At 45.6% G+C, this 143,647-nt stretch overlaps 1 protein-coding gene across 2 annotated transcripts; it reads left to right on the top strand.

Moving 5' to 3' along the window:
* Positions 1-50,300: 50,300 nt before the first annotated feature.
* F13A1 (coagulation factor XIII A chain) lies at positions 50,301-114,642 on the top strand. 2 transcript variants are annotated; one of them, XM_075415329.1, is made up of 15 exons: positions 50,301-50,401; positions 52,302-52,450; positions 58,667-58,855; positions 71,818-72,069; positions 79,995-80,113; positions 85,335-85,442; positions 89,712-89,886; positions 93,457-93,595; positions 99,716-99,819; positions 100,629-100,717; positions 101,688-101,841; positions 102,420-102,707; positions 106,647-106,807; positions 109,791-109,927; positions 114,272-114,642. In XM_075415329.1, the coding sequence occupies exons 2-15, from the start codon at positions 52,303-52,305 to the stop codon at positions 114,414-114,416; spliced, it is 2,208 nt and encodes a 735-aa protein (XP_075271444.1). In that variant the 5' UTR covers positions 50,301-50,401; position 52,302; the 3' UTR covers positions 114,417-114,642. The 2 variants fall into 2 exon arrangements, with proteins under 2 accessions (XP_075271444.1, XP_009937277.2); XM_009938975.2 differs by lacking the exon at positions 50,301-50,401 and adding an exon at positions 51,322-51,389.
* Positions 114,643-143,647: the final 29,005 nt, after the last annotated feature.

Raw genomic sequence — 143,647 nt, forward strand, 5'->3', positions numbered from 1 at the left:
GAATCTGGTTTTTGTGTTGGGCTCTTCAAAAGTGTAACTTCCGTGACATCTTTTGCAGCTCCTTTTGTGCGTGAGAGAGTAAAGGACACTGACTTGATATCCCTAGAAATCTTAAAAAAAGAAAGGGAAGGAAAAAGTACCAGAAAACACACTAATGGAACTGCAGAGGTGATGTAACCAGGTGTTTTTTCAAGTGTGTCCTTTGTTTTCCCTTCTATCTCATCAAATTTCAGTGAGATGATCCTGTGAAGGATTAGAGCTGTGTTGTCTCCATGCTACGTCCCAGCATTCTGGCCTTTTCTCATGGGTTAGCATGTAGAGCTGTAATGAGCTCTGAGACCTGGTGGAAGCAGAGGATGCAACTATTTACAGGTGAAATGGCAGAAGGTAGTGCCTTTTGCTTGGTGAAGGGGTGTTACTCTTACTTTCAGTCATGATAAAATCCCTTCGTGGACACTTAGAGCACCTGGGAAATGGCATGTTTCTTTTGGGTTCACCAAGACCTGATTTGCTCTTTCTGGGTGTGAGGGGAGGAGCGCTGATGCCAGAGGAGAGACAGCCTGGACACAGTAGAAGCAACCTACGCAACTCTGTGTGATGGCATGTGGAGCTCAAGGGTTACTTCTCTGGGAACAGAGAGGGGCTGGCAAAGCTAGTGCTTGGGCTGGGGCTACCCTTGCTGTCAAGAAGGGTGGTGTCTGAGTTCAGTGGGAGCAAGGAACAGCCTGGAGAGGATAAGAGAATTATACAGAAGATTCATGGACTATTAGACATGTGGAGAACATCATGCGGTGACCTGCTCCGGGAGAGAGAAGAAACAACTTGTGCTGATGGGAGAACCAGAAGCACTGCCTCCCTGTGAGGAGAAAAGAGAGTAAGAACAGCATTGGGCAGACGGGCAATGGCACCTGTGTTTTCTGGAGATGTGAAGCAGTTTGCTGTGGGACTGGTTGGCTTGATTTTATCGAGGCAAGAAGATGGTATCTTCTGGTGGTATTGGGGTTGGGAAGCCTCCTGTTATAGCCCTCCTGTTAGTGTGTGATGGGCTTCGTGGTGTTTGCTTAGGTCTGGAATATCTGGCAAAGCAAATGTGAAACCTGTGTGTGGAAGATCTGGGGGTTTTTGGCAGCCCTGCCGTGCAGTGCATCTGATCGCTGCCCCAGTGGTGGCCCAGCTGCTCCTTTGTTCGGCTGTGCTGGGTGCCTGGAGCAGTCCTGCTTCCCCAGGCTTACACCAGGCTGGTGACCAACGCTGGCTGCCTGCTGACAAAAGCAGTGCATCTGGCCGGTGGTTGCCCTCAGAGTTGCTTCCAGGCCCATCATGCAGACAGGAGAAGCCACCAGGAAATGTGTGTGTTTGCCTGTTGTTGGGTAACATCTTGTTTATAAACACCTTGGGCTCCATCCAAATCACACTGAAGTCAGTAGGATTCTTCTGAGTCTGAGCAGCTGGACCCAGCCTTTTTATAGCCCCATACTATGAAAAATCAAAAAGCCAAAGTCAGGCTCACTTATGCATCTCACTTGCACTCTGATACTGCTTCCCATTATGAATTTCATTCAGTGTGTTTCTGCTTACAGCCACGATAATTTGGCCCAAGGCCCCTGCCTGAAGCCCTTTGCAATCCAATAGTGACTTCCCAATTTCCTACTGTGACTAATAGTTCAAGCACTCTGTGCCTTAATCCATCGTCTGTCCCACACTCTGTTGGGTTTACTCCATGTTGAGTTTGTCCTGAGTGTAAAAGGTAGTTGGTGATGAAGGGTCTGGACCATTCTCCGTAATGAGAGCGAGTTGGTTACCTCCTGCTCAATATGGTTAGGTGTTTATGTGGAGAAGTCTTGGAATTGAAATCCTGTCTTCCTGCAAGTGCATAGCACAGACCCTGGCATTGCAGGCTCCTTGGCTGCTCCAAGTGGGAAGAGGAGTTCACTCCTTGTTTTTGGCCTTGTAGAGGCAACTTGCAGAAAGAGACAGTGAGTTCTAACTGTAGTGTACTTATGTGTCTGCCACGGAAAGTACTCGCTCCTCAAACTGGCTTTTAAAGGTCTAACTCACTCTGATCTGATCTTCCTAGTTATCTGCAAGCACAGTTTGACATTTGGATAATTAAGCACATAATTTATGGCTGAAAAGGGAGTGCAGAGTTTTTTTCCTGGGATCTGACCCAAGACATGGATAGGTCACACTAATAGGAGTCCTTATATCTCTTTCTCGACGGCAGTAAACCCACCCTGAAGAAAGTTATGAAACCTGTATCGATAAGTCTTGGCTCAGAGAGATTGCAGGTATGGACAATCTCTACTGAAGTGACTTGGTACTGTTGTAGTTAGCGTGCTTCAGGGTAGTCCCAAAGCTGTCCCTGCTATCCGTTCTTCTACATGAAGATAATGCTTGTATTAAATATTTATATAGGCCGAAATATTTTTTTTGTGGTTGGCAATGTGGCTACACTACAGCAAGATAACCCACGCAGCTCCTGTGAAACCACTGGTCTATCTAACTGACACGGTATCCGCTGGGGTGAATAATTAGGATGGTCTGGATCTGAAATAGCTTGATAGGCCTTACGTTATCGGTCATGGCATGAGCACGCAGCTGGGATGGGGGGGATCATCTGAGCATGCAATGGGAGCGCAACAGCACAAGCAGACAAGCACCTCAGGTCTCGTGAGAAGTCGGGTTTCTGGAGAGAGCTTTCCACTTGCAGGAAGCCAGCTTTTGCTGTATTTAAGAAGCTTCCACGTTTTCTCTAAGTTCGATAAGTATACACATGCAAAGACAAAATCAGCCTCTGCTGTGGCTTTGTGGGAGCAGAGAAAGCGTCAGGAATGGTGAGCTGCCGCGTACACAACTTGCCAACAGCGGCCGTGGCTGGGTGAGCGCTTGCTCCTCTGTGCCAGCATCATGGTCAGTAATTGCTGTATGGCTCTTGGCTGTGGTATCAGACAGGACTTCTGTCTCTGAGCACCCTGGGTGGGTGCAAGGGGCTGGCAGCTGTTGTCCTGCTGGAGTTGGACGTAGCATGTTTAAAAAGAAGATATCTACATTATGCTTGTCCACAAAAAGCTTTCTTGCTTACAGATTTTTTTTTTGTTGAACTCTCTTCATATTAGTTTAGGTTACAGCTGTACTGCTCGCTCATTGTAAAGGTGGTGCATGTGTCACAGCTACCAGGATGGTGAGGGGACTGGAGCATCTTTCCTACAAGGAGAGGCTGAAGGAGCTGGGCTTGTTCAGCCTGGAGAAGAGAAGGCTGAGAGGGGACCTAATATATGCTTACAAATATCTGAACAGTGGGCGTCAGGAGGATGGGGCCAAGCTCTTTCCAGTGGTGCCCAGTGACAGGACAAGGGGCAACGGGCACAAACTGAAGCACAGGAAGTTCCGTCTGAACCCGAGGAAGAACTTCTTCCCTCTGAGGGTGACGGAGCCCTGGCCCAGGCTGCCCAGGGAGGTTGTGGAGTCTCCTTCTCTGGAGATATTCCAGCCCCGCCTGGACAAGGTCCTGTGCAGCCTGCTGTAGGTGACCCTGCTTGGGCAGGAGGTTGGACTGGGTGACCCACAGAGGTCCCTTCCAACCCCTACCATTCTGTGATTCTGTCTCTGTTGGTGGAGGAGGGCATGGGTGACTAGAGGTTGGTCCTAATCTGGACCTTTGGATCCAGACCCCATGAAACTTTGAAAAAAAAAAAAATCTGAGTCCCATATTGAGCTCTAGGGCTCTGGGTCATGGCTGGTGGGCAGCTCTAATGCACAAAACCATTCATGCTTTCAAAGTTTGTTCCTAACTGCGTGACAACAGCTAATGCCTAATTCAGGGGCCTCTCAGACCGGCTCTATAATGTGCTGTAATCTGCTTATGAAAGGCAACTCAGAACTAGTTCTTGCGTTAGAAAGGCTCTCTAAAGCTTGTGATACCACAGCTTGCTTGGGTTTGACCTTGTGCTTTTCAGAGCCAGGTTTGCCAAACCTCATGTCTGTTGCGTTAGAGGTGTAGATGTACTTGGATGCCCAGATAGTTCACTCTGCGTGCAGCTCAGAAGCACACTTCTGTCCCCACTTTAAATACAGGAGCTGTTTTTTCCTGAGACACTGTAAATTTCCTGCAAGAACATCTGGGAAGATTTCTTGATTTACTTTAGATGGTATAAATAGTCCCATAACGTCCAATGCTCTGTTTTGTGATGCAGCTTTAGGTTGCTGTTATTTCATATTTTTCCAGTGGTGCAACTGTAGTTCCCCTTTCTGCGTGTTAAAGTGAGGAACTGGTCTTGTAACCTTTGCCAACACAGTTTGTTTTCTCGCTAGGATCGTTTCAAGTGAAGGGAAAATGGGCTGGTTTAGGAGGATGGGGTGTTCTCTGCCACTCTAGAGGCAGAAAAAGTTCCTGCCTTTCATAAGTGATTTTTTTTGTAGCCAGTTAGAAGCCGCCTCCTCTTTCTTGACCTGTCAGCGCATAATGGTTAAAATGGAAAGAAAAAGCGATGAGAACAAACCTCCTTGGTGGTATCCATTAAAGCTACAGCCTGGCCTTCTTGCTGCTCTGTGCTTTGTTTCATGGGACCTGAGCCTTTACTGACCTGCTGAACAAAGACGATCAGGTCAAAGGAAGATCAGGCTATAGCTCTTCAAAGCGCCATTTGTTTCGCAGGGCCAGTGAATATCTAGGCCTCAGCTAAAGGCAATTTTGAAGGATGCTGGTCTGGAGAAAGGACAATAGTTTCTCTCTTTTTCTTTTTTTTTTTTTTTTTTTCATTTCTTGGATTTTTCATCACCCAAAAAAACATTCAACTAGCTGAATTGAATGGTATTGAATGTTTTTTAGCCTCTAGAACTGAAAACGCTCTCTGTAACTGATAGTTTGTTTTAAGACCACAGGAAACTCCTTGTCACCTTCTATTACTGAGCACTTTGCTAGCTGTTTGCCTTCTTAAGAAAAACAGATGATGAAGCAGAAGACCCCGCCATCCACAGTCTGCTATTTCATCCCTCCATCAAATTAACACTGAACCTAACCCTCTGCACAAAACACCATTTTTATGATCTGTACTCACTGTTTTTTCCCAGCCTCATTAAAATCTGCCGGAATAAGGATAAATGAGCTAAATCTACAGCGAGCTCATTCTGGCTTGGGAGCAGGGAGGCTGTTGCTCCTCCCAGGGGTGGCCGAGCCAATGCCGGACTGTGTTCAGTGCGAGAGGGGCAATAACTGTCCTGGCACCTCAGAAGGTGTCTACGGTGCAGAATGAGCTATTGGTCCTAGCTTGTATGGGGAAAAAGTGGTGGAGAAGACAGAGGGGCGGAGACATTGGCCCACATTTACAGCCTGAGCGTGCAGGCAGCGTGGCAGCGATCTCATCCCTGCCCAGTGGGCACATCTGGCTGCAACAGCGGTGTAAATAATTTAACAGTGAGATTTATGTACCTCTTTCTCACTGTGGTATCTTAGATTGTATTTAGTCACATTCACCAAGATAATTGCCCTGAACTTGTGTACTAATGGTATGATAACATGTGAGAGTGGAGGAGGTGACATCTTCAGGTCACTGATTAGAAGGGAAAACCTCTCTTCTCTCCTGTCGAAAAAAAAAGTGAAAGACTATTTTTCTCTCTTTTAATTTTTAAAATTTTTGGGCAACCTTTCAAAGGCACAATGGAATATCCCTCTGCAGGTTGAATTGGCGTCTGTTCGAATTCAAGGCTCTTTGGCTGCAAAAGCTCATTGTTTTGCTCATTCTCACGGTAATCAAACCAGTGTGTCAGACTTGATATGTGTACTCCATACAAGAGGAGGATATAGCAATTGCTTTGTGAGGGGGGGGGGGGAAATGGAGCCATTGCTTCCAGATAATCTCTTTCTTTTTAAAAACTGGAAAAATATCCTTTTTGTTTATTTGTTGCTCTGAATAATTGATGTTTTCCTGCTTTATACAGCCATTTTCTAACACACAAATAGCAATTTATTTTTATGCGGGATAAATCCTTCCTGTGTGCTTCCCACTCTGTGAAATGGGGTTGGGGGAAATCTGCCTTTTTCCGTGAAAATATTAACAACTGAATTAAAGCATGACTCAAGTGGGCACTGTTCTAAGCAGTAACATCGAAGTTGTCACAATTGTGTGTGGGCTTAATGTTCCTGGATGGTACTTGCAATTAGTCTGCAGATGGATGAGTCAGGGCAACCCTTAAAATCTCTCCAAACCTTAGGTGGGGCCCAAATGACTTATTCTGAGGTGCTAATAGAGTCATTTGAAGCCATAACGGAGAAGTGAGTGCAAAGCAGGGCCAGCTGGGAGCACAGGTGATGTAGGCTGTGGCCCTGGGCAGCAGCAGCCTGCCAAAGGCACAGCAAAGCGGTCACCTCTTCATCGCCTGCTCTGCGTCTGCCCGCGCCCGGGGAAATTGGGGTTGCTGCTGGGATGGGGATGTGCCAGACTGGGGGCAGCTGGTTTTGGTGGTCACCGGCCCTGCCTGGCGATTTACCTTCTGGCAGCAGGAGCTGTGTGAGATGAGATGTATGGGATGGTGATTTAAGGGGGTGCTTTTTGGCGGTGAGCGTAGACATAATCCTTACAAACCGTGGTGGCTTGTTTAAATCCTACAAGATTTGCAGCCTGCGTGAGCATGAGCAGAGTCTCCGCTCTGTCCCTGCGACCGGCCTGTGGTGCAGGCTGGCTGGAGGCCAGAACCCTCCTCATCCTCCTCTGTCCTCCGAGTTGGATTTTGTACGAGTGCCTGGTGTTCCCATGCATGGGAGGCGGCGATGCCGTTTGGAGCTCTGACAGCTCTGCAGTGCGTGCAGGGTGGTCATATTTTCCTGCACATGGAGTTAAGGATGTTGCCAGAACCTCTTACAGTAAGTTCTCATGTAAAAATAAAGTAACTTTTATTAAAGTACATAGATGTCACGTGAAGAAAACTGTATTAGAAATTCAGACCCCCAAAGACACGTGTCTGAGGGTCCAGAGTCAGTGTCGCTTGTGGCCGATAGGCTTCTTATTGCTTTGATCCTCTGTATCTACACTCATAAATCTCGATAATTAATTCAGGGCTACAAAGGTGGTCTGAGGGCTGGAGCACCTCTCCTGTGAGGACAGACTGAGAGAGTTGGGCTTGTTCAGCCTGGAGAAGAGCAGGCTGCGGGGAGACCTGATTGCAGCCTTTCAGTGCTTAAAGGGAGCTGATGGGAAAGATGAGGACCATCTGTTTAGCAGAGACAGCAGTGACAGGATGAGGGGTGATGGTTTAAACTAAAACAGGGTAGGTTTGGGCTGGATAGAAGGAAGAAATTCTTCACAATGAGGGTGGTGAAACACTGGAATGGGTTGCCCAGAGAGGTGGTGGAGGCTCCATCCCTGGAAACATTCAAGCCCAGGTTGGACAGGGCTCTGAGCACCCTGATCTCGTTAGCGGTGTCCCTGGGGGGTTGGACTAGATGAACTCTTAAATGTGCAGCTGTTTTATGATAGGCAATGTGTGTCTGGCTCAAGGTGGCTCCTCAAGAAAAGGGGATGCCTCCTCTGAAAAAGTCTGTATACCTCTGACGGACGTACACGGCGCCTGCAAACCCTTTGGGGTGCTGCAGAGTGAAACGTGACTGATCCTGGGAGTGAACTAGATGACTGCAACATCAAAGAGGCTTCAGTACCTGAAGGTGAACTTTAGGTCAAAATGCTGCTTAAAGCAAAAATCAAATGATTTCAAAATATATATTCCTGGCAATTAAGTTGCATTTTTTTGCCTTATTGCAGAGAAAGGTACTCTCAGTAGTTCTAAGGGACTGTTATCTAAGCACTGGTGCTGCCACTGCATTGCCTTATGGCAGCAGGAACAAACCACTGAATAATGAATATTTAATGAAAGGGTTGACGTATATCTGCAGTCAATCATTTGCTACAGAATTGTAAATAAAACAGTATTGTTAATTCACTGCTTAGGGCTGTTTAAGTATACTACGTACGAGTTATGTCCACAGGGGAGATTAGAGTAACCTGGGTTGCAATTTTGGTAGCATGTAAATATATATTTTTATCTGGTGGCAGTGGGGTCTGGATCAATCTTGAACACAGGTGTGTGTGTGTATGTCTGTGCACCGAAAGCTAAATGCTTCGATGTGCCTGATTTAAATTCAGCTGTTCAAATCCCTGATTTGTCTCCCCATCCTTTTCCTCTGCTGTGTGTGTGCTTGCATTAAGACTGTCTTGCAGTAGGTGATCACACTGTTATTTTCTCACTTTGGACTTCTCACCTCGGTCAAGATGGAAGGTGCTTTTTCATTTCCTTTTATTCTCTTTTACATTACTTCATACACATCCTCTGAACCCCACACTGAATGCTGACTTTCCTCAGGGACTGAAAATACTCTGAACATAGTTTCTAAGTTGTTCATAAACAGAGGTGCATTTCTGCCTGCAGCCAGCTCTTCATGAGGTGAAGGTGGTGTTAGCCCCATCTTGTATGTGAGCCTCGGAGGTGCAGGTGTTAAAGCTGTTACTGCCTCATGTGCCCACTCATTTTGGATTCTGTATCTGGGATACAGGGGACTTGAGTACTTAGCATTTTGTTCTTTTCCTGTATTTGCATTTAAAGCACAGGTGCCATTGATTTTCAGTGGGAGGTGGGAATTCCTATGCATTATCCATGTACCAAATGTCCCAAACTGGACATCTGGAAAATGAAACATGGGTACATTTAGGATGCTGGCTTAGGGAACGTCTTGGGGAACTCCATGATGTAGGAAAGCTGTGCCCAGAGAAGGGCAAAAATCTTGTTTTTCAGGGTGGCACAGAATTTCCAGTACGACAAACCCACTCTTTGAAGGTAATTTGGGAGATAGCTCAACATCTGTCAAACCTACCCTTGAAATTGCAGCTCGTCCTCGTGTTGGGTGTTTTGGCTGTGCCCCTTTCTCTGATGTTGACTATGTGGGCACGTTTTACTGTCAGCCCTTCTCTCCACTGCTCAGTTTGAAGGTGAGGACCTCTGGGCCTGAACAAGAGAAGCTCCTCTGCAAAACCTAAAGCATTCCCATATTTTCCCTGTCAACTCCTTTCACCCTTTTTACAGTGAGCCCCACAGGTTCTCATCTACAGGGCTTGGCACACAGATGTTTTTTTCTTCCTCTTCTACCACACTCTCCTAATGACCTTGCAGGAGGGGATTTAGGGCAAGAAGGAGGGGCTCTTGCTCTACAGTGAAGTCTCCAGCTCCTGTGTGGGTATGCAGGAGGGCAATCCCTGATACCTTTGATTTGTAAAGCCATCTTATCTCCAGGTTTATCGTCAAAAGGAAGCACCACACATCTCCCAACTTCTGCAAGTCCTGTCAGACCAGAGCCCACTTCAATATGCCCCCCTCTGTGTCCAAAGCAGAGTTCATCCTGCACACTGAAGGAGGCTGGAAACTGTGGGAAACTGTAACTAAATATTGGAACCTGGAGTACACGCTCCATGGGAATGAATTAGGGTTTGCACAGGCGTCTCCTGACTTTTGGTGGCTAGCATTTGCAACATTTTCTTTCTTCGAACTGAGGAGTATGGACTGTGTGCCTGGTCTTTCTGCAAGGGAGGGAGCTAGCCTCTGCAGTCTGCCTGAAAATGGGTCTTCAGTTCGGGGTTTTACACTCTGCAGTTATGTGATTTCTTAAAACTGACTTTATTCCTGAACTTGAGCACCTTCCTTGACAAGTAGCCTCACAAGCTCAAAGCAGTGTGTGACAAAAGAGCGCTAGAATGGAGATCAGTCTCTGGCAAGACTGGCTGTTCTAAGTGCTGTAGAAAAAGAGCAAGAAAATAAGCATATGTGAGACAAGAAGGCCATTTATCGTACTAGCAATTCTCACACGTGCTCACTCAAGCTTACTGTGACATACCCTGGGGACTCAGCCTAATGGCAGAAACATTAAACTTTGGCGTTAAGGGAATGGACTGTCTAACTTGGTTGGCAGGGCACCCAAGAGGTTTTATTATTTTTGCCTACGATATTTATGGTGAAGCATCTTCAGTTTTCTAGGAATACGTCTTATTTCATTTCCTTCCGAGACCTCTCTGTTGTAGGAAGTGTTGACTTAAACTATGCAGAAATAAGTAAATTTCTCAGAAATGTTTCTATTCTGTTTTTCCAAACATTGTAGGCATCTACAAATCTCACGTTGTTCTGAAAGGCAGGATGAAAACAGAGCTGAAGATTAGTTTGGGGTTTTGGCAAATGATACATATTCATGGCGTCAAAGACAGTGAAAATAACTTGATATCATACCAGCCAGGGCTCTTTGTGGGGAACAGAGACACCTGGTTTAAGCATGTTAGGTGAAGAGGAACCAGGTGAGATTCAAAAGCCAGAACTTCAGAGTAGTCTAGCAAGTGAGAAATTCTCTTACAATCAAATCCTGCTCCTGTTTCATTAGAGAGGAGAACCCTTGTCTTGGGTGGCTCCGATTAATACCTGCATCATTGGAGCTGGTGGAAAAAAGATTTCCCCCTGCCCTGCTGACTTGGTGTGAAGCACAGGTGTGAAAAATTCCCCTTCTCATTTTCAGATTCCTCCTGCTTGGAGTCAAACATGAAGTCTGATCCCAGATTGATTCTGTTTTCCGTTCTCCTGAATTTCAAAGTCTTTTTGAGGGGGATCCATCCTGACGTAATTGACTGTCACTTCTTCAAGCCGTTCCAGCCCAGTTCCTTGCCAGGCTTGCTGAGCCCCGAGGAGGTGGCAGTGAGGGACTCGGCCAGAGTGGCCTCAGGCAATGCCATCTTTGAGCTGTTACTGCTTCACCTCTCAGCCTGACATAGAAACAAAATGGAAATTAATCAGGAGCATGAACCGAAGTGAGGTGTTCTGGTACCAGTGGAAGAGGCAACCCGGAGGCCTTTGGCAGAGGGTTGGAGGTGTCAGCTTTTGTGTTTCCTTGGGGAATGAGTCCCTGTGGCCGTGCATCTTCCCTTTCTAAGCAGTCACAACAACATTTTTTCCCTGTTCGTGTGACTCCTTCCAAATACTAACTTCAGATGCATCCATGTGGGCTTTTGTAAATCTGAATGAACTCTCTCTCTGCTTTCCTAGATAGAAGCCAGCTCTGACCCAGCAGCCGTTGAGCCATGTTAGCATGGTCCAAACCCTCGCCTGATCTCTCTGGCAGGGTTTAAAAGCTCAAGCTCAGATTTTGCTAGCTGGGTTTCCATTGTAAGAGTGGATTCTTGTGCAGATGGATCCAAATAGAGGCAGACTGAGCTTGCAGTTACTTGCAAAGTAAGGCTGACTTTATCCTATGAATTTGCAGTATAAGAAACAACAAACCTAAATAGCATATGAGTTCCTGACTTCATTTTTCATTGCTTCTCCTGTTCTGAGAGAGCTGTTACCTTGTCAAAACACTACGTGTACGGGAGAAAAATATCAAAAAGAAAAGCAAGAAACATATGGGACATTCTCGTTGTATTTGATTTTTGTGGTGGAAGACGGGACTGTTCCCTGCCATGCCATGTACTAGAGATCACCTCGTGATATACAACTTCAGTGTGAACGTTCGCATTGCCAGTTTTGTTGTGTCAATGTTTGAGGGCTCTGCTGAGTCGGCACGGCCGGATGCAGGTTGTTCCTTATCAAGTGCTGACAGGAAATGTTGCACCAGAAGGGTGGATGCAGAGTCCCTGGCTGCTGGGAGCTTGCGAGGGGAGATAATTTCCCGAGCGGCATGAGGCAGCGTGGTTTGTTCATCACATAAAAAGCCCAGCTCTCATGGCATTTTCCTGTGCTTGCTAAGTCCACTGCAGAAGAGTAAAAACATATGATACTTAAAAATAGGATATATGCTGAACCATTGCAATGCCATCTGTTCTCAAAGAAACAACTGGTAGAAAAAAATAACCTTGGGTTGAAACCTTGCATGAAGTTGCCATTTAAAATAAGGGGGGTTGGCTTTGTTATTTTTATTTTTTGGGGGTATTGAGAAAGGGCTGTTTGATGGCAAGTGAAAGAAAACAGAAGTGTGGAACTAGAGTGTATGCATTACAGTCACGTAGAGCAGTCGTGTCGTGAAGACCTGCTGAGTAGCAAACTCTATCTAAAATCGCAGTGACACTGGGAGGGACCCATGTACTGCTTTAAGTCAGCTCACGCAGATGACTGCAGTAAGGTGTCTGCCCACCACCAGAAAGTGGTCTCTAGTGAAAATGTCTGTACTACTAGTCAAAAACAGGTAAAGCCCAAATTTTCCAGTTGGGCGCAGTTCTCCGGGGAATGGTATCGCTTCCTCACCCGCTCAGACCCACCCAGTCTGGCAGAGAGAGGTGGATCAGCAGCTCAGGGAATGCCGACCCCATCCCTGAGTGCTGCTGCCAAACTACACCCAGAGCCATCAGCTCTGGGAACAGGAGCAAAGTCTCACTGGGCTTTTGCTGTTCCCAGCAGTCAGCACTGCTTCTTCTGGCCCCATTAGGGTGTGATTACGTGGTTAAAAGAACTGAATTTTCACAGATGGGCAAGTTGCTGTCCCCCACAGAGCTGTGGTAACCAGCCATGCCACCACCCCCAAGCCCAGTGCAAAATCCTGAAACCCCAGTAGCAGTCTTGGTCACTTGTGCTAATTTTGGATACCCTGCTGGGGAATAAAGTGGGATATCTGTGGTGTATTCCTAAAATTCACTTTGGTACTGGCACAGTCTGAAGGTGAACGGCCAGTTACCAAGCTGCGGAGTGACTTGCCTCCTTTTACGTGAGCTTATGGCTTCAGAGCAGCTGTGGGCTGCTTACAGGTGCTGTATAGCATATGAAATTGGTAGGCCATAGGATACATACATAAAGCAGCCTGTGACTTGGGAGTCTTGCACCAGTTAGAGGTCTGGAAATGGGATGCCTGCATTTCACTGAGTTTACTCCTGTTCTGTGCTGACGTGATGAACAGCAGACTTGAACCAAAGACATGTGGCAAGAAACTGTGTGTGAGGTAAAGGGAATGAATGCTGCATCGTGTTTGCTCTGTCGGGATAGTCGTGTTCCAAGTGAGTGTCCTAATCCTGTCAACCTCCCTGTTTTTGCTAATCCCAAGCGGGGCAGTGTGGTGAGATAAGAAAAGGGTGGCTTAATGAATGGTTTCGATAGTGATATTTCTCACTCTTTTCTTTTTATACATCTCGTAGCTCAGGAATAGCTCTAGTGATGTAATGTTGCTATTTAGAATTTTTTCAAAGCGTGTTTTGAGTTTAGTGTCTGTGGGATTGGTAATTTTGCTTTGGAAATGAGTGTACCTAAGGTAAAAGGCTGTGCGCACGCGTTTCCAGTCTCTGTCAGTCTGTCTGAATTTGCTCTGCCACACTTCCAGTCCTCGTATCTCCATTCAGAACATCAGAAGATTTGAGCAGTGCTGGCTTGCGCTCAGCCTTGGTGACAAGCAGCTGAGGGGGGGACAAATCTAATAACCGCATTCTCTGCTGCCTGTGGGGAATACAGCAATAACCTGCTTGCCAGTGTTTGGTCCTAGTAGACCTAACTCCTGAGGGTAAGACCTCTTGGTGCTTGCCCCAGGGGATGAGTAATTCTTTTCTGAAGTGCTGTTGCAATGCATTTCTGCATTCTCAGGACATGACTTCACTGTGCTGCAGCGAAGCCTGGCTGTATTGCCCCACAGTAGGGTGACAAAACACCGAGACCTTGAGGGTAAAACTCCCTGGAAGCACGAAGAGTGATGTGGCTGGCATAGTTCACAGTGGGTGAGAGACCAAGCTTCTCATTTTGAGTGACAACAAGACAAAAACCTCAGTTTTACAGGAACTTTGTTTTGTCGAAAGTACTTTCATACTGGGACAGTGCAGCCCACAGAGAGAGGTTAGCCCTGTTTAGAACAAAATACACCGTTCTTGCAGCACAGCTCGTACTTCTAGCTTCTAGCCTTGCGTGTGGGCCAACTGTAGTTAACGTTGTAATAACCTAGCAATATTTTAAAAACGCCCTGCTTTTGTCTACCAGCTTTTTCCATCTATTGGCAATGGCAGATTTGATCTCCCATGGCAGAAGTTCGACATCTCTCTAAATTTGAGGTAAAATCTTCTGTACTCCGAAATGTTAGATCAGCCTCATTTTTTTTTTTCCAGCTGTCGAGCTTAGTGCATTTTTAAAGCATCGTCCTACTTTAAGGTACAGTTAAAGTTGTGAAAAGTGAGTATGTAACTGTGCATGTGTATTTACTGTGCGAGTATCTGTTCGGGAGAGACCGGACTGAAAACTGAATGCTGCCACCCCCTAAACTTGGTGGAAGTTCAGCCCTGCTCACACGTTTAGATCTAGCTGTGAAGTTTGTAGCTTTGTGGATCTTTATACTGGGTTAAATGAAAACTCTGTTTTTAGGCGATGCTAAATTTTGGCCCGAAATGTACGAGTTGGCTCGCACTACATTCCCACTGCGGGCTTCTATGTTTGTATCTTATCACGTTCTCTTCCGTGACTTCCACCTCGTGTTTGCTGTGATGCCTAATATTTAAACAAGTTCATTAGATACGTCCATGTTTTAAAAATATAAACTGTATTTTTCAGGCTATGGACCAACATGTTAAAAACCATCTGTGGTATCAATTGCTCAACTTCTGCTCTCGGAAGAGCCAGCTTTACTTAAGGCAAGCGCTCTGCACTTACAGAAAATTAAGATGGTCGTTAAGTACCTCGATTCACTTCTGAGTATTTCAGCTGAGGCTCTGTCATTACAGCTTTCATTGGACCTAACCATGTGGGCTCTTTTGAAAATGTGGCAGGGTTAAGTGCTTCTGTCATTCATCCCAGTTATTTGTGAGCCCAAATATGGAGTTAGGTAACTGATTTCAAACACATAACCTTGAAAACAGGTGAAGAAAATAGTGGATAAAAACTAAAGGAAATTCTGTAGCCTGAGGCTTAGGCAAAATGTCCCTTTGGCTGTTTAGGTTAATGTGATTACTTAATGTGAGGCTTCTTTTTCCTGAAGTGTTTACTCCAGATATGGTTCTTTAGCTCTCTGCTCTGCTTGGCTGACTGAGGCCCATCCTTGCTTTTCTGTATATAAATAAGTTCAATTGCTATATATTGAATTAGGAATTATCTTCTGCTGTCAGAATGGTCTCTAAAGAGGGTAAGAATTTTTCTGAGAAGAAGAAAATGTGTATTTCTAGGTTGAATTTTGTAAGCCACACTGACATGACCATGCTGGGTGTTACCTGAAATTGTAGCTCTGTAAAATGCAGCAAAGCCAATACAGAAGTGCAGGGGGATTAGTTGCCCAAGGAACCCACAAGCAAATTGGAATCTGAAAGTGTTACATTACTAAACAGAAGAAAAAACACATAGTACTAGGACTCAACTCATGCTTAGCTATGCTTTACCTAAGCAGCTATTTCTATTTCTACTTTAGTGTACGCTAGAAAAGCAGATTCTGGATAAACATCTTAATTTTTCAAATAAAACTTTCTTTTCCAATAAAGATCCATACCCTTTGGAATTCAGACTTTTTTGATACAGACATATTTTTTTTTTAAACGTACAAAATACTTTTTCTTATATCAGCTTTGTTCACTTTCAAATATGAGTAAGGGAGATTATGTGTTTTTGATGAAGAGATGTGAACAGGAGACTTGGCTGAGGTGTTGAATATGGTGTGGAAGCCCATTTCCCTAAAAGTATAAGAACAAGTATATTACACTCAGCTTCTAGCCAGGAAATAGCATCCTTGCGGAGAACCCCCTTTCTTTTCAACCTGTAATCTACAGTTTCAGATGGTGGTAATGATTCTAATATTTCTGGCTGAGAAATGGAGACATTAATATTCTCCCAGAGAACTCACAGCAGTGACTGTAAATCACATGGTGCTCTGGAAACACAGCAGGCGGTGTTTCCTTCCTTGGACAGTTTAATTCAGGGCCTTCATCCCATAGCGTATTACCCATATTTAACTTACATTTTGAGTAATATCATGGTGTGAAATAAGCATAGTGGAAGCTGTAGCACGTCTCCTCCTGGACAGAGGGCTGGCAGGAGCGCCTGTCCATGAAGGTGACCTGTCCCTCGTGGTCTGTGGCTTATCCTGTGTGAGAGCAACGAGACGTCAGGTCTGGGATGAAATTTTCCTGGTCTTCCTAGTGAAGATTTATGAGGATTAACTCCTCCTCAGCCTTGAGAAGATCTACTGTGTTGTCTTCACTCAGAGTGATGTCAAAGGTTTTAAGAAGTTTCTTTTGCTTTAGCTGGGGCCGTTGTTTTGGGTGTGAGATGTTATCGTTGGCAGTATGGGATTTTTTTTCTAAATAATCATAGTATCAGATTAAACACTTTGGGGCGTTAAAGAAGGACTCTGAGCATCCTGGGTTCAATCTAAGGGGAGAACAGTATGTTCAGCTGGGATGTCTGTTTCACTGGGAACCCTTCTAGGAGTTGTTTCACCTAAGTGGTGAATAGTGATGACTGTTACTTAATCAGGACAAATTAAGATTCATTTGCATAATGAGGATGCATTCAGCTGGAGCCAACTCCATTAAGTGGTGCTTAAATTCGTATTACAGTCTAAACTTTTGGAAGTTTCGAAATAAGTGTTAAATGAAGATGCAAGGCAACAAAAGTTATTTTTAATTATTGATTTGTTTAATTTTTTTGTCATATTTTACATGTCTTAACAACTGTTTAGACAAAATATTCTTTTTTACAGCTGTAAAAATGGAAGCATTGACTGTTCATCAAGGTGCCTCGATTCAGAGGATTTTAGTGTATCATTACTGGCAGGTAAAAATACAATTTTTTTTATGTGCTTTTTTGAAGTTGAGGGTTTTCCTTTGTGGGCAGTTTTTCTGCAGATTCTTGCAAAAGCTGCAACATAGTGATGTTGCCCGATGTCAGTCACCTGGTTACAACAAGCATTGGGCTAGAGCAGCAGGTGGAGGAGGCGATGTTCTCAGGTGCTGCCCCGTGCCCACCATGTGGTCCCACAAAACAGAATCCAGACTTTTGCTAGCATGGCACTCTTCTCTGAGGTGGGTGTGAAGGGACCTCAACGTATGTGGAAATAGAGGCACCAGAGTGCTGGGTTTGGGGGAAAAAAACGTCCAGCGAAAAAGAGGAGATGGTGGAGCACTCCGTATTTTCTTGAGAAGCTGCTACGGGGGGAGGATGACACATGACGAGACATGACACAACGTGATGACACAGGTTCTCCACTGTTACTTTTGTATTTCCAAGGCCTCAGCAGCATGCCATCCCCATGGGGACAGGGAGGAGGTCGGAATGGTGAAGTCGCTCAGCATTGTTACTGGTTTTAGTCCCACCTGAACATTGCCTGTGAAAAACTACATCTCTCTGATGAGAAATCAGCTGCTGCCTGAAGCCTTTGACTCTGAGATAGAGAAGCCTGTAAGTTGTGTGTGTACTTGCATAGGTAAGAGAAGTGCTGATAGGTAATCACAGTCTGTGTGATCAAATGAGTTTAAAGAAATATTACTGCAAAAAGTCTGACTTTGAACAGGCTTGTGATGTCTTTTAAGCGGGATGTTCAGGTGACAGATAGTTTTGGCCATAGATATTTTCTCGCTCATATTTTGGATCAGGTGCATTGGTTAATCATGAATGAGAACGAGAAAACATTGTTTAGAAGATCATATGTGTACTTAGAGGAAAAGAGCCAGAGTCTCTGCCACCTTAGATCAACAGCTCTACCCTGAAGCTCCAGAAGTACAGCTCTGTGCCACCCTGAAACATCAGTCTCCTTTGGCTGATCTTACCAAATTAGATAGCCTTTATTTTGCTCTCAGAAAGTTTTTGATTTGAAAAAGAAGTTGGTAGTTGTGGTAGATACGCTTGTTACATCCCTACTTGTATGTCAGTGAGGGCTTGAAAGCACTTACCCTTCTTAGCTGTTACATGATCTTGAGATGAGGGGAAAAAAGACTCTTATCGAGCATCTTTATGGCTCTTGGATCTGAGGTCAATAGTGCTCCTATTTTTATTTACTGTGACATAATGCTATAAAGCCATCCCAGCTTTGAGTGTAAAGATGAGTAGCCTGAGCCCCATGCTTTTTCATTTATCTCCCCGATGGGGCAGGGCTGGGTTTCCCCGTGGTCCGGGAGGACGCACAGGGGGTGATTTCCCCAGCCTTGCTGCAGCGTGGTGCCTCAGCTGGCAGAGCATCGTGCTGCCACGGGGCAGCAAGCCAGGTCCGAGGATGTGCCTGCAAGCTTTCCTTCCCGGCCTGCGCCTTCATTTATGCACGTGGAGGAACCTCGGCTGAGTTCTGCGCAGAGGGTGGAGGCAGGGGCTCCCCGGGAGGCCATGCAGGAGTCTGAGCAGGAGCCCAGGCATCAAAAACCCAAGCTTCTCAGAGCACCAGGATTTAGACCTGTGGTTAATAAATTAAGGCAGGAGGCTGAGCAGGAGACCAGGCATGGCTCTCGCTGTACATCAAAAACCCAAGCTTCTCAGAGCGCCAGGATTTAGACCTGTGGTCAATAAATTAAGGAGGGCCAATAAATAAACGACTTCCAGCTATGCTGTGATGGGTGGTGGCTGGTTTCCTGCATTCCTTACCTTGTTTTTGTACCTTGTATTCTCTCTGATGTGCTGCTGGTATCAAGGACCGCGAGCAGAGTGAGGGTCGGTCTCTCAGCTAGTTTTCTTTTAAATGCAGCATGGAGAGAGGTTTGTATCTGTCAAAATATCTTAACTGCTTCCTGGGCAGGCTCTCTGAAATCCAGGATTTTTCCTTGCTTAATGCATGTGGAATACGGCGTGTAGCTTAAAATGGAGACTCCTCTGTCCCCTCGACTGGAACCTCTTTAAAGTCTCAGCACACCCACACACTGAAGGTCGGGCTCACTTGATGCATACCCAGGAGCTCCCTGGGTGGTAAGACACACTGCTGCCTCTGTGCAGCTTTCTGCTCCGTTTGCTGTGCTGGGCTTTTCAGTAGCGAGGCTGTTGCAGTCTCTCACAAGCACTTCACCCTATTTCTGTAAGACCAAGGGTGAATTTTAAAAAAGGATGTACTGTCTGTCTTTCTAAACAAACATGGGGTTTTGGGTCTTAATGTGAATCTGTAGTCTTTGCTGGAGTATATGATAGAGATATGAAGAGAGAGAGAGAGATTTCCCTTCACAAAACACAGATTGTCTTCTAATTCCTCCCTATTATGGCAAGCCTCAAGTCATGTTCAAATTTCAGTTATCCAGCCTACTTACCAAAAATAACATAATGGTGAAATACAGTAGAGGTAAATTGTTCTATGGCTGTCATAATGGAGGGCACTATTGGTACTTCCCAGTTAGCGGTGTCAATACATTCAGGGCTGAATTATAGCCTCTCTTGAAATTACCTTCAGAAAGGGGATGAAGGATCAGGAAATGCCTTCGTTTGGAGGGATTTCTTGCCAGTCGTGTTTGCTGGAGGAGCACAGTCTTACCACCTGCTGTGTTGAATCAGTTCCATGGCTCGCTTCTCCGTGGTGTCATCTCTCTATTGGTGTCTCTTTTTGCACTATTAGCTGAGGTAAATAAGGAAGAGAGAAAAGGAAATTGTAGCTTCTAGGGAAATTTGAAAATGCATCAAGTTCTTTAAAGCGAGTAAATTATGGAGAAGAAATTGTTACAGTAGATGGAAATGAGCAGAATGGAAAAAGGTAGCTAATGATGGGTTTTATGTTATATGTTATGTTAAAAGGTGGGTTTTGTTATACCCAGGGTCCACTAGATTCTGACCTCATCAGTTTTTCTCCCTTGGTGCTTCACAAGTCAGAATGAAGTTCAGCCAATCACTTAAAGACTTGAGATGAGCCTACTAAAATGAAGCCTAGATGACAAAGGTCATGAAAAGAAGGCTTTCTGTTGTTTAGGATATCAGGATCTCCTTCTTTGTCCAAATCTGCTTCAGGTCACACTACTCTCAAATCCAGGTCTCATTCCTTTGAATCAGTGATGTAAATTTCCTCAGTCTGAAACTTTCTTGAAACCTGAGGCCTGTGCTAGGTATTTCAAGGTCCTTGCTTTAACCTTTCACAAGGAACTCACTGAATCGGCAGTCTTTGAGACATATCTGTATTTAAACTAACTGAATATTTAAATATGTTCTTGATGGATAAAATCAGCATTTGTCAGTTCAGTGCTACTTTTTAGTTTGCTTGCAATGGTTATACTTCTCATGGTGACAAAGGAGAAACCAGCATCCATCTCTTCCTCAGGTAGAGTGTGACTTCTTAGACTAAAGTACTTGTGAGGGAGAGCCATAGTAAAGTTCCTGTTCTGCTGTTCTCTTGTGTCTTAGATGACTGCTCTGAAAATCAGCAAATAACTCCTGCTCTAGAAGTCAAGAAATCTCACATGAGAAACCTTGGTGATGATTTTGTCAAAACTGGAATTTTTCCTGAAATACTTTTTGATGACCAAGTTGGTATATTCAAATAAAACAGATTGTTCTAGAGACCTTTTTGGTAATCTCTCATGACTAGATTGTGTAAAGAATCCTGGCCATAACTGAAAAGCAAGTTATAGATCCAGGGGATGAGAGGTGCGAGGATGGATCGCAGTGCTTTTGGAACAAGTTTGAGGCAAAGGTCCTGTACTTATTCCGAAGCAGACCTTTGCAATCCTAGTGTTTTCTCACCTCTGAAGAAAAATAACGATTGCTGTCCTTCTCAAACCCTCGTTCCATCATGGCAACATCTCTAAGTAACGCAAACCATGGAAGATCTGAGTGTATCTTCAAACAATGTTATGTAGCATTGCCTCATGGAGTAGCCATGATTCAATGGTGGCTGGTTTCTAATTCAAGTCTCAGATCTTTTAATGATCTTGGCATCGTTGAAGATGAAGGTTGTAAATAATTTTGAGATGAGCAGATTTAAAGTGGAGAAATTTTCTCTGAGGAGACAAATTTAGAAACATGGAATTGATAAACAGCAATAAATGTATCTAGCATGTCTGAGCATATCCCATTCAATTTCCTCCTCTTGTATGAAGTGTAATCAAGAACATTTCTTGTTTTTCCAGCATGCTGTAACCACATTAGAAAGCACTGCTAGGTCAATTCTTTGTCTGATAGTAACACAACATCATGAAGTCCCAATGCTGACCACTGAAGTGCTTCTTCAAACATCTCTTTTGAACAGTGCTGGCTGTAATGACAATAACAATCACACTAGAAGGTCCACATGAGGTAAATATGTCTATGTAATACGTCAAATTGGAGTTCTGTTTCTCACATCTCTTGTAAACTCACGTTAGAGCAGTAGTCACTGGGTAAATTTATTATACGATATGGTAGTAATGGCCTCCAGAATAGTCATACAAACAGAGCTTGTTAAGGTTAGCCTTGTAGGGCTAGGTCTTCTGGCTGACCAAATCATATTGTGTTTAAAGAAGTTGTCTTTAAAGAAATTGCATCTCTTCGCCTTTTGGTGAAGAAAATAACAGGCTTCAAAGATTAGGCAAAAAATGCAACCATCACAATGTGCAAGGCTGCATTGCTTAATATTACAGTGTTCTACAGCTGGAGAAGAATGACTGTGCTCGTTTACTGAAAGAAAGAAATCCCAGACCTCTACCATCTCTTCTGATCAATAGTAAATTTTATAAAATCTCAGATAGACAGAAAAGTTTTTTGGGTCTAAAAGCTGAAAGAAAATAAGCGGGTGGTGAAACAAGGTGGCTTAGGTTCTCTGAAATTCCGTAGAAACACTTGTGTCTTAACCATTAATTTGTAAGCACCATTTGTCAAGTGTCCTTGGGCAGCACCCTATTGCTGACTCATTAAATGTATCAGCGGTGCTGTTACACTGCTCCAGAGCAAAGGCACCTTTGCATACTTCACATGTGGGTTTCCAGCCGTGGCTGTGCAGGCTTCCCACAGCTCTCAGTAACACCATGCGACTCAAAAGGTGTTGGTCTTTTTTCGGGAGCTGCTGTGCTTCCAGGAGTAGACGCAACCCTTACCTGAAAGGTTGAGCTCAGCCAGGTTAGGTGTGGGACTAGGTGCTGCTGGTGCTAGCGTAGGCAAAATGTCCCCATGTCTTCTCACACCCATCCTCTTAACCTCTCACACCTGGTGCTACCTGGCTTCTGGCCAGCTGGCTTTCTGGGTGACTCTGCTTCCTTAACTTCCATTCTCATTTTTGGCGGATTCTAGGCATTCTCCTAAAATGCCTTTCTTAATATAGCATGTCACTGCTTTTCTTCATGTCAGTCCATGCTCCTAGCTCTAATGTGCCACGTGTCAGAGCCCTCTTACCTCTCTGTTTGTTGCAGTGGAGGCTGAGCAGTGTGTGTGCCGTAAGCTTTAATATTCTTGCTTTCACAGGGATGAACTTTTATTTGGCATAGCCTACCCGACATCAAGGAGCTGTTTCCAGTGGTGGCCTAAACAGGGAATCTTACAAAGAATTTGAAAAAGCATTTGATAGGGCGAAGTGAAAACATTCCTTGCTCTTTCGTGCAACATGTTGGAAGATAGCATTTTTTTATAAAAAAAAAGAGAAGAGGTTATTTTAAAAAAGTTTACCTTTCTGTATCTTCAGGTATTTGTATCAAGAATTCGCCCAAAAACTTAACCTCTCCCTGAAAAATAATTCATTTTGAACTTGAAACACTATTTAAAATCCCATTTTTTCTTACATTTTTCCTACTCTCTACTGTTTATACATATAGATACGTATGAAAATGAGAAATGGAAAAATAAGACTGAACTTTTTTCAATTTGAAAGCACGATGCCCATTTGAAAAGAATCTGTATTAAAACAGGAACTAGTGAAAAGGAGTGTTTCACTTTATTAATTCAAGTTCTGCTTGTGAGAACGTGAATGGAAATATTTTTCTAGTCGAGATTTTTGGAAAAGCTTGTTTTTGCTAGTTCTAATGAACTGGAGAGCACTAATTTGGCAATATTTCTGAAAAATTGAACAGTTGAAGGGATAAAACTGGGTTTATGTTATCTTTGGGTTTTTACTGTTATTTTGCTTAGAGATTAATATACAAAATTCAATAACCTTCAGAAGGGCTCACAATCATTATCAATTGCTCAACTGCTGTTATATTAACTATTTATTTTGGTAAAAATTATTTATTATCCAGTATTTTATCTAAATGGTGCCTCATCTTATCAGAAAACAAAGCAAAAGAGATCCAGAACTTAAAACTTGGGCTTCTTAGGAACTGAAATATCACTTCCACAGCAAATTCCATTATTTCTAAAGTGTTTGTCTGAACTTTAAAAGAAAAGCCAAATATTATGTATTTCTTGGAAAAACAAGAATTGCTTGGTTATCAGGTAAATATTATGAAAGTATTTAGATATGACAGTGTCAAATGCATCCATTTTTTTACAGTGTTTTTATTCGTTCAGTATGCATTTGCTTTTAAATTCTAGCAAGGTATGAGTAACATTAGATGTATGGTAACAAAATGTCCTAAATCAGGCTCTTTAAAATCAAAACTCTGTACCCACTTCCCCAGTGCATTTCTTTTCAAGATAGAAACAGCCTTGTCTGGGACTTCATCTCACAGGCATCAGGGGTGGAAAAAGAGTCTTCCACAGACTAATGACATCTGGGAAAGATCTGTGGCTCGCAGCAGAGTGGCAAGCAGATAGCCACAGCCCTGGAGATCAGGAGGGAATTTATGACAATACGCATGGACTCGTAATATGGTATTTAAAATTACATGTTCTTCCTGAAGTGAGAGAGGTATTTCAGTAGTGTGCTAAAGAAATACTTCCACTTTTCATGCGGCGGAGTATCTGTAAATCAGCACTTTCTTATTTCTGTGCGCCTTTTGAAATTTCTCTGTTCAGAACATCCTGCGGTTGGAAAATCACAGGTGTGTCTGCAATCCTCTGGAGGAGGCAGAGCGATTCAAAGGCCCTTAGACTGTGACGGGAAATGGAGAACCAGACTTCAGGTGTCAACTGGAGAGGACTTTGCTGCCAGCAAGAAGTCCTTTGAGGTAGGTGCAGCTCAAAAGATTGTTGAAATGAGCAGAGCCAGAGTTTGACTAGAAGCCAAGAAAAAGAGTAGCTCAGGTCAGTTAATCTACCACATTGCATGTGGGGGATCTATGATATGACACTGTCTCTGCCTGCTCTGAAATCGAGTAATTGAAGGGATACAGTCTTCAAACGCATCCTTGCCTGGATGGTAGCTGTTAGGGCTTGCTAGACACCATTGATGTAGGACCTGGGGAAACTACCCCAGAAAAAAACTGGAACTGGTGAAAGAAAGACTCACGTAGCAGCTTGTAGAGCTCACAGGAGGAGTCTTTGGGGAGGGACAGGAAAAGTATGGAGAGGGAGACCAAGCTCTTCAAAGGTATGAAACTACTTCTGTGCAAGCAGCTGTTGAATAGAGTTGGACTCTTCATCCTGTCAGTGGTGGAGTGCCATGGCAGAGACTGATAAAATCATGAGTCTGACCTGCTTGGTGACTTGAAGGTGACTTCTGATTTTGTTATTGTTCTTAGTGGACATTTAGACACCCCAAAAAACCTCCTGTGCTTTACACACAGCTTTCTTGACACATCTCGGACACAGCTGAGGATACTTATTTTGCAGACACTTATAAAATCATGTTAGGAGGGGATGCAGGAAGCAGAAATATTCAAAATAAATGGATAATGGAGCTTGGAATAACAGCATTCAAAGGGGTGAACTGAAATCATTCACCATCACCTCTCCATTCTGAAGAGAATTTCAATGCCAAAGTGGTGACGTTTCAGTACTTCGCTGATATGTTAAAACCAAGCAGAGCGAACTGTAACTATTGGAAGAGGAAATATTACATGAATTAAAAACAAAATATCTCTCCCCCCTTCTTGGAAATGATCCGCTGCTTCTTATCCCCGCGTTCATCACATGCACACTCACACCTACCCGCACTCTCCTTCCCCCAAATCCTAAAGGGCAAAGCCCTCGATGCATGACGAAGAAATTAAGAAGTCTTAGCCCAGCTGCACAAGAGGATATTAGCTGATGTCAAAATTCTTATTTGGCATCCCAGCAAGGGTATAGGGTTGATATATTTCTGGAAGATACCTCTGTGTTTTTCCTTTAGCCTCCTCTAACTTCTGAGAACTCTTGCACAATTGCTCATTTCACAAATCTCTAGCTATACCAGAAAAATTTGTTGCCCTAAGGTCAAGATTCAGTGGTGTTGTGTCATCATTGAAGCCTGTTCTCATTTCTGGTTCTGGCAGGCTGGCTACCTGGCTTAACAAAGGTGATCTGTGTGAACTCCAATCCAGATCCGAAATCATAAGCAGAAAATTCACAATGATGAAACTGAATCCTTTGAATGCAAGTCTGAACGTTTTAAATACACGCATGTAGCTTCTTCCACAGATTTTGGAAATACGATAGAAATTTTCACTGAAAATTTCAGCTGATTCATAGTGATTACTGCTCCGGCTAAGCAGGTTTGGAGAGGGTCTGCTGACTAGATTTGTTGATCCCTTGAGCAATAAGCCTTGCAGTAGAAACAAGCAGAAAGCAGAAGGATTCTAACGGAATTTCGACCTAGAAAATTTCATTTGATCGTAACCCAGAGACATATGCACAGCTATGGAGAGCCTGATCTTGCCAACAGCCTATTTCCTGATTCTTTCCATTGTATTTGATGGCACCCAGGACTTTGTGTGATCAGATAGTCATGGATTTCTTCATGTCAGTAAGAGAAAGCACCAGCCAAAATTTTCCTCTAGAAGCAGTCATGTAGCTCAAAGGCCACAATTAATCTCCTAACAACTGGTGATCCAAATGAAGTTACTCTTTCAAGTAACTGGTCCCGTGTTGGTGAAGCAAGCATTTTCCCTGAATGAGATGACTCAGCTCCTTCCAGACAAAAAAATCTGAGCTTTGAAGCTGATCTCTGCCTGCTCCCGACATGCTAGTGTTGTTATGCTGTCTCAAAGGACCCAGGGAGAAGGTAGAGAGAAATCCTAAATAATTCGGCAGTAATGAAACTGTTGTTTTATCATAAGGTTTTCCTTGGTACTCTAGAACAAGCTCCATCTGTCTGACAAGTAGTTGACTACTAGTTTCAGAGTTAGAGGCAGGTTCATATTTATTTTATTAAACTACTTTTAAATATAAAGCAATTTATATTTGCAGTGAGGAGATAGCTGGAGAAGGTGTGTTGCTTATGAGAAACATTTGTCCGAAGTCCCACCCCTGCGGCATGTTAATCACATCTGGATTGAATTCACGTGGACTTTTCTGGGAGTACTGGACCACATCACACTGAAATGGCAACAGCTGGAATGATATTTGATTTTCATCATGTATATTTGAATGGTCTTTCTTACTTTGGCACCAGTATTGATACTCCTTGTCAATCCTTCCAAAAGCAGTTTCTCCTATTGTGATTTCATGGCTTTTTTAATTGTAAATTCAGCTAGGCCAAATTCTTACTCAGCTTTCATTTGGGAAAAATCTGTCACAGAAATGTCTCTGTGAACTTGCATATGTGAGAACTCAGGAAAAATGTGAGCCAAAAGACTTGGTTTGCTTGAAGATCAATAGAAAACTGCATCTCTCAGTTGTCCCCTCCTTGTGCTATCACTGGTTTCCCCAAATTGCTAACGTTGAGCTTTTTTTTGCATGTTTGCTGTTTAAACTCTTCCATCCTTCCGTAAATTCCTCCATAGGCTGGGTATCGGGGTGAAACTTCTCTCGTTCAATACCATTTACTATTATACTGCTGCTGACGTTGCTGGCCTTGCATTTCAATAAATACCCTGCACTGGGCAACGTTTACATCCTCTTCGTGGGTGCTGTACTGGCAGATCTTTTCTGGGCATTGCCATCCTATTGAAAGGCTGTGTGACAAGCTGCTGAAGACTGTGTCTTCATGACATCATGTCCCTGAAGTCCTCTAATTTTTTCCTTGGTGGCTACAATTAGGGTACATGACATCTTGTTTTTTCATGTGTGCGGCAAGGACTTGTGGAATAGGTGGCATCTGTCGGGGACAGGAAGGTGTCTGGCGCTCTCTGGGTGCTCTGTTCAGGGTGCCCTGAGATCCTGAGGCATCCTGAGCACCATCACATGGGCATTTCTCAGGAGGGGTCTGAAAGAGAAGCCAAGACGTGGCTACTGTGGGTTAATCACCAGCCATGCATTCATACGTGGTCTGTATGGAAAGAGTATTGATGCTGGAGTACTTTTGTTCTGTGAGTGTATGTGCATGCAAACATGCTCAGTCACTCAGGGACTGCATGGTGCTGCAGCTGGTGTAGGATTATATGTATTATTTGGGCTGTGGCTTTGCCAGTCATACAGTTTATGAGTTAAGTAGAGTTTCCTAGAATGTAACTCAGTAGAAGTCATCAAGAACTATTATAGACAGATTTGGTAAATATGTTGGAACTGGTTTTGTCTGTTCATAAACACAAATGCTTATTTAGAAGTTCTAGTTTTCAGAGTTGAAAGGGGACCATAAAATCCCAGAAAAAAAAAATAATTATAAATAATACATATATAAATAATAATTTTAAAAAAATACACTAAATGGAAGCCTCGGGACTTTCTAGGGCTTCCATTAAGTCTTTTCTATTCACTGGAAAACCTGAAAATTCCCCATAACCTTTGTCATAGAGCTCTCCTTTCAGTGTTAGTAGGATGGGAGAAGAGGAAACTATGAAAAAGTCCCAATTCTTGGGCCGGAGGGTAAGCAATTTGTTTAGAGCAAGCAGGAGAGAAACTTTACTGAGTAGGTTGATTTATAAACTGCTGCTATTTGGAGGTACCGGTAGGACTGGGATGTGTTATCCTATAAATCACAGAGAGATGGATGACTAGGCGGAGGAAGTGGAAGCCGCAGGAGAGATTCTCTTATTAAAAATTTCTGCAGTGTATTGTGTTGTGATCCCAGCTAACCCAATGGACATCATCTTCATGTTGTAGCTAGCATCATGTAATATACGACTAAAAAGTTCTTACAAATCTGCAAAGGATTGTTACTGGCCCATTTCCTCTCTGATTTACAAATATTTGTCCAAGAAAAGGAAGTTAAACTCTTTAAGTGAAGCTCTTTTGTCTGTGGCAAAATATTTTCAGAAGACATGTTTGGGGCAAACGCTGCTCTAAATCTCCCTGGGTTATTTTCTTTCTTGTTTTGTGAGATGACTTTGTTATCTTTGTGAGGTTATTTATCGGTATAATGGTTGTGGTTGGTGTGAGGGAAGGGTCTTATGGTTAGTATTTTATTCTGGCAAAGTTCAGATCAATACGCTGTGCTCTCTTCTTTTTGAATTTAATTTCGTATAGCCTGCTTCTTTTCAAGAGTTGGCAATTTCCTCCACAACCTTTCTGTCTGTAGGTCTTTGAAACGGATGTGAATTTGTCTCTTGCAACTTTTGACTTAATATTAATGTTGCAACTTGGAACAAGAGCTCCAGGAGAGGGCAAGACGAGGTGTCCAGCCTTCATTTGCTGTGCAGCCTTTTTGGCCTCGAAGTCTCAGCACTCGTAAGCTATGTGGACTCGGGCTTGACCCTGGCTTGTCAGGAAAGCTGTAACCTTCCTGCACCTCCTCATTCCCTCAAAGAATACTCGGGAGGAGACACAAGTAGGGAAAGACAGTAAGCAATTTTTGAAGGGAACAAGCATGTGACCTAGTTTTCACTGCCTTTTGGTGAAAAGTGTGTGTCTGACTGCTATTTCTAAGCTCATTGTACTTTTTTCTACGAAATAATGGTCCAAATCCCTTTTCCTGATGCCTGCTTGTACATCTACCTGGTGGAAAACTTTCTGTTAGTAGTGGTTCAGCTGGCAAATTGAAATGTTTCACAGAAAGGTGTATTGGCTCAATTGACATTTTTATTTCAGAAATATTATATTCCATTCATTTATGTAAAAGTTGAAAAGATAACAATTTTATCCAAACAGTCCTTTTAGGTTTTCTGAAAAGCATTCAAGTGAAATATTTATAGATGGTTTTGTTTCATTAAATATTTGGAAGTTTTGACTCTGAAAAGTCATTTTAAAATTTTTTTTTTTTTTTTTTTTTTGTCTTGAATCTAGATGTTGATATCTTGGAATTTATTGCATGATGGAAAATTCTTCTTTCAATTAACTGTGTTTGTAATGAGGAAATTTCCCATCTCTTTTTCATAAGAATAAAGGTAATGCCTCCAGCTAAGTGCCTAAATTCTGCTCTGCAGCTTTCAGGCTGTAAGAAGCATTAATTTTATGTGATATTCTTCTTCACTCCTTGACCTACGATTACACGTAGTCAAACAGCCGTGTTGGTTTGCCCTGGAGTTGAATACATATTAATTCTAGATTAAATGAGTCGTTCTACATGGCGACACGGAAAAGTTTGTATTCCATAGGTGTTGACAATACTGATACACCAAAACGCAGAGCTGTGTAATTACGTGCATTTATCCTGCACCATTAAATAGGTAATTTCTACTCAGTCTGAAACCTGCTAGGTCTCTCAAGAATCCCTGAGTATTCAGAGCAAGAGCTAGAGATGGAAGTGCAATACTGCTGAAAAGCTGAGATTACCAGCACTGCAACGTGCTGTACAGCTTTTGTTCGCATTTGAAGATTCTGAAAATGAAAACCTGGTTTAGCTCATTTTTGGTGATGTTTCTTTGACTGTCTCCCTCTTGCTCCTTCGAAGATCTGTAGAGTCGGTAAGACAAACAGCATGTCACAGAAATCATCCCATAAAACAGAAGTGATGCTCTAAAAAACTTGCTTAGCTTAGTTCTTCTTGTTACATATCTGGAACATGCAAATAAGTTGAGGGGCAGCTTATAAAAGCCTTGCTGGCAATTGTTTGGGGTGCCCTTCCTGATGCGTTGCAGTCCTGGTGAGGAACAGGACCAGACATAGAATCATAGAATCATAGAAAGTTTTGGGTTGGAAGGGACCCCTGGAGGTCATCTAGTCCAACCCCAGACATCATGAACTGACCCCAGACATCATGAACTGATTGCCAGTAGCATTTTTCTGAGGTTCTTGGTCTTGGGGACCACTGCTGACCTAATGCAATGATGACCATGTGGCCCTCTGCATTGTGCTACAAGATGCAGTGGGGTTCCCTTTTGTTGGGAAGGGGCTACTGAAGAGAATCCCACTGTGAAAGAAACTGAGGACTGATGTTTTCTAAAACCCCAAGCAGTGTGGCAGTAGGCATTGGAAAGCTCTCAGAAATGTGGGTCTTGACAGTTTTTGTGTTTTTTCATCACAAAGAACAGCTTTGTAGTTTTCAGAGGATGACCTGCATGCAAGCAGATGTCATGAACTGTCAAATGTTTGCCTGTGGCCTTCCTAGCTAAGCCTCAAGCTGGGCTTCTGCCTGTGCCTCCGAAAGACTCTGCTGGAAGAAGAATGAAAGGAATCTGCTTCCTTTCCCAATTTTTATCTCCATTTACTGGTTTTGTCATTGTGAGGACCTTTCACGCAGAGTGCACTGCCTTGCTGCACCTCGGTGTAGCAGGAAGACCAGGACAGGCTCTCAGGCCCAGGCTGCCAGTCATCTTGTACCTTGCTCTCCTCAGAGCTCTGAGGAGCAGCCAATGAGTGTCGAAAGAGTGTCTGTGGCTTCATTCATTTGAGAACCTGTGTTGTGTAGACAATCTGCTGAGATTTTAAGTAAATGAAGTGAGTGCAGGTAAAAATTATCATATTTTAGCTTCTGAAGACCATAAAGGTAAGAGCAAGATGTTAGAATCCACAGTTTTAACATATTTATATTTTAAAAGAACACGGGTGTTTGTGTGCTAAAAGGAACCAGAAACTTGTATGTTGACTGATGTTCCAAATGTCCTTTGTGAGGATATAAGATAGTTAACTGGAATGGACCCTGATCCTTGGCTGTCACTGACTTCCCTGGAAGCAGGTTTGGGCTTGTGATCTGGAGCAATATGCAAGGCTGGCTTTTAAGCCAGGGGTAAACAGCAAATTTATCCATTTCTTAGTTCCTCCTCTTCCCCCCTCACCCCAACAGACTCATCATGGACAGACTTTCCCTCCCACCGGTGGCAACATTAGGAGCGTGCTGAAGGCTGCTCCTTCCTCAAGTCTGCTAGCGAACACAGGGATCTCTTGGTGGGAATCCGCTTCCTGTCTGTCCTTCCCAGCGGATCACACGCAGCAATCCAGTAGGAAATACCTCACCAAGGGGGATCCAAATGTTCTCATGCACGTGCCCAGACTCTGCCCTTTGCTCTACTGTTGCCTTCCACGGCACAACGGTGAGGTGCGTGAGGGTGTCCTTTCTTTTGTTTGCTTTATAAGTGACAGCATAATTTTACTAACAGCCACGTATGCTCACTCAGCCTGGGGCTGGTTCGTTATTTCAGTACTTATTTTCTCCGTGCCAGTATGGATAGTCTGACAACATATTTTGGTGGTATGTCATACAGACTCCTTTTCATGTTTGCTCAGCAAGCTAGGCTTTTATTGATTTGTTTGGGGTTTGTCACAACAACCCAGGAAAAATATTTTGAAATAGGAAAGTATTTTGGACAGTGTCTGCCTGAAAAGCTGTACGAATTGGCAAGGGGAATTAAGAGACCTGAAATAACTTTTAACTCTATTATCAGGATATATCTTAAACTGAAGGAATATCCTTTTAGATAGACTTGTGAAATCAGCAAAGGAGAGTGAATTCTATTGTGTTTGTAAGTAGGACTCACTCGCAATAAAAAAATGCCGTCTCTAACTTGTCTGTGCATTGCTTGGATTGTACTCAGAAGGAAGGATATAAAGGAAAAAATGAGACAATAGAAAAGTCTTCAAGATTCCCATTTACATGCCTGGTAAGAATAGAACTTCTGATGATAATGAGCAGAGAGAAGAATAGAGGCGAAAGGAAAGTAGATATGAGACTATTAAGGAGAAACAGACTTGAGAAAAGGCGAATTTGTTGTTTTATGAAAGAGACAATCTTTTAACTGAATGGCAATAACATAATAGTTTTTTGGTTGTTTTAAAGATTGGGGTGGGAAAATTGAGAATCAATCTAGATTTATCTCTTTTTATTATGCTACGTTTTTTTAAGAATATATAGAGATTTCTTATGATAGGCATTCTGTATTACTTGGAAAGTGATCAGGAAAGGATTCCCTGCATACGGAAAACACTTACTTTCCAAACTCAAGGTTCACTCGGCAAGGAGAGAGAATCTACTGGTGTTGTAATGACTTCCTGATACTCAAAAAAAATTAGAAGGGCATGGTGAACAAAGAAAGAAATGTTCATAAATCCAAGGTGTCCTTGAGGAGACAAGACTTCTAAAGCTTAGAAGATAAAGCAGCAAGCTCTGAGACTCACGGGGGCAGACATTAATGGCAAACAGGAAAAGAATTAAAAGGCTTCAATCGTTAGTAGTTTCAAAAGAATCATTTCCTTTGTTTTCCTTGCCTTAAATGGGGGCTGATGTCTATCCTGGAGAACTAGGGAGAACTAGGCTAACCTTGATGCAGAGCCTGAAAAGAAGTTTGAAAGAAACATTTGTGGTTGTTGACCCAAATGATAACCTAACACTGAGCGTGATGTTGCACAGGACTGATCTCAGCCCCACAGACCAGTGTTGAATATGCCCTTATGGTCTTTATAAACTCCTGGGGATGCCAGAAACCATCATACCCACCCTTCAACTTGAAAGCGATAATGGAACGGAGAGGACATCTGGCCTTCCAGAGGAGTGAACCTCTTGATCAGTCATTCAGTCTCTGTCTTTCAGACCTTTATTATTCACACTGTAAGGGTGGCACTGCCAAACTGTACCCATCTGAATGTTCAGCTTCTCATCTTAGACCTTACTGCCTGACCTCCTGCTCTTTATAAGATGATGTATTCCCCCCTCTCTGGCATATCTGAATATATTGGGATGAACAGCCCTCTGGAGCTGTCTCCATTTGCTGCAGAGAGAGCACAGACCACTGATTTAGGCTATGCCAAACTCCTAGCTGGCTGTGATGAGAGGAGAAGTATCCAAACCCTGCTCACTGGGGCTAGGTCTCAGTATGACAAAGAAAGAAAAAAAAGGAGTGAAGGCAGGTGAAAAGAATCCAGTGGAAGTCAAGATGACAGATCCTTACTACAGGCTCTATCAGGTAAAATGATGTATGGATGTCACTGTGTTAATGGCAGTTGCTGTGATACCATTGCCTGCTGAAGGCTGGCTGTCCCAGACGACAGGGATACAACTGGTGCAAGAGTTACTCGAGGCGCTAGCATAGGATGATATGAATGGCCACCACATCTCATTCCCTAGTGTCACTGGCTATGGTGAGCTCCAGGCTGGGTCTCTGAGAGAAAGGAGACTTGTGGGCAAAGAGGAGACAGAGGTCTGTCCTGACCAGGAGGGTAGACAGTATAAGAGATGGCAGAGTGAGGAAGTGTCCAGGGAAGTCAGGGAAGCAAAAGGGTCCAGCCTTCTTGAAGAAGCCCTCGTCCAGTAGGGAAGTTTAGGCATGTCCAGCTGAGGGGAGCTGTGCTTGTGTCTCGTATCTGGTCACCAAAGTGACTTCATGAAAGAGAGAGGCAAGATGTCAAAGATATTTTCAGAATGGATTGCTAGAATTAAACCTGTGTTCCAAGGAGCTGGAAAAATTAATCATCATTTAAAAATATCAGTGTGTAGGCTAATTAGCTAAGCCACAAAGCTAATTCAAAAGTAAGCGCTGGAGAAAAGCGAGACAATAAATATCTCTGTCTTGGTTGTTTCCCCCTCCTCTCAAAACTGAGCTCTGTCTTTTATGATACTGATTTGACTAAAGATGCGTAAACATCTTAATATCTTTTGTTAGTGGGGAAGGAGGGAGGAACGCAGTTAGAATTGAAAATATGTTACCTGCTGTCTTCATTTCGCATGGAGTGGAGGTGAGCAGGTGGTGTGGTAAGGCTGTAACTAGTTAAGGCTCTCCAGCTTCTTACCTGCATTGGCTTAGGAGCTCCTAAGCTCCCCTCTACAGGTTTGCAAGAACTGCTGCTGAAAATCTGTATTTATTGCTAACGGGAGTTTATCTGATTTAAATATCTGGCCAACTCTTTTTGTCTCTTTTGTGCTTACTGTGGCCTTCTTTTAGCATCTTTCCTCTCCAAAATTGCTGAGGGATGTATAGGGAAAATTGTCTGTGAACTGTAGTCTTCACTTCAGAATTGGGTCATGAGTTATTGTCTGAGAATTTGGTCCTGAAAACTAAACTGTCAGCAGGAATCATTGAAATTGCTGTTAAAAAATTCAGTTTGTTTTTACCTGGACAACTTCTTCTCAAGCTGCGTGGGGATTTGATGCCAAGTCCAGTACAGCCGAAGGAGGCTGCTGTTTGTACTGCAGCAAGGCTGGGGTTTGCACAGAAGCTGGGCTTGCTCCACGGAACAGGCTTAATTCTGTCACATGCCGCCTCCTCTCTATGGTATTTTGCACCAGAGCCAACGTAGTTAAGGCTTCGGGGTTTTGAGCTGAGTGCATCCTTACAGATATAAATCCCTTTTCTAAAACGGGAAAAAGAGAAGTATATTGTGACTGACAGCTCAATCTGAGCTTTGCATCTAAGCAAAACCCCAGTCCGCGTGCGAGGCAGGAAGTGAATTGCAGAGCTTCAGAAATAGCACGGAAACCCGCATTCTGCTCGCAAATGCGCGGTTCATAGCTCCCGCAGGGGCTGTAGCTCAGCCCCCTGCAACCAAGGCAGCAACCCGGGTGTGGAATAGCACGTAAAAAGCTGTGTTATGATATATGCTCGCAATAAGGCTACCTTACAGCCGGTAGGAAATCTTCTAATTGCTTGGAGTATGTGTTGGAAGGTTGCCTTAATGCGGAGAGTTTGCATGGAAATGGAGCTGAGCGCGGCAGAGCGGGACTTTGGAGGTTCAGTCCGGCCCCACGAAGCTGCAGTTGAGTCAGGCTTGGTGCGCACTAAGGGGGGGTGAGCCAAAATCCAGCACCTTCGGCTGAGCATGGGAAGCAGGACCTGGTATTTGTGGCTAACGAGAGGTGTTGGAGTAGCTCTAGGCAGCTGGCCTCCATCCAACAGGGTCTGCCTTACTTTGGTTTGATTTCTCGTGCGATGGGACCGGGTTTTAATTACGGTGGGTCTGTGGAGTGAGATCTGACTCTTCTAGAATGACCCAGAAAAGGGGTTCCGCTGACCCCGCATGCTTTTTCCCAGCTCTCAGAGTTGTCACTTCCTTTCTTTGCAGAATTCTGTCGTTTTTAAGGCATGGTGTGGGCAGGAATACACAAATACACAAGATGCATAAATAAATGCATGCTTGCAGATTACTCTGGTAGTGGTGGCATCACAGCATGGGACAGGGCGTGGAAAGGGGCAAGGAGAACCAGCTGTCAGATCCTGCCCTCCCCACGCCAGTGTATGATGATCACAGCCTGGATTGTGCCCTGCCTGGTGAGGGCATTAACGTGGAGCGGTGGCATGCTGGCCTGCAGCTGTGGGAGCCTGCTGGCATCATGTGGGTGAGCACAAGCACAGCGTCCCGGTTCAGCTGCTGGTGGGTGCTGTCCCCAAAATATCCCGCAGGATGCAGTCCAGCCACACACGTGTGTCATCCTGGACCACCGCGTTGCCTTGAGGGATCAGTGGGAAGGCAGAGTCCCAGCGCCCTCGCGGGCTGTGGGCGGAAGGAAGGGACTGGAGGACTGGTAGGAAGCCATGTCCTGATTCCATCAGCGTGGCACAGGTTGGTTTTTTCACCTCTGACGTAGTTTGCTGCATCAACAGGCTGCTGAATCTACCAGCATCTATCCAGAGAGTGTTCAGACCACGGAGTAGCGTACTGCTCTTTTGGAAGGCATGAGTTTCTAGCACTTACTGAAAACTTGCAGCTGAAATCTTAAAAATCTTGAAATTTCTAGAGAAGCAGTGAGAAATTAAAGACAGAGGCGTATTCATTCTCTGCTATTCTGTCATCATGTTTAATGCAATTCATAGTAAGCGTGTCTGTATATCTGTGTGTAAATAAACATATAGATGTCTGTTTGTTAAGCAGTCTGCTTATAATTCTAGGAGTTTTTCTTGTTAAAATAAAAAAATACATAGTTTCATATCATCTATATTTGCAATCTCATTGTAAAAGAAAGTTTTATGGTAGCTTCTGTTGCTGCATCTCAAGAACAAATACGTGAATCTGATAGACCAAACACATTTGGTTGCAATGACAGAAATTATAAAGCCTTTTGGAAATGTCGCTTTTTATTTGCCTGAATGGAAAATAAACAAGTTCCTTGTTTGTTCCCACATCAAACAATAATAATCTGGAAATGGTTTTAAATGCTGGAAAATACCCGTAGGAGATACAAAATGGAGAAACAGAATCACCAACTTTCCTGAATGATTAATCCTGCATTTTTAACTAGACAAACAAAATTTCATCTCAAACAATAATTGTCAGAAAATCACGACTAAATGAGAGGACGGCTTTCCATTGGCCTAGTTTGGTTTATTTCAGTCTATACTGCATGGTGTCCTTTTCCATGATTAATCCCACGGGAGAACTCAATGTGAAGAAGATTATGGGAAAGCAGCCTAATGAAAGTAGTTTTGCAGCTTTAAAACCACAGCCATTCCGAGGACGCTCGGGTTCGCTGTTCAGTCAAGGGAAAGGAGGCAAGCGAGGGACGCTTGAGGGCTGGACCTCCACCTTCCACCAGCACCTCCCTGCGTGCTGTGCGCTACGGCCATGGAGTGGCAGAGCCATAGGTGTGGGGGGATGGCGGTGCTACCACCCTTACTTTGGTAGAGCCATGCAGGGGTGTGTCCACAGCCCGGGCTACAACTAGGAGTAACTTGCCTTCAGCCATTTCCATCAGTAGAAGTTGGTGCTTCTTTTCTTCCTGTGCGTAACTGCTTTTTCTAACAGCTTCGTTGATCAAAATATAAATGAAGGTAGGCAGCTGACGTTTTCTGTCCTCTCCACAGAGGGGAATGCTGGCTCTGCAACCTCACAAATGAAGGGAAAAAATGAGTTCGCCTTGCTCCCCTTCCACCGAGAAGTCATTAACCTCACTAACAGGGAAGGAGGCAGCCTTCTTTTAAACCCCGTGCCTGGGAGATTACACATGCAGCTACCCTCAATGTCAGCATTGAAGTTTCTGAGTAAGTACGTACCCTCCTGAAAACATAACTCAGGTGAGCAGAGGTTCCAACTGTGGAGATTTATCCCAAGGGGATGGAGGAGAAACAGGGGTAGCAAAATAAAGGCCCAAACCAGCCCTGTTTATGGGAAAGGAATATCTACATGTTTTCATTTGTAAATGTGGATTTCAAGGAATAGTTATATGCATATATATGTATATAACTCACCAATGTTTTAATATTATACCTTAATAAAATGACACTTTCCAGAGCCAGTCATGACTCTCAGCCATATCATGGCTAAAAACATTAAGGGAACGATCACCACAGCAACAATCGCATTGCTCCCCTTCTGCAGAGGAAATGGAAAAACACTCAAACTTTGCCAACCTGAATAAATTATTCCTATTAATCAGAACTGTAAGGGAAGCTGTATGTAGCCAGCTCTGTGTGTTTGTGTGCCCGTCAGTGTGTGCACATGTGTTAACTGGATTGCAGCCTGTTAAATACATATGTCAAAGGGGCAGCTCTGAAAATACCCTCAAGAGAAAAAAAATTATGGTGGTTCTGCCTTAATAGACCAGCAGACACCATGCGCAGTGCTCACTGAAGCACTGGGGGGCTGCTGGGCTGGGCTGTCCTGCCATCCCAGAGATGGCATGGAGGACACTGGTCCTCTCTTGGTCTTGCTTCAGTGTGTAGCTGGGAAATGGCTCGTTTGCTGACCCCAGTTTGGGAGCGCAGATACACTCTTACTCCAGTCTGGCAGTTGTTTCTACGTGCTGGGTGCAGTTTGCTTTGCCCAAGAAAGTTGTCATGTTAGCCAGGGAGGGAAGAACCAGAGCAACACTGTCACTGCTTGGCTTTAAGCACCTTATGCAGGAGTCTGCACTCAAGAGTTCTCCTCTTACCAGGCCGCCTGTATGGTCACTGGAGAGATGTTGGCTTTTTTAAAGGCAGCCCAAGGAATGGATGCGACTTAGAATAGTGGTAATGATGTCAAGACCTTTGGAAAATTCAGGATGTGTCAAAGATTCGAAAATCATGTTAAGGAAGCCCAAAAGCACTTGGCTTTTGAGCACAAGAAGACAAGGTTAGGCTTGGAGTGCAAAGGCTGTGTGTTCCCATTCCTGCTTCTCTTGCCATTAGGACGAGCTCTTTGTTGGTTCCATACTAAACCTTGGATTGTCGGCTGGCCAGCAGGCTGCCATCATTTTCTGGCTTGGATTTCTAGCTAGATGTGTCCCTTAGTTTTTCTGGGATCACACATTTTCAATAAATGGCATGTGACTGGTCTGTGTCTTTAGCCTTTTATAATTTCTAGGCTCACAGTTGTCTTGCAAAGGAGGTGCATGCTCCTGCTGGACAAATTTAAGCCTACTGATAACAGACTTATTTTTCTTTATTTTCTTTTATGCAGACCAGTGCAGACTTGGGCTTGGCTAGATGAGCTAAGTAATGCCAGTGGTATCCTGGCCCCATTTGGAGTATTTACCAAAGGATGGGTCTGGTATATGTTGATGTAATGTTGATGCAGACTTAATTCCAGTAATCACCCACACCTGATGGTAGCGTGGCTGGAAAATGGTTCAGATGGCTGCTGCCAGAAGCATACGGGGCTTTCTCCTGACCTGCAGGACGTGCTGTTCAGGACCCCAGTGGCAGAGGGGGTACACGAGCGAGCTGAAGGTTGAAGTTTGATGGCAGCTGAAGAGCCTCTGTGGCTTTCACTGCCGTGACCTCCAGCTTGCTGTAAAGAGCAGTTTGTGGCAAAATTGGTTACTCTGCAATATTAGTATTTTCATTGTTTTCCAATGCAAATTTTAAAATTTGCTTGCCATTTCATTTCAAGAGCCCTATGGGCCAATCTACTCCTTGTTCTTTTCTCCGTCCAACGCTGTCTGCCATCTTGCTGGGCCCAATGTGGGTCCAAGGCTGGCAGCCTGCTGAACTGCACAGCCTCCCCCATGGTGTGTGCTTTTGGCCAGTATTTAGCGTTGGCAGGCAGTGACACTGAACCCTTGCAGCAGGGAACATCTAACAGCGGCAGCTGGAGTTAACGAATCCTGCATCCCCCTGGAACAGGGATGGGAATCCCAGAGCTCAGGGGGTTTCGTGGAGGTCTGCTGCAATCTTGACATGTGAGGAAATGTAAGTACCTCTGCATGGGCTAAGAAATACGTATGCACTAGAATTTTTGTGCATTATATTTCATTCAGTGATGCACATTAGTTTTTTTTCCCCCATCTCTTTTTAAGTTTCACTTGCTTTTCTGGGTAAGGAAAAATATGAGTGGTGCATGTGATTAGATGAATGTCTACTACGATTCTGTTATCGTGTGCTGGAACATTAAAAATAAAGTGTTCCCCAGGCTGCTGTCTAGGAGGGATTGCTATGCATCAGTGCAAGATGGCCCTTACAGTGAGTTACATGCTTGTTTTTCTCTCACATAGTTGTTGTTGTTATTTCTATCCTTGCTTGTTTGATTTAATTATAAACAAAGGCTATTCTGGTTGTAGGCAATTTTGATTTAGGTGTTCAGGAGATGATACAGGATTAGGTCTGTAGAAAATATCATGGAGGAAATCCTACAAGAACAGCACATTGCTTTACCCACCATCCAGTCAAAGCCAGGTCTGGTCAGGACGTCTCCTCTGTACCGCTCCGACCTACCTGTTAGGAGGACAGATCCTGAACAGGATGATAATCTACGCTGATTTTCTTTCCCCTTCAAACTCCTTCCCTCCAAACTGAGGTCTATATATTATAACCACCACCCTTGTCTAGAAAGCTGAATGGATTTCTGGCTGCAAAACTCATGTCTGGGTTTCTGGTAATGAGATGAAATCTAAGAAGCCACCAATTTCTTTCATCTAGATCTACTGGATGAAAGTCATAAATATCAGGAATATATCTAGACCGGCTGTGGGTCAGATGCTTCTACTGCTTATATAATTTTGTCACAGAATCAGCTGGCTTGCGTTGGGAATAAGAGACTCAGCAGCCTCTAAGCTGAACTTGGCCTCACAGAGTGCCTTCCTGAGGGGCTATTTTATTCTCTCTGTTGTACCTTCATGTCAAATATGATGGGAAATCAATGATGAATAGGAGATCACTAATCTCCATGGATACTTGTCCCTGCATGGTATAAAAATCCCAGTTGGCTGTTTATTTTCTCATATTTTACATATGACTAATTTACTTAGGAAGGGGAGGGGAAAGAATGAAGCTATTTGTGGTTGAAGCAAAAAATGAGAGAGAGGAAATTCGGCAGTGGTTCTCAACTGGAGCTGCTGGGAGACAGAAACCAGTCCCATACCTGCCCTCCCTGAGCCTGTGTCAGCTCTCGCGCTTTGCTCCATGCGTACAGCAGGGTCTCGGGGGAACACAGCTGCTGCAGCTGCATGTAGACCAAAAGGTGACCTTTTGAGTAGCTAAGAAATGATGCATTATTTAGTGCATTCCTGGCTAAAATGGGAATGAAATGATTTCGTGAGCAGAATGGTTTGTTTGTCCTTTCGCTTGGATGCTTCCTTTATGCACCACACAATAGTGTGGCGTGCACAACACTCCTCGTAGTTTCTTCTGGGTGAAGCTTTTGATAGGACAGGTGAAAAGCACTAGAAATACTGCACTAGCTAAATGTAACGACCTTCAGTTTAGAGGTACTAAGTTTTCAAAAACCAACTTCTATTTAAATAACACATAGGAGTAAAAGCGTCCTGGTGAAGTGTGTGTCTGTAGACTATCAGCTGATACTGGTAAGTGTCATAACCAGCTGTTATTTCAACATGAAGTATTTTACTTCTTTCAATTAGTGAAGAGTCTCTTGGAAGGTGCCATAGCAGGACATTCATTAGAGGAATGCTTAATGAATAGAATATTTGTCATTTGCATAGACAGAGGCTTCAACAGCTGCCTCCCAGTGATCTGTGATAGCCAGGTACTTAGGCACTCTGCATATCCAATGGGTGACTGAGGGGAGAGAGACAGATGGGAACAATATTTCACAATGTCTAACTTGAAATTTCATATGTGGTCTTCCAGGCAGAGATTCAAAGAACCTGAGGCTGGAGACTACCTCTCCTGCTGACTGTGAATGGAGACTGCAATATACTCTGCTGCAAGTCCATCTGCTCTTGAACTTTATAAATGCCTTTAAGAAGATCTATCTAATAGTGTTTTTCCTTTGAAGTTTCCAACACCGTTTATGAAGGCTTGAAAGCAGTATTGTTCACGTGTGTCAGATGAGAGAGATGAATTGTCAAGGTTACAACTGATATGACAATAGCCAGGTTTCTCCAAGAGATGAGCACGTGGAGGGACCTGGGGGAAAATCCAATGCTTACCAGGGATTTCACCGAGCTCAACAAGCCCTGAAATGACGGAAACAAATGAAGAGGTGCCCAGCAGACCATGCTGTCTCATTGGAGTATCCAGTGGTAAAAATTCTCCATAAAATGATAGGTATCTGGTTCTATGGGATTATTTTTATTAGTAAAAGTTTAGATGGGGTAAGGCAAGTGAACAGGGATTCCATAAACCACTACCAAGTGTTTCAGTTGCCTATTTGACATTGCCTCAGTTGTTACAACAAACAGCACAAGATGATGAAAATGACCACCTTTTTATTCAGAACATAAACTGCCTTTAAAAAGAAAAGAATGAGACCCACTTCTATGATATCTAGGATCCCAATTAATTAAAATGGACATGACTGGAGAAGCATAAATACCTGAGAAGCTTTCAAGACACTTCTCTGGCATGTTCTTACTGACTCTGAGCCTTTATTTCCAATCACAGTGTCTGCTCGTCCTGTTGCAGCACCCTTCAAACCATCCTCCCCCGAAGGATCCAGCAGACTTAGTCTGGGAGCAGAGCTGAGCACAATCTGGTAAGGATTCACTGCAGGGAGTTCTAAGTGCTGTGGGATTTAGTCAAACAGCAAAGTACATGCTTCTACTATGACTCATCTGGTGTAAAACTAGTGCTAAGTATTGTACATAATTAAGACAACATTATTACAGTGAGATAACACTTCTTTTTTTGGCATGGTTAAAGCCTTGAAAAGGTGTAATGTTTTCAGCCTTCAGAGCTGTGAAGAAGATGAAGAGTTCTGATGGAGTTCGTTGTAAAATATATCATGGCTACAGTGAGTTTAGAGCATAATTTGCGTTATTCCTGAAGTTCTACGTGTATGTTTCAGCCTCCTTCATGAAAGGTTGTGGTTTTTGTGAGAATAAACACAACCTTACAGTAGTATTCATTAGAAAAGACTTGCAACGATGGCCTCTTTAGACATGCCAAGGGTTAGCTGTTTTTTATGCTCACAAATCACATGTTTTATTTTGGGCCACATTTCTTAAAGACATGCAGTTGGTATTTGAAGTAACAGACAGAAAAAATTATATTTACCATCAAGTGCAATAGAAAATGTTAGCAACAGTGGCGTTGGAGAGATACAGATTCAACTTTTGAACACTGACTGTCAGAAGGTATGGGACAGAAGTATCAGTCAGCCACTGGCCCTATCAATGAAAGCTTAAACAAGCAGGTCATTACAAGTTGCCTACTTGCCCCAACTCTTTTCTTCAGAGCTCCACAAATCAACTTTGCTTTTTATGAATGCATGTTCCTGACTAAAATTTATTGTGGTGTAATGCAAGCAAATTCAGATTATTGGTTGCTAAAAAGCCATTTATTCAGGTTGCTTGCTTTTCATTATCCTCTACTAGTAACTGCTCTTTATGGTGTTATGATATTGTTTCTATTCAAAGATTAGTTGTCTGGCTTGCAAGCAAGAGGTGGGAAATCAGACTGCAAGATGGAGACATGGACCATTTTAAGGGATAGGACTTTGAATGAACCCATTTCCACCTGTGTACTCCAGTGGATGCCTTTGAAGCGTGTTTATGTTCACTCTTGAAAATACATTGGCTACTTCTTCAACCTAACGTTACCACCACTTTTCTCATCGTTTCCTAACATGCTGCTTGTACCCCATTTTCATGCACACCTTCAAAGAATTATCCAAGTAAGTCACAGGACTACAGAGTTTTAGGAGGAACCCCAGGCAAAGAAGGCACTTGAGTAAAGACAGCTGAGCCACAGCCAGTGAGCCCCTTCTTTTTGCATGAGTTCAACAAAGTGTAATTTTTTACAAGTTTGAAGATTAAGAATTCCATAGGTCTTTCTGAGAAAATGATCGTTTAATATAATAGATAAATCAATTCCCATTTTGTTTGCACTGCTGTTTTCTGGATGGGTTTCCAATCTATTAGTGAAGTAGTAAATGCTCCCCCAGCAACCAGCCATAGATGTTTTGAAAGGAGATCAAAAGCAGTGTAAGGTTGTGGAAGAAAATGACATGAAAGGAAAAGAGTGAAAGATCATACCATTCCTATGATAGCTGCAGAAGTTTGTGAAGATTACAGCTGAGACACACGTGGGCCAGAGAGAAATCAAGGAGTCAAGGAGAACATATCTGCCTGCAGAGCTTTGTCCTAGCATGCCTTCTTGCAGGCTCACAACCTAAAACTTTGTAGAAGTTGATCTGTTAGGGGCACACAACCGGAGGTGGAATTGCATGAGAGGATGAATAAGCCTCAAATGGAGAGGGCACCTGCTGACTATGGTTGTCACCTCAGACTTCGTATGGCTTTGACAGGATTTGGACAGCTTCTGGACACATGAAAGAAATACTGTCCATGCCTATTCTTCCTAATACAGGGTTTTAATATTAGCTGAGCAGCCAGGGACCTTGCTGTGGGTGCTTGCTGGAGCTCCTCTCCTGATGCAGTGTCTCGCAGCTGATCTGACTTTTATCTTTACTCCAACCATGAGCTCACTACAAGCACAAAGGGATAAGTATTTGTATTCCACTATGCACGTTGACGGCAATTTTGCGGATGTGGCACAGCACTAGAGAAAGAGACAGCTATGTGGAGCATTTAGAAGGCATTAATTTCTTCTTAAATTCTCCTTTTTTGTACCACACTGCAAAAGGTTACAGTGGGAATAGCAAAGGAAAGAACTTGCAGACTTCACAAAAATCAAAGCCTGCAGCTTGTGCTGGACGGGTATATTTGGAACACATCTGTGATTATGAAATGTCTTTTAAATTGCTTTTGAACTTCATCTGGATAATGATTCAGCCTTTCAATTTCCTTTCTCCCTCCAGAACATCCGCCATTAACAAACCAACCAGTTGTGATGTTTTACAAATCACATTTAAACCTACTTCTCAAAACATCGCACACTTCCTTAAATAAGCAGTTAGTCAGCTCATTTGCACAAAGATAAGTTCAGTCTTGGGACTGGAAGATGGATCAACAACCCACTTTGGCAACCATCTTTGAAACGAATCAAGAAGCAGTTGCACTAGAGACTTGTTAAACTGCAACATCATGTTGTAGAAATGCAACATCAACAGGCAGCTAAAGTGTTTCTGTACAGGCAGATATTGTACAGCCTTGATTTGGTTGAGCTGAGCCCGTTACAGGATTTCGGCATATGCCTAAAGATGGAATTACTTACACAACTGAAGTTAAGATGTGCTCAAGTGTTTTGTTGTGTATGGGCCCACACACTACATCTGTGTTTGTATTAAGAAGAAAAGCTGTTCTACAAGACATTTGGGCATTTTAGAATGTATTTTTGTTCTGAACAGGAACAGGAAGTTTTACCCTGAAATGAAATTTAGGAAATCTTTGATTCCAGAAATCTCGTAATTGAGCGTACTGGAAACATTGCGTGTCAGTAATGTTGAAACGCCTTGTGACATTGAGATTGAAACATTGCGTGTCCACATATGTTACCAGATTAATTAGAACCAACTGTCAACTAGGCATGCTGGGATTGCCTGTGTTGTGTATTACCCACCCCCTGGATGCAGGAAGCTCTCTGGTCCGATCCAGCTTCTTGGCTGAGGTGCAGTGCTCCATGAACACTGTTGTTCAACGTGGCACAAAAACAAAGATATTGATCTGTGTGTGATGCAGAGCTGGACCTATTAAACCCTGCTTGGCCCAAATGGCTTTATGAGGGACATCTTGAGTGCCATGTATCAGGTCTTTGACACGAGTGCTGCAGGGAAGCAGGGCACAGACCTTGTGCTCGTAGGTTGTTTGGGTCTTCCTTGGCTTATGGGTTCTGGCCTGAACGCATCCAAGACGACTCTGCCCTGTCCAGGAGCCATGGTAGTTTGGGCACAGGATGACTCTCGTTTGCATCAGGTGCTGTATGTGACAAGTGAGCCCCTGTGGATCTGAGGGCTGCAGGGCTGCAGTCTGGGTGCAGAACTGAGCTGCAGCTACTTAAACTCAAGCTGGATCTTTGCAGAAACTTCAGGGTTCCCTTTCCTGAGCTCCCCAAGCCTGTCCTGCCATGGACATCCCAGTACGGGAGGACTGCAGCCTGGCTTCAAACTTGAAAGTTAAAATGACAAAATCAAAGCTAAGCATGTTTTGGTAATTTCTTACAAACTGTTCTACCATAATCAATTGTCGTTTTCTTGCAAAACTTTTCAGCGTTGTGGAATTGGCATTTACGATGAGGAGACTGATGCATTGGAAAAAATTCAAGCAGCTCTGCAAGTATATAGCAAGAACGATAGATAAAGTCTCACCAGACTGAATATATTGTTTGTCCTGCCTGGATCTAGAGACAATGGCTGTTCAAAAGGTAGTCCATACCTGTCCATAGTCTCTGAAAGGCGAACACACAAATCATGTTTCTCCTGCTCTTCAAGCTGCAGTCCGTCTTCTCAGTCTCCTTGCCTGATAGACCAAGTAGGGCTGATTCCTAGGCCAAGAGCTTCTCTTTGGGTGTGTAGGGTTGAGAAAACAAAGTGGTACTGAAGCTGTTGCTTTCAAAAAGTCTCTTTCTTTGGCCCAAACGTGCAGCATGTGTGGTGAAATATGTTCATACAAATGTTTTATTTAAAATGGCTTTTCCTGCTGAAATTTCTGGATAGTTATGGCTTTGCTTTGATGTCCTGTCCTTCTTTGGGGGGATAAAAATCTAAGGTCCACAGCCTTTGTGTCTCTATCAGCTTCTGGGTCAGCTGGCCACAGCAGAGAAGTTGCCCAATCCTATTCTTAGAGATGTTCCTTCATCCTTTAAGGTCTCAACTCCAGCAAAACATAAACCAGTAAACTTAGCTGGAGCCTGTGGATGCTGTCTCTTGTGAATGAACCCGTCGCCCTAGCTTGGCTTCTCTCGCTCTTTCTGTAAGAAACTAGGGCAGCCTGTAGTACCAAACCAACTGAAAGCTTTGGATTCAGACATCAGTACAAACGGGAGTGGGAACCTGGACTGTATGCTCGTCACAGACTATATGATTGTTTTCTTATTTTGTTGCTGTTACTACATGTGCAGTTATATTTCTGTCTGAGGAAGCAAAACACCTTCACAGACGAGCACAAAAAGATGCGTGTGGTCTCCCAAGTCTGAACTCATGAGCTGGTATGTGCTTTACTGTAATCTGACGCTTATCTTAAGAAATATATTTTTTATAATTGGCAGTGGCAGCTACGTATTATGAGAGAAAAAGGTGTATTGAACTGTCGTATCACTGATAATGATTTTCAGCAGTGTCTTCCATAGAAGGAAAGGATAATTTAGCTCTTGAAAGCCAGTCCTCAAAACCAAAATAAAATCCTTTTCTTTTTCTATGCCTAGGCTAGGATTCATCTCACCTCACTGCAGACATTGGCAGTGTAGACACATATGGTGGGGCCCGTCACCTCAAGCTCCTTTTGCAGTCAATACGGGGAACAGGCACTCTTAGGCCGTGATTCATCTGACCTATTTACATGTCTGCTGTAGGAGGAGATGAATCACTGCCGAGACGAGATCTGTGCGGAGGATAAAGGGAGCCTAAGATGGCCAGCTCGGATGTAGGTGCTTACACAGATCTACAGTTCGAATTTAGACTTGCAGCTTGAAACAACAATTTTTCAGAGAAGAGTTAAATTTCTGAAGCCACATTTTCCTAGCAGAATGTGTGTATGAATATATATATATATGGGTTTTTTCTTCCTGCAACAGAAACATTTGCAACAATATCTTTTGAAAACTGGCCCTGTGTCTCCTTCTCCAAATGTTCCACCATCTGAAGAGCTGCCATTTTGTCTCTCTCTGCCTCTGCCCCTCTTCACACATGCAGACGCATGTACACATGCCATGTTTCAGAGCTGGGCCTTCTGAATTTTCAGCATTAGCTCAAAATATACTCCTCTGTGTGTGGTAGCCAGAGCTGTTACACACAGATATATTAGCTAGTTTTGTTAAAAAAAAAAAATATGCAAACAAAACCACCAAATGAACATTTCTGTATTTTGCTTCTGTTTAAAAGTAACATTTTTTTAATTCATATTTTCTGCTAGAATCTGCTCTACTCTGCCTGCAGGCTTGGTGAGGCAGCGCACTGTAGGAAGAGGAACACCAATTTCTGGAAGACAAGTACTGATGCAGAGGGAGGAGGAAGGCAGACTTGATCATCTGGGAAAGAGCTCAAGTTCCCTAGTGAAGCTCTGAGAAGATGAGAGAGAGGTAGTGTTGTATTATTGCATATGGAAGATCAGAGTGAAATGGAAGATCAGAGTCAAAAGAGTCTGGTTTGTGGGGGGTGAAGGTGATGTCCTCGCAGGCACACGCTGTACTATAATGTCCCAGTGTGTCTAAACACCCATCGAGACTGCAAGTGGCTCAAAGGTAATATTTTAAAACAGGAAAAAAAGGAAGTCACAGAATCACAGAATAGTAGGGGCTGGAAGGGACCTCTGTGGGTCATCTAGTCCAACCCCCCTGCTGAAGCAGGGTCACCCACAGCAGGCTGCACAGGACCTTGTCCAGGCGGGTCTGGAATATCTCCAGAGAAGGAGACTCCACAGCCTCCCTGGGCAGCCTGGGCCAGGGCTCCGTCACCCTCAGAGGGAAGAAGTTCTTCCTCATGTTCAGCTGGAACTTCCTCTGCTTCAGTTTGTGCCCATTGCCCCTTGTCCTGTCTCTGGGCACTGCTGAAAAGAGCTTGGCCCCATCCTCCTAACACCCACCCTGCAGATATTTATAAGCATTTATTAGGTCCCCTCTCAGCCTTCTCTTCTTCAGGCTGAACAAGCCCAGCTCCCTCAGCCTCTCCTCGTAGGGGAGATGTTCCAGTCCCCTCATCATCCTCGCAGCCCTCCGCTGGACTCTCTCCAGTAGCTCCTCATCTTTCTTGAACTGGGGAGCCCAGAACTGGACACAGTACTCCAGATGGGGCCTCACCAGGGCAGTGTAGAGGGGAAGGAGAACCTCCCTCATCCTGCTGGCCACACTCTTCTTGATGCACCCCAGGATCCCATTGGCCTTCTTGGCAGCCAAGGCACACTGCTGGCTCATGGTTAACCTGTCGTCCCCCAGGACACCCAGGTCCCTCTCCACAGAGCTGCTCTCCAGCAAGTCACTCTGTTGCAGAGTTTTACAGCTCTCAGCTGCTGACGAGAGGCGTTTGGCGTCGCTGCAGTAGTGGCAGGAAAAATGTCCCTCCCGTCCAGCTGCTGGCAGGCAGCACAGCCACCCGGTTCTGCGAGCACCTGGCTGATGGGTTTGCTGGTGACAGATCTTGGCCCTCTCCTCTGGCGGTAAAGCTTTACTGGCTGTTGTGTTTTGTGGGATTTTTTTTTTTTTTCCCCACAAACCCTCGTCTGGCATGGGAGGACTTGGAACAGAGCGACATGGGCTCTGGCGACGACAGCAAACTGCGTTTTGGAGAACCCTTCATGGTGCAAGCCTTACAGACTTTTAAGGGCTTTTCTGTGGGCATCGGGAGGAAAGGCACCCACAGTCCATCGCCGTGGGCAGAGTGCCCATGACTGCAGAGGTTTTTGGTAAAGGCCCCGAGCATCTGAAGGCTGCCTCTGAGAAACGGGCACGGGCTTGCGGTTCCCCACAGGGTGCAGTGCAGAAGCGGCTTCAGGAAGAGAGAGCGCTCTGTCACCAGTCATCCCAGGGCCTCATTCATTAAACATAAGGCCCTACAGGAAAACCAGGGCTTCGTGTTCGCTGTGCCCCCTCCTGCATCAGCTCTGACATCAGTAGTTTCGAACCGTGGAGGTTAAATTAAGGCCAGTGCAAGGCAAGGGAAAGCAAATGCTAAGAAGCCAAGGTAATGAGAAAATACCTGCCATCTGGAGCTGTCATAAGCACAAATTTACATCGCTCCCCGCAAAATAAATAAATTACAACCCGTGGAACTTTACTCTCCCTGGATGCAAAGCCCCGCTCCTGCCACTGCTGCCAAAAATTTTGGCCTCCCCACTTCCCAGGCAATGGTCGGCTGCTGCCGAAAGCCCCGGAGGGACGGGCGCGGGTGCGGGGAGACGTCTGCAGCCGGTGCTGGGCTCGGTTCGGCTGCGTTTCCTCGCTCTGACGGAAAGTTCTCCTCCCGGCTCTGGCAGCACCGCAGCCGCCCGGGGAAGCGCGTGACTTCCTCGGGGGACGACGGTTCTTGTTCGTGTCGCGGGCCTCCGGCGGGCATGGCACCGAGGCGGTGTTTTATCGGTTTTTGTAACGTCGTCGCAGCAGCTGCAGTTTTGGGAACTGAAGTGCTGGCTGGAAGTGGAGGGAGAGGCACAAAGCACACCACGCCGTGTAGAAATCGGGGTGTAAGCTGGGGAGGGGGTGAAAAAAAAGAAAACTGGGCAACCAGCCTGCTCCCCAGTAAGCTGGTTGTGTTCCGGTGTGCCGGGGGTGCTGCTTGCCCCCCAGGTGGTTACCACAGTGTAAAAGCAAGTCCATGGAAATTGCAGCTCAGGATGCCAGCAACGGGCCCGGATCGGTCCCCGCCGGGGGTTCGTGCTGCTGAGGGAGCAGGGCAGGGGACAGGCAGTGCCCCGGGTAGGTGACTTTCCATGCTACGCGCATGGCGGAGACGGAGGGAGCTCGAGCCCTGTGCCTGTCAGACAGCGAAGGGCAGTGCTTGTGCGGGCAGCGAGGCTCTGTCCCACAGAAATCAGCCCTAGCAGGGTCATCAGCCCCGCTAAAAAGCGGCCATTCTGCTCCCAGGTCCCTAGCTGGCATCTCTGTCCCACGCTGCGCGGGTGCCCTGGCTTATGTGGAGCTACCTCGCTGTGGCTGGGAGATCCCTGGGGACCTAGGGGTGGGGGGTCCTGTCTTCAGGTGAGTTACTTGCTGCTTCCCATTACGGGAATGTGGCCCGATTCTCTCCTCTTTTGGCTCCTGGCTTGATTTCAGTGGTGTTCGGCCAGTAGAAGTTTGAGTCTTCACTGATGCTACAGGCCTGGAAGTCATAGCTGGCTGAGAGTGGAGTACTCTTCACTGTGTCTCCTCACTCCCTTGTCTACCCTGCAACTGAGGTAAATAAGTGCCCATGGCAGGTCCCAGGTGTGTAGAAGGGCTCTCTGCTGCCCGCACGTGTGCTTAGTGGGTGACTTGTACCTGTGCTGCCAAAGAGCAGTGGCTGGCAGAGCAGTGGGTCTGGATTCTTCCCTGTGCACTGCTTTTTCTCCATGTAACTCTACTGGTCTGTGGAGTTATGTCTGACAGAGGAGGTGTTCCACGGTGCCCAGTTATCTCAGAGCTTGGTGGAACTGAACAAAGTTGACGTGGAGCTAGAACACTTCCACCAGGTACTGCTCCAGACCCTGGTTGTTAGATGATGCACATTTTCTCATGGGCGAGAGCTGAAGGTCATTTGTCCCAGTCATAGCTCTTTGGTGCAAAATACCTTCACTCTCCTGAACTGCACAGGGTCTCAAGAAAAATGTGCTATCTGCTGGGCCTCTGTGTCCATGAGCCCCAAAGTCCTCTGAAAGGACTGCCGTGAGGCACCAGGCAGGGGAACCGTCGCTGTGTCTGCCTGGAAGTGCTCTGAAAAACAGCAGGTGAAGCTGCAGTGCAGGCACCCTGCGGCAGAGACACCATTAAAGACCGGCAACGTGGTGTGCACGTCTTCGTGGGCTGTGTCCCTCAGAAAATCCCCTCCAGTCTCCTGCCTCGTATGCCCCTGTGCCGGGAGGAGTTCTGCTCCGTCTTGCTGAGCACCAAAACCCCAGTGCCCAAGGTGTTTCCTTAGCCCGAGCGCCCTGAAAAGCTGCTGGGGAGCGGGGCTGGGGTCAGAGGGAGGGAGGAAGCAAGGACGTGCCAGTAGTGGTGGTGGATCCTTGGAGATGGTGTGGGGAGGGCTTGGCAGCCCTTTCAGCACTGTCCTATTGCAACAGGAGGGAGGAGGATATACGGGGGTTACTTAAAAGCCCTCAACTTTTTCCAGGCTTCTATTGCACTTCAGAAATTCTGCAAGGGAGAAGAAAAAAAACCAAAAAAAACAGACGGTCTGAAAAGAAGGTACCCTTGCTAACTAAAAACTTCCTCTAAGAGCTTACTGCTGTTAAATAATTGCTGCATTTTGAATCGCTGTTTTCAGACGCTTTGGGAAGAAGTGGCGTTCTCAGCCATGAATATTTTCTTAGAAGGATGGCATGGCTCTTTTATTGCTACATGCTTACACTGAAATAGATGTGAAAGCAGTTTTGACTAGCTCAAAGAGAAGTCTCTGATCAGCCTACATCTGAGATTTCCCTTAAGGTTGTTAGGGGGAGAGAAATGAGTGGATAAGTGCTTTTTTCTTTCCTTCCCCTCCCCCTGCTTTTCTCCCTCTCTTTTTTTCTCAGAAGTGGATTGTCTGGGTGCAGGAGTTAGCCCTTCAGACACTGGGTGTTTGTGTGCATAGGGACAAAAATACAGTTCCCCAGTAATCATCCGCAGACTGTTGTAGGCTGTAGCATTTGGGATGATTGCAGTGTAACTTAGAATGACATTTTTATTAGGGGAGGTAGCGTGTGATGCACTTTCTGGAAATATAATTTGCTATTTTGGATTCAATAATGCTGTTTTGGAGGGTGGGAGAGGGAGTGATTTTCCAGTTCTTTTACCTGAAACTGCCTAATGTTTTTAATGCCTGCTTCTCCTAGGCAAACACTTCTGTGTTAGGCTTCCCTCTCCTTCTCCCACCCCCCCTTCTTCTCTTATTCATGTGTTTTGACAAACACAAAATGCCTTCCAGTCCTTAGAGAGCTGTACTCCATCATTGGACTGATGTTTTCTGCCTCTCAGTTTTTATTTATGTGAGTCTAAAAATGTGTAGCTTACTGGCATCCCACACTGTTTTTGGTTTCTCCCATCTTACATGTGCCACGTTGGCTCATGTTTGCTTTTTCCTTGCGCTCTTTCTTTCACGGAAAAACATTTCCAATACAGGATGTCTGAAACAAGGAGCACCAAAGAAGAGAAGAAACCTCCTCTGAATGGAAGAAGAGCTGTCCCATCAAACAACTCCAATGATGAAGAAAATGAGGTCCCTGAGATGGAGCCTTTTGGATTGATACCTAGAGGATTTAATCCAAAAGGTACAGTCTACAATTAAGATACGAGTCTGTTTTTACATCTTCCATACTCACCTCTGCCCAGGTCTGTGAACTAAAACCACTTTTTTTGCCTAGGATTGTAATTTGTGTCCTACATACTTCTAGAGCTCCTTACATGCTTTGATCACAGATAGCTTTTATTGCTGCTCATTGAAAAAACTTAGTTTTAGTAAATACCTATGTGCATGGAAGTGTTACCTCAGGTTATGGGTAGGGAAAAGCGAGGAGCAGAGAAGTTGAGTAACCAGTTTTCAGCTTGAACTGTGGAAGTGGTGATAAAAAGGCAAATCATAAATCACCAGTTTAATCATAGTCACAGAGTCACTCTAGAAATTGCTGGCTTCAGGCATTGCTGTGGTAGCACTGGGGTGAAGGGGGCAGGAGGACCCTCCCCTCTTAATTGCCTGTCTGGTCTGTACAGCGTTAAACTGACTGTGAAACTACTGCAAAAATCTGGCTGGCAGGGAAAACTTTGGCTAGATATTCAACTTTCATAAAAATGACCACAAAACTAAAAGGAAGCCCTGTAACTTTAATTATTCTCCTGTGAAAAGTGTTTCGATTGTTTGGCTGGGGGCTCAAAACTATAAGGTAGGGGATGGCAAATCAGGCCACATGCTCAGTGGACTCTGGAGTGAACCTGAAGAAAAAAAAAATAGATAAGATTTGGTTTAAAAGAAATCAAGATTGGCTCCCGAATGAGTCGCCAACAAAATTATGTTGATTTTTTGGCCTGTTTGAAATGAACATCAGAACTTGTTGAACGTGGCAACTCAGGGTAACCAGATGTAATAATACTTCATGCTCATATAAGACTTTTCAGCTAGGGTTGAAAGAGTTCTTAGGAAATGTGGACAAGCATTAATTACCACATTTTGCACACTGGGAAACAGGCAAAGAGATTTTCAGTGACAAGTTGAAATTTTTACTGCAAAGCATTATTTCTGTGATCTTAATCATGTGCCTTAATCACATGCCACCCCCATTTTAATACACACACGTTTCTTTAAAAATAATTTCTTTTAAAAAACGCCTGAGCAAACCAAGTGGCATGTTAAGACTGTAGAAACTTTGCTCGAATATTTTCAAACCCTGTAGCTCTGGGGCAAGTATGTGTGTTTAAATTGTCAAATGTAACACAATACAGGTCCTGACTAGCTATAGTTTCAAAACCAGCGTGCTCACAGAGCTGAAGATGTGTGAGGTTGTGGGATACCTTAGAAGGAAGGAAGCCTGCAGCTAAAGCCCACCAGTACCAGGAGAAAGATTCCTATTGCTTTTTGATATGCTTCACATCAGGCTCTGAATGAAGTGCGGTGCTGGTGGGTGGGACCCTCTTGCTTTTCAGCAATGCGATGGAAATTTAGGAATGTCAGGTCAAGTGAGTTGAGGCAGGAACCCAAAATGTGCCTGAAGTGATGCTGCCGGTGAGAAAAACAGCCCTTGTCCAAAGCAAGAGTTTGTGTGGCCGTAGGATAAACGTGGCTATGGGACTGGTATGGCTGAAAAGTGAATAGGTGCATAACAGCAAAACTTTTTGTACAGCTGGATCAGCTCTGCAATGCTTGTAGCACAACGCGCAAGGGGTGAGCTGAAGGGAAGGGACTGCAGCAGCGTTCCTGTTGGCTGGAAAGCTGGGCAGAGAGGAACCTGATGAGGTTCAACAAAGGCAAATGCAGGGTCCTGCACCTGGGGAGGAACAACCTCATGCACCAGTACAGGCTTGGGACGGACCTGCTGGAGAGCAGCTCTGCGGAGAGGGACCTGGGTGTCCTGGTGGACGACAGGTTAACCATGAGCCAGCAATGTGCCTTGGCTGCCAAGAAAGCCAATGGGATCCTGGGGTGCATCAAGAAGAGTGTGGCCAGCAGGACGAGGGAGGTTCTCCTTCCCCTCTACTCTGCCCTGGTGAGGCCCCATCTGGAGTACTGTGTCCAGTTCTGGGCTCCCCAGTTCAAGAAAGATGAAGAGCTACTGGAGAGAGTCCAGCGGAGGGCTACAGGGATGATGAGGGGACTGGAACATCTCCCCTACGAGGAGAGGCTGAGGGAGCTGGGCTTGTTCAGCCTGAAGAAGAGAAGGCTGAGAGGGGACCTTATAAATGCCTACAAACATCTGCAGGGTGGGTGTCAGGAGGATGGGGCCAAGCTCTTTTCAGTGGTGCCCAGTGACAGGACAAGGGGCAATGGGCACAAACTGAAGCAGAGGAAGCTCCAGCTGAACCCGAGGAAGAACTTCTTCCCTCTGAGGGTGCCGGAGCCCTGGCCTGGGCTGCCCAGGGAGGTTGTGGAGTCTCCTTCTCTGGAGATATTCAAGACCCGCCTGGACAAGGTCCTGTGCAGCCTGCTCTGGGTGACCCTGCTTGGGCAGGGGGTTGGACTGGGTGACCCACAGAGGTCCCTTCCAACCCCTACTATTCTGTGATTCTGTTCAGTGCACGTCAACTGGGATCTAAGCCTGTGATACCAGCCGATGTAGGTGTGGTCCCTGGACACACTGTTTTGGGGCAGGACACTTTAGTCACCTGTCAGAGCATGTTAAACATCTCTAGCCCAGAGCAACTCAGCCTGGGACTTGGTCTGAGGAGCTGAGCCTGCCCAGAGCGCTGGCAGTGTCGTGCTTGAGGGACGGAGTGAGCATCCACAGGCAGAGCAGGAGCTGCAGTGTGGCAGGGATCTGTGCCACCAGCACGTGCTGGCAAAGGGCTGCTCGTGCCACCTCCTCCCCCTGCTCCTGCGCACTGCTGGGCTGTCCAAATTTTTTGTAGCAGTTCCCATATTTCATTGCCAGGACAGACTAGAAAAAGCATGCAAACGCTGTTGTCCCTGCTGTTGTAGCTTAGGGGTTTCCTGGCCTTTGGGGTGGGGTTGGACACCCGCTGTAATCATCGAGATGTCACCCGTGTCAGCTCCTAGCCAACACAGAGCCAGCCAGCGAGTGGAGGTGAGGGCACAGGCTGTCCGTAGAGCTGCCGGGTGTTACCTCCAGGGTGGTCTGTACCCTTCTCTCGGCTCCACGAGCTGCAGCCACCAACCACCAACTGGCCGTGACAAGCGGTTACGCACCAAGCTCACATCATTCGGATGCCTAAATTTAACCGAATCCTGCCCTTGATACGTGCGGTGTAGGTGTCTGCCCCGTTTCCCTTGACAGCCACCGGAGAGAAACAGGCATTTTTAGGGTGTGATTCACTTGACCTATTTTAGCTGCTACTCTAGGATGAGGTGGAACCCTGTGCCTGACTGGCTGTCTGCTGACACAGAATCACAGAATAGTAGGGGTTGGAAGGGACCTCTGTGGGTCACCCAGTCCAACCCCCTGCCGAAGCACGGTCACCTACAGCAGGTTGTAGAGGACCTTGTGCAGGCATCTCCTCTCCGGTCCTCCAAGAAAACACGATGTTTCCAGGCTATTCTTGTTATTCAAAAAACAGCTCAAGCTTGTGCTCATTTATTTCCACGCAAGCTTAACACTGCAGAAGCTTTGAGAAAGCATCAGACTGCTGCCTCTCGTACAGCAAAGCTGCTTGCACTGAGCAGCAGACCAGGCTATGGGCAAACCGTCAAATGGACCTGTCTTCAAAGGAGGCCTCGATGGCCACCTGGCCCTCACAAACAGAGGAGCTCTGAGGTGTGCACGTAGCCTGGAGCCTTCCCTTGGATCGCACCCTGGGGATGGTTAGCACATCCCATTACCCTGCTCTTGTTTTGTCCTCTGTAATTACCATTACTGTAATTAACACAGACTGGGTCCCAGGTTATCTTCGTCTGGCAAGCTCAACTTACCTTTTGACACTGAAAGTGAAATGTGTTTTCTGCAGATGTGTATGGCTGCGTTTTCATAGGAGCCATGTAAACTCCTGAGATAAAAAGCAAATGCTGAGCTGATGGCTCAGCTCTGCGGTTCCTGGAAGTGGCTAACGTGCGAAGGAAGGGCAGCGTTGCTGCTGCCTTTTGGTTCAGAACACGAGATGAAAACACAGTAAACCCTCACCTCCCTTTCTATGCCTTTTTGGAAGGAGAGAGAAGCTCAGCCAAACTTACGGATAGCTTCACCCCTCGCAGAGCCCTGAGGTTCACAGCTTTCATGTGCAGTGCTTTCAGCCTGGGAAGGGCTGGGAGATGTAGCGGGAGGGACTCTTCCCTGCCGCTCTGCTTTACCCCCCTCTGGCACATCCCTGCCTCACGTAGCGGGACGGTGAGCTTTGTCAGCATTGTTGCGGGTGAGCGTTGGCGAGTTTTGCAGAGAGGTATGGAAAGACGTGCCCCGCTTCGCAGAGGGGCAATGAGAATGATTTCTGAGCAAAACACCTTAGATGTTTCACGCAGAACCCACCTCTGTACCTTCAGCCAGCACTGAGGCCAGAGGGAGCTACACGAGTTACTCCAGAAGCCTGGCGAGTTGAGTGGAGAATAACAAGAGCATTGCCAGGGGACTTCAAGCCTTCCTCCGGGTTGGACAGGGCATGCCAGCCTTCTTGAAGGTCAGAGATAGCAGAAGGCAGACAGTTCTGGGTTCAGTTGTCCAGGGCTTTTCCATGAAAGGCTCCTAATCTTGCTGTGCCCTTGCGCAGTTTCCTTCCCTTCTGTCCCCTGAAGGGCAGGGTTGGGCAGCTGATGGTGACAACGCATGAGCAGGACCTGCTCCTGCTGCCCTTATTTCCTCCTCTCCTTTTAGCCATCGCCCAGAGCCCAGGCCGGGTGGCTCAGCCGGGGCAGAAGGACCACGCTGACATCCAGGGCAGTCGCTGCCTGCCTTGAACGCATCCCTGCAGCAGGGCAGGGCTCACGCACGCGCTGCCGTAGCCTGGAGGCTGCACACCGGAGAGGGAGCTTCTCTGCTGCTTGCTCTGCGGAGTCACCCTGCCTTCGAGGAGAAGCGGCGTGCGACGTTGTTCTCTGAGCTTCTGGGGAATGGGGTGACTTGAGTGTCCGACTCATTGGCCGAGCACATCATTCCTGCTCACGGTGTACTCGGGAGCAGGGCAAATCAGCCACCGCCACGAGCACGCGCGGCTCCGCCGGCTGCTGCCAACGTGCACCTCGGTTTGCCAGGCGTGAGTTTGGCTCCGTCACCATCAGTATAAAACCCAGAAATTAGCTAGTTTCCAACTGTTGGCACCTGGAAACACAAGCTGAGAGCTGCAAATCAAGCTGTACTCTGCTGTCTCTCTCCTGGTGGTGAGCAGTAATTGTCCTCCTGGCAGAGGTTTCGTCGTTACCTGACCAGGCGTGTAGGCGAAAGAGTTGATGTCCAGTTGGTTTTCCCGTGGTTGCTCGTTACGTGAGAAGACTCCCATGGCGAAGACTCCTGCTATGGTACAGTCGTGTAGCTTGTGGTGACTGCAAGCGCCTTTGGCTGTCCCAGGGCCACCCCGGGATGGCCATGAGCTGAGCAGACTCACTTCTAGCACTGGTAGGCTCTAACCCTTTAGACAGCCCTGATGGGAAGAGCGAAGCTTTGCCCGGGCACGTTATAGATACCTACTGCTGTTTGCCTATAACTCTGTGCTGTAATTGTGCACTGTAATGTTATATTTAGTTTTCATAAGAAGACACTAATAGCAGTGGAGGTGTACTGAGAAGCTGAGTCTAGACACATACGGTACACCAAAACCTTATTTAATACAGACAATCTAAGCTCTCTGCTGAATGCAAGGTCGTTAACTGCCTCTCAGGCTCTTCAGCACTCGGTAGCCGTAGCGCTTTGCAAACAACAACGTATTCCAGTGCCACAAAACCCTTGTGAATTTGCATTTCGCAAACGGGGGGCTGCGAGAAGGGGGACATGAAACCGTAGCTGCCAAAGGCCCGCTGATTACCCTGGTAAACTTGCAACAGCAAGGCCCAGGCTTGCAGAAAGCCGATGCCAAAGTAAAGATGGAGCCCAACCCTCCTTGGGGACATTCGGCTTTGCACCCACAGCAGCCTGTTCCTTCTGCAATTGCTTTTGTCATTCGCTAGAAGCCTTGCAGCCTCTGTGAAAATGGCAGGTGGACAGAGAAGCGTCAGTCCACAGTCCCTGCTCAGCCAGGAGGACGTCAACCCCAAACAGATCCAGCATGCTCTGTTGGGCAGTGTTGCTTGATGAGGCAACGCTGGGGAAGGGGAGGACAGGGACTCTAGTGATGTTGATGTCAACAGTGATGTTCCAAAGTACTGACTCCTTCCCTTTCCGTTCATTTATGTGTCTCTGCAGACTACCTGCATGTTGTGGACATTCATATGTTCCAGGAGCCCCACGAGATCAACAAGCAGGAGCACCACACTGACAAGTACTACAGCCCCAAGCTGATAGTGCGTCGGGGACAGCCTTTCCAAATCCAAATTGACTTCAACCGACCCTACAAGCCAGAGATGGACCAGTTCTGGCTGGAGTATTTGATAGGTAGGTGCCTGGCAAAGGCTGTGTCGTGTCAGCAAAACGAGGTTGAAGAGTCTCTCATAAATTGGAACACGGCAGTAGTTAATGGCTGGAACTTTTCCTGTTATGATCGATAAACTGTAAAAACGGGCTTAACCATAGGCAAGGACATGCTTTTCTAAACAGAGTCTGAATCCTTACTTGAGAAAGTCAGCAGAATTTCTTGCGAGAGAGGAAGGAGCAGCATCTGGGGCTTTCTGGTTAGCAAGGAGGTGTGCTTCACTGAGCTTTTGAAGTTCTCGTTAATGCTGTAGGGCAATGCTGATAGGTGGGTGAAACGGGAAACATCTTTTATTAGGGTTTAGGAGATGCAGGGAGGAGGAGGCTGTTGTTTGAGGTGGGACAGGTGACTGTATGAACTGGGATAACAAAATGTTTATACATGGGGGGAAATTATGCAGGGTGGAGGAGCAGGGGGCCTTGCGACTTCGCAGCCTGTAACAAGCGAGAAGGTTCAGAGCTTGCAGCTTTGGACCAGACACTTAGGGCCATAACAGAATCTTTCTTGATTTACTGCAAAAAGAGCAAGAAAGCATTTTTCTTCTCACTGAGAGATCTTCATTAGAGGCTCAGGCCCTGGTGTGCCTGTTGTCTTACTGAAGGTACAGGACTAGAGAAGGGCATGACCTCGATAGAGAAGGGGAAAAGCGAGCAACAGAGTGGGGCTTCCTGCTGTGCTCCACAGCTGGCCCCACCAAGCACTGCTTCCTCCATCACAGCGCTGGGAAAGCCCCAGCTTCATCTAGAGTGGCCTGGGAGTTTCTGTGTGAAGACGTCAACGTTCCCCTTATAAACTCTGTAAAGTAGGTTTGCATTGATGTTTTAATTTACTTTTCTGAGAGATGCAGTTCCAAAATTTGTAACATTGATTTTTTTTTTTCCGCTATTGAATTATGATGATGTGGCCATTTATTAGATTTGTTGCCTTTAAAAGCTAGATGAGTATTTATCTCTTAAACATATGTGCAGTGAAAAGGTTACTGTCTGCACATTTTTTTTCATGGGTCTCTTTCTAATTTAGGTTAGGGTTGGGAGGCATGTTTTGACAGTCCAGTGAATGATTGGCTGAACAGCCACAAGTGCCTTTAAAAATTTAATATGCATAAATATCATTAGTTCTTTGGGGATTTAATTAAATTCAAGACTGTTCCCTTAATCTTTATATGTTTAAAACAAACAGCTGTAGCAAGAAGAAATGGAAAACGGAACATTTGTTTTTTATTGCATTGTGTGCAGTTTGCATTTGTTTTAATCGTATTCTATATTGGAAGAAGAAATTTAACGCTTCTTTTGACATTGCGCAGTCCACTTAAGAGAACATATTCACTTATTTTCCTGTTGCTCTTTCCTAACGTGTCTGCCTGTGGTTTGTACCTGGAAGCTCTAAGCATAGATAAAAATCCCTTCATCCTCAGCCACAGTAGGACTGGAGTTAAACACAGCCCAAGCCGGGGGAGACCTTGCAACAAACTCACCTCTGAATGACGACTTTGGGGTCAGCCCTGAATCCGTGGTTGATTTCTCTTCCCCTCCCCGTTCTTCACTGTTACTGTCCTTTCTGTGACGTGGGAACAGTGTTGCTGGTGACCCATGTGTGGTGACTGGCAACAGGCTGTATATACGAGATAGTATACAACACTATTGCCCTCCCCTGCTTTTTAAGTGTCTGTTTCTGTGAGCACCACTGCCCTCTTGCTACAAGGAGTTCAGCTCATAGAGATTCAAGTGAGAGATGTTCAAGCTCCTCTTCTAGGAACTGGTTAATACTCAGTGCTCCACAGATGTTTCTCTTTATGCACATGTGGCGAAAACACAGTACATTTGTTCTCAGAGGCTAGCAACAGAGAGGAAAACAACAACAGTCCACAAAGGAGGAGGAAATAATTGGAGATGATCTAGACTCTTTCTACTTCTCCTTTTAGTGGCAAGTCCAATGTTTAATGCTCTAAAGGGCAGAAAGTGGAGATGTCTTGTACTTCGAAAAGGGCGCCGAGTGCTCTAGGTTTCAGTACTGTGCTCTCAAACCTTGTGTCATGCAGAGATGGGGCCATTTAAATCCATTTTTTTTTTCTGTTCATCTGCCTGAAGAGCGGGCAGTCACCTCTCATAATGCCAGCTGCCTGAAATCCAGAGCCCAGTCCAGAATCCGTTGCCTCGGCTGCCTCTGTGAGCAGAGGAGGGAGGCAGGCACCTCCAGGTGGCTGTTCAGCCCTGCTGCCTTAGAATGGGGTGAACTCTCTTCTGCATTTTTTTCCTCCTGGGGAAGCTGAGGAAGTGTGGGCTGGATGAGTGGTTGGTGAAGTGGATAGAGAACTGGCTGAATGGCAGAACTCAGAGGGTTGTCATCAGCAGCGCTGAGTCTAGTTGGAGGCTGGTGACAAGTGGTGTCCCTCAGGGGTCAGTACTGGGCCCAGTCTTGTTTAACTTCTTCATCAACGACCTGGATGAAGAGTTAGAATGTACCCTCAGCAAGTTTGCTGATGACACCAAACTGGGAGGTGTGGTAGATACACCAGAAGGCTGTGCTGCCATTCAGCGAGACCTGGATAGGCTGGAAAGCTGGGCAGAGAGGAACCTGATGAGGTTCAACAAGGGCAAGTGCAGGGTCCTGCACCTGGGGAGGAACAACCTCATGCACCAGTACAGGCTTGGGGTGGACCTGCTGGAGAGCAGCTCTGCGGAGAGGGACCTGGGTGTCCTGGTGGACGACAGGTTAACCATGAGCCAGCAGTGTGCCCTGGCTGCCAAGAAAGCCAATGGGATCCTGGGGTGCATCAAGAAGAGTGTGGCCAGCAGGACAAGGGAGGTTCTCCTTCCCCTCTACACTGCCCTGGTGAGGCCTCATCTGGAGTACTGTGTCCAGTTCTGGGCTCCCCAGTTCAAGAAGGATGAAGAGCTACTGGAGAGAGTCCAGCGGAGGGCTACAAGGATGGTGAGGGGACTGGAACATCTCCACTACGAGGAGAGGTTGAGGGAACTGGGCTTGTTCAGCCTGAAGAAGAGAAGGCTGCGAGGGGACCTAATAAATGCCTACAAATATCTGAAGGGTGGGTGTCAGGGGGATGGGGCCAAGCTCTTTTCAGTGGTGCCCAGTGACAGGACAAGGGGCAATGGGCACAAACTGAAGCAGAGGAAGTTCCGTCTGAACATGAGGAAGAACTTCTTCCCTCTGAGGGTGACGGAGCACTGGAACAGGCTGCCCAGGGAGGTTGTGGAGTCTCCTTCTCTGGAGATATTCAAGACCCGCCTGGACAAGATCCTGTGCAGCCTGCTGTAGGTGACCCTGCTTCGGCAGGGGGGTTGGACTAGATGACCCACAGAGGTCCCTTCCAATCCCTACTATTCTGTGATTCTGTGATTCTTCCTCTGTTGACTCTCCTCCATAGACCAGGCTCTGACTTTAAGATCACCAAAGACAGGGGGAGGTGAATCCTATGCTTCAGTACTGTTGGGCAGAAGCTAGACCTAGGGACCAGCTCGGACAACGCCGCACAGCAGAGGCAGCATGAGCTCAGTTAAACTTTTTGCACTGAAACAACAGGTATACGTTCTAGGAAAGTGCTGAGTTTGAGAGATTAAAGTGATGGGCACCAAGAAACACCAGCAGGTTGTCGTAAAATGGCATTTCCAAGGAGCTCTCTGCGTGCCTGAGATGTGGCTTTCAAATGGTGCAGCAGAACTGTAGAATAACCTAGGTTGGAGGGACCTCTGGAGGTCTCGCATCCAAGCCCTTGCTCAAAGCAGGTCCACCTTGCTCAGGTTCCTCAGAACCTTGTCCTGGGGACAGGTTTTCAGTGTCTCCAAGGGAGAGGAGGTTACCCCAAGCAATGTGGATGTTTCAAGGTTCTATTCTCGTGGAGGTGCGAAGATACTTTTGGTAGGGATGGCTGGCCTTGGTTCCAAGGGAATTCAGCTGGAGCTGGGAAAACTTAACGTCTCTTTCTGCAGGGCTGTGCCTATAGTGAGGGCGGTTTATACAACAGCACCTTATAAAGCTATTCAGAAATTATTAGTTTCCAGCACTGGAAATTTCCCAGCATTGACATTAATCCATCAGAGAATTTTTATCCATTAAAGACTAATTTTGCTCCTGAAAAATGCGACAATGATAATGACTTGAACCTCTCTGGGTGCAGAACTACTCTATTTCCTTTATTCCCTAAAATTTAGTTTTACTTCTCTTTTTTGGTCCTATTTTTGCTTCTTTTGCATCATTAGAAACATGATTAATGAAGCAAGTAAAGCAACTGGAGACTGCTTAATCCTTCTAATTGATAATGAATCAGGGGTACCTGGGACAAATACTTCTTGCGTAATCTGAAACTAGGTCTGAAGCACTCACAGAACAATCTTTAGTAATATTTTTTTTTTAATCCATAGTCCCTCTAAAGACCACTCACACAGAGTCTGGAATTAATGGGCTAAATTGTATAAAGACATATATAAGTAAATATGGAAATAATTCACCCTAATCTCTTGAAAGTCACATTTACTGATGTTCTTCTGAGATGGTTCCTTAAGACTAAAGTCATTTTTGCTTTAACAGACTGTTTTCCATAGAGTCATCATCAGTGAAACTGGCTGAAGTGCTAAGGTGAATTATTATAATTCAGTTTTGCACATAATGCTTCATTAAATTAGGACCATGCTTGTCTGCCAAAGTATGGAAAACAATGAATGTGCCAAAAAATCCACATGGAAAAATATCCACTTATAAAGAGGGACGTTATTCCAGTTCTTGTGCTGGACTGCAGCCCTGCCTCAGTATGTGTGGTTTGGGAGCTGCTCCATCACCACATGTTTCCTTCCTCACAGCCCACTTCCCTGCTTTAATGAGAGAAAAGGTGAGCATCTCCCCTTGGGAAATAGTAATTTTATTGGTCTGGGGTTCAGATGAAAGAGCCACAAGAGAACTGCAGATGCTGTGTTTACAACCATTTCCCTACAGCAGGAACCATTTCAGTATGCTTGGAGCCCCAGAGGAGCCTTCTTCACTTCTTCACTTTTCTTCACTTCTTCCCTTCTTCACTTTTCTTCCCTTCTTCACTTTTCTTCCCTTCTTCACTTTTCTTCCCTTCTTCACTTTTCTTCCCTTCTTCACTTTTCTTCTCTTCTTCACTTTTCTTCTCTTCTTCACTTTTCTTCTCTTCTTCACATCTTCGCTCGTCTTGATCTCTCCTGACTGTTGCCTTTGTGGTGATGAGGACGCTTTGTGCTGCTCTTGGCTTTCCGCAGTGTGGGCATCAGCTTGCCCAAGCCTAGCTCCTGCACCGGGGGCAGCCACTTTGGCATGAGTGCTCCAAAGTTTCCGCAGTCACTGCTGCGCTGGCAGTGATTTCTCTGAGAAGCAGACGTATGATTAGGTGGGCTTGTACGGCCTTCAGTCTTGCTTTTAGTAGTAGTTCCCTGTACACGACTGTAAATCCGAGAGTGGCTGATGAGTTTATATGATACATCCTTACTCTAATGATATATTTCTCCACATCGTCATAAATTGTTGTCTATTTGTGTTTTCCTTAAATGGCTTCATAAATCCATATGTATTGGTCTAGCCCTAAATATTATTATGAACATTTATTCTTTGGCATAATTCTGGAACGATCATAAATCCCAGTCCTCCAGGCTACTATCACCTTTCCGCACATGTGTGCACGGACAGCCACCCTCCCGTATGCGCTCCTCAGGCTTCTATAAATCATTGGATTTTGGCCTGAGGTGAGAGCAGAGACTTTCTGCTCCTTTTTTCTGCAGTCTTCCCAGGCCTGCTTCAGAGGAATAGTTCTAAACACACGAAAGCAGCTAAGAACAAAAACGTGTTAGAGCTGATCCCGTAGGGCTTCTTTAGGTGACACCAAACTCCCAGCTGTAGTCAGAGGGATATATGAGTACAACTAAATAACCAGGGGGCTGATGCAGGACCACCCCCAAGAATCAGTGGAGCTCTTCATACTGTCCTACAGTGTCCACAGCCTTTCCCTAATTTCACCCCAGTGTTGGGACATGGGTTATTCCAGGACGATGGAGGGTTTTGTTCCTTTTGTCGGGCAGTAAATCTCTCTCAGTGGGAAGTATTGCTACTCCTGCTGTCACCTGTCCTCCTCAGGAGCTCTGGGGCAAGGCAGGCAGTGGCTAATGGTGTGGCCGAGACACGAGGTGTCCCCCAGCACCTTGGATGGGGTGTTGAGCTGGGTTCTGCCTCTGGGAAAAAGTTGCTCATGGGAAAAAGTTGGATCTTGATTTTTTTGGGAGCCTTCTTGGCATTATACAAGAGCAACTGACTCCGGTGCTGGGGGCAAACTGTTGGTGTTGGTACGTAACCCAGCATTGAGAATTTATTAAATTACTATATCCCTGTTTAACAAAGAACTACAAAAATTGAACAAAGATACAGAAACACCTGATGCTCTGTACAAGGAGTTCCATTTTGAGGAAGAAAGAATAACGTATTGGCAGTGGAACACACTTCCTAGAAATAGACTTCAGACAGAGAAGAGACCTATTTGCCAGCTCTTGGCAAAGAACAACAAAATTCACTCTCTGAATGAAGGCGTTCTTGGGGTATTTTTTTCTCTCCCCTCTGGAATTCCCAGCCAGCTCCCAGAGGAGCAGAGAGGAGGTGGTCCCTCGAGGTGCTCTACAAATACAGTATTTGATGCAAAGGAATCTTTATTATGTTCTCCTTTTGCACTGCTGCTGCAGCATTGAGTGGCACATAAAATCTAGCTGTATTTTTTAATGGTTTTAATAGCTAAGGTGCATGACTCGAGTGTGTATTTTACAACTTTAAAGTGCTAGAAATGTTCTCTCCTGGGACAGAGTGGTCAAATGCTAAGGATTCCTAGCTTCAGCCATAAGCAAAAATTATTTCAAAATATTTGGGCTTCCTACATTTATGTTTGTATGCAGCACTTCTGAGGGCAATGAAATTTGGGGGTAGGAGGAACCCAGATGTGATACTAAAGGAAGTGGCTTAAAGACACCACTGTTTTTTATAAAAATTTGTTTCTCCTTGCTTGTTTTGTTTGATTGGGATTTTATTAGAGCATCTCTCATGTTTCTTTTTCCTTTGTTTTACTCTTCCCCTTCCCTCTTCCTTCCCTCTTCCTTCCCTCTTCCTTCCCTCTTCCTTCCCTCTTCCTTCCCTCTTCCTTCCCTCTTCCTTCCCTCTTCCTTCCCTCTTCCTTCCCTCTTCCTTCCCTCTTCCTTCCCTCTTCCTTCCCTCTTCCTTCCCTCTTCCTTCCCTCTCCTCTTCCCTCTCCTCTTCCCTCTTCCTTCCCTCTCCTCTTCCCTTCTCTCCTCTTCCCTCTTCCTTCCCTTCTCTCCTCTTCCCTCTTCCTTCCCCTCTCCTCCTTTCTCTTCTTATTTCCCTTTACTCTTTGCCCTATTCTGACATTTGTTGTGGTTGTTCCTGTCGTTACTCAGGCATGGTCCCAGTATGCTGACACCCATCATCCCCAGGCTACTGGCTGCAATAAGGCTTACGTCTGCTGCACAGTTACTGCACTTGTGGCTTCCAGCTCCAACTTGTTTATCAGCCTGTCACAATTACCATGCTTCCAGCGCTGGTGCTGAAATAGGTTCTTTACCCCTTGTATGAAAGACTGTATCTAGGTGAAACAGATGACCCTGACAGGAAAACGGTTAACCCTACTGTGTATAATGTATGTCCCAAATGGAGATACAGGATGGTAGGGGTTGGAAGGGACCTCTGTGGGTCATCTAGTCCAACCCTCCTGCCGAAGCAGGGTCACCTACAGTAGGTTGTAGAGGACCTTGTCCAGGCGTGTCTTGAATATCTCCAGAGAAGGAGCCTCCACAGCCTCCCTGGGCAGCCTGTTCCAGTGCTCCATCACCCTCAGAGGGAAGAAGTTCTTCCTCGGGTTCAGCTGGAGCTTCCTGTGCCTCAGTTTGTGCCCATTGCCCCTTGTCCTGTCACTGGGCACCACTGGAAAGAGTCTGGCCCCAAGAGACAGGTTCCTCGACTCTTAAAAAACAGTCTTCTGAGGAGGGTTGCTAAAAAGACTACTGAGAAATAGATTTGTTCACCTCCCTCTCTTCTGAGGTGTCTTACTTCCATCAGGGAGGAGAAACCCTCTGAAGCTCACCGTGTCTCTAATCTCTGTGCTGCCAAATTTTCTCTCCTCCCTGCTGAAAGTAAAACATCTGCTCAGCTGCGCAGGGCCTGTCTGCGAGCACCGGTCGGTCCCTTCGCTGGCCGTGCCGACAGCACGGCACGAACCCAGCAGAGGCACACGTAGGAGCTGTGTAATGCACGCACTCCTACGGAGACGTGTATATCCACCGGGGATCAAGGCAAAAACTAAATTAGATGGAGACGGGGGCTTCCAGGGACAGGGCAGGGGAGGAGGAAGAGTGTCATCTGAGTAAGCCCTGGTCCCTGTTAGTCACTTGTGAGGAACAGCAGCAGAATTGGATAACCGGAGGAGGAGCGCTCGTGTTTTGCCAGCTGAACTTGCAGTACCTATCTCTCGCTCTCCTTCTGTTGCTGTAAATCCCTCTCTGGTGTGGCAGTTTTACCCAGAATTAAACACAGCTTGCCTCCGTGCCTGGTGGGCCCAGAGCTGACATGCTAAGGAGCTAAGGCGTGTGTTAAAAATAACTCACTTTGCATGCGTGTGTGGCCACAGTGCTGTGCTTTGGGTGGCTCATTCTTTTACTGCTCTGTAAGCAGACTTTGGCAAGCTTTAACAGCTGCACTCTGCTTCTTGCCCTTGTAAACCGTGTGTATGTGCGAGAGGGCATCCCACACGTGCCCACATCCACACATGCTTCCGTCATGATGCATTTCACCATGTAGACCTTCACTCATGTTTACTTAATTTCAGAGCCTCGTGGTGTAGAACTGAGAGACAAATGAGCTCCTTTAACAGTGACAGCAGCTGGTTTGCTCCTCTTTTCCTGGGTGCCTTGAAACCCCAGGAGGCGTAGAGCAGAAAAGAGCTGCAACTGAAGTGACCATGAGACTTAGGAGCCCAGCTTGGGTAGCTACAGAAACCGAGGTGGGATAAGAAAGAAATGTCAAAGGTTTGCAGGCCTGTGCACCGTGCAGCAGGGGAAATAGATATGTCTGTGCCATTAAGCCTTCTGTACAAGGGAGGTTTCTGTAAAAATAGTGTCTTCTGGAAGTATCACGGCTCATTGAAATGCAGAGAGTTGGAGGCCCATGGAACAGGGTTACTATCAATTCTCTCCTGTCCTCTCCTGCCTTTGAGGCAAGAGAGTCAACAGCCCCTGTTCAGTGCCTGATATCTTCTAAGCTGCAAAAGGCGCCTATAAAAAATTCATCCCGTGCCTGGTGGTAAAACTGCAGCAACCTCCGGGCTCTCTGAGCTCTCGGGCTGGCTTTTCCCATTTCCATGTGCTATTAGAGAGAGCGGACGGGGACATCCCAACAGCATGATGTCACACAATGGCTTTGTCTTTCACAGAGCAATTGGCTGTGAAATGTCCCCGTGTTAGGGCCAGGGCCTCCTACACCCAAAGCACACGTGAGTTCTGGGGAGCGAGGCAACCACAAAGAACTGGCTGCAGAGCATGCTTCAGGCTGCCAACTCCTGGAGCAAATCAGAGCGAGAGGGATCCTGAGCCAGCTGATGCTGCTGGCAGAAGCACCCTCCTGTTGGCATAGGAGTTTATCTTCTCCACATGGCTCCTGGTCCTGACATGCACCCAAACACCCTCCTGCCTCTCCATGGGTTGGGTTAGCACCAGAGGCTCTGCAGGGAGTGCTCTGCCAGGCATTTGCAGGCTTTTGGTAATGAACCTTTGGATAACGTTGAACCTTCTTCCTTAGAGACTCTATACCAGAGAATGAAATCACCATTGCCTGTTATCCCTCCTGAGAAAGGGCTGACATTGCAGATATCAACTATGAGCCACAGGTGGCCCTGCATTTCCACTGCAGCCAGAAATGTGTGCTCAGGATGTAGACAAAAGTCAAATGGCGAAGCCATCCTGAGAGGACTTCCCTACGATGTTGATAAATGGAGCACTGGGCATAAGTCAGGGTTCTTTTGCAAGCATCCTCAGCACGTAATGCCAAAGTTACTCAGCTTCGTAGTGCTCTGGTATCAAGGCAGCAGATGTGTGTGTGTGTGTGTGAGACTAGTGTGGCTGGTGCTGTCAGGTGTCCAGATGCGTGACTGCAATTCAGCTCCACAAGCTTCTGTCAGAAGTAGCAATTCCCTTGCTTTTCCATTTGCGTTTCAGGTTTTGTTTCAGAAGGTTAGGGAACCTGTTCTCTCTTCAAAGAAAATGTTGGAAATTGCTCATCGTGCTCTTGAGGGCTCTGCCCATCTTCCCAGGCTTCCTCGTGGGTTCAGGATTTATGCAACTGTTAGCGAGCACCGAACCCTGCTCATTAGTCATAAGCAAAAAATGTTCTCTTGTATTTACTGTTTATAACATCTGCAAATTACCCTGAATTCTAGGATATTCCTTCCCTGGCATGCCTGCTGTGTCTGCAGGGATACAGACAATACCCCAGAGTGCCTTCTCCTGGGTGAGCAAGCCAGTGCAGCGACCTCTCTTTCTTCCTGTGTGGAAGCAGCTGTGTAGGGCATGCATGGGCTCTGGGCTGAAGGACCTTTCGTAGTCCTCAGCAGAGCTACAGGTGCTCCCTTGTCAAGCGACAGGTAGATTAGGGTGTCTGGTGGCTTTGCGTGTAAGGGGGACCTTTGTTTGGAAGGGCAAGCACAGTTTTGTGTGTTGAGGTTTCAGAAAAGTAGGAATACTTAGCGAGCTGGTACTTTGCCAAGACAGCTATGAGGTGCCGGTGAGGGTGTTTGCCGTAAGGACGTCTTGCAAAGGTCCCATGACCTCCTTGAGATCCTGTCTGGTTCCTACAGGCAGATTTACTTGGGTGTGATTCTGCAGCCTCCCCACGTGTACATGGTGCACACAGACATGGTGATGCAAAGCCCCCACCCCAGCACAGCTCCTTCTGTCCGCAGTAGGCTCCTACACGGACACGCAACGTCCAGTGAAGATGACAACGCCAGCTCCTAACCACATTAGAATGGTTATCTGTCCTTCCTCCCACCTTTGTGAAGGAGGTAAGGGAGATATTTTAAAAAGTAGTACTGGTTAATGGTTTTCAAGGCTGTCAGTTCAATTGCTTGGTTTGCTCTGCTGCTTTGTTTGTGTGGACTGCTTTTTGAAAAAACCGGCTACCTCAAAACTAGAAGCAAAACATCCACTGCAGAGGCAAGCTGGGTCTTACCCAGTTGCACAGCAAAGGAGGAGAACATGTTTGGCTCTCAGATCGCAATTGTTAGCAGGCGCAAGACTCTCATCTTTGGTACCTCTATAGGGCCTTCTCTCCAGGCCAGCTTTCCTTTGATGGCTTCTATTTGAAGTGTCCAGTGCTTTATCTTCTAGTGTTTTCTATTGATTTTGCTCTCCTCTTCTAGCCCTTTTTTCTTCTGTAGGTCTTTCTTTTCTGTTGCATCCCTCACTGATCTGAAGGGGTGTCATGAGTTACGGCACCCCTGGCCGAAAGGGCAAAGTGGGCTGTTTATGTGGACTGAACGTCTGCAAAAAGGAAATTCATGTGTACTGAATAATCTCTCGGGTGAAGCACAGTAACCTCAGATTTCTTAGAAACACGAATGTCATGGCAGCTCATAATCTTCAGATTCAAAGCTGGAGTTGTGCTTTCCCAGAATGTAGTAGTATTCAGATCTGGAATTATCTCTACATCAGCTGTGTAAAAATAAGCAAGCAGGAAAATCAACGCCTTTGTGAGTTTAATTTTGAAGTTCTTAAATAGTAGGAATGAAAAATATAGAAGTCTGTCACTCTGTCTACCATCGTTCCTTTTCTCTACCCTATTTTTGAATGAGAGAGCCTGACTTCCAGCCTAAAATATGAAACGAAGAATAGATTTGAGAATGAGATAAGGAACTTAGCCTTCTCAGAAGTGTCTTTCCTGTCTACGCTGCTGGTTGGCTTCCAGATATAGTTTGGCTCTACCTCAGGCTCAAAGGGTGGATCTTCACACAACTTTGAATCCTGGCAGTGTACGTGTTTACATGTAGCCTATCAGTCTAGATGCTTTTTATAGTTGGCAGAGTAAAGTAGGCTTCTCTGTGGTGTGATTTGTCTTACTGTGAGATGGACTATCATGTGTGGTGCTTTGGAGGTGTGTCATTTGGGACCCATTGCCAGCAGAGGAAGTTTGGCTATCCAGCCCAGATGTGCTCATCTGTACTCAGAGTGTCCAGATTTGGTTCCTACTCGGTCCATGAGGAGCAGACACTCAGGACGAACTGAACTTGGCTATCCGCTGGTGGACTGACTTGTATTTCCTCCATCTCTGTCGACTTGTGTGAAAAAGCACTTGGTCTCTGCTTGTCAGCACAGTAGTGCAGTGACAAGAATGAGGTTCTGCTCTGCTAAAGAGCCCCAGAGATGATACCTGTGCCCCGGTGGGCACTTGCATGCTCGCGACCAGGGCGGTGAGCGCATCCGAAGTGGGGAAGGGGCTCTTACCTAAACTTGCCAACGGTGTAGCTGACACCAATGCATGGAGCAAGCTGGAGCGGAGCTTGCTGCGCTAGGATAAACAGTGGTGAGCCAGGAAAGCCTGGGACAGCCCCCGCTCATGCTGCCAGGACTACGCTCCTGGCAGTGCCCAAGCGAGTGGGACTGAAGCTTGCTGGAGCGAGGTGGGTGGGGGTGTCTGCACAGGCTGCCTGCTGGGAGGTGTTGCGTGTGTTCTTGTGGCTGTACTGCCAAGTGACCAGGCACTGTGTGAAGCAACGAGGGAGGCAGGTGGTTTCCACCCACTAAAACTTGCCACCGCCGTTCAAAATAGACAAAGGGATGGAGGACTGCCAGGAAGCAAAGAGACTGCCAAAACAAGGTGAACCTCTTCATGGAGTTGCCTCCTCCTCTCTCTCCAGGTCGCTATCCACAGCAAAATAAAGGCACCTACATCCCGATCCTCGTAGGTGATGTGCTGAAACCTGGCGAGTGGGGAGCCAAGATTACCCAGAAGGAGAACAACTCCATTCGCCTGTCCATCATGTCCTCTGCCACCTGCATCGTTGGGAAGTTTCGCCTGTACGTTGCCGTCTGGACTCCCTTTGGCATCCTCCGGACGCCCAGGAACCCGGCAGCCGACACCTACATCCTGTTCAATCCCTGGTGCCAGCGTAAGTACCCGGTCAGAGTCCACGGTTCACGCTTACTGCTGTTGGGCTCGCCAGGTTTTGGGAGAGGGTGGTCCGGGGAGGGGAGCCTGGTACCAAGGAGGCTGGAGACAAGCTAGTTTGGGTCTGGAAATTATGTAGTAACTCTGCTAAGAGACAAGTCTTGCGGGCTGGGGAATAGCCCTGTGTGAGCAGGGCTCTGCGCTGCAGACCTGTGCCTGCCCTGTAGCTGTTTTATGAGCCCAAGCCTGTTTCCCAACTTGGGCAGCGCGATGATGCTCTGTTTCTCATGGCAAGAACACCCCCAGGCTGTGCTCTGACTTTAACAGACATCGTCAGGAGCCTCCCTCCTGCCAATACAGGCACATTTTTTTCCGGGATTTGGTGTGGGGTGGGATGTGGCAGCGTCCCATACTCTAATAAGCACACAATAGCTGTGCTTATTGCCACAGTTAAGATTGAACATCTGCAGGCAAAAGCCTGTAGGAACTCAATGGGAGCTGCTGCTCCTGCACGGGCTGGGTGGAGTTAACCTGCTGTGGCCTCAGTGGGGGTGCCTTCCCACCGCTGCACAGTCGCCCCTATAACATCCCCTTTAGTGGTGACTATTTACCAGCAACACTGTCCTCTGTGAGGAGCAGAACATTCTGCAGATGAGCCTTTTTGTAATCCAGTGGGCTGAAGAACAGTTTTTGTTGTTTTACATCTCCTTAGATCCCAGGTAAAACCAGCCCTTATGCTGACAGAATTGTATTTTACCCTATGAGCTCTATGCGTGGCTTTAAGGAGAGGGCGAGGCGGAGCTGAGAGGTTTGGCTCAGCCTTCTGACAGGCTGTGACACTGTGTCTCAACTTCTGACACTAGTAAGGCTCCAAGTCATATATTGCTATATATTTAGGTCATCAGCTAACTCCAATATTCTCCTGTCACCCTCCTTAATCTTTCAATTTTTTTACAACTCTTTGCACCAAATAATCCCTTACGAAACAAGGGCCGTCATACCGAGTGACGAGTAAGTTTAGCATTATTAATAGAGTCCATTATTCAGCTGCACTACTGTCAGAACATCGAATAATTTGTGCTGAATTCATTACTTGCCCCTGATCCAAGGGAATATAAGCAATCATTAGCTTATGCATTATTTAGGAAGATATATGTTAATGCTGAGCAAAGCGGAGTTAGTTAAGCGGGAACAGGAGGGAAAGGCAGGGCCCAAGGCCCCACTGTTGGCACCATTAGATGCTTCTGATAGTCTAGGAGAGGACAGGGAGTGTGTAACGGAAAGAGAGGACTCATTGCCAAACGTGTGACCCACTGGTGAGCAGACAAGACTGCCCCAGGTTTGTGAAGGCATCGTCAGCCTGTCACAGCTCCAGCTAGGGAAGCGTGGTTCTCCACCCCGGGAAGCGTGGTTCTCCACCCCGGGAAGCGTGGTTCTCCACCCAGGAAAGCATGGTTCTCCACCCAGGAAAGCGTGGTTCTCCACCCAGGGAAGCGTGGTTCTCCACCCGGGGAAGCGTGGTTCTCCACCCGGGGAAGCGTGGTTCTCCACCCAGGGAAGCGTGGTTCTCCACCCCGGGAAGCGTGGTTCTCCACCCCGGGAAGCGTGGTTCTCCACCCAGGAAAGCATGGTTCTCCACCCAGGAAAGCGTGGTTCTCCACCCGGGGAAGCGTGGTTCTCCACCCGGGGAAGCGTGGTTCTCCACCCGGGGAAGCGTGGTTCTCCACCCCGGGAAGCGTGGTTCTCCACCCGGGGAAGCGTGGTTCTCCACCCCGGGAAGCGTGGTTCTCCACCCCGGGAAGCGTGGTTCTCCACCCAGGAAAGCATGGTTCTCCACCCAGGAAAGCGTGGTTCTCCACCCAGGGAAGCGTGGTTCTCCACCCGGGGAAGCGTGGTTCTCCACCCTGGGAAGCGTGGTTCTCCACCCCGGGAAGCGTGGTTCTCCACCCGGGGAAGCGTGGTTCTCCACCTGGGGAAGCGTGGTTCTCCACCCCGGGAAGCGTGGTTCTCCACCCGGGGAAGCGTGGTTCTCCACCCCGGGAAGCGTGGATCTCCACCCGGGGAAGCGTGGTTCTCCACCCAGGGGAGCGTGGTTCTCCACCAAGGGGAGCGTGGTTCTCCACCCGGGGAAGCGTGGTTCTCCACCCGGGGAAGCGTGGTTCTCCACCCCGGGAAGCGTGGTTCTCCACCCCGGGAAGCGTGGATCTCCACCCGGGGAAGCGTGGTTCTCCACCCGGGGAAGCGTGGTTCTCCACCCAGGGAAGCTAGAGCGCGCCTTGGCTTTAGTCCTGGGTATCGTAACAGCCAGTTTGTTAGCCAGCACGGTGACTCTGCAGTGGCTCAGGACCTCTTGGGAAAGGGATAAACCCCAAAGAAAAAGCCTCTTAAAATAGCCTCAGGTTGCCTCACGACCAGCATACAACCAGCTAGGGCTGCATGCAGTCCTAATGTGGATAAAAACTGGGATGTGGGGGCCTTGCCAGCCCCGCTGTGCTGTGAGTGGCACCGCACAGGCTGACTCAAGGTGCTAGTCCTGGGGTGGGAAGGGGAAAATCAATCCCTTCTTCACACCTACTTCCCCACCAGCCCTGTGTGCTGACTGATCCACCTCTGTTCGTGGCACATGGGCCCTCTGCTCTCCTGTGCCCTCCCTCCCTCCACACACAGAATCACAGAATCACAGAATAGTAGGGGTTGGAAGGGACCTCTGTGGGTCATCTAGTCCAACCCCCCTGCCAAAGCAGGGTCACCTACAGCAGGCTGCACAGGACCTTGTCCAGGCGGGTCTGGAATATCTCCAGAGAAGGAGACTCCACAACCTCCCTGGGCAGCCTGGGCCAGGGCTCCGGCACCCTCAGAGGGAAGAAGTTCTTCCTCATGTTCAGACGGAACTTCCTGTGCCTCGGTTTGTGCCCATTGCCCCTTGTCCTGTCACTGGGCACCACTGAAAAGAGCTTGGCCCCATCCTCCTGACACCCACCCTTCAGATATTTGTAGGCATTTATAAGGTCCCCTCTCAGCCTTCTCTTCTTCAGGCTGAACAAGCCCAGTTCCCTCAACCTCTCCTCGTAGGGGAGATGCTCCAGTCCCCTCACCATCCTCGTAGCCCTCCGCTGGACTCTCTCCAGTAGCTCTTCATCTTTCTTGAATTGGGGAGCCCAGAACTGGACACAGTACTCCAGATGAGGCCTCACCAGGGCAGTGTAGAGGGGAAGGAGAACCTCCCTCGTCCTACTGGCCACACTCTTCTTGATGCTGAGTGGGGCCAAAAGCCAGCAAGATTAAACCCACAGCACGGGAGCGAACCTGCAGGGAGCAAGACATGCAGCAGCTGCCTCCAGCAGCGAGGCCAACGGAAAAGCTCTGCTTCAGGAATGCAGAAGGGAGTCTCCGGGTAGCAGGGGTGTGCTGCGTGCCCCCAGGCCCCGGGGAGCAGCTCGGGGTCACCCCTGGAGCACCACGTTTTCATCTCCCGCTTCTGTGTTCTGGTGTGTCTCAATGACTTCGTGTCCTGTCCCTCGGTGGCTACTGTAGATTTTGGTTTCTGCATGTTTCATTTGGCTTTGGCTTTGGATTTATTCTCATTCCTTGCCCCTACTTTTACTCCTAGGTAGTTTGGGCTAATTGGCTCCTTTATGTGCTTTTTCCCCTTTCCTTGCGTTAGGAACCCAAGGACTGTTTCTCCGCTTTATCCCCTGGCTGGAAAAGATTGTTCAGCAGAATGACAAAAGGGTATAAAAACTCAGGCAGTTAAAGTGCAAAAAAAACAATAGTTTGAAAAAATCCTAGATTTGTTTGCTGGGTTAATAGCTAAGCAGAAAAGTCTGAGTGAAAGGCCTCATTAAAAAGAGAGAGGGCTGGTGCCAGGTGTGAAAGGGGGTTGTTATAGCAGGGAGCAGAGCTTGGGCTCTGTCAGCGTCTAGCGCAGCTTTCCAACTCATCATTTTGGAGAAACATCAACGTGTCGGTATGGGCTTTTCTTTAAGACAGAGGCATTTGTGCTCTTTCTTATTACTCCTTTTCTCGTTGTAGTTCAGTTTTGACATATCTTCCCAGCCAGCAATGAGGGATTTTTTCTGCTATTTCAGAACAAGTGTGAATACCAGTCAAGCTACAGAGTGCTTTGCTTCTAAAAATCATCAGACACTTTAATATGTTTTAATCTCCTTAGCTGCATTTAAGGCTGATCATTAATAATACTTTAAAGATGCACATGCAGGACCTGATCCTGCAAAATGATATATACCAGCCCCAAACATCTGGGAATACAGCAAGCTAGTGGATTGACATTTCAGATACTTGGGTAAAACCTGCATGACTTAATGAGCAAGGTGAAGCCTGTGGAGAGGGGCAGCTTCCTTTTCTCAGCCAGCTGACGTAGCTGGGGAAGACAGATGTGCTTATGGGCATGCAGAGCCCTCTTCAGTTCTGAAACAGAAGACACAAATGGCAAGTAGTTAAGGACAACTTCTTGGAGTTTAGTCTAACTCTTGGCAGTATCAGACTACATGAAAGCAGAGAAGGGCTCCTTTGATCTGGATACTGTGAGCTCTTTCCGAGAAGGTGCTGAGTCCCAGCAGCTTTCTGCTGGGGAACATCCAGCGCTTGTCAGGAAAAGACCTTGCGTTGACTTGCGTGGCTCTCTCACGGGTGGAGAAGCATAGAGTACCTGAGCGAGCTGCAGACCCTGTGAGCTGAGGTGTGCGTTTCCTTCACCCAAGCCTCCTGCAAAGTGCATTATATTTATGCAATGAAATATATTGCAACTTTATTGAGTCAGTTGCACACTTCTTCTGCTTAAATTTCCTAGTACAGTTTGAGGACTAGTAACGTGGTTGACTTTGGACTCCTCTCACGCGTTTGTCACCCAAATTTGGCCCAATAACATTTTCTTGCGTTTATAGCTAAATCTTATATTTGGTCTCTTATATCATAGATTCCACGCGGGTAGAATTCACACAGAGCATCATCCTCCTGCTGCGTCAGCGTAGGCAAGCACAGGCAGTTGCAAGGCAGCAGACTGATCTTGGTCCGGGGGGAGTGGGCTTTGTAGATAACCACGTTCAGCTCCGTGCCTGCCGCAGCGCCGTCCCCTTCCCAGCCAGCACCCCAGGAGTTTTGTAGCTCCAGCAAGGCCCAGCCTCGCAGCCCGGGATTCCCACGGGAGCTCGCTGAAGGGAGGCTGGGTAGGGTCCTCTCACGCTCGTTCCCCTTCCCGAGTTGAAAGGGCCGCTCTGCGCTCCTCGTCTCGTTCACAAGGAGCCTGTGTTCAGCAGGGTTCCCCGCCTGCGGTACTGTCTTCCCGTGAAGGGTGTTTTCACCTTATCCTTCCTCAAACAGAGAAGCATAGAGGCTAATTTGCTTCTTTGTAGCTTTGCTAGTGTCTCAGTAATTTCCCAGGATAAAAGAAGTGACTGAAAAAAAAAAAATTCCTAAACTGCTAGAGAAAAAGAACAAACAAATCCAGCACATTTCCGTGGAATTCTTCTGTTTGTCAGATGTGAGCCTCCACTTGCACAAAATAATTAGGAGTTGTACTATGTAGAGCACGCTTGGCATCAAAGTAGTCACAAATGCCTCGTATTTTCTTCTAAACAGTCTCAAGGGTAGCGAAAGCTGTCAAAAATCAAAGCAGCTGGCTTCTCTGTGAAACACAGAAGCCCTTTTTACTTCATCAAAAAACACAAATATTTTAAAATAATTGACAGAGAAGTTAATCAATTTTCATCTGATTTAGCAAAGATCACGCAGTCTCAAAATAACATAAGCATCTCAATTGATACCAACCAGATCAATATTGATATTTTTAATCCCTGAACGAAAACAACAGCTGTCAAGAAGGCATATGCACAGACTCCACTCAACGTGCCACCGTACAGAAGAAGGTGTGAGCTCTCCTTTAAATGCATTCTCTGTACTATTTGTATGGATGTGCTTTAATAAAATCCAAAGCTCAGTGAGAGAATGCATATAATTTTTCAATGAGCAAATCAGGCAGATCCAGCCTAAAGAAACAGAGCCTAGATGATCTATAACATCTGCAACATTTTTAGTGGGACATTATGCAGAACTTGTTCAGAGCTGGGAGCTGGACCTCAAAAAAGTCATGTAATTTACAGTTTCATGAGTATGAGAGTGCCTACTGGCATGCATGACTGCAGTTTTTTGATTCATTTTCACGTTTTAATGCTCTCTTTTACTTGGTAGCCTCTGAATAGAAGAAGCCCATGATCTTCTGCTTTGTGCCTGGGGGCAGGTTGACTAGGTCATGGGTAGTGACAAGCCTATCAAGAAGCTTCCTGATGGCCAGCCCTTAGGAGCCAGGTGAATGCCACCACCCCACCAAAGGCAGGAGTGGGTCTCGGAGCTGCCCACCTTGGGGAAAACCCGATCAAACCTGCCGCTTCTCTGTCTGCCGGGATTCGGACGCGGTCTGCAGAGCCTGGTCAGCAATCCTGTCGGAAGTCTAACGGCAAGCACCGATCTCCTCAAATTCAATAAAGGCTGCTTACACCTAACACCTGCTTCCCCACCATTCCTTGCACACCAATGTGGACGTCAGTATGTTACATATCTATGCAGAATCCCTCCTGTATGTGTGTAGGTGACATAGAGATATAAACGCATCTTCAGAGAAAACAAAACTTCCAGCAGGCTCCGGTGTGTAGACTGGCAAAACCCTTCATCTGGCTGAAGCCACTGTGAGTTTTGCCATTGATTTTTTTTCAGAGGGCTCAGATTTTAGTTTATTTTCAGCCAAATTGCAGGTTTATGGGCAAATGAAGAAGCTTTTGAGGATGAGGTTTACAAGTAAGTACCAATCTGATTTGCTTTTCAACAAAAAACAAGAAATTAATAGGCTTTTAAAAGTGAAATGATCCTCCAGTAATTTGTAGTGGGATGCTTAAGAAACCCACTATGGCAGTAGTGGGTGGTAGTTTTGTACTGGCCTGTATCAAACTATCAGATGTTACTGCTTCCCTTTAAATTGTTATTTGGTACCACACTACTGATTTCCTCAAATTAACTAATTCCCATAATATTAATTCTTAGGCTGTGTCCCTTAGTCTCAAAACAGAAGCATTGGCTCAGGAAAGAAAGTCTCAACTATTGTAGTGTCACAGAATCACCACCTGCCCCGTACTTAGGCTGTGAACATCTGAATAGTTTCATGTCATTCAGGGTTATTTATGAAGGTTAATAATGGGTTATTTATGTACGTGAATCGTGTTTGCAGGGTGAGGGTCCGTGCATATGCGTTAGACTCTTGATATAAGATCAGTCTAGGGTATACCCTTTGTATATGTTTTGATAAAGGTCTCTTCCAACGCTGCCAGTTTTCACTCGGACACTTGAATTTCTCCTCGTATTAGCCGGTCAGTCAAACTACGTGGGGGAGGGATGCTCCAGTCAATAACTTACACGGAGAAAAAGCAATCAAACCCTTCTGTTAATACACTATAAAAACTGTATTCTACTTTTTTTAATGCACTACAGATTTTTCTTTGGATCTCTTGACTTGAGCCGTTTTCCATTAACTTTGATAGGTTTGAAATTGTTCTTTGATCTGTTTGTACGGACGCAGAATTGTGTCACGGCGCTCCAACTTTTAAATTAGTGGTACACAGTAGTCACAAAATTATTGATAAGATGTGACATTTTAATCATAGTTTACAGATCCTGAGAAAACAGGCAGGACTCGTCAGCATTTTTGCATCTTGCATGTTTTTGAGTTCTGTATCATATTCCTAACTGGGGTCACCACCTCCTTATTTTTATAGTCCGTTGAAGCAAGTAATGCTTTGTTTGATGGAAGAGAGGTACTGTTCATCAAAGATGACTGTATTATATGCTAAGATTTTTTTATCTGTCCTGTATGGAAACCAAACGACTGTGTTAACATTTATTTTCGGTAAACTGATGCAGAGGATGCCGTGTATCTGGACGACGAGAAGGAAAGGGAAGAATACGTCCTGAATGACGTTGGGATTGTTTTCCATGGGAACATCAATGACATAAAATTAAGAAGCTGGAGTTACGGTCAGGTGAGCTATTTAGACCTTCTCTGCCTGCTCCCAGGAGGACAAAGAGAGAGTTTAATTGACACCAGGCTGTGGCTGAGACTGTGGGCTCTGGAGTGCGTTATTGGTCTCTCCTTCAGAAAGACAAGGGGTGTAATCTTAAAATTGTGTGAAGTGGGTGCATGCCTAATCCAGAAACGCGATGTTATAATAGCTATACTTAACGATCTTGTTTTAGGGGCATATTTCAGATACCAAGAGGCTGCCTGTTCAAAGTTGTAATCATTAACTGAGGTTTCCACACTGCAGCACTATTTCTGCTGTTACGTTGTTGCTGCTTCAGAATCAAACTCAGAATCAAACTGATTTGGTGAAAGAGTAAAAAGTTGGGTTTTTTTTTTTCATTTTCCAGCAATAGGTCTTCATTTTATTTTTAGCAGCTTGGTGGAAATAATTCTGATCTTCTTGGGGGTCAGCTTGTCACAGGGTTCCTGTGACAAACTGTGATATAATCCTGAAGTTTTAAATTGCCTCACCAAAGAGGGGAACCTCTCCCTGTGCTCGACAACATCCGTCTCCAGTGGCCTCTTGCAGCCTGGGGAAACACCCCCCGCCAGGCTGGTCTGAGGTCCTGGTGTGCCTTCAACAACATGAGAATTATCGCTCGCCCGCTTTACCTCAGTCCCTTTGGAAGCACTAACCAGGCTGAAAATCCCTGCGGGAGGTGGCGTGAGAACGGGGAAATGGCGTTGACAAGCAGAATCAAAAACTAACCCCAGCTGGCACTCAGAGGGGCTCCAGGGGACAATTATTGGACGTGGGGAACTCTGCTCATCTCACCTCCTGGATTTTCACAACAGCGCAATTAAGAAAGCGGTGAAGTATTTCCTTAATGACGGATCTTAAATTTCCTTAATTTCTAAATTTCCTTAATTTCCTATGCTGACGGATCCATTCCGTTTTCACGGCACCTCCCCAGCACATCCTTGCAGAGGGGGCCTTCTTGCTCTGCTTGCTTTCCCTCAGCTGAAGACAATCTCAGAGCTTGAGCTGGATGGATTTCCCGTGTGCTTGCCCTGGAGAGCTCTTTGAACTCCCATCTCTCTTGTTTCCTGATTTAAGGGTACGATTTCATCTATTTTCCTGCAGCAGCACTGCCTTAGGGAGTTGCTGCCTCTGCACCATTCCTTTGGTTGTGTCAGTGCCGGTGTTTGCGGGGTCTGACTGTCATCCTGATGGAGACAAAAATAACCCTTAAACGACGTGGAGGGGGAGGAATTCCACAAGCTGATGGTGCCTCCGACACAAGCGACGTGGAACCAGGTCCAGAGGCCAAAGCTGGGTCTGCGTTGAAGTTGACCGAAAATGCCCCTCCTGGCCCTTCCTTCCCCCTGCAAGGGCCCACGCAGCCGTGCAGTGGGTCCACCTGGAGACCTCCTCTAGCTGAATAAGCATCTTCTCCATTATTTTTTTTTTTTTCCGTCTGGGTTAATTTTGGAGCTTGCTTTGTTCCAAGATTTGGATTCGCTCCATGACAGATGTAAGGGGGAGGGAGAGAGAGGAATGAGGGGCTGGAGGTGGAAGGTGCTGCTTAAACCAGCTGCTGGATTTATGTCCTAAGATGCTGAATTCATGGCCCATGGTGGCTTGGCCTGAGGTGCTTATATTCTGCAAATCTGGCACCTTCCTGACACAAACCCCAGCCTCCCTTGAGAAACTGCGTGGTTTATTTGGTTTTGCTAGGAGATAGCTCTATCTGGGAGGTTGGGGCTGTTCCAGAGTCCTTTGCACTTTCCTTCCTGTCTTGTCTGAAACTGAAGGACCTGGTTTCCACGCAGTGCTGGGGTGCACCTTTTGCTATCACTTGCCCGTGCGAAAACTGAATGTGGCAGATGCATCTAAGGGGGCCCAAGCCAAGAGTTTTAAAGGAATCGATCATTTTGTGTGGCTGTAACAGACATCTCAAACTGCAGAGCAAATACTCTTCTGGTTCCTCCACTCTCAGCAAGATGGAGGTCGTGATGTTCTTGGTCTTACCCTGACAATTTCCAACCACAAAAAACATACGTCTCCCTCGTTTTCAGCAATCCTGGGTATTAAGAACAAGAGCATTGCTGTGAGTGAGCAAAAGTACTAGCAGCAAGGCCGATATTATAGATATATCATACAAGTATGCATTCTGTATTTATGATATATAGCCCTGTACAACGGTGTAAGTAAAAAGCATGAGGCCGCATACAGTCACCGAGGTGAAGGGTATATGGTCATACAGAGAAATACAGGTAGACTTGTGCATGGTAATATTCTTAGGCTGAAAAATTGCTTTGACAATTGGCAGCTGGAAGCTTTAACTCAGGTTGTAAATTAAAAAGGAACATACAGTTCAAAACTGGGTTACTAGTGGGAGATGATTCTCACAGCTGCTGTCTTTAATGAGCGGCATCAACGTGAGGAGGAAAGGCAAGAAAAATGGATTGAGGAAGAAAAAACAACGGACCACTTGAAACAGGGCTGTAATGACTGAGGATGGAGGTGTTTCTTGTAACATGACTGTGATTCTTTTCTTGTAAGAAAGCACAAATAGCCAGTCACTCAGAAAAGCCCACAGGGGACTCTGTGGAAATACGGCTTTGGAAGAAATCTAGGCACACAGGAATTTTCTAGCTGAGAAGTATCAGAAGTCAGATGCTATATTGATCATTTAACATTGTTTTTTGTGAAAAAAATAAAATAGAACAGGTGGGGATAGAATTCTTGTTGCCATCATGAGTTGCCTCATGTCCACACGCTGAGCTGTGTTAGCTCTGCAGCCCGCTGTGCAAATGTAATTTTAGGGCCCGTGCGTTTGGTCAGATCAGACCGTAGGCAACGTGAGATCCGACCTGCCTGCAGCTGACTGTGAGAAACGCAGCCCCGATTCAACCAGTGCGAAAGGTGAAACGGCCCCTCTTACTCTGATTTAAATGGAAGGTTAGAAAGAGGTTAGCGTGACAGAGGACGGCCGCTGAAGGCCAGCCCAAACGCGTTGCTCTGACACAAGGCACGTCTGTGTGCTCTAGAGAGCATCTTCATGCCAAGAGTGAGAGCAGGAAACGGATTTAGTTTGGTTTAACATTTCTAAATGCCTGGATAGTGAAGAAGGGCAAAACTGGCTTTAGAGTTAAGGCTACTCTGCATCCTACACTACTGCCACAGTGTCCTGCAGCTAGACTTTACAGCTTGTCCTGTCTCTTCTACCGTTAATCCAGTTACTTCAGAAGCGTTTATGTCATTTTGTAAATGCTAAGGTGGAAGGCAACAACGCTGATAACAATTTCTTTCCTCTTTATTCTTTCTGTATGCGCTGGCAAGACTGACAGCATCTCATAAACTGTAGATGAGAAAGATTTAATTTGCAGGGTAAACTTCTCATTGATTTAACTCAGATCTTAGGCTCTGCTGATGACTCGAAGTGCAGAAAGCGGATGGAAGTGACAAATCATTGGGCCAGACCAGAAGAAAAGTGAACATGAAGCAGGAAGGATGGCTATGAGGGCCTAGAGTTTACATTAGCTGTTGTGAGGGTGCTCCTTGGGAAGGAAGGTCGCTCACCCGAGAGGATTCACATCACACACCAGCGGAGTGGACTGGAGGGAGAGACTGCCGTGCAATTATCCACCTTCCCAGGGATGATACAACATTAGGAGCAGGTCCCTGGGAAACACTGATCCCTCTGTCCGTATTTGCCCAGACACCATGAATTCGGCTTTGCTCAGACTATAAAGTGTTACTCATGAGTAAACGCCTGTTCCAGAGAAAGCAAGTCATTGCAAGTGTGGGTGATAACAAGAGAGGTGTGCTGCCTTGGAGGATGTTTGCCGAAAAGGATCCGTACAGCAGTGGTGCCCTCAGCAATGAGAGCCAGGCAGGCTCGAGGCAGAGGCAAAGAAAAGGACTTTCCTTGGCCAGGAAATGGCTGAGGGTGGTGAAAGAAGGTGTTGACTCGGGTTTCTTGGCTTATGCCAGAGCTCGGCTGCTGCCTGGGTGGTCACTCCCCTTCTTCCCACCTTCTCTGCAGTGCCAGCAGCAGTCTGGACTCTTTGGAGCTTCGTTTTCAGCTCTCTGGCCTCATTCTTCCTTCTCCTCTGCCTCTCCCTGGGCTGCCAAAGCAGCAGCTTGGTCTGGGCTCTTGCTCGCTTTCTTCAGGAGGCAAAAGTCAGACCTCCCTTCTCTGCCAAGGAGCCCTAAGCCAGGCTGGAGACGGTGGTAAAATCAATCCAGCTCTAGTAGCAGCATGGGAGCAAAAATCCTGCAAGCGTGAATCATATCTTTAAGGATGCAAATGTAGAACACAAAACCTAACACGACAAGGGGATCAGCTCCATGGAGTTTCTGTCACAGCCTTGCATGTCAGTATGAGATTCTGTATTGAGGAGATACTTGTTTTGTTACTGTGTGTTTCCCTGTCTCCTACCATTTTCTAGGGGACAGAGGTACTTTCCTTCGCTGTGCAGTTTCTCCTAAGGAAAATGAAATACATTGCAGGGCAAGTTCTGTGACAAATGGTTTCTGGTCTATTTAGGCACCTCTGCCCTCAATTCATTCTTGTGCTTGTTCATGCTGGATCGAAGAAACTGTACCTTTTCACTCTGTTTTTGAAGAAGACTACTTTAGGTCACTTGGTATTTTTGATGGCTAAGTTTTATAGACCAGGATTAATCTACATCATCAGCTTTTGGCTTGTCAATTTTAAACAGATTTAAAAATTAATTTTAAAACGTAAGCATCTTCAAATTAACTTTGGCAAACCACTTATTGTTCAAATTCCCAGCATTGCATTGGCTATGTCAGAGAAGTCCTGAAATTAACAGGTCTGGAATCTGTGAAGGACATGAAGTCCTTCATGAGCAGACTAGATTCTTGTAGCTATTATTACAATATCTTCCTATTATATACTTGTTAGCACTTAAAATTTTATGCCCTGTCAGAAGGGCTGTGTTGTCATTTCAACCTTCTAGAAACTGGACCGAGATTGAATTGAAAATGACTCTCTCTTCCTCACAGCCTCTCACATTTATTTGCCATACATGGGTGATTATTCTAGAAGAAAACTTGTATTTTTAAACAGAGAATTTTGAGTTGACCAGCTAATTTTGAAGCGGAACAGCTATTGTAACAACAATGAAGAAGAACTTTGTCTTTGTTTTCTAGAATAAAAAGTGACTTAATTTTCCCTCTGTTTCGCTTTTTATTTTCTTTTACCTAGTTTGAAGAAAACATTCTGGATGCTTGCCTGTTCCTGATGGACAAGGCAGAACTGGAGCTCTCTGGGCGCGGAAACCCAATCAAAATCTGTCGTGTTGCCTCGGCAGTGGTAAGTAGTGGATGCCTAATCTGTGTCAGAAGCGACTCATAAATGAAAACCAGGCTAATTAACCGGCCCTCGTGCCCTGATGTGCTCACTCCAACAGGTGCCAGATCAATTGTCCATTCTGACCTCTGGCATCTGGCATTTTATTTTGCTCCACTACATGTGAAATATTTCTGTCAGCTCATCGCCTTCTCCTGAGCATGGTACCTCGCTGGTAGGAAAGCCCCTTTGAGAAGTTGCACTCCAGGCACGGTAGCATTTCTTGTGACACTGTGCTTACTCTCCAGCAGCTGAGGTAATTAAGAAAGCTATTTCTTGCTGTGGACAGTAAGGCAGCGTGATGGGTGGAATTTGGGATGGGGAACTGAGAGACTTTATGTGGACTCCAGCACTAACCTCAATGGGGTCTTGAGACACTGCAGTGCTGGGTGTTGCTGTGTCTGATTTTTACACCCCGAATGGCCTAGCTGGGCTGAGAACACTTGTGTGCACTACCTTGGCCCCAGAAGAACACACTGTGATAGCTGTCCTCTTAAACACTGCATCCACAAAACTTACCACACTCAGAAGGGAAGTATAAATAATATAAAATATTGATTAGAAAATAACCAGAAGCAAAGAATAAGGAGAATACTTTCCACACCTCATTCTTTCCAGCTGCTAGGCACCAGGAGTCCTGCTGTGGGTGCAAGAGCAGCCCCATCCCTCTTATTCAAGATGGAAGACTCATCCAGGATGTGGAAAGCAGAGTCGGAGTCCTCTCCTCTGCCTTAAAGGGGCCTGAACTGATGCCTTCTGCTTCCAATAATAATACTCTAGTCATTGAGCTAGTGGCATTAGATGTTCTCGCAAATCAGCTGCTAAAATAGACTGTCCACAAAACATGGCTGCTGGAGACAATCTTTTAAATCACTTGTTACAGCATTTGCCCAGGCTTCAAGAGAATGAGCTATTTGTCTCAGATTACATTCACAGAATCATAGAACTATTAAGGTTGGAAAAGGCCTCTAAGATCATCAAGTCCAAGCATCAACCCAACACCACCATACCTACTAAACTATGTCCCAAAGTGCCATATCTACACCTTTTCTGAACACCTCCAGGGATGGGGTCTCCACCACTTTCCTGGGCAGCCTGTTCCAATGCGTGACCACTCTTTCAGCCAAGAATTTTTTCATAATATCTAATCTAAACCTCCCCTCACGCAACTTGAGGCCATTGTCTCTCATCCTATCACTAGTTAATTGGGAGAAGAGACCAACACCTGCCTCACTACAACCTCCTTTCAGGCAGTTGTAGAGAGAAATAAGGTCTCCCCTCAACCTCCTCTTCTCCAAACTAAGCAGCCCCAGTTCCCTCAGCTGCTCCTCATAAGACTTCTTCTCTAGACCCTTCATCAGCCTCATTGCCCTTCTCTGGACACGCTCCAGCACCTCAATGTCCTTCTTGTAGTGAGGGGCCCAAAACTGAACACAGTACTCCAGGTGCAGCCTCACCAGTGCTAAGTACAGGGGCACAATCACCTCCCTACTTCTGCTGGCCACACTGTTCCTGATACAAGCCAGGATGCCGTTGGCCTTCTTGGCCACCTGGGCACACTGCTGGCTCATGTTCAGCCGGCTGTCAGCCAACACCCCAAGGTCCTTTTCCACTGGGCAGCTTTCCAGCCACTCCTCCCCAAGCCTGTAGCGTTGCATGGGGTTGTTGTGACCCAAGTGCAGGACCCGGCACTTGGCCTTGTTGAACCTCATATAATTGGCCTTGGCCCATCAATCCAGCCTGTCAAGAACCCTCTGCAGAGCCTTCCTACCCTCGAGCTGATCAACGCTCCCGCCCAGCTTGGTGTCATCTGCAACCCTACTGAGGAAGCACTCAATCCCTTCATCCAGATCATTGATAAGGATGTTAAACAAGACTGCCCCACAACTGAGCCCTGGGCAGCACCACTCGTGACTGGCTGCCAGCTGGTTTATCTGCATTCACAACTCTCTGGGCTCAGCCATTTAGCAATTTCTTTATCCAGCGAAGGGTACACCTGTCCAAGCCACGAGCTGCCAGCTTCTCCCACAGAATGCTGTGGGAGACAGTATCAAAGGCCTTACTAAAGTCCAGGTGGACAACATCCACAGCCTTTCCCTCATCCACTAGACGGGTCACCTGGTCATAGAAGGAGATCAGGTTGGTCAAGCAGGACCTGCCTTTCATGAACCCATGCTGGCTGGGCCTGATCCCCTGGTTGTACTTCACATGTCCAGTGAGCACACTTAAGATGAACTGCTCCATAACCTTCCCCCGCACCGAGGTCAGGCTGTCAGGCCTGTAGTTCCCAGGATCCTCCTTCCGGTCCTTCTTATAGATGGGTGTTACTTTGGCAATCCTGCAGTTGTCTGGGACCTCCCCACATAGCCAGGAGTGCTGATAGATGGTGAAGAGTGGCTTAGCCAGCTCCTCTGCCAGTTCCCTCGGAATTCTTGGGTGGATCCCATCCGGCCCCATAGACTTGTAAGTGTCCAGGTGGCATAGCAGGTTGTTAACTGCTTCCTCCTGGATTGAAAGAGGTTTATTCTGCTCTCCATCCCTATCTTCCAGCACTGGGGGCTGAGCACCCTGGGAATAACCAGTCTGACTGTTAAAGACTGAGGCAAAGAAGTAATTAAGTTCCTCAGGCTTTTTGTCATCCTTGGTGGCAATATTGAAACGGGATCTCCAGCCTCTCAGTGCCACATGCTGAATCTTGCATAGCATCACATTAAATAGAATAACTTCAGCAATAAGTATTGAGAACACCTTGACTTCTCTTTCTCTTTTAACCTTTTCATTAGTTCTCTCACCTCAGACATTAGAAATACGGCTTCAGACTTTCAGATAGAAGTAAGAATTGAATGTGGTTCCCTCATTACTGGGCTAGTAGATATAAAGGACACCTCATGTAGGGACCATGGAAGCCCTAAGGGCAGAGTAGCACAAAATTTATGAACCCGAAGAGGGCTTGGATATTACTTGGGTTTTGAGCCATTCAATCATTTTAGGGAAATGAAGAAGTTCACCTTTGGAAATCCAGGAGTCAATGGACTTCAGGTCTAATCTGAAGGATTAAGCCATAGCTGAGTGGTAGTTTTGGCCGTCTGAAATCTGGACCTCAGTAAGAAGTGGCCAAGAGCTGTTGAAGTCCCATCCGTGTTCCTTACCCTCATTCTTGGTCAAGTTGAAATGTACTAGAGCAGAACTTGTGTGAGGAGGTGTCCCCATGCTGGGATCCCTCTGAGGCTTCCTGACATCGCAGAACAGGTAGAGTTGCTCCCTTCTTCCTCTTCGCAGCCAGAGGAGAGCCTGAAGATCAACACGCTGCCCTGTCCTTTAAGTGCCTCTTTCCTTGGCATGTTTCCCACAACAGGGAGATGGGCACAACCCCTTAACCGTTTGGTTATGACTCTGAATACTTATCTTTATTCAGACCTAGGGTTCACAGGAAGTCGATTTTCTAATTATAAAACAGTAGTTAATCCAGCCAAAAGCTTTTAAATGAGAATTGTGATTTATTTGGCTGGCGTATAGCTGTTCCACATTACCATAATTAAAAGGTACAGAGCAAATGAGCTTTTTGCACAGCCTCAACTGATTTGGTTCAAATTGCAGCTAGGAGATGTATTGCTCGTTAGTGCCTATCAGTATAGCCATTAGTCAGCAAAACTCCTCGTTTTGTATAACCTTACCAGGGGGAAACTTACACAGCAAATTCCTTCTTCTTTTCATGTGTGCTAGACTGAAGAGTTTAGTTTCTACTCTAAAAATAACAGTGGACTTATTCTTTTCTCAATCTGCTGTAAATCAGGAGTGAATTTATTAAAATCTCTGGGCTGATATGGACAGAAAAAACAGACAATGTTGGGAAAGAATCCAGCTTAGTATTTCTGAAGCTTGTTTATCATTGTATAACTGATCATGTTTATCAAAAATGCATAGCAGTAAGCATGTTCAGTGTTAATAAAACTTACTAAACTGGCGACATGGATGCTCACTGTGGTGATTTAATGTTGCCATTATTTTTAACTGTCTGACCTTCACTCAAAGTTGTTCAGTGATGGAGAACCCATGGCCCCTAGCAAGAATGTTCTATTCATCTCCTACCTTTATAATTAAACATTTCTATCTTACTTCTAGCCTAAACTAGGCTATATTTAGTCTCTTCCATCCTATCTTTGTCTGCTGGGTTAAAGAGCTCTTTATTATTCAGTCTCTGACATCCCTAATGCTCATTTCCTTTGTCTTTAGATCAACTCCAGGGATGATAATGGTGTGATTGCTGGATCCTGGGACAACACGTACACTTATGGGGTCGCACCTTCAGCCTGGACGGGAAGCGTGGACATTCTCTTGGAGTATTACAGTTCTAAGCAACCAGTGCGATACGGCCAGTGCTGGGTCTTTGCCGGTGTCTTCAACACATGTAGGTATCAGTGAGAAAAGCTCCACCCTTCTATATGATTCTTGCATAACAGAGAGAGCTTTTAGGGTAAACTAGCTAAAATACTTCCTGGCTCTGCCGTATTCAGGAGTAAATAGTAGAGATACTTAAAAACATATGGCTAAAATAGATTATCTTTAAATAAACTTTTGGCATCTCCTTCAATTCAGCTGCTTTTCCTCACAAATCTGTTAACTATTTATTTGTTCAGTAAAATGTATTCAGTGATTCACAGTGGGTGAGTTTGGGAGACAGAAAGCTAGTCTTTTGGCACACTCCACCTTTCTGCTAGGAAATCTGAGATGAACACGAGGCTTGTTATCTAGACCTGAAACATGAAACTATTCCCAGATATGAGATCTGTGATGGTGTCTCTGCTCCAGAGAAGCTAAATCTCACTACTGAGGATTGTTCCTAGCAAGATTGATGTGCACCGTCACAGCACTTGCCTACTGAGCACTGTTAACATTTTCTATGGAGTTTGTGAGCAAAAACAATGAGGAAAATGCTGGCCTGGATTATGAATTGTCTAGCACTACAAGGTTAAGTTTAAACACGCTTGCTCAAACTGGAGTTCCAATGTTGCAGCTTGTAAAACCCAGCCGGGAAAGCAGCATTGGACTGGTTAACAGCAGCATCCCAGATGAACGCTACTAATACACTGGAACACACTGCAGCGTATTAGGAGTCAAGAAAGACCCTGGGAGTGTAAAAAATCTGCAGTACACAGATAATGGGGACCAGACATTGGAACCAATGCTTATGCAAGTGGTGAGGTAGAGCTAGTCATGCAGTTACTATGCTTATGGCACTGGCTAGTAGAAGAAGCTGAAGAGAAACTATAAGTGTCTTTCTTAAGCCCAGATGATCTTCCTTAGAGGCACTTACAACATATGCATTGAAGTGTCAAACTGGGGGCACCCGATCCTCTTATGACCAGGGCGACACAATGGGTATTTCTTCAGGCTTGGAGCCTACTTTGCATCAGGTATTTTTCAGCCACAGCTGAAGGTCTAAGCTTTGGCCTTTGTATTTAAGATGTGAAAAGGAAATCACAGAAAAACTCCTTGTGAAACCTTTCCATTTTTAATCTGTTTCAATACAGTCACATGTTGTTGTCTCAAGAAATAGTATTATACTTCTTGTTACATTATACTTTTATCCAAAATGAAGGATATTAATAACCCATCTTCTGCAGCAAACATGGAGATTGTATAATTAATGACAAGTTACAAGACTGGTTCTTTACCCTCAGGCAGCCCTGGATATCTCTGTGTTTTCACTTTACTTTTGGCTGTTTTGTACGAGTATGTTTCATTTTGTATATAATTTTCCTCCAATCTCACTAATTGAATTTCATAACTCGTTTTGGTTACCTGAGGTGGTTCAAAAGCTATTCAAAACAGTAAGGACCTCGGAAATAAATCTGTATTGTGGCCACCTAGCCTTCTGCTGGCACATGCTTCTCACAGCTACAACAGGAGAAGAGGTTTCAGGTTTCTCCTTCTCTTTCATATATCTGGAGAAGTTCCTGTTGTGATTTGGGGAGGTGCTGGCAGGTGCTCTGTCCATCGACACATGAAATAGTTCCTTTTATTCCTGGTGCAACGGGGTAATCAGCAATCACTGACACCTGCAGAACCTGAGAGACACCTACTTCCTTCACTGCCCGAGGTCTCGTGGTCTGTTCTTAATGCTCCTCAGCCTCTGCACAACGCAATGGGTTTGAAAAGGCTCTTGCAAACGTTTCCTGTGGATGCAGTTCCTCACAGTGGCTTCCACCCGTTGCCTCATCTGGATTTGTCTAGATGACAGACCCACTCACCGGTTCTCCCACCTTCCCCCTGCGCTGGCCCCGAATCACTGCTGCGCAGTATTTTGCCTGCAGGCCACTGTGAAACTGGGGCGAGTCAGAGACCTGGTGCTTTGTACTGCTGCAAGGGTTGCTGAAGTATAAAGGTCCTCGAGCATTATAAAAAGGAATAGTTGTCCAGGGCCTGATCTGATACATAGTCACTGGCACGTCCAGCTGCTGACCACTGCACAGAGAGGACAGCAACGGTCCAGACAGTCATGTACAAACAAAAGGGTTGTTTTGAGCTGGTTCTGTGTCTTTCTCAGCTGCCAATATTTTATCATTGTGACCAGTCCAGCTTTCCAAGGTTACTATTTGTACACTCTGGATAGTCATCCGTTAAAAATGCTAAAACATTCTGAAAAATGGTCATTAATCTTGAAATTGTCAGACAAATTATTTTCAATGAGGCCTGATGGCTCATGCGCTGGAAGCCTGGGAGGGCACTTGAATTAAGTTTAATCAATAGGTACATATGGTATTGGATGCATCCAGGTAATCTGTCATCCAGGAACTGGAAATGAATGTGCAGCGCTACACTTTATTGGGAGTCACAGCAGTGACACTAATGAATACACGAAACCCAGCAGCAGCAGCAGGGGCCATTCAACGTTGCAGCATCAGAACTATTTTTAAATAGGATTTTCACTAAAAATGTTTTCCCTTTCCAGAAAAAAGTCTCTGTTTTCTGCAGAACCGTGTTGGCTTCTAAATCGGAAAACAGGAACTTTTTTTGGCTCAGACACAAGATATTTCCTCTGTTGAAGCTGAGATGATGTGTCACCCTGCAGTCGCGCTCCCGCCTCGGGGCCGTGGTCTGTGCCTATTTGTCACCCAGGGTGCACCAGAACCGCAGAAGCCTAACGATGCCCTACTGCGTGTCAGGCTTAGCCATGGCATTCCTTCGTATCCCGAATTTACCACTTGCCAGATGGGAAGAAGAGCCATCAGTGCTACATTGTGATGGTCTGAGATTTAGGGGTCGGGGCATTTTTGTTGTTGTTTTTTTGGATCCTCCTTTTAAGATCCTTTAAGGGAAGGGACTATTGACTCCAAAATACTATTACTTAGCAATCAATACAAATTATGTAGTGCATTTTGTTCAGACTCTCTAACTCTGACATTTCACTTGTAAATAATGCAGCTTTTCCCCCTTGTTAGCAATAATTTTCTGCTTTATTCTTTGTGTGGTCCAGATCCCTTCAGATGGCAGATGTTAAACAGGACAACTCCAAATCAGGCAAAAGGATACACTTTCTACTAATTTTCTTTCTAGCACAGTCTCATGATTCTCCTGGGTTACTGATACTAGGAGACCTGATATATTCCGCATTTCTTGCAAGCTCAAATATATTGTTCTTCATACCACGTTTGGTCATTCAGTGGACCAGATTTCATTCAGCACCCAGATTTGCCCTGAAAAGCTACAGCGCAAGACTTTTCTAGAACTATTGGTAATCAGCTGTTTAGGTTATAACCATTGTACCATTACATATCTTGAATGCTCATCATTTTGGGACCAAATAAAATATTTAATGTATTCTGTATAAAGGCAAATAGGAGGACTTATTTGTGTTGATTTGACTGAGTTTTTCCATTTTATTCCAGTTGTTAATAGTTTCTCTCTACTCATCCTGTCATCCATGAGCACAGTCTTCATATTTGGCCTTCTCTTCACACTTCTCTCTTTGCCACAGTTCTGAGGTGCTTGGGGATACCTGCAAGACTCGTTACCAACTATTCTTCTGCCCATGACAACAACGCCAATTTACAGCTGGACTTCTTTCTGGATGACGAAGGGAAAGTGGACACCAAACTTACTAAAGACTCTGTCTGGTGAGTTCTCCTGGCAAACGCCTTTAATGTGTCAACTACATAAGTAGTAAAAAACATGACAGCAATGCCTGTGGTTTATTTATTTCTCTGTGCATTAAACAACACTGCTAGCTTATGTAAAATAGAATGAATGGATTCTTAGCAGGCTGACTAATATGAAGTGCTTGTCATGTAAAGAGATATACCCAACGGGATCCCACTGCTAATGTTTCCATTCAGTATAGTGCACATGTAAGCACACTGGAGGAGAGAGGGAAGGAGTTAGTGCTCCTTAGGGCCAGGCCATTTCTAAAAATGTAAAGGGGTAGGATGGACACTTCCATAAGTCTGGAGCCAGCCTCAACGGGATACCTCAACATCTACGGAAAAACACCCTTCTTGTCCTGCTTCTGCCCAGTTCCCATATTTGTAGGCTGGTTTTACATTGTGTACATGCAGTTACTGTTGCAAATAGGTACTTTCGAAAATAGATTCAGTTGGGCTGAAAAGCAAACAAGCCAAAGTATCATACAAATTACTGAAGTGCTGTTACCAGATTTATAAAAAGAAAAGTCCCTACGAATAAGAAATGGAATCTATGTATTCTTTTGGAGAAGACAGCGCTCTAACCTCCTTCTCGAAGCCTTACTGTCTCCTGTCTGACAGAGGAAGTGTAGTGTTTATTGATTATATGCTCTGTTCAGTAGAAATTATGTGTGGGTTACTGGGCCTCAAGCCTCTCCTCCTGAGTGAAGCAGTGAATGTGACCTCTGTGTATATTCTTATATTCAGGAGATACTTGTCCTATTCAGTGTTAATATACCTGATTTGTATCAATGATATCTTCTACTCATCAGCATATTTCCTCATCAGCATGTTCATTAACAACTTGTATTAAAACTGTAATAAACCCATTCTGTGGTGAAGGAAATGACTGAACCTGTTGCTGTAACTTCTTTTATGTGATTTCCATAATCTGCTACCAAGAAGGCATCTAAGGAAAACAATTATGTGCATTTACATCTGAAGCTTGTATGACAGCTTCACAGAATAGTCGAGACTGGAGAGGACTGCTGGAAGTCATCCAAACCCCTTGCTCAAAGCAGGGTCAGCTAGAGCAGGTTGCTCAGAGCTGCGTCTGGTCGGGTTTTGAGCATCTTCAACGATAGACACGCCACAACCTCTCTGGTAAACTTGTGCCAGTGCTCAACCACTCTCACGGTAAAAAAGTGTCTCCTGATGTTCAGACAGAATTTCCTGTGTTTCAGCTTGTGCCCGTTGTTTCTTGTCCTGTCACTGGAGGCCATTGAGAAGAGTCTGGTTCTGTCTTCTTCCTCCTGTCTACCTACCCAGGCATTTATACACATGAATAAGATCCTATTGAGCCTTCCCATCTCCAGGCTGAACAGTCCCAGCTCTCTCAACCTCTCCTCATGTACAGCCTCTAGCATATCAGCCATTCCTGACAGTTTTCTGTACCAGCAAAATTGCTGAAGGTGTAGTAGGTCTCATCATCCAGGTAATTAATGAAGACATTAAACAGTATTGGATGCATTATCAATCTCTGGGGTACACAGCTAGGAACTAGGCTCCAGCTGGAGTCCACACCGGTGATCACAACCCTCTGATCCCAGTAATTCAGCTAGTTTTCAATATACCTTACTGTCCACTTGTCTAGTATATACTTCAGTGGTTTGTCTATGAGGATGTTCTGGGAGATGGTGCTAAAGTTGAAAGAGAAACCAGCCCCCATGCGCTGGTCTCCTGTTGCCCACTTAGCCATTCATTTCATCACAGAAGGCTATCGGTTTTGTCAGGCACTGCTGGACCCTTGTAAATCTATGCTGACTACTGCCAGTTACCCTATCCTTAATATTTTTGAAATGTTTTGAGAAGAATTTTCTGTATAACCTTCTCAGGGATCCAGGTGAAGCTGACAAGTCTGTAGTTCCTTGGGTACTCCTTCTTCTCTTTCTTGAAGAAAGGAGTGACACTTGCTTTCTTCTAGTCCTCAGAGACCTCCCCCAATCACCATGAGATTTCAAAGATAGATATGAGTGGTCTTACAATGACGTCAGCCAGCTCCCTCAGCACTTTTGGGTCCATCCCATCAGATCCATTGGACTTCTGCGTGTTGTTTGTTTAAATATTGTCTAACTTGTTTCTCCTCTACAGATGGTAAATTTTCGTTACTCTGAACTTCCACACTGGTCTCAGGGGCCATGATTCCCGAGAGCAAATATTAGCAGTAAAAACCAAGGCAAAGAAGGCATCGAATACTTTGGCCTTTTCTTAGCCCTTTGCCACCAGGTCCCCCTGGTTATTTTCTGCACATAGGGATGGACCACTCTTAAGCTTGGAGGATGTGGCCCTTGAAAAACAATTAGCTCTTCTGGACCCATCTTCTATCCAGAAATGCCTCCCATGGGGATTCTTCCAAGCATGACCTTAAACAGGTCAAAGCCTACTCTCCTGAAGTCCAGGTTCTGGTCCTACTATTTGCCTTGTTTCCTCCTGTTAGGATTCTTGGGCGTTCCCAGTCTACTAAGCTGCATCTGGTCTATGTGACAGCAGGACCTCAGTAGGTCTCATGGGGCTGGTCCTTCTACGGCTCACAGAGCAGTAAAGGAACAGTCATTCTTCCAAAACCTCCTTTGCCTATAAATCATGTGAAACAAGACCCAGTGACTGGCTGCCTCGCTGATCAGTCCATATACACCCAGTAACGGATCATTTCCGTGCTTCAGACTTTTTACTATCTCATCTCTTCTCCTCCCCTTCTCCTAACCTGATCTATGGAACAACTTTCGCCCACTTTTGATATTTCCTTTTACTGCCCTACCTCTTCTTTTCCCAGCTGTTTCCCAAGATTTCTTACTTCAGTCCTGGTTTTTCCCATTCTTTTGGGACGAGGCCGGATCATCCGAACTCATCCTTGCTCCACTGAAACCCATATGCAACTTCACACTGGCATTTCATCCTCCCATCTCACATTTGCTTTTCTTTGGCTTGATTACTTTTTGAACTGCCTTGTTCATGCTTTTGTTGTCCTGGTGCATTTATTAGTACATGGTGCACATAACCCTTTGGGCATGACTTAATATATTACACACCTCTTTTCATCTCTCCTCTGTGTCCTTTCCCTTCATTACTTTGTAACACTCCATGGTAGCCCACATGCCGACTTTAAATGGCTTGTGTCTTAACCTTGATTTTATTTTTAATCTCTCTTTCATTTATTTTCTTTTCTTTTTTTTTAAGAGGACAAGCTCAAGGTATTTATAATGATTTTTTAAAATGTATTTCTCACTTTTATTTATAATCTCCTGAAAACTGGAAGCAAAGCTCTTTTTCTTTATTAATATATCATTTCTATTGCTTTGTACTGCTGGAGCTGATCTGTCTTCAGGTTTTAAATACTCTCAGACTTCAGGGATACTTGGAGCCAGGATTTTTAGTCCAATCAATCTCTGAGTGTGGGGCTCCCTCTGAATGTTGTCTGACATTTATTTATTTTTATTAAAGACCATCTTCTCCCTCAGGATAGGAAACAACAACAGAACACATATACAAAATTACACAGACTTTGCAGAAAGTTATTTTTATAAAGCTGGCCGGATTTGGGCCCATCAGTACTGTCTCTGTCCGCTTACTTTGTTCTCCTTGTCTTTCTTAATGATGATATAAAGACTCTTAAAGAATATTTCTCTTGGATGGGAATCAAGACTCACTCCTACTGTGAGGTCCACACAGACTGATGTCAGTACCTCGGTAGAAACTTGCTCCAAGTCACCCGGCCCCATGGGGGTTCATCCATGTCCAGGCCCATGGAGAAAGCCCTTCTGAGATGTCTGCTCTCCCATTCACTTCCAGATCACTTTTCTCTAATTTCTCAACAATGCTATCAGTTCCTCTCTTAACCCCAGTGCTTGAGCTTATTAGCTAATGAAAGGGCAGCAGCTGTTTCCAGCATGTGCCTGTCTCAAAAGCGATACGAAGTACCCTTCTTAAATTGTCTTCCAGGCATAAAACCCACCCGGTCATCTTTTATTAATTTCCCCATTGCTTTGTTTAGTCTATTCGTAATTATGTCTGTAAATATTTAATGGTCACTACATTGATCTGTATAGCCATTCTTGCTTTCTTTAATGTCTCAGGCTTGCTGTAGAATACAAGAACTACAGAATCAGTTTAACAAATTCTGGCTGGGAAGCTCGCTCCTTAGCTGTGCTCACTTCTACCAGAGAGAAGTTTCTGCTACATTTTGGAGAGGGAAATATTCCCCTCACCCTCCTTTCCTTAACACTCATGTGCTTTGCAAGCAATGTCTTTCTGTCCATTCACATTCAGCATCCTTAAGTGCATTTGTTATTTGTATGGCAGCAGACCTAAAAACATTGCCATCCTGTTGCACCCAACACTACACCAACAGAAACTAATAAGAAAGGTCCTGTCCCCTAGGATGAATAAAGAAAAAATATAGGAAAAAATGTATTACTTAATTACAGAATTGAAGCAGAGCTGCCGTTTTCCATACTGTTATCCCCCGCTTGGTTTTATCATCCTTACCTCCTGCCTGCTTCTCAGGTTCTTATTTCGCAGAACACAAAGCCAGTGACACATCTGACTTTGCTTCAAAGTGAACCAGTGAAGGTTTCAGGGCAGGGACTGTCTCTCTCACAAGCTGGCAGAACAGTTTTCAAAAACCCACCTACCACAAAGTGCGTCCCCATTCTCTGGTAGCCCTCAGCAAAGCTCTGTGAGCATGATTCAGCATTGACTCCTCTCAGCAGCATCAAAAATTCCCTGCGTGTGCGTCATTTTCCTTGAATAATTCCTTTTTCTGTAGTACTGCTTCATTAACTCTCCTAACTGACAAGTTTTACCCTGATGCAAGCTTTCATTTCCACTTTGAAATGTCTTGTTAGACAAGCCTCAGATCCTTCCGACTCTGCTCCATGGCTGGTTTTCACCTATTATTAATGAAATGGCCAGAGTTTAACAATCCCCATTTTGGTTGCTAATATCGTCGCGTGTACTAGGGGCTGTATCAGCAGCTACACAGATGTAATTTTATTCATATCTGCTGTAGGATATGTACAATTTGCAAGCAAATTTGCCCCTTTCTGTACTCCTTCTTTCTTTTACTTTTTGCTACTGCAAAATTGAAATTCAGACACTTTGCTGGCTTTACCACAAGACCCCTTCCTAGATTGTCTTTTTGTCTTGCTTGTGCTCTCCCTTGAGTGCCGGTAGCATTGTAGGAAGTTGCAAAATCTTTCTTTTCTGCTGGTCTTTGAAACATTCTGGGCAGACTGTGATGGTGTTGTAGTGGTTTTTTTCTTTCCTGAGCATCTAGCCAAGCGAGGGCATTTCGACTCGAAGTGTGCAGAAGAATTCACCTTTCAGCACACTGTCCTGGGCCTGAAAGGCAAGACTTAGCCCACAGTTGTAGGTGGGTTTTATGGAAAGCTGTATGTTCTAGGAAATCTGAGCTCTGTCACTGGCATGACGCACTGGGAAGACCTTATAAGGAATCCACAGTGAGTATAGTGTTATAAAGCCTATGCAGGGTCTTTTTTCTCAGCCAACATGGAAAACAGCTAAGTATGGTTATTCTGAGGCCTGCAAACAAAACTACACACTGTGGATTATGGAGTTGATCCTGAAGTCTCTTCAGAAGAGGTGCCAAAGCTTCAGTCTTTATAGTTGTAAAGCAGACCATGCTTCAATGGCTTGAAGAAGATTCAAAGCTTGCTTTAGCAGGCAGACTGAAGTGGAGGTGTCTGGCTGGAAAGGGACTGTAGTTCGTGTAGCTCTTCATACACTCCAACAATCTCCAAGCACTGGAAAGTTTTGTGAGACTTTTTCATTCAGAACACATCAGAAGAATCAAAAAGCTTCTTCAACTTGCAGTCAAGAAACTACAAAGAAGGATTGCAGCCTTACAGGTTTTATCAGATAGGTACCACTCTTTGAGACCTAAAAATCTATTCTCCAAAAAGATCCAACATTTTCACCCCTAGATTTGCAAATGTTGTTACTGAAGCAATGGCAGGACATAAATACACAGGTTTGTTTTGGTCTGGCTGTATGCTTCTTTCCAATAATTTATTATTCTGGTCTCATCTCTTGTCTAAGGAACTATCATTGCTGGAATGAAGCTTGGATGACCAGACCTGATCTTCCTGTTGGTTTTGGAGGATGGCAGGTTGTTGATGGGACACCCCAAGAAACCAGTGATGGTAATATTGCTTGCAGTCATCCTTAGCTCTCTTTCCAACACTTGGGTTCTTTGTGGCAGATACTGAGCTGACGATAGCTAAGTCAGTGGCACCGTGTGGGTGGTGACAACTTCTTGTACCAGATAACCACGCTCACTCATGCTCAAGGCCTTCTCCTGATTTGGTTTGATCTCTAAAATAAGTCTGTCCTTAATAGAACACTGGTCATGATACATGTGCACAACATCCTGCATGAGAAGGGCCCTGTTTGGTACAGAAGAGATGTAATCCTGTTGCCAAAAGATAGCTTCTAAAATTTTAGAGAACTTATACAGGAGCCTGATCAAATTAATTCTCCTTCGTTTTATGTCTGCAGCCCTTACTAAACTTCCTGAGCAGGCGGCAGGCAGAAGGGAAAAAGTGAAAAGCCACTGCTATCTCTTCCCAGTCCTTAATTTTCCAGTTCTTAAAAGACATTCTTAGCAAATTTGCAGTGAGGTCTTTCTCAGTCTGTGGTATAACAGAACCTTCCCAAGATTATCTGCTATAACCAAAACCAGCTGTAACTGCATTTCAAGCACTTGAGACTTACAGTGAACTTTACAGTGCCATTAAGGTACCAAACCACTAGGTTGTTTCAGACTGGAGTCTATGTTGTCTAGAGGGCTGGTGGTAACAGAAATTAAGCTTTTCACTTCTTGGTCAGGAGTTCCTGTAAACTATTAAAAGAATTCACCGAACCCCAAGATCTTTTTCTTTGAGAAAATATAACATTTTGACATGTTTTTAAACTAATTTATTCTCTCATTTTATCTCTCTTCTCCCCATAGGTATGTACAGGTGTGGTCCGGCCTCAGTTCAAGCCATTAAACATGGTCACGTTTGCTTCCAATTTGATGCTCCTTTTGTCTATGCTGAGGTACATACCTGACAATTTTTAGTGCATTGACTGATGTCAGTGGGCCACAGGTGTGACAGAAGATAGGGCTCCACTGCAATTTATGGACTGGGAAGTTACTTCACGCATACTCCATGTCAAAGGAAAATCTCATAATTATATTTTGAGATGCAGACCGGTAGGTGTGATGCGGCTCTAATGAATGAGAGATTTCTCTAATCTCTGCTCACCAGTGTAATAAGCAGAAAAAGCTACTCCAGCTCCAATGAAACTTCAGGCTGTGGTCATTTATCCTTCCCAGATTCCAGCTATGCTGGCAAATGAGTCATTAGCTCTAGGTGCTCATCTTCATCCCTTGTTAGCCATTACCTCCTTCTCAGGCTCGCCAGCAAAGCTGCTTGTGTTAAGGCTCCCTTGCTTATTTCAGTCAAAAAGGATGCAGTCGTTTTAAAGAGGTCTTTGCTCACCATGTTCATTTTGGCCGCAGTGGGTCAAAGAGAGCTCACGTGGGTAGTTTGACTGGCAGATCTGAGAGGGAAATATCTCCATGAGGAGCAAGAGGGCCTGGTGTGGAATTTCAACCTCTTGCAACACCAGAGCCGACATGCCAGAATTGCAGTAGCTGTAGAGCAAGTCTCTCTCTAATTGAATTGTATATAGCTTAGGACAGAAAAGGATAAAGATGTTTGATCTATGAAGCATTCCTCTATCTATGGTCTAAACGTTTTTGGTGTAAGGAACTGTAATCATACTCCCCAAGTCCGAACAGTATATCTGTATCCTGCCCAAGTTTACACTGCCTGTTGTTCTGGAGCTGCGAATTGTAAAATCAATCCAGTCACTATTGTAGCATATGACTAATTTTAAACATGGGAATTCAGTGCAAGTGGGACTTCAAGTCAACGCATCATTGTTTTGAGGACAGATGGGCTGGCTTCCCTTCCTCTCTCTGCTTCCATTTATCCCAGTCTTTTTTCATTTAATTTTGTAGGTGAATAGTGATATTGTTTACTCAAGAATGGAGAAAAATGGAACCCAAGTGATAGAAAAAATAGACCCAACCCACATTGGGCAGTTGATTGTGACCAAGGAAGTTGGGGGTGATGGAATGATGGACATTACTGAGGAGTACAAATTCCAAGAAGGTAACCTGAAATGGGGTGGGACCGTACCAAAGTAGATTTACCTCCCTCAGATCTTGGATGGTGGATTTACAGAACTCTGGCACTGAGAGAAATGCATTAAAAGGTGCCAAGGTGTCCTCTGGAACAATTTATTTGTAACTCCACCCCAGAAGCAGTGCAGATGCCTTGATAAGAGCACAGACTTTGCTGCTCAGAAATGCTTTGGACGGAGTAAGTTATAGTGAAAATAAAAGGTAGTCGTAGAGTATCTCAAAGCGTTCAAAACAATTCAAGGCTTTCTGTAAAGCTGTTTACACATTTATTATTCAGGCCAGGTGTTTGCACAGAGTGAATCAGTGTAGGTCCATTGATATCAATCAAGCTAGGTTAATTTATGTGATGTGGCTTGAATCTTTAAGACCAGCTCCTTCGGAATTTGTGAAGCTCTCCTAATATTAACTTTGCCAGAGGAGGTTCACTGTCCTCTTCCATTCATCTCAGCGACCACAAACTATGGGAGATGCATCCTTGTGATTGGTGAGTGGGCTAATTGCAGTGCCCCTGTTTCTCTTCTAAATTTGATTTTGATTCATTTCTAGGCTCAGCTGAGGAGAGACTGGCTCTGGAGACTGCTGTGATGTATGGCGTTAAAAAGCACACCACCCAGGATACCACGTATGAGCCACAGACGGATGTTGACATGGACTTCCAAGTGCAAAAGGCAGTTCTTGGCAGTGACTTCAAAGTCACTGTAACTTTCAGGAACAAAAGTCACAACCACTACACTGCTACTACATACCTTTCAGGCAACATAGTGTTCTATACAGGAGTCACAAAAAATGAATTCAAGAAACACTCTTTCAGTGCAAAACTGGAACCCTCTTCATGTAAGACTTGCATAGTTGTTTTCAAACCTGCTAGCTTTTTTAATATGTGTCATTAGCTGTCAGCAGTGTCTCTACACATGGATAGAGCCAATTCTAGTACCTAGGGTTAGCATACTCTGTTGGGTATCAGGAGGCTCCACTCCCAGCTCTGGTCCTGCTACCAGTGTTGTTTAGGGCTGAGGATGTTTTCTTCAGGCTGTTGCTCCCTGCATAATACTCTCTTACACAAAGGTGCATGTCTGTGAACTGATAATTTTTTCTTATTTAGTACAAAAGAAAGCAAAGAAGTGCAGGTATTAAGCTGCAAGGTATCGTTTTTCACACCCTTAGTCTCCTAGCAGTATCTTAGCAAGTGAAGGAGACGTTCTGGTTCTCCGGGGTGTCATTTACAGGGATGGAAAGGTGAATATCTTGTCTTACCTGGAAGAAGCTGGCAAGATGTGAGTGGGTCCAAGTGCACATCTGGCTTTGCAGAACTGGGTGGTTCAGGATTCTATGATCTACAGTGATGTAAAAAGTTGATCTGTAACTAGAATGTGACACTATAGAGCAGGGGCATTTGCCAGCTGGGCGGGCACTCGAAAGGTGAGTTATCTTTACAGATGCAGCATTTGCTGTTCCTGGTGCCCTCTGGACTGTGGTGGGGAGATCCTGGCTCCTTCTTCTCGTGAGAAAAGCAGTTTCTGGGACCCTAGCTCACGTGGCTGAGGGCAGGATTTTGCACTCCTCAAAGTAGGGAAGAGGGATGTTCATTTGTTTTTGGACATAACCAATCTACTTCATGGCAGCCCTGTTCAGAAAACAGTCAGCAACTGTTGAGGATCTGCTGTACTCGAAAGCGCTATGGAGCAGGCTGGTTGTAGATCCCCAGCTTCTCCAGCAGGAAGTGACTGCCATGGACTTGTTCTCGTGACAGGCCTGTGCTCCTGGTTCAGTGCCTCCAGCTCAGCAAAAGTGATGAAACATGTTCTTATAAAAGCTAAGTCAGAGGACTCTCCACTGAAGTTCCCTATTGAAAAAGTCAGGAGCAATGATTTTGCCTTCTTGATGCTGCTACTGGGCAAAAGCAATCTCTGCTGAGCACACCAGGACTGGCAGGACTTTGAGAGGCCAAAGGGTGGGCCTCCTGATCTGGGTCTGGTGCTGGATCACAGCAACCCTGGCTGACCTCTGAGCTTGCTTCTCTATCTTGTCTGTCTCATCCCAGCTCAGAAGGCAGTGTGAGTCCCCTCTCCTCAAAGAGGATGGGTTTTGTCTCAGTGAGAAGCCTCCGTGGAATCACGGTTCCCACTGTGCTGTGAAAAAAAAACCCTCTGCTTTCTTCCTCACTTTAAGCATCATCTAAAATTGCACAGTTTTATTTGGAGCTGCCCTGACAGCTGCTAGCTGGTCCTTCCTAACTCCCCGACTCATTTGCAAGGGGTCTGGAGACAGGCTGTCTCTGGATTGCATTGGGGCTGTTCCAATGCAGCCTAGAAAAACACAGTGTGGGGTTTTACATTGGCTTTGCATCAATTACTAAATATTTAATATGAAATACCTCAAAACTTCTTGGAGACTTGGCTAGGTACAGTAAAAAAAATCAGTTTCAACTGCTCAGTCTAAATTCTGTGCCACTTCTTGACAGGGGAAAATTCAGTCTTACATCTGCTCTTGCATCGAAGGTCCGTGTAAGGTCTGTTACCTAAAACACAGCTTCTGCATTGCTTCGAGGCTCATCTGTCTCCTCTGTGCAAGAAATGAAATTAATAGATGATGTTTAAGCATCCCTGAGCTTCATAATTCATTTTTTCTAAGTGAAGTAGACAGTTTGTAAAAAGCTGCTTGAAACTGTGCTGGAAACTCTGAAATGACTGATGGTGAGTGAGCACAGACGAGAGAGAGGCACCTGAGATAACAGAACATGAATTTTTTTGCATGCATACAAAAAGTATGTCGCCATCACTGCCTCTGCCCAAGGTGACATGGTTTAAGGTATTACCACCTTTCAAGGTGGGTGTTAGTTTATAGCTGAGCTACAGTCATCGACTTGTGGAGCACTTTGTCCCACAACAGGACAAGAAAAGCCCTCACCAGCCATGCCATCTCAGACGGTGATACGCAGAACTTGACCATCGTTCCTTTCAGCTTTGCCTTGGGAAGGAGCAGGCGTGCGTGCAGGGACGGTGTCCGAGCAGCCGGGCAGCGTGCGGGGAGGCAGCGCGATCGTTTGCGACTGTGTGAGAACGCTCTGTCAGGGGTGTGATGGTAGGACAGCTTCCGAGGCACTCAGGCAGGAACGGTAGGCTTCGTTCATAGCAAGAAGTGTGCATGTATATCTGGAGGTAACAAAAAATTACAATATAATAAAGATGTGTCAAAGGCATTCTTCCAGCTCACGCTGCTGAAAGGATGAAGCAAGCTAAGTTTTCAAACGGGAAGCGTATGCATGAGTTTCAGAATAGTGATTAAAGGAATTGTGTGGGTTGAAAACACCTTTGAGGACTTCAATAGCTTAAACCTTCCAGTGTCTTCAAAGGTGCTCTCGCATCTACTTGGTTATATTTAGTTTTCTATTTTTTTTTGAAAGGCTGTAAGGCAGCTGAGTGCTGTGTCTCCCTTGGCTTTCCCAGGTGCAGTAAGCGGTACTGCCAACTTACCAGCACAGTCAGTGCTAAGGAAATGGAAGGCTATTACTCTTTTTTTTCCTGTTGTGATTAAATTTAAACAGAAAAGTTCATCTTTCTTTCCACTGTAAAGCAAATTTCTCTTTGTAACTAATTTATTTATTTACTTACTTACTTTACACAGATGAGAAATACCTTGCCTGATTTATAATCTACAATTTGGGGCATTATGGGAAATTCTTTTACAAGAGATACAGATAGAGGGGGAGGGAGGGGGAGCACATCAAGTAAATTTAAGACTGGCCTGATAAATCCAGGTCAGGTGGTCACCAAGGGAATAGCTTTGAAACCAAGGAACCAGTTTTGATATGAGCGGATCAAAAGAGTGACAAGTGGTGAACATCATTTACCCAACTGAGTTCAGTTATCTCAGTGCATACAGGGTATGTCACAAATATGATACAAATAATGAATAACAGTAATAATCATAGTTAACAGATGGGAGATCTTGATATGTTTACTAGGGTTATAACGAATGTTTAGAGAGGCAAGAGCTCTGGATCTATATATTCTGCCCAGTCACTTAGTTAGCAGGCCTGCTTCCCTGCATCACGTTCTCACACCACTGTTGGCCTGGGAATTGCAGTTCAATATGGTTAAAATTAATGATTCCCTGCATCTCAACCATCTAGCTCAGGGGGACTTGTTCCTTCCAATAATTATCGTCAGGGAGTACGTGAAAGCTCCCTGGAGGGCATGCTAGCGATGGGAGGACCTTCTTGCTAAATTTTGCAGGCAAATCCAGTGCAGGACAAAGGCAGATATCCAGACATGTTCTGGAGAGCAGGTGGTCTCCCAGGCAGCCTGCACAGTGGCTGCTCTGGTGGTACCCCTCTGCCAGGAGGAGAGGCAGAGAAAGCACAGGAATGAAGCGAAAGAGCAAACATTTACAGGGGTGACACTCAAAAGCTGGTTTGGATGTGGCTAGTAGTTATTTATTGCCAGTCTTGCTGCTCACTTATTTTGTGGTAGTGCCTAGAAACCTTCAACGGTGACCTGGGCCCGTGCTGATGGGCACCCGGCAGGGGCTGTGCACAAACCCAGCCCTTGTCCCAGGGACCTCACAGCCTAAACGGGGACGGGGCAAGGTGAGAGGGGGCATGGAGAGGTAAAGAAATGCAGATGGTTTAAGCAAAACAATCAAAGTCATTCTTTGGTGGTGGGCACTTTTTTTCCAAAGGCACTCGTGTAACTGGCGCTGGCCACGACGGGAGGAGCAATTAGCCATTAGATTGCTTCAGATGCCTTTTTTCTCTCCTGTTTCTCCCCTCAGCTGGCGCTTTCGATGTTGTGATCAAATCGAGCGAGTACCTGAGTGACCTTCTGGACCAAGCATCCTTTCATTTCTTTGTGACGGCGCGGATCAACGAAACGGGGAAGATTCTGGCGGCACAGAAGGCGACAGTCCTGGAAATTCCCACCTTGACCATCAAGGTAGCCCAGGGCTGCGGTGGAGGAGAGCAAGCTCCACGCCGCATGTGGGCTCTGCTCTACAAGGCTGATACCTTGAGTTCTGGGATGGGGGGGTATATGTGCGTGTGTGCATGGTAGACCTTCAGTCTAACACAGACCTTAAAGCAGCGGCTGACGGAAGTGTACGAGGGTGTATAGGTATGTTCCATATGGTAATAAGTATCCTACATCAAGGTCTGAGGCTGACAGCATCACTGGGAGTAGAGAGGTGAAATGATCTCGGTGGAGGAAGGAGGGGAAAAGATCCGAGAAAGCTGGAGAAACTCAAAGGGTAGGAGAGATTAGTCAGGTGGCTCAAGTCTTTAACTGCTTCGGAAGTCTATTATGTTTAAAGCAACACGGAACAGAATGCAGGACACTTACTGATGTGAATTTGCCTGGAAAGCTCCTGCAGGTGTCGTGGAAAGTGCCCCCAAACTAGGAGAGGCAGCATCCATTTGGGATGATGCTTTCAGGACTTCAGCGCTTTGCTGCTCTTCTGTGAACAAGCTGTCAGTGGAGTTTCCTGAAGGTTCAAGCATTTCTGCAGAAGGTGGCATGGTACCTATGGAAATGTAGAAGTGCAATGTATGTGATAGGACAAGGACCCTATGTCATATGGCAAAGGCAGGGCTGAGATTTCGAGTTCTCAGCTCATAACTGGGCATCCAAATAAATTGCCTGGTTTTCAAAAGCGCTGAGTCTTCATCTGCTTTGAATGATGTCATTTGGATCTGCTTTTTTCCTAATACTAAAAAAAACCTCAGAACACTTGTTCAAGAAGCTTTACATAAACATGAATGTAGCTGCCTAAAATTCAGGAGCTTGAAAGAAATCTAAGATTATAGACCTTTAGCTCCCTGTATATTTATTTGAACCAATGTTCATGTTTCCGTACAATAGTATTTGTAGTAAACTGCAGCCTTCTGCAGAAAAAGCTTTTTTAAAAACATAGATCAGAACCACAGTGAAGTTTGCAAAATATTTTGTGGTCTGCAGAAATGTCACTATGATCTGATCAGGTTATTGATATTTCCAAATAAAAGGTTTTTCCTTTACTGAGAATTATAGAGAGGAGGTAAACAAGACAGTTAAAAGCTACTTCAAATACCTGTCTTCAGTAACCAAATTTTGAAAGAAAAGAGTTCTTTCAATGCAGTACTTGAACAGAACGTCTTCTCCAGGATCCCAAATTTCAGCTTCACACCAGTTTATCATCCCTGCTGCTATGAAGAAAGGATGTTTGGTACATGAGACAGGTCGTTGTCTGATAACCATGATTCTAGTAAAACTGAGTTTGTCTCTTCTCTGCGTCTTTGTGGTGTGTGAAAATCAGATGAAATTTTAGTAGCTGGACTTTTAAGAGAGTGTGTGTGTATACACCTATGCATTTATATATGAAACTTTGCTTTATTGTTTTTTGAAGAAATTTGAAGAAGCGTATCTCCCTAGGTTTCTTGGCAGATTTCTTCACTGAATTTGACTGGCAGACTGGAGTTCTTAATGTTCTTAATGTGAGAGTAAGGGAAAAGAATGAAAAAAATATTTCCCCTCATGTCTTTCTCTGTTGGTCTAAGGAGATTGTCAGAGTTAACAGTGTAGGAAATTACACCTTATTCTAATTTAGCTTGAGTCCAGGTTATGAAAACAGGCTCGGCAAATACAGATCATGGTCTCAGCTGCATGTGTGGGAGTTCAGGATGATTTTGAATCCCTCCATGTAACAGTGATGTTAGATCTTAAATGGGCAATTGAAATAAGGAGGACATAAGACCTCTAACTGAGCTAGGACTTCTGAAAATGTCACTGATGTCTTTTTGCAAATTTAGGTGGCCAAATATTGTTGAGAGCTTAGCTGTGAGTATCTCATTCTTTACTCCAGTCAATAGATCAGTATGTCATGCAGAGTGATCCCTTAGACCAGAGTCCTTCCAGCTTTTTGCAACAGACATACTCCTTAAAAATTTGCAGTAGGGCTGCAGATGCCAGCATAGTACTTCAAATTTGTTGACAGGATACTTGTTTTTCTTAGTTACCTTTCTCAAGGCCCTTTAAAGTAGCCCATGGACCAGCTGGGATCTGCCAGCCACAAGATGAAAACCCGTGCCTGAGCCTGTTGTGTTCTGTGAGAAATGTTGTGTTTCCAGGGGAAAAAACCCCAGATCCCTATGTATGTAGTCCTTGTTTAAAAGCACGTTCATCTGGAGGTGTTTTCCAGGCAGCTGTACTATGAGCACTGAACTGCAGGGACAGACAGATCCCTTCAGCTGTGTGCTGTAACACACGTGGAAGTCAATGGGATCGCTGTTCATTAGTCTTGTGGTTTAATATTTTCCAGTGCAAAATGTATTGCTTTTTTTCAGTGTAAGGATTTTGGAGGACAAGTGGCTCTCAGGTCTGCGCAGAGTGCACGCACGGGGCTAGAAACCCTTCAGAGCAGCAGAAGCGGTTGCAAGGCACGGGGAAGACGGGCACAAGACTTTTGGGGGGTGCAAGCAATGCGACCTGGTGTTTCTAATTTAGAGCAGTAAGACCTGCCCTTCTCTCCTGGAGCTTACGTCCTGAGCAGGCCACGCACTTCGGTGCTGGTGGGGAGCCTGGGGAGCAAGGCAGAACCTGGGAGAGGGATCTCCCCGGCTGGACTCGCCCTCGGGTGGACCCTCGGCTCCAGGACTGTGCGTGCAGATTTCTGGTTTTTTCTGTGGAAATGGGGGCCTGCCATTTAACCTCCCATGTGGCTTCAGGGAAAATTGCAAAGGGTAGAAAATTCTGCAGTGGTACCCATGGGCCCGTCCAACAGTTTTTTTTCTGACTAGGCTTTCTCTGCCTCATGTTGTTTTGCTGTGTGCTCCATTCCCCCTCCTCTCCTTCCTTGCAAGTACTGTGTATTTAACCCCACAGATTTCATCGTGGGGCATTTGATTATTATCAGATGGTGGAACATTGTCCTTACCTTGTCTTGCAGACCCAAGGTGAGATGGTAGCTGGTAAAGAAATGTCTGTGACTGTGGAATTCACCAATCCTCTGAAACAAACCCTGGAGAACGTCACGCTCCGCCTGGAGGGACCAGGCGTGCTGAGAACGATGAAAAAGGAGTTCAGGTAGGGAAGAAAACACAATTAGCTGGGAGTTCATCCCCTGCTTGCTCACAGGAGTGAAGCTCACGAGAGACACTTAACTGAAGCTGTGCTGAGTAATTCAATTCAGACACTCTCCCCTCACTTTGGAATTCAATACACGGGGAAGCTACAGGTCTCAACAGTCAGAAGAAGTCAGGCTGCCCAGAGAGACTGTGCAGACAGAGCGTGAGAGCATTTCATCTGTTCAGCTCCAGTGTCAGAGGAAGGGGTAGTGGCTGTGGGTAGTTGCTAATGCAGTCTGAGTTTACTTTTTCTCTGGATTACGTTATTTTTAGCACTTGACAATAGCACCTACGAGCCGCTATCACGGAAAGAAAGACAGATTTATCCTACACATGAAGTGTTTACTGCCACTCGCTCAGTATGTGCAAATCAAGTCCTGCGCTGTTTTTCAGAAAGGGCTTTTCTCCAGTCCTGTTAATCACGATTACTCGAGAGGTTCAGGTACCTCAGATGATCTCTGCGAGCTTATGTCAAGACGCGAAACGTGAGTGGGATGCAGCGGAGCCCTGTGGGGTGGCTGCAGCGGTGGGTGAGCACGCAGCTCCCCAGGTAGCACCACGGCAGGGGGCTGCCCTGGCGCAGAGGTGTGCTCCCAACACACGCTGCTCCCAAGCCGGAGGAGAAGCAAAGTCCTTCAGCCACCTTCGTCACACTCAGAGCTGCACCTCGCGTGGCGCAGCAGTCCCCGTCTGCTAAGCAAGTTGTTTCCTAAACCCTCTTCCCGTTTCATAGAATCATAGAAAGTTTTGGGTCGGAAGGGACCCCTGGAGGTCATCTAGTCCAACCCTCCAGGGACACTGCTAACGAGATCAGGGTGCTCAGAGCCCTGTCCAACCTGGGCTTGAATGTTTCCAGGGATGGGGCCTCCACCACCTCTCTGGGCAACCCGTTCCAGTGTTTCACCACCCTCATTGTGAAGAATTTCTTCCTTCTATCCAGCCTAAACCAACCCTGTTTTAGTTTAAAACCATCACCCCTCGTCCTGTCACTGCTGTCTCTGCTAAACAGATTGTCCCCATCTTTCCTATGGGCTCCCTTTAAGCACTGAAAGGCTGCAATCAGGTCTCCTCGCAGCCTTCTCCTCTCCAGGCTGAACAAGCCCAACTCTCTCAGCCTGTCCTCGCAGCAGAGGTGCTCCAGCCCTCGGATCATTTTTGTAGCCCTCCTTTGGCCCCGCTCCAACAGCTCCACGTCCTCCTTGTGCTGAGGGCTCCAGAGCTGAAGGCAGGACTCCAGGTGAGGTCTCACCAGAGCAGAGCAGAGGGGCAGAATCCCCTCTCTCAACCTTCTGGCCACGCTTCTCACGGTATAAGCTCTGCATTACTCAGTTCCAGTGTACGTAACCGAGATGCCTGGAAACGTTTGCAGCCGTTGCCTGGTCTTGGGCAGCCAAAGCAATGTTATCTGTCATTACCTGAGCTGATGGCTCCCAGGTATGTGCAAAAAGAGTTCACGCTGTGCGTGCTTTGTGCGTGTGCTGTGTCACAGAGCTGCCGAACGCGACTCGGCACAGGCCACAGGAGCTGCACAGGTCGCAGCAACAGCCCTCATTGCCCCCCCAGCCGTGCCAGCCTCCCCTGTTCTTCTGCGTCCTTCCCAGCCCAAACGCTGCCCTGGGCTGTTCTCACCTTCAAGAACGCAGAAGGTGTCAGGTGCATCACAGGCACAGGAGCTGGGGAGAAAAAATGACTCACGGAACAGACGTCGTTATCTTTCAAGTCACCATGTTTTTCCCTTTTCAGTAGTGCCCTCGGCGTTGTTTAAAATGGAAATGGATCAGCTTAGTTATTTTAAGATTTAACTTCTCTGAGATGAATGAAGGCTGCAGGTTATACACACAGAGGACAGAGCAGGGGGCAGTTGTAGTTTATTTAAATAATAATTACATTTGCCTCCACGCATTCAGAGTGATAAATGGCTCCAGTGTGGTGATGGCTCAGCATATTATGCAGAACCATTCATCACTGAATTGTCTCCCAGGAAAATCAGATTAGGGTGGCTTTACTCCATTTGCAAAGAGAACTAAACCTATTCTAGGCTTTCCCCACCCTTCCACTGCTTCCCTGTCCGTGAGTGACTGTCACATACGGGACTTGGCTTTTGTAATTCTTTGTGGAGACGAGACTTTTCACCTCTCTGTATTTTAAGGTAGCTCTTCTGTATCACTTGGGTGACTCCACAGAAGAGGTGTGTGTTATCCAGCTGATACAACATTATTCTGGGAATGAAGTGGCTTGGGGTCTTCAGTCTTGACCATTCATGGAGACTATATATATAGTGATATTTAGCTATTAGCCTGAGACAGAAGAGGATCGTGACTTACGGAAAAGCCTTTGGCAGCAGCAGTTCCTACGTGGGGCATAATCTTTACATGACAAATGAGAATTAATCTGGCAGTGATGGATATTGTTAAAAGGATTTTAGCCAAGCATGCATTCACACTAGCAGGTTAAGTCGCTTCTGGTGTTACTACAGGTCAAATCTCAGCTAGTATTAGCATTTGTAGAGAGAAGCAAGTAGTTTTGGAAGGAGGATGGTAGAGAAACAGGAAAAAGTGGGTTTGGTTTCCTAGCACAGCTGTTTTCTTCCTGCACACGGACACATACGTACGCAGAGATGAAAGCACTATAAATCAGAGATGGCAGTGCTATGCTGACTCGCTGGGGCACTGGGAAGATGTGATCTGGAAACCTTCATCCTTAGAGAATCTGGCCTCCAAGTGCTCAAGAAAGTAGACCAAACCTTGCTGCACAGCAGACTTGATCTTCTTCACTTTCCATACAGATAATCCCTTGAAGATCATTCCCATAAACTCTAAATTTAAACGGTATTTAACCTTGTGCAGAAATTGAAGTTACCATGCTACCATCTTTAGTGGGCATTTGGTGGAGCAGGCAGGCCAGCTGATGGGAACAGAATATCTCTCATTAAGAACAAAGATAAAAAAAGGGAAAACACTTGCTGGAAGTGGTCTGCACATGCTCACATCAAAAATATGTTCTTCCTCTGCTTTTTCTTTTCTAAAGCTGGGTACATGCTCCAGGGTACCTATGACTGCATGTGCGAAATGCAATGCAGTGCCATGTGGAGATACCTAAGCTAACCCCTAAGGAGCTGGAATACCTCTAGTTTTAGCAAGGACAGACTTGCACTGAAACAAATATTCAGGTGGAAGGATCCCAGGGTAGCTCATTTAGAACTAACTAAGGTGCCTTGTCTTGTGGCAACTTGTGCTAAGCCTGGGCAGTTATTTCTGTCCTGACCCTGGCGTAGGGCATGGCATCTGAGAGCCAAATCCTACCAGATGGGAATTTGAAACAGTGACTAAAGTTTAGGCGTACTTTACTCTCGCTTTATTCAGTTCTTTTCAAAATACCATAGCTGTGTGAGATGAGAAATACATAATCCTCTTTCTTGACGCTGAGGAAAAGAACATTCATTTTCATAAATAGTTCCCACTATGCTACCTAGTCCACTGGTTCCTTTGGAGCAGCTGTACCCTGACATCCCCCAAACATAATCAATCAATCAATATCAGCCTTCAAAATATGCACACAGATCGTAGCGAAAGCACTGAGAAAACACAGAAACCCAGTACTCGAGTCTCTCCGTGCATCTTAATTGTAGCAAAAATTGAAAATCAAGAGCAGCGCAGAATACAGTCTCTTTATAGTATGAGTTGTCAAGAGTCATGCATAATATAAAAGATAACTACTGACAGCAGGACTCCCAAGAACACTTTGACTTGTTTGTATGGACATGAAAAAGTCATCTGAAGTGGCCAGTGAGGAGATCTGCTGATGTTACAGCCGTGGCGGTGTGGTACAGGCGGGAGCTGGCAAGGGGCTCAGCATCTCATCCGCACTGTGTCAGCTTTGCACAGGAATGCCCTGGACATTTCGTAAGAAGGACTGATTCAACCACTTAAGGAATCACCAACAGGCTGTGGGCTCTAATAAATAGGTAAAAGGGAATGATAAAGTGGAAAAAAAATATGTTAGCTATAAAGAAGATCATTCTGAAAGTGATCGTGAGAGGAAGTGACAGGAGGGAGAGAAAACCCAATTTATTTTGGAAATTTAAAATTAACCTGGAGGAAAGGCTAGAGAAGGCTTCAACAGAGTCAGTTCTGTGAGGAATAGAAGATGGAGGGAATAATTTATAGAACACTTATGAGAACGAGTGAAACATAAAAAATTTGAGACCTGTTACACTGTCCACTTTCGGTTTCTCCAGCTGTGGGTCAGGCTGAGAGCTCTGGCTGACCCATCACAACACTGTTGCTTTCCTTTTTCCCCACAGGCAAATCCCAGCGAATTCTACCTTGATCTGGGAAGTAAAATGCATCCCAAAACGACCAGGGTTACGAAAGCTGATTGCAAGCCTGAATTGTGATGCTTTGAGGCACGTGTATGGTGAGCTGAACGTCCAGATTCAGAAACCATGAATAAACGTGCTGCCTTCATCTCTCATTTAGCTATATTTCAAAATATCTCGTTAGAGGGGGGAAAAAAGAAAAGACGTAGAAATCTACTTATTGTTCATTTGGTCACCCTTGTGATGAAGAAAATTTGATAAAATGTAATCGGTAACACTGGGGAGAACTTGAAAAAGCATCTGGATAGTGAATGATTTAAAGTTAGATACACATAATTAAAGGCAATTCAAGGCCATATTGTTCCTGTGGTTCACTTGTATTTATGGTCTTTTGCGTTAGCGCTGCAAGGGAATCTGGAAAGCTCCGTTCACCAAAGTAGTCTGAACTTTAATTTTAATTAAGGCCTGATATTTCACTGAAAAGAAGAAAAAAGAACCCAGTGTTATAAATTCTTTGACTGAATTACACAGCCTTATGGTAGATCACTCAGGCTGCAGTAAAAACAGGCATTTATGGCTAAAGGGACTGCTTTATCTTACAATGTTACGATTTTCCAGTTCATGGAGAGCTCGGTGTGCTGGAAGCATCTCTCAGGATATGTTTATCTCCAGAATATTCCTAGCTCCTTGTTTCCTCTTGCTGCTTCCCTATGCTTTTTCATTTACTCTTCCATGTGTGCAGGCACCCACGCATACTCACTCCGTTATTTCATGCCTTCATCCCACCCCTGACGCTGTTGATACGCTGTTCCTCTCCTCTGCTTGGTGAAAATCCAGAGTGTTTCATGCCCCTGCTCAGAGTTCATCACACCAAACTTTAATTTCCTTGTCACATCTCTTTTGCATGGTGTGATCTCTCTTCATCCTTTTCTGCCTTTTCTTATCTCCTGAACCCACCCTGTAGCCCCATTCCCCTCGTGCGTGTGTGCGTGTCGGGGGGGTTCCCTGCCCCAGAGCAGTCCAGGCTCTGCCAGCTGGTAATGGGGTGAAGGAGAAAGGAGTGGAGGGGACAGCATGAGGGTCTTCTCCTGCCAGCCCCACAAGCCCAGCAAATACCCTGCACTGCAGCTGCCACCCGGGGGTGAGTCTGGACTAAACCGTGCCTGAAAGTGTCCTGGGAACCACGGCTGCTGCAGAGCGAGGTCCTGTTACATGAGCAACCCCGGGAAGATGCAGGGACAGCAACTCAGATGCAAAATGAATAAAGAGGCATCCCAAGAGTCAGAAACTCCTCAAGCTGGGTCTGCTTCCTGCCTTTCTCATGGCATATGCCTCTGTGAGGTGCAGTGGGACCTCCCAACACATTGCTTCTCCCCTGAGGACCTTCTGCCCAAGAGGCTGCTCTGAATAAGTGGTTTCCGTTAGTCTTCCACGCAGGGTACCGTTCCACCCTAAGCCAGGTGCCCCATCGTGCTAGGGCAGCAGGAGGGTGTGTGTGTATTCATTTCTTATCTCCCCTGAAATCCTTCTTGGGCTCTCTTTCTGCGAGGCAAAGACGCATGTGCCACAAGCTGCAGCAGCTCCTCTCCACTGCCCACAGCGTGTAAGAGCAAGTCCTGTACTAACAGCACAGGTGACGTAACTGGGCTTCCAGAGAAGCTAAATGAAGCCTCTTGCTCATTAAACGCTGGGGCTTTACTGTGCAGTGTATGGGCATGTCATTTTGTGGTCTCATTAGTGAGAAAGCAACAGAGGTGACTTGCCTTCTGCTCTTCTTCTTGCCACGCTTTGCCTCCTGCAAAACCTGTGACCAGCTGGTAAAAATAAGCAGGGCCTGGGAGGGGAGAAAGGCAGGCTTCTCTTTTGCTGAAATATGTGGAACAAAACAAAGATTCACAGCACCTCCTGGGCTCAGCCCCCAGATCCAGGAACACCAGATGTCTGGGGGTTCTCCCTTCAGGCACGGGCACGCACGTGGTTTGTACAGCTTATGTGACCACCTCAGAAGCTCCCAATGTCAAAGTCTCCCAGATAAGTCCTCTGGGGTACAAGGGACTGAGCAGTGTGTTGTAAATGCAAGGTGACAATCTCTGCTAAGTAACCAAGCAGTCCTGCTGGAGTCTACAGCATCTAATAAAATTATCCAGTTTTTGCTCTTGCATATAAACCTGCTTTCCCCTCCAGACTTTTAATAATCACAGCGTAGGAAGAATTTGAAATAAAGCAAGTCTAATTGCACTTGTGTCTTGTATTCTGTATTTTGATCAATCACTTCTATGTAGCAGCACTACAGACACCACTTGCTGCATCTTAATTGTAAAAGTTAAAAAAATTATTTCTGTGCCATGTTAATAAAGGTGCCTTTCTTGGTGCTAAGGAGAAAACCCGATCTTTATTTAAAAAAAAAACAAACAACAAAACCACAACCATTTACAGGCTGTTTAACTATTTGCCTTTCTTTTTGTTTCTAACAACTACCTAATGCATTGGAGAAGGTGACAGTTTCCAGAGCACAAGACAGTGCCAGCGAACAGAATTCCCGGATTCCCCTGGAAATCTCTTTAACATGTTAGAGCCATTCAGTGGCTGGCGTGCTCCTACTGAAACTTCACCTACATCCCACTCCTAAAGTGTGTTTCTCTCAACTAAATATTTCAAGCAACTTTACTAACAGTCATTAAGATGAAGAACGTTCACCAGGAGACAGAAAGTGTTTTCATTGATAGTTTACAGGGAGGTATAATGAAGTAATGAGAAGTTCAGTGATGACTAGGAGTAGAGGCCAGGGATGTCAACAGCCCTTGGCATCACCAGCCCGCTCACTGTGCAGAATTGCTCACAAATCCTAAGGACAAAACAAGGATGGCTTCTGGGATTTCAGCCGCTCCTCACCCTGTGGATGGGCTGTCGCCTGAATCGTGGGTAAAACCTGACTGAAGAAGCAGCGAGGGCTGTGGTAGCGCTGTGTGTACACACGGGAAATAATCAATCAGTAGTAAGGTCAGATTGGCAACCCCAGATCTGGAGGATCTTTAAAACCGAGAAGAATTGGAGTTCAAACTCTTCAGCTGAGGGTCTCTTTAGAGGGGGGTGAACTTGTGTCCTCAACCCAAACATCACATATCTGCTGAAGAAAACGTCCAAAGCCAAACCCCTGCCTCCACGGATCCCACACTCCAGCAGCTCAGAGAAGCCCAGGACAAACCAAAGCCTGCGTGCTCCTGGAAGCACACCTCGTTTGTTACCAGCTTGTTACATCCAAGCCAGGGAGCTGGTTGCTTCGGTTCCCACCCATCTGTCACATCAAAAATCTTGTTACGGGCAAAAGGAAACACCCCTTACATGCAGACCTAGGAAGAATATATTGGTAGTCTTGTTAAAAAGAGTCTAATCAAAGAATTATTATTAGCTGAGATACTCAGGTGATGGAATTATATTCTTGTATTTTTGTTACAATAATACTACCACTCAGTGTCCAAATTATATCAGCTAGAACTGATACACATAAACTTTCCACCACAGTCCCCTTTCGCTGCTTTTGTACACACCGCTACGCTGCTCCTCTGATGCCAGCAGTCTGGGGCAGGGGCTGTGTAACAAACAGCAGGTCCTCAGGGTCCCAGGTCCCCCCCAAGCAGAGCCTGACATCAGCAGGGAGAGGTTCTCTTCCTCTTTGCTGGGATAAGCACAACTGAAAATTTTTACTTCCGACCATGAGATCCACCCAGAGACCGTTTTTATGTGCTGACTAATGCACTCCACATCTTGTCCTTTCCTCATTGGTTCACAACTCCATTATACATCCACATTTTCTGTATGTGATGCATTTTACACGTGTTGGGTAGTTGTTACATGTTCTCCTCTGTTACACCTAAAATTTGGCTTACACACCTGCTAAGGTTGCACCCTTTGATGACCAGTAATTAACCACTGGTGAGCTATTGGTAGTCTGAGGCCTCCAGCATCATCCTACACCTGTGCTGCCAGGGCCTCTGTTATCATCCCATGCTCCTGATCCTTCATGTTGCATTTTATTTTGGGGTCATAACTAGTTCATTCGACACAGAAGAGCTACCTGCTGTTACTATCTATTAGTTACAAAACGTACACAGAACAACAAACATTTCACCATGAAATTGGATAAAGCAAAGCAAAAACTAAAACAAAGCCAGTAGGAGACATCAGGTCATTAGATAATTGCTCTTACAGCTAAACAAAGCACAGAAAAAGCTTGACAAGTCCTGATGCCTGCGTTGCTAGCATGTCACCAAGCTGTGACCTTTCACAAGCGGTGGCAGCATCTTATTTGTGGAACAAAATCAGAGAACGTGACTGAGCATGGGCTTTTCTAGCGAGGGGTGCTGCCAGTGATAATTGGTTTGGACTGAAACTAATCAGTAAATGTAAATGTTCTGCCAAACAGGTGATGGCCCTGGTGCCCCACCCTGTTGTTCTGCTGGAGACTTATATACCACCCTTTGCTCCCCATATTGCTTTCGTGTTTGTTCTTGTTTTCTCTGTGGAGGTTGCTGGTGCCAGCTTTTGAACTTGGATGGTGGTGTGATTGAAGAAGACGACCAGGTCGGAGAGGTGGGAAAAGTGTTTGAAATTGTTCAGACCAGAATGAACAGCCCCATTCTGAAGGAGGAAAATCAAGGTATGCTGGGAGTGTTGATGGAAGGAGAGGGATTGTCCTGTATATTGGAGCTGGTATGATAGCTGGTACCAAGTAGGGAGGTGCTATGTACACTGGATTAGTACCTGTGATGGAAAATAGTGCCTGAGAGAATCCAGGAGGTTTTGACATAAATGAGAGGGATTTACCCAGCGCTTAAAGGCAAATTTGAAAAGGTTAAGTTGAATATTGAGGAAAGAAAACAAAGGCTGTTTGCTGAAGAGGGAAAACATGGCTAAAATGACGCAAAGGGAAGATTCCTGGTGGGGGGAAGAGAAAGCTATAAGAAAGACCCTGAGGCTGCTTTACCTAACGCAGGGAATCGACAGGACAGACTGGCAGTGGTGGCAGAAGGCAGACCTCCTGTCTGGCCCTGGAGCGGGGTGTGGGCTGGCAGCCCAGGGGTTCACCCCTGCCGCAGGTGGGTCTGTAAGCCCGGGCTGAGGGTCACAGCTAGGCTCAGGAGCAAGCTTCGTCTGCAGGGCTGGCAAATCTCGGGGAAGTGAAAGCTGGAAGGCGGGCTGGGTGCTGGAAATCTGCGCAGTGGTCACAGTGGTGGTCAGCAGTTGCAAATCAACCACGTGGCTGAGCGTGTGCTATGAAGAGATCCAGGTGGGGCACAGCATTTTCCGTAAGTCACCTGCAGCCCAGCCCAAACATGGTTGTGTTTACCTGGCCTCCTCAGTGTTAGTCTGGGAATGAAAGTGACCCCTTGTGACTGCGAACTCAACTTCTGCTCAGGTTTTGGCTAACACACAGCTCACACAAGGGCCTGACCTATGCCGTGAGCACCACCGTTTTGTCAAAGCGAGAGCAACACGTAGGTAGGGTACTATGGTTAGGGAGGGCTTGCTGTCTCCTTGCAGCCATGATCCCTCCATATTTACTGCATGAGAGTTTCTTCAGAATCCACCAACTTATGGAAATGGTGTAGGTCAAACTTCCAGTCTGGAAGGTGTAAATACATCATCCTACCCAAAAATCTTTGAAGGAGACCCGACAGCACCCAAACTGCTGAGGCTTTCGTGCTTCCAGGTGTGGTACAGGGGACACCCACAAGGTGATGGAGGAGGAAGAATGAACATTCTCACTGTCAGGTAGGTAGCTATTTTTCTCACTGGGTCATGAGCTGTGAGTTATGAATTGGAGAACTTGTGTGTTAGAAACATCATGAATTAAGTGATGAATCGGTGAATTCACGTTAGACTACTCTGTCCAAAATGGATTGAGCCCTTGTTTGAAGAGTTTGTTCTCTTTCCTGGTGTGTTCATAAAATAAAGTTTAATTTGGAGAGCGCTTTTTCCTGTAAATTTGAGTGATCCAAATGGATTGTAACACCCCTGATCGTGAAAAGTAGGAACTGTCTGGTCTAGTGATCACTGTAGTAGCAATGAGAGGCATTGCAGATGCAGATAGTTTGCTTATGCTGGAATAGACTCCTTATTGGGCACAAATGCAGTGTGGTCTCTCTGGTAGCTTTGGTGGCTTTTTGTTTTGTGAGCTTTAGCAGCTTTGTTAGCTTTTAACATCTACCATGTGTTTGGGAAAGGCATTCCCCAGGTGCGCTACCAACAGGTATGAAGAACCATCTCATATTTACCTTGAACCTTGTTCTCCTACTGACCTTTGACACCTTATATCTCTGGTACTGGAATAGTCAGGGAAAACTTCTTCCCTCTCCAACATGTGGTCTATAATTCCATAGACTTCTGTGCTGTATTTCCCCTGAATCATGTGCTTTTCAGACTTAGGAGTCCTACCGTAGTCACTTTGGGATGGGAACTCTTCTGTGCCTGTGATCACTCTTGTGTCTCTCATCTGAACTTGTCCCAGTATTATATCACTTCAAGTACCATTTAAAAACAAGACAGCTGTTTTAAGCATCTCTCTTTCAAAAGGACGGTGCTAATGAGTGAATGGCCTATCTGTGCAGGGAAAATGTGGGTCTGTTGGGATTCAGGCTCTTTTAGGTTAAATCTGGACCCAGATGTGGCTGAAATAAACAGTTTCAAAACCTGCCCTGCTTGCAAGCTCTGTACAGTCAAGGTTAAATGTGTTTTATTCTTTTGTATGGAGTCTTTCATGAAATCCCCCAGTGTCTCATACAACCACCAGCGTCACTGCCCTTGAAAAGACCGTGGGTCAGGTTTCTGCAACAAGGTAAGGAGTAGGGCATTAACATTTGAAAAACAGCTGATTGTTCCATCACTATGTGGATTCATAGGGTTCTGAGATGCTGTTAAATATCATCGGCATTCTGCTCTTCAGCGTAAATATGTCTCAATATCACAGTGGTTATGTGGTGCCTTTCAGATTGCTTTATCTGATTATAAAATTCCTCTCTCTGGAAATACCTTGCAGAATAATAGTGAAATGCTGCTGCGAATGTCAGACAACTCAACAGCCAAAACCTCATGGAGTAAAGGGTAAATCCACTGAGAAGTAACTCGGGTATAATGTTCTTAAGCTGTGTTTGCATTAGTAAGTTTAACAGGAGCAGATCCGTAGGGCAAAATGGCTGGTGTTGAGTACCCAATAGCTATACTGTATTTTGGAGGGTTCATACTGGACTTAGCCCCTGGTCTGAAAGGCTATGAGCACTTGGAGAACATTTGGCACACTCCTCAATTCCCTCTTGCAGACAAAACTGAGCTGAAAAAACTGTGTGCTCCAAGACCACCCTGATGCGAACCAAAGCACTGTAACCTGTTGCTTCAGCAACGTGTTCCTGGTCAGAGGATGTGAGGAATGGTCAAGAACTCAGCATCTGTGACAGCTGCATGGGAAAGATCTGCCTGGGCAGTGTGATCTAAGAACATCAAAGCGTTTGATTTTTCCCTGTGTAGGTGTACTGGTATAAAAGCACTCACACCACTAGTGCTCACTCCTATTGGAGGCACAAATAGACCATACACCCTAAGCAACGGTCAAAATGCACCTCCAGGAGTAGTGGTATGAGCTCTTAATAGTCCAACTTGAAGAGAAAAAAATCTCTAGTCTCCCACAGGTCTGTTTCTTATCAGCAGGGATTCCTGGTGCCCTCTACAGAGTGGCACACACAGATCAGGTTTGACCACCGAAGGCGTCTTTGTGCTAACCTAGCTGTTTCCGTTCATGTGGTTGTGCCAAGACGCGTGTTTTGGGGACTTGCCTCCTTTTAACCAAACGCAATGCGCATCATCAGGGATGCACGACGGCTCCAAATCCCCTTTGCAAGTGTAAAAGTTTACCCTGCTGTTTGCTTAAATTTTGTTGTTCTTTATAAAGCAAACAACTTCAGCTTTAAGGACTGTTATGAAGACGATGTTCCAAAGCCTCTGCTGCCTAAACAGTTTAGTTTATAGGAAGACATTTTCACATGCTAAGATAAGCTTTGCACAGGGCCATTATAAACCCCACTGCAACAGGCTAGTGAATTATTTTCTGCCTCTAGACGGTGTAAGTAGAGTAGCCACAGTTTTTGCATTATAAAACAATACTTTCTGCTCCAATCAGCTAGCTCTGGCACAGCTTTTAACTAATAAAACTTATTCCCAAAGCTCCATTGGCCTCATCAGTGTCACTGGTGCCCAATAAAAAAATGCCTTTGCGTTCAGAGATACCTAGCATTGGGAAAGTGTCATCATCAAACTGTAAATTAACTTGCATCCAGCTGTGGTTGCAGCTGAAGGTGTGAAGTTAGGCAAACGGGAAAAGCCATCCTTTTTAGAAAGGGGGCGAAAAAAAGCGCAGGCTTTTCAGACTGGGGGTGGTCAGGAATATAGGAAAGTAAAATAAATCTTGGCTAAGGGCTGTCTTTCTAATGCTGCTGTGTAACATCAGGATGTTCTTGTAAGACATCAGTTCTTCTGGGAAACTGCATTTAGTCAGTCTGGCCTATCGTTAGCTGGACTTCTAAAACCCCACTGAGCTAATGGACCAGGTAAAGAGAGTGCATTCATCTTTGCCGTGCTTTGACTCATTACTAGTGCAGATAAAAAGATACCGGCTGCTCCTCTCTGTCACCGTGCTTTCCACAGCTCCCTCCATTGCTAGTTTGCCTCTTCAGCATGGCCCCGAGGCCACTCCGGTATTCTGTGCCCTGTGCTGCGTTTGCCGTGGAGCACGGTGGGCTGCGCGTGCTGGGGAGTGTCCTGGGTGCTGGTGCACCTACCCATGCTGCCTCACCCGTTTTGCAGCTCGTCTTCAAAAAGCATGGCCACACTGCTTCACAGAAGGAGGAGATCCTGCTCACTGCCTTTTAGCCAGGGATCAGTTTCTGATGGTCACCACACGCTGAAGTGTAGTCCCAACCAGATCCCTCCATGACCAGTCAATTTTCAAAGTCCCAGGAAAACAGTTTGTGTTGTAGTCTGGTGATTGACCTGTATGTTTCTTACATTCAGCAGTTTGGCTGTTGGATCCTATAGGGCACAGAGAGCTGAAAATACCTGCATGTGATTTGTAAATATTAGAAATTAATTGCCAGAGAACAAATAAGACAACTAGGGACAATACCGAGGGAGAGGAGCAGAAGAGGCTGTATCAAGAACAACATGGAAATATCAGCAGGCAAACCAGTTCTGCAGTTTTCTTTCCCACATCCATAATTCCTGTTGCAAAGCAGGTCTTGGTTCCTTTATGTCACTGCTCAAACAGCGGTCAGATCCCTCTCTCCCTGGGGCAGGAAAGAGACTTTACCACTCACACCCCTTCTTGCATAACAAGAACAGATATATTTCCTTCTGCCCCATTCAGTCCATCCTTTTTTCAAAATGCTGTGTTACGTGCTTTATACAGATGGCATTATGGGTTTGCACTGGGAAAGATGAGAAACTCTTTCCCTCTGGTCTTCTGGAAATGCCTGGGAAGTTTTCCATCTTGGCACTATCATTCTTCTGCTTGGTCAGAGCTGGAGCTCCTCTCTAAGGAGAGGTACTAGGCAGCTGCCAGGACAAAAGCTCTGATATCAGGAATTCATTGGATTCATAATTCTGGAGATCAGTGTGGGGATTGTACAGTCATTGGATCTGCCCAGGTTTCTATACAGAGATATTTTCCTCTCCTGGGAAAGGCTGGTTTAGGTTCACTGCAGCCAGAAGTGAGCTATGCTTTGGGAAGTCCCAACACAGGCATCCAAGTTGCCAGCAGTGCAGTATTTGGGACAGATGCAGAAATCCTATTTCACCCGTTTCAGAAGGTGCAATTTCTCACTATCCTAAAATAAATACAAATCTTTTAAGAACAATGTTCCCGAAGTAACTTGTATGGAGACGAATTGTATTAAGGTAAATGCTGCCTCATTTTATTTCAGATTTCCTCTACTTTGTGCCGAGCCAATGTCAGAACAGTGACATTACTATAGCAGAGTAACAAAACCCGTGGAACAGACTTGCTTTGCTTTCAAGCAGATCAACTTCAAGCTCTTGGTCATATACCATTGCCAATACCTGGAGTATCTTAGCATGTTAGAGCAGTGTGACTTTGTTCTGTCACATCTTCTGTACTGAGCACAGAATGGGTATTACCCAGCCTCCAAGCAAAAACTGCCAAGAGAGGTCACTCCAGCTTTCAGAGCGAGTGCAGCACTGTATGGTTAACAAGAAGCAGACACAGCGGTACCTACAGCATCAGATCTCAGTAGGCCAATCTGGACTGAAAAGCAAGTAGGGTTTATTTTGGTTCTATTGTCTGTCTGAATGCCTTGCCTTGACAACAATAGTTCTACATAGCTTTTCTTTAGCTGCTTTTCATGATTCTAAGCAGGCCTGTGTTTGGGAATTCCTGTAACAGATTGTTCAACTTCTGCTTCTGATTTTTTTCTGGGTTTTCTGTTTCTGATCCAGTTTTGCCATGGTGTAGAAGAAACCAATGAAAGCCCAACTTCTACCTGCCGATCAGGATGCCCCTGCACAAGTAACTCAGTGGATCAATTTGTCAAACAGGGTGCTGCTTGACTGGATCTTGAACAGCTATGCAATTCTGAAAAGCAGCATTTAGCCATATTTGAAGAAAGAATGAGCTAAGACCTCATAGAAAAAAATGGGCGTGGGGAGGACAAGCATTGCATTTCAGTTATCCGCTTCGGCAGCACTGCAGTCTGCAGCTTTGCTCTCATCTGTGCATCTCCTGCTGGCCCAAAAGGCCTGATGCTATGAACTCTCAACAGAAGCATGGTTAACAGTATTTTTCCAAGCTGGACTGCAAGCCTTGGGAAAAGTCTTCTCCCTGAACATGCTCATAGCAACTCAGAGCAGTGGTGGCCAAGCTGGGAAGGGGACACATCTCCTTGCAGCACCAGAGGAGGACTGGGTACTGGGTAGCCCCTCTGCTTCCCACATCACCCAGAAGCCTTCTATCCTATGCACTGCCTCAGAAATACTTCATATGAGGTTAGTGACAGAACTGAAAGATGATGAAAAAGGTGATATTTAAAGAGGCACTCAGCCTATAGGTCTCTTTGTGCAAAACTTGTCCCTTGAAAAGCAGTGCTTAGGAACAAACCATGGGCTAAAACACTAGTGCTGGTGGGCCACATGCTGCCCATACAGCTGCAGGCTAAAGCTGCAATCTTTCCAAGGTTTTAGCAGCTACATTCCCCCTGATTCTGTCTGGCTTGTGCATGGTTGGCAGCTCTGACCTGGCAGGTCCAAGCATGTAAAGACAACCTGGGGAAATTTGCCCTTCCTAGGTACTCGCCTTCCCCTACTCTTGCTGATTCTACACAGAAGACATTAACAGCTCACAGAGTCAGGTGCTCAGAAACGTGAGTGCATGACTGATCCTAACTCAGCACCTTCACAGGGTAGCCAGGACCATTGTGTATATCAATTACACACTTTTTTTTCTGCAGGAATAGTCCTTTTGTTGGTCAGGGCTGGTGGAGCAGTGGGGCAGGAAGGAGGGCTGTGAAGTGAGTGCAACCCCTGCCTGCTGGAACCCAGTTTCATCTCCCACAGGATGGGGGAAAATGTAGTGGAGAAGGGAAGGGATTAGCAGAAGAACAAGAGAAGGGTCATGACTGTTTATGCTCCGTGTGCCCTCACTGGCACTGTGCTTCTCTGGCGGTGGGCTGGTGGGTCCAACTGGGATGAGTGACTAGGTGTTTCCAGCTCTGGCTGATGGATTGCAGGCGCGGGGCTCCTGTGTGCAGAGGTAGCCTACTCCTTGTTGCAGGAGAAGACAACGGGGGTCACATGCTGAATCCATAAAATGCAACAGGAAGTCTAACTCTTCTCAGAAATCAGCTGTTAATTGAGCATCCTGATTTTCCAGGTGACTTTTGGGTTCTTCCCACTCTGTGCATTATGGGGCTTATCAGGAAAATGCATTCATGGTGTACAACAGAAACCCCAGAAGAAAGCAGCTCTCTTTTCTGAGCAGTGCTTGAATAGCCAGTGAGGAGGAGAAGCAGGGCAAGCTGGGGCTTGGGGTGCTCCTTGACCCTTTCCTGCAGTCCTTGCTGAGGCTTCCTCTCTCCTTGCTTACATATCTGGACAGCTAAACATTTTTATCTTCCAGTAGGATCAGGGCTTTCAGGCAAAGCCCAGCCTGGTGAGCTTCCCTAGGGAAAGTCACCACCAGCAAGGCTGCTGGACTTGCACAGTCTGGATGAGCATGTGTGACACAGTCCAGAGGCTTCAGTCTTCCAGTCCCAAGGTGGGCCTACCAGCTTGGGGCTGAGGTGCAGCATAAATCCAGGGTGATGGGGTTGAAGCCTGGACTTCAAGGTCGACGTGGCTAGGAAGTAGCTGAGATTAGTTTGACAGGTGCCTGTAACAGCAGAGATCAGAAATCCATCCCTCTCCCCTTTTTTTGGCCATAAAGACCCATCATCACAGTGATCAGTGAGGGACAGAGAGAGAGATATGACTTTGCACTTCTCTCTTGTGGCTTGAAAATAAAATAAGAAACATGTGAGAACACCAAATAATTAAATGACAAGGGTGTTTTTCTTCTTTCTTTTTTGTTTCTTCTGCTTCATGAATTTTGAGGCATATTTTTGATGTCCGACTGGGTTATGGTAGAGCCATTCCCCCTGCAATCCACCCTACTAGGGTGCTGGTAAAGGATACAGGGCAACGAAGTCAGCTCCAGGAGCAGCATGAGTCTTCCTAGTCCACACCAAAAAAGATAAACGATAACACAAAGAGCAGCTGATAAATCTTCTTCAAAAGTCTGGCTGTTGCTGCTTTTGTTGTCACATGTACGGACTTTAGGGGATTTCCAAAAATTTGCAGGAAAATCCAGGGTGTTAATGGGAATAAAACCAGAGAATCTGAATGGGGACCATAGCTCTGTTCTATAGGAAAGAAATGAACCCACTGCTGGAGCAAGAGAAAGGGGGAAATATTTCTCCTCATAAATTATTTGCCAAGGGAGGCAATGAGGCCAACCACACAAAGCTGGAAGATGATTCAGGATAAATCAGGTCTGCAGCTGATTTGGGCACGTCCTTGTGCAAGTCAGTTCTCTATTTTCTGTCACAGTTTTACAGCCGGGAAGGGGTCGTACTGCTTGCAAGCCCTGCCTGGAGCCAAGGCCCAGCGTTGAGCCACAGACTCCAGAAAGGGACCCTCAGAACAACTGCTGTTGTTTTTTTACAAAAACTTCACACTTGCAGGGAAATAAAAGTGGGGAGAAATAATAAGAATTAAAAAAACTTTCAAAGCATGGGCTAATTCTTACTTGGCTTCAAATGAAAAGCAGTGTGATGGTCAGAGTTTTTTTCCCCATAGACTACTGTGGGCCATGGATTTAAAAAAAAAATTCAAAACATGGTATTATTACACTGGATTATTATAAATTCTGTATATAATGTAGAGGTAGGTAGAGGCGTTAAAGTTGTGCTGTATGTAATGTTTCTAGCAACAAATGCCCCAGATGCTTGCTTTTGGTGAGTGTTGGTTTGCAGAGTGATACAAGGCTGGTTTTGAAAGGTGAGGAGTAAAAGGTGCTCGGCTCCAGCTGACTTGGGTGAAAGCACATGGCCCCTCTCAGGAGCAGATGTCTCCTACCAGAACACGTACAAGAGCACTGAGCATGTGCCAGCTTTTCAAAGCATCAATATTAACTATGTTTTGCTGTGTTGTAAAAACAGGTGAAAGTAATACCAAAAGCAGCTGTTATGTCAGAGTCGGACTCGCCTACATCAGGTCTTGGTTTGGCTTTGTGCGCTTTATTGACTAAGAGGTAGCGTTTGATTGCAACAGAGATCTGCTTTTAATTAGCCCACGTTGGATGCTTGTATGCTGAGTCTTTGATAAATTCAGTTTAATGCTAGTGCAAACACTGAACTCAACACGGCTGTGTCATCCTTGACTCAGAAATTTCTCTTGAGAAGTACATCAATTAAGCATTGCTGTATGACAAGCACAGGGAAGCAGCAGCTCTGTACTCAAACCAGGTTTTCTATCATCAGAGATCAAATTTTTTACTGCTGTGTCAGCCCTGAAAAACACTTTTCACCTGTGCCTCTTCTCTCAATGCATTTGTAAGTCATCTCAAGTGTCTCACTACACTGAAGGCTGATCCAGAGTGACTCAGAGTGATATGGAACAACTCGCTGATGCAACTTTTTTGGTGCCCTGGAAGAACATCCAGTGACGTTTTGATGCCTTTCATTCAAAATTAGCCATAGCTATATCTCCATAAAAGCCTGTTTCATTCTATTGCTACAGCCTTGATGGTTTTCTACTGCCTTTGAGTCAGTCACTTCAGTTGATATTAATTCTAAAGCCTTACCAATTGTTTTCCCTTTAAACTGACCTACTGATTTTTGAAATATTAACGCATATACAGGTTCCTGACATGAAAATGAATCAACTTTTTGGTAAAGTACGTTATATATCCTGTAACTTGAATGGTAGCCTGGTCCCCTGGAGGTTTGACAGGAAGATTGGTAATACCTTTGAGCTCTGAGCCTGGCTCTGTTTGACTTGGTAGCCTTAAGTACGTTTACTGAGTTCCCAAACAACTCGGAAATCAGGCACTGATATGTGAGGGCAAGACCACCAGAAGCCCAAGGGTCCATGCTTCTCACTTGCTGTCTGTCAATTGACAGAACTGTTCCCCTGCATTCATTTTATCTTAGGCAGTCTTTCAAGTCATTCTGGTTAAATGTTTGGACACCACCTACCAAAATGCCCTCAAGGTCTCCAGACACACATGCATTATGTGCACATCCATGCACGCTCATCTTTAGGCATCTCTGAAGCACTCAGCTCCCTGAGAGTGTTGAGCCCCAGCCCTTTAGGGTGTCTCAAGTTGGTAAGAAAGCAGCTTACATTTTTTTGTGTCTCTTCATGAATATGTAAAGGGCTATTCAAATGCTACTCTTAGGAAATATTCTAATTTAACGCACAGCAATAATCAGGCTATGTGCTCATACAAGCAATACCAGGATCTGACCACTTGCTGCAGGGTTAAATTTATATTTAACTCCAGTCTACTCTACGGACTTTGCTGATCACTCCTCCTCTTTCTCTGCAGTGCAATTGTTGCAGAGGTCCGTGTCCAATCTCTCCATGCAGCCCCAGGGGCACGCTTAAATACCCCTTGCAGGAGAATTAGCGTCTGGGATAGAGCCCTTTGGGTTTGGTGCTCGCTTGCAGGATTCCCTGTGCTAGTGAATGTAGTATGTAGAATGCTTGCCTGTGTTTTAAAGACCTGCTTGCATCTTAAAAATAACTTTTTAGAAAATAATTCTCCTTTAACTTCTCCTCTAAGTCAGACAATTCACTCATGTCCTGGTTTATATACATATATATGTATATAACTTTTCCCCATGCTTTTATAATATTGGCAATGGTATTTTTCTGGGAAAAGCTCCTTGCTTATTAACAATTCCTTTTCTCCTGCAGCTTGTTTCCTCATTGGCATCATAATTCTCTGCAATATCTTCACTGATTTCTTCTGGAAATGTTAAGAAACTTAGTTCTTTATGCACAGTGTTCTGTAAATGTAAACTGTCAAGATTTTCAAAAGTGACTAGCAATTTTTGCAAGTTCAAACTGAGATGCTGCAGGAAAGCTTGTTTTTCCAGAGAATGTTCCTCTGCTCTCTGAAAATAAGTTTTTCCTCTCCAAAGTGGTTCAGGTTGGATGCCGTAATGAAGCGGCCAAGGAGATGGATGCCTGCTACCAAGTTACTACCCCTCGCTGGCTGATGGGCCTCAGCGTGGAGCCTTGTGCCCAGCTCAGCACGCTGGAAATAGCCACAGCAGTCTCTCTACCAAGGCTGTGGCCCAAGTGCCCTCCACTGCTGGCATGATTGCTGCATGAGCCCTTGCAATGCTTTGCCAGGTACCACCCCAACCCTCCCCCCCACATACACCTTCTCATCCTCCCATACAAAGCCTACAACACTTTGCTTTCAGCCGACGAACCTGCCGGCAAGGTTGTCAAACAGATGGCAAGTCTCACACATGAGAAAAAGTTCTATTTCTAGACCCATTTTGCAGAACACAAGAGCTCAGGAAGAGGCTTGCTCGTGGCCTTGCAATAAAATCACAGAGCTGCAATGAGCAGCCGGGCGCTCAGACCTCCTGAGTGCTTTCCTCCAGCCTCGAGGCCAGAGTGAGATCTGCCTTCTTGCCAAGAGCCCTGCTGCTCTCTCAACCACTGCTAGTTGGCCACCCCAGGAGCACAAGGCTTCTGACAAGCCAATGGTCATGCCTTAAAAAATTTAGTGGCCTCAGGCCATGAGAGCTGAATTTTCAGGCTGTTTGACATTCAGTCCTGGGCTTCATATCCCTGCATTAGACCACAAACATGAAGCATGAAGGAATAAAGAGTGAGCAAAGCGTACAACTGAGCCTGCGTTGTCTCAAGTGGAGAGCTGGGCTCTCCTCAGATTTTCAGGTGCTTTTTTTGTTTTAATCTGGCGCTCTGAGGCATTGAAAAGGTCTTGCTGTCAGGAGCAGTGGTGGTCTTCCCTCTTGGAAAAAGAAATGTTGTGGATGAAATCTGCATGTGGTCTCCCTAGCTTGGAAAGTTTTTGTGTGTGTGGAGCTGGGCAGGTGATGGTCAGCTCTTGACAGACAGGTTGGAAACCAGTGGGAGGAGGTCCTCAACCTTAGGTATCACTGAGCCTTTCAAAAGAAAGGTGGATGTGCTTAGCCTTTCTGTATAGCGTGAGCGGGGCGAGAGAAGGGGCAATGCCACACCAGAGCTTGGAGAGACTGTTCTACAGACCATCTGAGACATCTCCCATTTCTTCAAGTAGACAGCACAGCAACACAGGTGTGGAAAGGAGAGCGGATTTAGAGTTACAAGTGCAAGAAGCAGCCATAGGCTACTGGGAGACCCTAGAACTGACCTGTGAAAGGCCTGAGTAGGCAAGGCACACACCCTGTTGTTTGCTTTGGTGACCACAGGTGAGTGGGTCTGTTAGCTGGACAGTTCTAGCATGGGAACTGTTCCCATGCATGCAAAGCAACCTACCTGTACCACGGTGATTTTGAAGCAGGTGTCTCGTGGGAGTGGATCCCTCACAAATGAGTTTTCCTAGGCTGTTTTAATAAATCAAGAAAGCAAGCATATTCTGACCAGTAATTCCTTGTTATTATTTCAGCTAACTGCAAACTCTGCTACTATTTTGGCTCAGCCACCTGCTCGCTAAAGCTTAGTTTGTTGCTAAGTGTCAAAATACCCTAAATCAGAACTGGTGTCTCAGCTAGCAACGAAGCAGCAGTAACACTAATGAGTCTGCAACATGATTTACATACAGGATCTCGGTGCCTGCTACTATAAGAAGAGCAACTATAGAGACTAGTAGGTCTGCATGAGCACAGACATAAAAATCTATCACGATTTTGGTCATCTTTTTTTTTTAAATACATATTCAGGGGATTCAGAACATTTTAGCATCATATATCCTCTCCTGAATTACTGAAACTTTATATTCTTGCTACATAGGAAGTCCTAACTCAAGTCAGCGCTTTTCAGACATATTACAGAGATCGTTTTTGGACTTTGTAGGGCTTTTTGGTTTTCTGTTTTTGACTAGAAATTAGTATTTTGACACAGGATAAAGCAAAGGTACAGGTAATTTTTGAAGCATTTGACTCGGAGTCTTACAGTGAGCGGGTCGGGATTTGTCGGTCAGGTTGGTTGGATTATGGCAGTGTGCTGCTTTGCTCCTGCTTGGTTTGCACTGCTTGGCTCTGGGTTGCTCCTCTCACCAATTGGTTGTGAAGCTCATTAGCATTGCTGGAAAATGTTCACATGTGCAAGGGGATGAGACTCCAAATATCCGAATACTTACCAGCAGTGACTCAGAGACCAGAAGACATTAACTCATAACAACACAGATCATGAGGCTGACGCTCCCAAATGCAATCTGAAGTCTGGAGTGGCTGTGGGAATTCGTTGCACAAACTAGCCGTGGCAGGCCAGCACTGCTGAGAGCTGAGCAGTGGGGCCAGCAGGGTGCATGGGGCATCTGCAGGCTCTCATTGGGGTTCCTTTCCCTGGTGACACTTGATAACGCACACAGGAAAAGGTGGCATTCAGTTTTGACCTTCACTATTTAAAAGCACAGAGGGAGAACCGGGGAAAAAAAATCGATAATAATCCCTTTCCCTTTCTTTTCCCTTTTAAACCAACAGACTTGACCCAGCAGGCTGCTAAACAGTACAAGCCTGCTTTTCCTCTTCTCTCTCTGTCCCAGCAGGAACCATCAATACCTCAAACTGTGCCACGCTGGGAGCCCTGTCTGGCAAGTCAGCTGCCCACGGGCTGTGAAGTTGTAGGCGTTTGCAACCAAAGGGCCTGACTCAGAGAGGCTGGCAGAGCTGACGGAGACGGGCAGGATCAGGGCACAAGGGGCAGGGAGTCTGGATCTGGGAAGGAGGGATGACAGATCAGAGCAGGGGAGAGTAATCTGCAGCACCCAGCATGGGCTTGCTGGTAGTCTAGCAGAGGAAAAACTACATCTCGTAGGGGCACTTGATGCTTTGGTTGTAAAAATACACCTGGTTCTGGTTCAGCAAAGCATGAGAGCGCTCAATAATGTCTATATACAAGGTAATCATGTGCATGCCAACAGGGTGAAACATGCTCATCGTGCCAGGTGCATACTGAAGAAACAAGGCCTGCTAGGAGGAAAACTTGACATTGCCAATAATGACTGCTATTTGCCTGCTGGATGAGAAGAAAAAGGAAAGGAAAGGAAAAAAGACAAGATAATCCTTTGGGGTGGAAAAGCAGTTTCAAGAACTGGAAACAGTGTGACATTCATCTGAGAATGGTTTTTGTGAAGGTTCCTCCAGTCTGATATAATTTCCCACCAAAGAACCGAAAGAAGGCCAACACATGGTTTAAATCCATTAAAGGCAGTTGAAGTCAGCCGCACATCAGTACTGAAGTCACACCCTGCACAGAGGAAGAGAGGAATGCATAGCCTGGCAAGTTAAAGCCTAGGTACAGTATGTCTTCAAGTTTAGGCAAGCAAAAACTGAAAACAGTTAAACAAAAAAGCCCTCAGATCATGAAGCTATGGAGAAGAAGGAAGGAGGAGAGAAATCTAGAGCCACTCTCCAAGGAAAGCTGCTCCCTTGCACAAGGAGCCCAGAAGGTTTAGCTTCTCTAAGCAGTAATGATCAACATTAGGAGATGCTCAAGGAGAAATCCCATTCCCACTGAAATCAACTTGGCTGCTGCATTGGACTTCAGCGATGCCACAATTTCATGTGTTCTGTTGCAAATGAAGAGCATGAAAATTCAGTGTATAAATCCTACCAAAAACGAATGGGCCAAGAGTAAGGAGGACCTATTTCTCATCTCTCTTTAAAGCTGGACACTCTGCGCTGCAGAAACACAGGTAAGTACATCGCTGGCATGGTGCTCAGAAAGATAGCTTCAGACACAGCCATCAGTGAAATAAAGAATATTAATAAAGCCAGCTCTCTTGTCCATAAAAAGCCTTACTGTAAGAACAGGAAGCTAAATAAAATACATCTACTACCTGCCCTCTCCAGTATCACGTGATGTACAGTACAAAGTTATTTAAAACAGCTATAATTGGATATAGTGTATCTTGAAAAAGTCCTGAAAGGGCATAATTACAATAATCAATGCAGTAATGTGGGATGAGACTTTCTGTTGTTACTAGACCTGCACCTCGATTTGGAGGATTTTTCTCTCTAAAGCAGAGCCCTGAAATGGAGGTGGTTTTGCTTTCTGAAGCTATGGTCAATAAACATGTGAAGCAGCAGTTCCTCCATCGCTGCTCCATTTCAGATGTTGAAGTCTGGCTCTGTCAGACCGACACGCAGCCTCACCTGTTCTGGTGAGGAGCTGGAGAAAGCGCATGGACTTCTCAGCAGAGCACTGCTCATTCATAACGGTCACCTGTGCTACCCACATCCATTAACACCAGGCGCAAAAGCAACTCCCTAAAATATTAATGAACTGAGATACAGGTCCTTGAGATATGAATGGAAAAAGAATCAGAAATGCTTGTGATGATGAGTCATGGGTTTAAAGGGATGCTGCCAGGTAAATATTTCTTTTCAGCCTTCCTCGTTCCATTACCAGCACAACAGCTTGTCTTGCCACATCTGTGAAAATCTGCAGGGTTAGATCCTTAGATGGCAAATGCCAGCTGCGTGCCTCGAGCCACCATTCCCTGTTCCACTGTTTTAAACAGACAGGAGAGCCTCCCTGATGCTCTTGGTCAGGCCATGGTCCAGCTGCATTGGTGAGATGTAGCGAGTCACCAGTCACCTGCACATGACAATCTTCAAGCTTTGGGGAGTGAGGGAGGTGAGGCCTTTCCTGGCACAAAGCCTAAATGGTCCCACCAGGATCAAAACCACAGCATTGCCTTTAATGAAAAGGATAATTCACCACCACCCAAGTTGGTGGTGCTCAGCAGTTCTGACTTGTTCCAGTGGTGGCAGAATGGCACCCATCTACCAGCTACCCAAAGACTGGAGGACATGTAGGCATCATGGCCCATGAAGGGTCCATTTTAAGGAGGGGTTTCTACACCAAGGCACGTAGTGGCCCTGCAAGCATTCCTTTCACGGCATGAGCATGTAGCAAAGCAAGGAATGCATCAACAAAGGTGCAAGAGAGTAAATTACATGTAAAGCTACCTAGGTTTCCAGAAGTAACTGTACTGAGACATCTACAAAAATTTGTGCAATTGTCTAATCACCCACCCACCAGTGAAGAAGGCTATATGAAGGCACCAACCTGACCAGTTTCCTGCTCCTCCTTATGCTGGAGCATCTACATGAAGAGGACCAAACCTACATTTGGAAGTGTTGGCTGGGGAGAGAGATCTTTGGGTGTTCCAGTCAGTCAACAGTAAGAGCTTTCTAAAGGTGAGGTGATGTTTGATCCTCTAACCTTGGCGCAATGAGACTGCCGACAAGAAAGCTGCAGCTAATGTTTCCTTTATGGTCTGCAACTGCCAAAGGGACCTTCCTCCCATAACAATTGCAGAGATCTTTAGAAATATCTCACCTCTGTCCTCATCGTGGCATCCATGCAGACCTTGATAACAAACAAGTGTCATTATTTTGAACTTCTGTGATAATTTAAGGAAAATATTTCATCCCGCCCTTTGCATGAGTCCCAGTACCACTGTATTCTCCAAAACATTGTGCACAGCTGTGTGAATGTCCAGCTGTGCACAGTTCAGCAAACGATCCATTGAACAGCATCATCTACGTGGTGGGCACCACCAACGTTGTGTAGCAGAAAGGCCTGTTCTCTGGGTGTTGCTGGGCTGTGACATGGTCAAGGAACCCTGAGGCACTGTACAGCAGTCAGGCTGTGACTTACAGGGGGACATGAGATTTACAAGGCAGCTACTTGAATTAAGCTGCAAAGCCTCTGCTACAGCTCACACCTATCTCCAGATGATGTATAGAAGACAGCAGAAAGTAGAAAAGCTAATTAAGTAGGGCTGGTGAGCAGGCCTTCAAATTTGGGAGGTATGTGAGGCAAGAACTTATATTCTGTTATACTGGTGCTGGGCTAGTCCCTCTCCTCACCACATTCAGCCTCGATGAGGCCAAAATCTCAGTTGTGACCTGATTATACCAGCTTGAGGTAGGAGGTCATATCACATTTGTTTGTGTTTGGATTTTTCAAGCAGATCCTGTCCCTCTTGACATGGATCTTTCTGTGGCAGGGAAAGATATCCAGATCATGGCAAACTGTCATGCGTGTCCTCCAGGTCAGGTACCATGAAGCCTTTTTTGAGAGAGTGCGAGGGAGGGGAGGGCAGCTTGTCCTCACAGTGTGGAGCTACTCCTCCTGCTTCAGACAAGGAAGAGTCTGAAAGAGAGTTAACATTTTTTCTCATAGAGAGAGCATTTCAGGAAGGGATGCTGGGTAATCCAGCCAGGTTTGTGAGCCAGAGGCAGGAGAGTCTGCCATGTGAAAAGAGAGGGGGCAGAGAAGGGAAAACTATTAGAAGGGATGGAGCTGGAAGCGATGGAAAGACGGCTCACGGGGGTGAGGACACAGGCAGGGTGGTGTCAGTGGGCAGCCCGGTGTAGCGCAGCGCCAAGATGGTTACGTTGACCCCTGTTGTCATTTAGGTCACTGCTCCCTGCCTGCCGTCAGCAATGCATTCTCTCTCGTTCTCTCATGAGACAGCAGGTTCCTGGGGTTGGAACTCCCTTCATGAGCTGTGTTTTGTTCAATATCCAGCGCTGCCATGTAGTGGTCCTTCACTTCTTGCTGGGGGATGAGTGGGGTTGCAAGGCTCCATCGCCAGCTGGTGATTCAGCATAGATGAAGGGGCAGGGAGAAGCATCTGAAAATACTGATGTCACAGCCCTCCCCTCTTCCTCAGGTTCTGTTTTCACTATAGCTCCCTATGAAAAACTTTAATCTAAACATAATATAATAAAGAAGCCTTCCACACTGACATGCAAAAAAAATCTTCGCTCGAAAGCTGCAAGATATCATCAGCTTGTGGAGCCTGTCAGCAGGTCAGCGGTGTGACTGAAGTTTATTAGCAGGACTGACAAGGTTGTGCCAGTCTGTCTGTGCCAGCAGCAAATCACAAGGTTTCCAATTCAGAGCCTCTCCTTAACAACAGTCCCCGTTCCTTGTTTTTATTTGTAGGACTGATTGAGGGCACTGTAAATCTGTAAGTGAGCAGTGCAAGGACCCGAGCTAGAGCGCGGGGGGCAGTCTCGGAGGAGGACAGCTTTACGAGTGTGTGTGCTTCCCGTGACTCCCCTGGTTTACCGAGGTAGAAGCTCCGATAAAAAGAGCGCGTGAGCTAATAGACAGGAGAAGTAGGTTGCCCACGAGTTACTGGTACTCTTCTGCTCTCTTGCCTCTAGAGAGTGGCACTCTTGGAAATACACAGCTGTCATGCAGACCTCATCAGATTAAAGGCAGTTTGCCTGAAAAAAAAAAAAATTGCTTTATTTATTGAATTTTGGTGCTTTACACCAGATGACTCATTGTCACGCTGCTTTTTCCTTTACTCACTGAACTAGAATCGTGTAGCATGTTCCTTTCATCCATTGTGGCTTGTTAATAAGATGAAAGGACAAATTTTTAAGACTATTCTTACCCTATCAGAGATCAGGAACATCATTAAATTTTTCCCTTTGGTTAACTGGCTGGCATTTGAAGCTGAGGAGTGCAGTTTAGTATTAGTAGCCTCAGACCTGAAATTTAAATCTTTTATAGAGTTCTTATCATTGGTTCTGGGACCCTCAAGGTGTGGAAATGCAGGACGTTTGAAGTCACCAGCACTGCTTGTTGGATTTTAGCCAAGGACATTTGCATAAATAACTTCCCTGGGTATGATATTAAAAAATCACAAAAATTACTGTTTTGCCCATTGTTTCCCAGAGTCTGATCTAACTCTCTAGGAAGCTGACAAGAGTATTCTTTGATTTTAATGAGAATTGGATAGACTCAGTGGACCAGCTATTCGTTTAGCGTGAAGTCAACAGAGCACAACTGGCTTCCGTAAAGGTGTGCCAATTTACAGCATGTGAGGAACAGCCAACGTGTTGTTCCTCAACAGCTTAAAAATACACTAACTCTGCAGTCACAGGTTGATATCAGGATTTAGGTGTCAAAACATTTGGATTTGAGCTGGTTGGGGCAGCAGGTGGGGGAATAACAAAAAACAAGTGAATAATTTTTCTGAATAAACAGTGCCACCTCTGTTAATCTTTCAAGTTAAGTCACAGAATCCCAAATATTTGCCTATGAAACAAGTCGGTGTGCACTAATCTGAAAGGAACACAATCTAGCACAGACCTTCTAGTACAGCATATCCCCCAGCTTTTACACCAGAAGCAGTAGTGTGTTTGGCAGATTATGAAAGCTAGGCAAACAAATAGACCAGGCCTGTAATTACCTGTCCCGGAGAATTTCTAGATCTTGTTAGATTGCTGTATTCTATTTTTTTACCAAATGATAAAAAGGCCCACATGTGGGAGGCTGTATTTTTATAGAAATAAAATGGAAGATTAAGACAAAAGCACTACTTTATTGCAAATAGCTGTTTTCCTTATGAAAAAAAAAAGACAATTAGTTAAATTAATTACTTTAATTATATGGTCCCATTATTACAGCTTTTGATCACATTAAACAGTGACACCCCACTTACGAGGTGAAGTTCACCTAAGAAGAGTAAACATGGGTAGCCGTTCTGGCTGAAAGGGGTGGCTGCAGTTAGGGCACAGCAGGATTTTATGTAGATAGAATTAGGATGAAGAAAATTGATTTTTAACCAACCATGAGGACCACAGAAAGAAATTACAATGCTCCTTGAGGGAACAGAAGTGCAGTCACCCCCACGGGAAGAGAACTAAACTTCATTTCTCAATGAAGCTGAATTTCACCAAGATTCAATAATTAAACTGCCTTCTCTGACAGTCAGGATATTTGCAGCCAAATGAGTGTTTCTCCCCGCTTAATTGATAGGAAGGCACATTTGCATTCAGTGCTTGCCAGGGCTAAATCACCGCTGCATCCCTGCTCAAAGGCCAAAGACTGGGGAGATGAATCTGGGTGCTCGGCAGAAGCCACGGGTCAAACCCCACCACGTCTGCTGGTGCTGAACGCTGGTGCTTCTTCCTCGGACACCGCCGTTAGTCGCAGTGGGCCGACCTGCCACTGGCTCTTCTCATCAACTGAGGGCAAACCTTGGGTTAGAAATGGCAACTCCTTCGAGGTTATCTCACAGGTTATTTCACAGGCAGCTTCTCTGTAGGAAGCTGCACCGGTGTATGCTGAAGAAAACATTTGCCTTGGGCTCTGAGCCACTTTAGTCTCAGTTATTAGGGCCTGGGCAAGCTGTCATGGGGAATGGACCACTGTCACACAACAGCTGTGTGTCACATGGTGTTATGAAGACCTACAAGGAGTGAGGGGTTGGAAGAGTTGGAGATATTGCTTGGGATTCACCCAGAATTTACAGCGTTCTCCAGGTGATCCAAAGAGCTGGTGATTTGCCCTGGGCTCTGCCCGCCTCCCCCGCCAAGCCTCCAAGCTGTCACCAGCTGGCTGCTTCTGGGATGCGAAGAAGCCGGTCCCAAAGGGGACACGAGCTGCGATGCCCGTCCCTGCCTGGGGCTGGCCGGCATCCCTGGCTGCTGCCTGTGGCACCCGAGCTGCCGGCACAGGGCAGAGCCCCTGGTTCAAGCCCTGCTTGCACCACACCACAGGGCTGCTGGTCCCACCGCTGAGCGCCGAGCAGCCGTGACGAGCCTTAAGGACCGGAGAGAGGAGAGGGGGAACGGCAAAGGCTGGGAAAAGGAGCGAGTCTGAGGAGAGAGGGAGAGAAGAGGAATGAAAGGAAGAAGGAAGGATGTGAGCCAGTTATTAGGGCATTTCGGTAAGGAGGAGAATCACTGTGTCTGGGAAGCATTACACTTGCTCAACCCTTTCTAAATTAAGACTTGTAAACTAAAGTGAAGACGATAACTGTAGGAAACAAGACGCAGGTGCAGAGCAGGAGGCAAAGCGTGGCTGGTAATGAGGAAGAGGATTCTCCTTCGGCACGAAGAGGAGGCTGCAGGGGAAGCAGATGCTGCTTTCTGGGAGCTGGAGCGAAAGGTAATGTCAGGAAGTCAGGAGTGGACAAGACTTTTCACTTTTTATGATTTTTCCGTCCCCATAATAGCCTTTTTTATCAGATTACAAGATCATATGAACTGGAGAAAAGAATGAAAACGGCTGTCTCGCTGCTTGTGCCTGGAGGACAGCAGGGCAGCAGCCAAGGTGAGGGACTCTGATGGGTCCCAGCTACAGACGGAAATGCACTGGTGTGAAGAGAAATGCCAAATGCTCTCCCACAGCTTGTGTAAAAGCAAAATTGCTTCTCACTTTCTTCAGTTCCCTTGAAAATTCAAAACACTGGAAAATTACTTTCTGTGAGTTAAACAAGGAGGTTAGTTCCCAAATGGGAATCTTCATGGAAACAGGCTTTAGACAGCTGCTTAAGAGAATGTTTCCTTCAAGACTTTATTATAAAATTATATGAAGGAATTGTAAGTTTTGTTATTCCTTCAGAAATGCCCTGAGCTTGCAGCTCCCCTAGGTCTTCCTGTCCATGTTCACACTTAATAAAGCAGTGATTGACAGATGTTATGATGAGAAGGCTATTTTGTAGTCCGTGAGGGAGCAGAGGAATAGGTGTTAGCCAAGCTGTGGTTGCAAAGCACCACCGTGACACCTACTGGACCCATGGCTGGAATGGCCACCAACTGGTCTTGTCAATGAGAGGTGAAGCGAAGTTGGAGCTGTGAGCTCACACTCCAATGACGTCCTGTCAGTCCAGCTGCGTGAGATTCCACACAGACTCCAGGCAGCAGCACATAAAAGGTGGCAATTACTTTTGCATGGAGGTTGTCCAAAGCTTTTTTGTGGCAAAGCTTGTATTGGAAAGCTTGCCATGGAGCTGCCTATGGTCTCCCTCTGGGTTACTCATCACATTGCTGTGTTCAAGGGCAAAGTCAGGAACCTCCCTGTCACCATAAACCGCAAGGGAGATGGCTGAAATCCCAGCTTTGGGAAAGACCAGCTTTCCTGGTTGGACACAAATTGGATGAATCCTCAGGTCATGAAGGACTGACATTACCTACAGACATCAAGATTATCTGCAGAAAAGAAGAACTTCATTGTTCAGGAGTGGAGGCTGTGGAGGCATAACGACTCAAAATACAGTGTCTTTGGTTTTAGTCTCAGCCTTAATGTGTGCTCGTGTCTAATGCTGTCCTCAGCGGAGCTCTCTGTGCCTGGGTACACACTTATGAAGGTGCCAGTTCTCAAAATATTGAAAGTTAGATGGAGTCTGATACATGACAGTGTTTTAGAAAATCAGTGGAGTCAAAATGCACCAGTGTAAAGTGAACTTTTAAATTAAGACAGCACAGATCAGACAACACCCTCCTTGGCTTGCCAGCCTCAGTGATGGTCACAAGTCAGAGACTCTGAATATATGGATTTGTTACATTACCGGGATGAAGCTGCAACACCTCTTGGAGGAGCATTATTTATTTCAAGGCCATTGAAAGGTGCCGTGTGGCCTTCTCCAAGAAGCAAACGTCACCACCACGGCTGCGTCTTCCAGCAGCCACCCAGACACGACTGCATCGGGCTGGCAGCACCACCTGCAGCAGCAGCCAGCGTACGGCTCGATGACGCCTGCAGCCGCTCTCTCCTTCCTACGTCGTTTTCATTCACTGCCTTATTCCTCTTCTTTTCTATATTGCTCTTCAAGCTTGTTAGCACAGCTAAGATAAAATCATCTTTTATCATGTGTGACCCAAAAAACATCTAAAAGTAACACCCAGAGCAGTGAAACGTAGTTAGCAGCTTGCCAGACTCTGGAGCAGCTGTTAAGAATCTGTGTTTCTCCAGACAGGTCATTAGAAAAAAAAATTAGTGCTGAAGACAGTATCCTCCGTGTTGGGATTCACGCTGGGTTTTTTTCTCACTTTGTATGTCATTTGCCTGTTGTCTTTTTAAAGGAGTAATCAGAATGATGAGCCATTTACATAGATCAGGAAGGATTCCCAACTCTTCCTCTCCCCCAAAGCAGGACAGCACAAGACCACCCCTAAGCTCATCAATGATGTATTTAAAATTAAAAATTTTTGCTCTAATTGATAAGTAAGCAGGAAAAAATATGTTGATACATAAAATTGACAGCCTTATATTTCAAGTGTTTTAGCCACTTGGCCCTCCTTTTTTGTGTCTTGAATAAGAAGCTGAAAAGTTCTTTAACGGTGGCTGTTACTAAAAAAGCAAGCCAACTATGACTTGCCATAAAACCCTGAATCAAAGTTGATTTTTTAATCTTGTAGCAGTAAGCCCAGGCCTTTACAAGATATGCAAACCTGCTTCCTTCTTTAGCCCAAGACACTCCTTTATCATCAACGCACATGTATCAGAAAGCAAAATTTAGCCTGGAGTAGCTATTCTTTTACAGTCTTCCCAGCAAATATTACCTTTCTGTCCCCCAAGGCTATCCAGATATCCTGAAGAAATTAGAGACAGAGCAATTCTCAGCTCGAGGGATTAAATCAGCTTCTTGGAAACCCAGGATCAAGGAAGAGCAATCCCTTCCTGCTCTCTGAGCTCCCAGTGGGCTCAGCTCTGGGGCAGGAACGAGCCACTACCCAAGTCTGTAATCACAGCTCCTTAGAGGTGCCGTCTGTGTTGTCTACTGCGTTGTATTGTGGTACGGCCCCCAGTGACAAAAGTCCAGATCAGTTGTTTCCTAGGTTTATCAGACTAATTTAGATCACACTAATTTAGATCTCACTTAAAAAAAAAAAAAGATGCACCCCCTGTGAGCCATGACTTTACCAATTTTCTTCCCTTTAAGAAAAAGCAGCATGTTAAACAATTCAGCTGGTGCAAATTTCACTTAGTGTCTGAAATATCTAGAATGTATTTCAGAATAAATTCTTTACTTCTACCTAATTTTCCCCAGAACTGAAGAATAATGAACGGTTTTATGTCTCCCACCAGCTCTGTGGCTCCTCTGTGGAATTCTTCTCTCCAGCTTTCCAAGTTCAGTTACTTTCTCAGGATGCAATTTCAAGCTAACAGTACTAATAGCTCCGTGTCTAGCAGTCCTCTACAGTCAGGGACCTGGAACAGGATACACAGGAGAGATGTTTGGTTTGGGTTTGCTGGGGAGTTTCTTGCCTCTTGTGGAAGGTGCCATCATAGCCTCAGAATTTTCTGGAGTTTGTGAAACGGTTTCTGGGGTTTGTCACACTGCTGTCTTCGAAGTCTGTGCATCTGCGATGTCTTCACCCTTCTACGCTTCGTGGAGCTCATTACATTAATTGTTTGACCTTTCCTATAATGAAGTGGAAGTTCTGCTGTTCACATTACTGACCTTTCTGTGTGACGCTTCTAGATCTATGGTGGGAATTCAGATCCTGTGGAAGAGCTATCAGGGGAGCTTTTAACCAGAGTCCAGGATGGAGAGATCCCTTTGAATGGCAGCAGATGCCCTGTTCTGGTCCAGTCAGCCCACATGTGAAAGGACATGAGGGACCTCCGACAGGTAGCAGCTGCTACCATAGAGAAGCATAATATGGTGAGTGAAGATGAAGACAGCTCCTTAAAAACCTAGAAGTGTTAAAAAACAATGAACAAATCATAAATAGAGTCACAATTTTCAACACCACTAATCTAGAAAATATTTCTGTGATCGATGTGAGATTGCAGTCTCTTGGCCTGAAAGTC

The sequence above is a fragment of the Opisthocomus hoazin genome, chromosome 3, assembly GCF_030867145.1.
Source record: "Opisthocomus hoazin isolate bOpiHoa1 chromosome 3, bOpiHoa1.hap1, whole genome shotgun sequence".
In the NCBI taxonomy this organism is placed as follows: Eukaryota; Metazoa; Chordata; class Aves; order Opisthocomiformes; family Opisthocomidae; genus Opisthocomus; species Opisthocomus hoazin.

Bases quoted from the DNA above. Each gene is read 5' to 3' on its own strand.
- F13A1 (XM_075415329.1), top strand. From the start codon at position 52,303: ATGTCTGAAACAAGGAGCACCAAAGAAGAGAAGAAACCTCCTCTGAAT. The intron at 72,070-79,994 runs GTAAGTACCCGG...AAACTGATGCAG, and splicing joins GTTCAATCCCTGGTGCCAGC to AGGATGCCGTGTATCTGGAC. The intron at 102,708-106,646 runs GTAAGACTTGCA...TTCTCCCCTCAG, and splicing joins AAAACTGGAACCCTCTTCAT to CTGGCGCTTTCGATGTTGTG.